Here is a 144,179-nt window from a genome sequence, read left to right as displayed (position 1 = left end):
GGTAATGATGGCCATCTCATACCACTATCTTTCCTATCCCATGCCTTTTCCTTTCTCCTTTCTCTGCCCTATCCAAAGTTCTTTCGTTACTCTCATGCTGCTTCTTCTTGTAACCCTCATTATATAGATCAACATCCATTTGGCAAAGAAAACATTTGGCCTTTCATTATTTGGGATTGGTTACTTCACTTATCATGATATTCTCAAACTCCATTCATTCATCTACAAATGCCATGATTATATTCATTTTAATGCTGAGTATATTCCAATGTGTGTATATATACCACAGTTCTTTATCCATTCATCTATTGAAGGACATCTAAATTGGTTCTAAAGTTTATTGTGAATTGTGTTGCTATAAACATTGATATAGATGTGTCATTGTAGTATACTGTTTTTAAGTCCATTGGGTATGAACCAAGATGTGGGATATCGGAGTCAAATAAATGGTGGTTTTATTCCAAGTTTTTAAGAAAATTTTCTTCCTGCTTTCTAGATGTGTTGCACAAATTTGGAGTCTTACCAGCAATGTAAGGTTATAATGGATAATTTGGCTTATTTCCTCCATATCCTCACCAACCCCTATTGTTGTTTATATTCCTTATAACTGTTACTCTGACTAGAGTGAGATACAAATCTTACAAGTAGTTTGATTTGCATTTCTCTAATTGCTAGAAAGGTTGTTTTATATATATATATAAAATATATATATATATATGTCATATAAAAAATATATATATATTTATATATGACATATATATATCACATATATTTATATATCATATATATATGATAACCTTTCTAGCAATTAGAGAAATATATATATTTGTTGAATGATTGTGTATCTTCTTCTGAGAATTGTTTGTTCAGTTACTAAGTCATTTTTTGATTGGGTTATTTGCTTTTTTGATGTTAAATAGTTTGTGTTTTTTATATATCCTAAAGATTAGTACTCTAGCTGGTGTGTGTTTGTGTGTGTTTGTGTGTGTGTGTGTGTGTGTGTGTGTGTCTGTGTGTGTGTGTGTCTGTGTGTGGTAAAAATTTGCTCCCATTCTGTAGATTCTCTCTTCATCATTGAGGTGATTGATGAATCATTGAGTTATCATCAATGATTGTTTTATTTGCTGCAAAGAAGCTTTTCAGTTTGAATCCGTCCCATTTATTTATTCTTAATTTTATTTCTTGCACTTTCAGAGTCCTGTTAAGGAAATTGGGGCCTAATCTCACATGATAAAGATTAAGACCTACTTTTACTTCTGCTAGGTTCAGAGTCTCTGGTTAAATTCCTAGATTCTTGATTCACTTTGAGTTGAGTTTCTTGCATGATGAGAGATTGGAGCTTAATTTCATTTCACTGCATATGGATTTCCAGTTTTATCAGCTCCATTTGTGAAAGAGGCTATCTTTTCTCCAATAAGTGTTTTTAACTTGCCTGCATTTCTTCAGGTGATGAATACAACTCCTTACCAATATTTCTTCTCTGGTGTGAAAAAGAGAAGAAATTATCCTGAGTGAGAGAAGAAATCTTTAACCAGAAAGTTTCCAGAGGTTAAATTTCTCCTACCAAATGCTGGCCATTGTCCATTCCATATTCCATTCCAGTTACTAGACAGTAAGCCAAAAACCAGGAGATATATATATTGGAATAAGTGTTACTAACCAAATTCTAAAATAATAAGAAAAGTCATATGAGTCATATGGTATAGTAGAGGTATTTGGGCTTCCAAATTAGACTTGTTTTTTGTTGTTATTATTATTATTATTATCATTTTGATACTGGGATTAATCCAAGGAACATTTAATGCAGCACTTTTTATTAATAACAGTGTCTTGCTAAGTTGTTGAAGCTGGCATTGAATTTGTAATTCTCTTACCTCACCTTCCCAAGCTTCTGGGATTGCAGGTGTGTGCCATCATACCTAGAAACACAATATATCTTTATTCCAAGTCCACTTTCTTATAAGGGGCCTTGATTTTTGTTGCTATTTACAATTTTAATAACATAAATAAATAGCATAAATTATTTGAACTCAAATTCATTAGTCAATGTTTCCTTTAAGTGGTTTACCTTGTTGCATTTAAAAAGTTTGTCTGATACAACTGGTAGTGGAATCACTAGTCAGCTTGCTACATATTTAGAAAACCCAGCTCCATCCAAGAACTAATGAATAAGATTCAATTTGAGAATTCTCTTTCTTAATTACCATAATTTTCTCATCTGAGAGATATGTACCATTTAGCTCATACAATAAAAAATTACAGAATGTATATTTTTGTGGTGATGCCTGAGTTTTATATTTTATTTCATAAAAGTGGAGTATATATACCCTTTTGACACTTATTAGTCAAAGGTAGATAATGATATCACTGTGTTTAAATGTATCTTAATAAATAATTAAATTGATCACCTATGTGAGAGTCTTTGTACAAACTCTCATTTTAAATAAAGTTAAATTACAAACTCTGCAAATGATCACGTGGTCAATGTGCTATTTATTTACCTATTCTTATTTCAGGAGCTGTTGACATTCAGGGATGTGGCCATTGATTTCACTGAAGAGGAGTGGGAATGCCTTCAACCAGCTCAAAGAAACTTATACAGAGATGTGATGTTAGAGAACTACAAAAACTTGGCTTTCCTAGGTAAGCACAATATTCCTTCAGAATTCTTAATTCATTATTATTATTTAATTTTATTTTTCATGCAGAATTTCTTTTGGGAATTTGTTTGTAGAAATGAGTTTCATATTTGTGCTTTCCAGAAAAAGGGCATTTGTTTTTTTGCACAGATAAAATGTGAATTACATTATTTTAGTCTTTAATCTCTTCTTGGTATGTTTATATCCTTCACTTTGGATAAGTAGTACTTAGAGTAATTCAGTGATGTAAAATATTGTTGTCTATACATGGCATGGGACACAACTGAGATTCCCAAAGGTCAAAGATGAAGACAAACTTAAAAATTTCGATGGAGAAGTTATGTAGCCAAAAAGATTTTTCAGAAGTGTAGGTTTGTTTTTCTTGTTTGCTATTATCGAACATATATTTCCCTAATTTTGTCATGGTTTCAGATTCATTAAAGTCCTCAGTTTTTCTATAATGATATCCAATTCATTTGAATTAAGCACCAAAACTCACCATTGCTTGTAAAGGTCAACATGATTTAACAGATCTTCCATTATTTTGCAGTCTCTAGGAAATCTTTGCACATTTTGAGGAAAATCTAGATCAACCATTGTAAAAAAAATTAATCTCACAAATGAGTTTCTCTAATATTATTTTATTTATCCATTAAAATTCCCTTATCAAAGCTCTTTATAAATACTTGGAGTAGATTTTCTGTAAAATGAAAGTCAGAATTCACAATGAATGCTCTTTTGGGGTCTATAGTTAAGTTGCAAATTATAGTTATATTAAAGGGTTTGTAAAATAATATATTTTGGTTATATAAAAATTGTTGGTTAAGTTTTACTACTTTTTTCCCTCTCATTTTATCATGTAGGTTTCATGATGTAAAGTAGGTTTCCTCATATCAATTAATACTGTTTTATTTTTTCCATATTTTATATCAGGTTGTAATTTCCATTACTTCCCAAATTAGGAGAATGTAAGTTGCAATAAAGATGTGCATGATGCTTGTTTCTATTGCCAATAAAATAATATGTACTTTAATTTGCTTGTATAATATTAAACCTTTTAAAATGACTTTTATATTTTATCTGGATTGCCTTTTTTATCCTGCCTATGTATATAGTAATGCATATTTTCTATATGTTAATATAATTGGGATAAAATTCAGGTGTGCTCTAAAAATGAGCTACATCCCCAGCTTCTTTATATTTATATTTGGAGAATGGTTCTTATTAAGTTTTTATAATGGCCTTGAAATTACAGTATTTCTGCCTCAGAATTTCTAGTAACTTCATAACATGCATGTCCTTTATCTATATATTTATAAGTTCATTCTTATTTATAAGAAAAAGATCATAGCATTTTAATGATAGCTTTAAAATATTTTGCAATTCTTTTTGCAATTCTTTTTATCTTTTCTGCTTTGTTTGAAATTTTGATTGTGATCAAAACCATAAAACAAAACTTGCTCTCTCAAATAATCATGTATACTGTTCCGGAAAGTTAATCCAAATTGTTATGTAACATATTTGTAGATAGTTTATGTCTCAAAAATTAATAAAATATTCCCATGTAAAAAAAAGCTCATTTCTTTCTTCTTCCATCACTAATGCCAATATAATTTCTATTAAGAAAGTGTTTTTTTGGTTAGTTTGCTTGTTTGTTAGGTTTGTTTTTGTTTTGTTTTATTCAGGTATCTGATATAAGTAGAATTCTGCCATACTTTTTTTTATATTAAAAATGTTCTCATTCACTCATTTCCAGGGAATTTTTTTTCCCATTGTAGGTCTGTTGAATAATAATGTAACAAACATTGTTGTGCAAATGTCTTAATTTGCTGAATATGTGATGGTTTATTACACTCATAATCTAATATGTCTCTTTTTCTAACTTGATATCAGTATTGCCCAATTGAATGTTGTAGCTTTCAATGTTTTTAAGTCATAAAAGAACATTCACTCAAGTTTGTTTGTAATTTGAAAATTTTGAGGTATTCATAAAATTTTGTGTTGCTGTAAAATTTCTACAATAGGTAATTCTGTTTCTGAAAAAAAAAATAACATTGGCACTTTGATAGGTATTTACATGAAGACTCCAAATAACACTGAAGAGTACAAAGGTCTTTAACTTTTTTCTCTTTTTTAAATATATATTTTTTAGTTGTAGTTGACACAATACCTTTCTTTTATTTATATGTGTTGCTGAGGATCGAACCCAGGGCCACGCACATGCCAGGTGAGCACTCTACCACTGAGCGACAACCCCAGCCCTAATTTTATCTTTCAATTCTGGAACAAGACCATGTTCAATAATGTTCAATCAATTGCCACATATGTGTGGAGTTTTGAACATGTTTTCCACTTTTGATTTCTAAATTTATTCTGTGATGTTTACAAAATAATGTTAATATTTTCATACCTATTAACCTTTGTTTTATTTATTACCAGTTGTTTAACCCAGTTTAATATTCCATTGCTTTTGAGAGCATTTAATATATAAGTCAAATTAGTTTAAAATATTTTTCAAAGCTTTCTGATGTGTTATTTCCATTTTGTTTGACTTTTCCATTACAGTAAGTGGGGATTGGTGCCCTTAGTATTAAAGTGTTGCTTTTTATTTCTGTATTTAAATCTCTCATTCTTATATTTTTATATCTGGGAAGTTTGATATGAATTATATCTATTTTTATTGCATTATTCTAGGGAAAGTTCCTTTTTATCTTTATATAATATTCTACTTTGCCTCTTTTCCAAGTTTTTATTTTAAAATATATTTTGTCTCATGAATCTTTTTTTTAAACTGTGTTTTATACTATAATTTGGCCACTCCAGCTTTCTTTTGGTCACATTTTTTCTATTCTTTTTCTTTCATTCTACTTGTTCTCTTAGAGTCTCCTATAGATTACATAAAGTTGTATCTTTTTTTTAGATTTAGTATTTGTTTTTGTAATTTTTTAATTTGTTCTTTTTATATATACATGACAGTAGAAACTTCTTTATCATATTATACATACATGGTGTATAACTTCCCATTCTTGTGATTATACACAATATGAAGTTACACTGGTTGTATATTTTTATATCAACATAGGAAATTTATGTCTTATTCAATCTATTGTCTTTTTTAGTTTCATCCTCACTCTCAACTTTGTCTCTTCTGGTGAACTTCTCTTATTATCTCTCCCACATTATAGTGTATTAGCATCAGCATATCACAGAGACCATTTAGCCTTATTTAAATGATATTTTTATTTAAAATATTTATTTATTTAGTTGTAGTTGGACACAATACCTTTATTTATTTTCATGTGGTGCTGAGGATCGAACCCAGAGCCTCGCACATGAGGTGAGCATTTCACTGCGGAACCACAGCTCCAGCCTCTTAAGTGATATTTGAATTCCTCTACATTTAATGTTCACCAGTAAATTCTATTTATTTGTTGGTTTTTTTTTAATGTGGTGCTGTGGATCAAACCCAGGGCCTCACACATGCTAGGCAAGTACACTACCACTGAGCTACAACCCCAGACCAAGTAAATTCTAATCATCTAGACAAATAGACCTTTCAATTAGGGACTCAATTTGACCACTATGCACATGGCAATGTTAAAGAAACTTCATATATGTAATAAAAATTCTTTGAGATGTCTTCAAAATATGAGTTTTTTGGCTCTTCACCAATCCAGTGGGGTACAATGCTCAAATTTTCAGAAGACAATTATTCCTAGGAATTTCAACATAAAACAGAAAAAAAAATTTCTTTACAAATTCATACACTGGCAACCACTTAAGCATCTAGAAACACTAGATGTGGATTAGGACTCTTTTGATTGTTATATATACTATGCACACAACAAAGTAAAACAAAACCCAATGACATAGGAACAATGCTTACTCTTGCCTCTTTGTAAGCACACTGGCAAGGTGCTCCAGAGAACCAGCACACAATACGTATTACCCAAAAAAGAATTTTGCTATTAGCCCACTCAAAAATATTTCATAAGAATTTTATAAAAATCAATTTAGAAAATATGTTATATTTTACCACTTCTACTTTTGATATGCATCAAGCACTTTAGAATATCTAGAAAGCCTAGATATTTTCAAATAAGTACTTAGCATTGTCAAATATATATACAGTTATGAGAAGTAAAATACACACAGCAAACAATGGTTATAATGCGAAAAAATTTCTTTTACATAAAACCAGTCTGGCAAAAGGTACATTCTTCTCATGATCAACATATTCTCCTTGTCCTCTCGAGCCAACTGAACAGATGTGGTCTCCTGGAGCCATTAAGGAGAAGTCAAAGTGTGCCCTAGTATGCACTTATTGACCAAGCTTTTTGATGTCCAGTCACCTTCTTGAACCATCAAACTCCTTGTTGGCTGCTATGTTTTCTTTTTGCCATACTACAAACCCACTGCCCAAGGTGCCATTTTTTTTTTTTTGAGAGAGAGAGAGAATTTTTTAGTTTTTGGTGGAGACATGTGGTGTATGTGGTGTTGAGGATCGAACCCGGGCCGCACGCATGCCAGGCGAGCGTGCTACCATTTGAGCCACATTCCCCGCCCCAAGGTGCCATTTTTTAATGCTGGCTTCAGCTAGGATGGACAGAATTGGGCCAACAGACTTGGTAGCCCAGGGGTCCTGGGTCCAAGGCAAGACAGGTCAAAGCCACCATCAGGTCATCTAGGTGGGAGGGCCAACCAGTAGGCATTTTCAGTAGAACCTCTGGGTGTCTTCAGGGCAGAGGCTACAACTTTTCCCTTTTATCCCCACTACTCCCACCAGCCTAGGGCTGGAGAGCCCAGTGTTTCTCTGGGAGTAGGTCATACTCTGTTTCTTGCCACACTTTCTGATGTAACTAACTTGGCAGTTCCTTGTTTTAGATTTAATTCTGTTAGTGCTTTTGGTTTGATGATCTTATTACTCCTACTCTATAAGTTGTTTTTTAAATATTTTTATAATTGTTTTTTTCTACTTAATGGTTTAACTTGCAATTCATTGCTTTTCATAGTGGCATACGTGGAATCCTCTCATACTTACCATTATATATCTTTTAAGTTTTTAATTTTTCACATGATCTCACCAAGTTTCTAAGACTGACTTTGAACTTAAGGTCCTCCTTGCTCATTCTCTTCCATGTTGTTGGGACTATAGCTTTGCACACTGAGCATGCCTCCTTCAGTCAATTTTTCTTAAGGACTTCTTCACATACACAATTTCTGCCTATTTGTGTTAACAATTTTTGTCTGAATTTAGCTCACTAAACTTTTTTCAAATAGTTACTTAGTGGTTTTTGTGTAATTCATAATTCTTAGTATCTTAATGTCAAATCCCTAATGCTGTTTTATCACTTGCACTTTATTTGCTTTACTATTTTAATTATTATTTTATTTTTTACTAAAATCAGCCAACTATAGATACTATAGTCATCTTTGAAAAAAGTATGGAAGTTTTTGTTTAAAAAAATACAGGGAATTACAGAGCTAACATTTTGAATCCTAGCTAACTGGGAGGTTATGCAAAAAGATATCAAGTTCGAGGCAAGTTACAGAGAATTGAATACACCATCTTTCAAAAATTTTAAGAATGATTTTTGTTGTAGTTCACTGGTATAGCACCCTTAAACTTAATTCCAAGCATGACACATAAAAAATTAAAAGTTGAATGACTGCATGATTTAGAAATGCCAGTACTAAATATGTATGCATAAGTGATTAAATCAGCATGTTTTGGAGATGTCTCCACTATTGGGTCTATTGCAAACATTGTTCTCAATATTCAAGATATGGGCTCAACCTATGTGCCATCAATGATTAAATAAGTAAAAATAATGTATTTATATGTTATTATCATTTAGCTATAAGAAGAAATATATTGCCATTTAAAATATTATAAGATGAATATGCATTAAGTGAAATATAGCAGAGGGTAGTTTCAGGAGCATCTGAATTATGTTTGGAAGTCAGAAATTTAGAGAGTATAATTGTCCTCACCATGTACTGTGTTTTGTGCATTGTTGATATATTGTTAGTCAAAGTCTGCTAATTTTTATTTTAATGGGCATTACAAGGTCAAGAGTTTTATTGTACCACATAGTGAATGTGGTGTATTATATTCTTGATTAAATAGTAATAGAGTGAAAGCAATAATTTGTAAGCACAAAACTGATAATTATATGGGATAATGCATATGCTAATTCACTTCATTTACTCATTTCACCTTGTATATATACTTTCAAAACCATGATATTAGTAAATACCAAGTTGAATTTGTCAGTGAAACATATAAGCAAATAACATTTCTTTAAAAAAAGCCATTTATTATTTTGATTGCTTTGTGTTGGCTTCATCCACGGGATATGGACATAGGCTGTGGAAGGTTTTTATAGCCTTTCAATCTTGTTTTCATTGAAAATCTTCTATATATATGTATATTTCTCATTAAAATTTTTGCCCATATTTCTTCTTAAATTTCCATACCCTCTTTACACTTACTGAATATCTGTGGTATTATCATCCAAAATCTACCTGTTATTTCCAGGTTTGTGTTTATGGTGGATAGAAACCTATTTTCAGACACTCTTCAAAAAATACCAAACTTTTGTATATGTTTTGTATTTCCCTCATTCTACCATGAGTGAAGACAGCTGGTAGATATTTCCTAAATGCACAATGCTATATGATAGAGAAAGAAAGGCTGTGGTTGATAAAAGCAACATACTTTTCTTTCCTCTACTGAAATATTCTATTTTGTAATGTACTCATCTTGGATACTATGGTCTCTACAATAGTTTGAATAACTTTTACTAGTAAATTAATCTTTACATTTTTATTTAACTTGTATACTTATGAAGTAATGATGACTTTGGGTTTCCTAATCTGCACCAGTGCCAATGTTTTTACATTGCTATAATTGTATAGGTCATGTATACAAAATATATTCATCCCAGTCTAGTTAGTAAACTCATATTTATTTGGATTTTATTTCAGCCACGATTTCACATCATGATCAACAATTTTCACTAGCACAGAGCAAAAAGTATATATTTCAAAAAGTGATAAGTAGAAAATATGGACATTTACAACAAAGAAAAATATGGAAAACTGTAAGTGAGTGTGAACATCAGAAATTATATTATCAAAAATCCAGCCTTGTTCACCACCAGAGAATTCATATTGGAGAGAAACGCTACAAATGTGAAAAATGTGGCAAATCTTTTAGTCAACAATCTTATCTAATATGTCACAGAAGAATTCACACTGCAGAGAAGCCCTACAAATGTGAAGAATGTGGCAAAACTTTTAGTCAAAAAACAGGTCTTATTTACCACAGAAGATCTCACACTGGAGAGAAGCCCTACAAATGTAAAGAATGTGGCAAAGCTTTTCGTAAACAATCACACCTAATATGCCACAGCAGAACCCACACTAGAGAGACACCCTACAAATGTGAGTAATGTGGCAAAGCTTTTCATCATAAAACAGGCCTCATTTACCACAGCAGAAGTCACACTGGAGAGAAGCCCTATAAATGTGAATAATGTGATAAGAATTTTAAAATGAAATCCATCCTTATTATCCACAGAAGAACTCACACTAGAGAGACGGCCTACAAATGGGAGGAATGTGGCAAAGCTTTTCATCAAAAAACAAAATGTGACAAAGCTTCTAGTCAAATCAAGCCTCATTTACCACAGTAGAACTCACTGGAGAGAAGCCCTACAAATGTGAAGAATGTAATACAGCTTTTAAAAGCAAATCAGTCCTTATTATCCACAGCAGAGTTCATACTGGATGGATACCTTACAGATGTGCAGTATGTGGCACAGCTTTTAGTCAACAATCACACCTAATATGCCACAGCAGATCACACACTGGAGAGAAGCCCTACAAATGTATAGAATGTGGTAAAGCTTTCAGTCAAAAAATAGGCTTTATTTACCACAGCGGAATTCACACTGGAGAGTAGGCCCACAAAGGTAAAGTGATAAACCTTTTAAAGAAAAAATCAATCCTTATTATTCAGAGCAGAATTCATACTGGAGAGAGGTCCTACAAATGTGAAGACATGAAAAAGCTTATAGTAAAAGCATATTACCACAGCGTAACTCACACTGAAGAAAAGCCCTCCGAATGTGAAGAATGTGGCAAAACTTTTAGTCAAAAAATGTACCTGATTAACCACAGCAGAACTCACACTGAGAGAAGCCCTACCAATGTGAAGAATGTGATAAAGCTTTTAAAGAAGAATTGATTCTTTTTAACCACAGCAGAACTAACAGTGAAGAAAAGCTTTACAAATGTAAACAATGTGGCAAAGCTTTTTAGTCAAAAAAATAGACCTTATTTCCCACAGCAGAATTCATTGTAGGGAGAAGCCCTACCAATGTGAAAAATGTTACAAAGATTTTAATCATATATCATATATTACTAGACATCAGAAAGACCATACTGGAGACAAGTTCTACAGATGACAATATTGTACCATTTCTTTAAGAATGGGCCAAAATTTAATCCATACCAAAATGATCATATCAGAGAGAAATTATCCAAATATAAAAACTGACAATGTGACAAAGTCTCCAACACTTGTTCACCCATTACTCTGTACCTGGATATGTACTGGTTAGAGTCATTAATATGTACCTGAGGATATGTACTGGTTATGGTTAGAGTGAATGCAAGTGGAAAAAAATCTTTCAAAGCTTTTGGCCATCTGTTGCTCAAACATTACTGATCAATGGAAAATTCATACTCCCAGAAATTCTCAGAAGTTAAATAAGGTTTTCAAAACTTATTCAAATTTTAAATTTATTTAACATCTGAAACCTCATGCCTGTTCTAAAGGTTGAATGACATTTGACCAAAATATATGCCTGATATAACAGCAAAACATTTACAATGAACACATTGACAAATATAAAAGTATAGTAAAGTCATTACTTATACTTTATACCTTGAAGTATATGAGGATCAGGAAAGAGGAAACTTATTTAAATATAGAAAATAAGTAATTGTCTTAAATTTTTCTTAAAATTTATTAAAAATTATTAGGTAATGTAGTTAAAAATAACAATCATCATAAATATTATACATGCATTGTGGAGATAGCTCATCTTTGACAGGTTATGAAATTCTAATAAATCAAAGATTACTAAATATTCTCACTTTTTAATACTGGAGAAAGCAATTATAAGAAATTTTTTTCCTCAGGTTTTACACTAAATTGTAATATATTAAACTATATTTTTGTACTGTGAATTGAATCTAGGAATGTTTAACCACTGAGACACATTCTCAGGCCTCCTTTCCTCTTTGTAAAACTTTGAAACTAGGTTTTGCTAAATTGCTTAAGACTTCACTAAGTTGCTGAGGATGACTTTGAACTTGTGAAACTCCTCAGCTTCTCAATTTTCTTGGATTACAGGCATGAATCATTATGCCCAGTTCACAGGGCATTTTTTATCTGTATTTACATTATGCAATGTGTTCATATACATAAATATTTGTTAACATGTTAATACTCATATATTGAATCATGTTATTATCTCACAGATATCAAAGTATCCACTTGAGTAAAGGATGTATATAACAGTAAAACATACTATTTGGTAAGTAATACTGTAACATCTCTTAATTATTTTCCACATTTTAATCAAACTTATTTGGGAAATATAATTTGTGTAAGTCAGATGTTTATACTTTTTTGTTTGTATTTATGGAGAAATTAAGACAGTTATAAGAAGGACGAAGAGATATATGAAAATGAGCCACATATTTTTATATATTGAATTACAACACTAACATTTTACCTTATATAATGACTCTTAAAGCCTGTGCAACTCTGAAAAGTCATAAAATCTTTAAATCATGGAGATTATGAATACCCTGAGACTAAGAACTTACAGTGTATATTTTATTATATTTTATTAAAGAAGTCATTGAAGAGGGAGCTATTTTCAGTGTTTCCATGGAATTCATGTGGTGAACAGGACACTGACCTATCCTAGTTGTTGGTAAGTCTAGTAAGGAAAGAAAAAAGACTGAGGAACCAAGCATTTCTTTTGTACTCGTTCAGAGTAACCCCTGAAGAAACTTGACTGAACTCTAAAAATTTTATATAAAAACAAGCTTATATAGCCTTGGACACTCCACGAGTAAATAAAACCAAGAAAAAAATTAAAATAATGTAAATATTTACACCTCCCACAATTTATTTTATTATCTTTTGACATTAGAGACATCTTTTTATTCTATCTTATAATTTATAAGCACTCTTGTACATTGCAGATTATAGGATAAATTATAAATGGCATGGTCTCCTTAAACTTATTGTATCCCATTTTTTATATATTGAATTACATTATAAACTAAACCTATCTCTTTTTAGGTCTAATAGGTACCATGCCATTAGGGGGAGAAAAACTATTTTTATTCAAATGAGCCACTGGATTACAAGTTGTATTCAAATACCAAAACCCCATAAATTATTCTATATTTTCTACATGTGTTAGCCCTTTGGGTCAACAAAAACCCCACAAACTTTGATTTTAGTTAAATATTTGAATATGTATATGTTGCAATATAATAACTTGTGGGCAAGAACTGTGGGAAGAGTAAAAATGCATGTGTAAATCATTTGAAATTCACTTTTACTCATGTGATCATCATTGCTATTCTCCTTCATTATATGTATGTGACTCTAGCTTTTATTTTTAGTTTCAATCCATGTCACCTCACACAGGAAAGTTTATCTTCAATTTACATATGAAACCTTTATTTATGAGATTCACAGAGAACTTTCCATAATTGTTAAGAAAAATATGAAAGATGTTCACATTCCGTTGTCCTTTGTTACCTTTGTATTACCTTGATGGAATATCTAATGAATGCCCTTCTCTACTCTTTTATTTTGTGCCTGTCCATATGATTTTTCCTCTTCCCTGTGCTCCCAAAATGATTCCACAATCCATATTGTGATATATGAATCTGAGTACATGCTTGGTTCAGTATTGAATAGGAATGCCACCAATGCTTGTGAATGAGGACACTGCAGAATTTACCTTTGCTGACTTATTTCCTGAAAATAGAAAGGAAGATTATTTTGTAGAATTAAAGGTAAATTGTTAGAAAATTTGCAGTCATTTTCAATAAGAGGTCACATGTGATAGACAAATGAAGGACTGAGGGATGCTCAGTTTGGAAGCCCACATGCCAGGGCCTTCTATAATATGCTGAGTCTATGCCTGCCACAGGCTGGACATCAGATTGTTCAGGGAGAGCCAAGTTAACTGAAGGGAGTGGAAGAAATAGAATTAGCAATAAACTTATGTTTCTTTAGGAACCCTTTTGCAAGAATTTTGTGTTCATCAGCATGCTTTTGTGACCCAGGTTTTCCGGGGTAAAGGAGTTGTGTATTTAATCTGGTTGATGGTGCCTAGTTGTATTCCAATAATGGAATACATTTCACTTTGCAGTCCCAAAAATGGATATTTTATCTTCACCAATCACATAGACAAAAAATTATACTATTACTAATTTTGTCCATTTTGTTGGAAGGGAGCTACAGGATGAAAGAGAGAGAGAGAAAGAGAAAGAGAGAGAGCAAGCGAGAGAGAAACTTTTCTATTTGTTTACAACCTGGATACTTAAATAGGACAGATATATTTTTTTCTCTATCACTCCAATGGAGTTTTCTCATTTTTTACATGATGGTACCTGTTGTGGATTTTCCACACCTAGTAATTACAGGGACCCTCATGAGACTGCCTCCTGACTGCTTGTACCCACAGTTATGCATCTCCTGGCAGATATCCTGGTGACAAAATGTCATTTCATGATCTAGCCATAAATTTGAATATTTTTGATCCCAATAAGAAACTAAGTTCTGAATCATATTCAAACAGGGTTGATTCTTTTAAACAGTATGCTAAGCAAAAGAAGGCAGTGGCCTAAGGACAAACTGTCTTTTCAAATTAAATGACCTATATGGAATAGACAAATTTCTGTATAGACAAACTAGAATCTTAGATATCTAAAACTGGGCAAAGTGAATAATTAGAATTCAGTGTTCAGTGTAACATTCCAAACTGTTATTATTTTAGTTTGGAATGATAAAGTTCTGCAGATGGATAATGGTAATGTGTAACAGAATGAAAGGAGACATCAGCAAGAGAAGGAGACAGAAGCAGAGACAAATGGCTCCTCATCTAAACTGGCATCTCTATTTATAGCATTAGGTTACATTAGGGCACTAGCACCATTAGTACATTATTATTTGTTATATCATTAAGCAAGGTACATTCGGGTATAATGTAGAATGTTTTCGCTTATGATTAGATTGTGTTCTGGCTAAGCATGTATTAGTTATCTTAATATTTCTGGGGAAAACTGCACAATATTCCAGCTGTGGAAAAAAGATGCCTATTTTTTTCCTGGGAGTTTTCTCACCAGAGAAACCTGCTGTCCTGTATATCTCTACAGTCAAACCCTTACAGCCACCACCCCTCTTTGTTTATTATTGTCTGTTTGGTAGATAGCATTTGTTTTCTCTTTAATATTGATTGAGTAAAAAAAACAGGGAAGGCATTGACAACAACAAGCACAACATAACAATATCAGTATTAGTAAACACTCACCTATGAATAGTTTTTTTATCATAGTAAAATTAGGTAACCTCAAGGCTAGGCAATCTGATGAATCTAAATCCTTATTATCTTGTTGTAACATATTTTTCATAACCTTAACTATTTTTTTATTTTTAAAATTTGATTTAATTAGTTATTCATGACAGCAGGATGTATTTATGCACTTTGATATATATAGATGGGGTTTAATTTCTCATTATTCTGAGTGTACATGTGGCAGGATCATTTTAGTCACGCAGTCACATATATACATACAGTGATAATGTCTTTTTAATTCTACTATCATTCCTATCCCCACATCCCCTCTCCTTCCCTCCCATCATTTCCTTGTACTTAATCTCAGGTAATGCTATTCTTCCCTAGTGTCCCCCCACCTTATTGTGAATAGTATCCACATATTAAAGAAAACATTTGGCTTTTGGTTTTGTGAGGTTGGCTTATTTTACTTAGCATGATATTCTCCAACTCCAACCATTAACTGGCAAATGTCATAATTTTATTCTTTAAAGCTGAGTAATATGCCATTGAGAGTATATATTTAACTTTTTTTATTCATTCATCTATTGAGGAACACCTAGTTTGGTTGCATAGTCTTGTTATTATGACTTGAGCTGCTATAAACATTGATGTGGCTGTGTCACTGTAGTATGCCAATTTTAAGTCCTTTGGGTGTAAATCAAGAAGTTAGATAGCTGGGTCAAATGATGGTTCCATTCCCAATTTTCTGAGGAATCTCCATAGTGCTTTCTGTAGTGGTTGCACCAATTTGCAGTCCCACCAACAATGCTTAGCAATGCTTAGCAAGAAAAGTGAAGCAGAAGGCATCATAATCTAAGATGTTAAACAATACTACAGAGCTATAATAATGAAAATGGCATGGTGTATGAGTGTACTTTTTCCACCATATTCTCGCCAACATTTATTGTTGCCTGTTTTCTTGATGATTGCCATTCTGACTGGATTGAGATGAAATCTTAAAGTAGTTTTGATTTGAATTTCTCTAATTGCTAAAGATATTGAATACTTTTTCATATATTTGTTGATGAAAGGTATTTTTTTGAAGTATCCGTTCAGTTCCTTCTGTTAAGTTTTTTGAGTTCTTTATCTATCCAAGAGATTAATGTCAGAGGTGAATGTGGTAAAGATTTTCTCCAAATTTGTAGACTCTTTCCTCACTTTATTGTTTCTTTTGCTGAGAAAAAGCTATTTAATTTGAATTTAACTCATTTATTAATTCTTGATTTTACTTTTTGCATTTTAGGAGTCTTGTTAAGGAAATCAGATCATAGGGTGACATCATAAAGATTTGGGCCTATTTTTATCTATTAATTTATAAAAGGTGCTCTGTTCTAGTGCCTACATCTTTGACCCACTTTGAGTTGATTTTTTTGTGCAGGGTCTGAGATAAAGGTTTAAGACAGGAAATAATTAAAATCAGAGTTAAAATTAATAAAATTTAAACAAAAGAAACATTTGAAAAAGTTGACCAACCAAAAAGTTGTTTTTTTGAAATAATGAATAAAATAAACAAACCCCTGCCAATGCTAATAAAAAGAGAGAAAACTCAAATTAATAAAATACAAGATGAAGAAGGGAATATCACAGAAATCTGAAGTTCAGAATATAATTAGAAACTATTTTAAAAATTTATATTCTTCTAAAATAGAAAATATCAAAGACATCAACAAATTTCTAGAGATATATGATCTATTCAAACTAAATGAGGAGGTCATACATGTTTTAAATAGATCAATTTTAAGTAATGGAATAGAAAACAGCATCAAAAGGCTACCAACCAAGAATAGCCCAGGACCAGATGGATTCTCAGCTGAGTTCTACAAACTTTCAAAGAAGAATTAACACTAATACTCCTCAACTTATTCCATAAAATAGAAAAAGATGGAACCCTTCCAGATTCATTTTATGGGGCTAATATCACCCTGATACCAAAACCAAAGACCCATCAAATAAAGAAAACTTCAGAACAATATCCCTAGAGAACATATATGCAAAAAGCCTCAATAAAATTCTGGAAAATTGCATACAGAAATGTTAAAAAGATAGTTCAAGACGATTAAGTAGGATTCATCCCAGGAATGCAGGAAATCAATAAGCATAATACATTATATTAGTTGACTTAAAACCAAGAATCATACAATCATCTCAATAGATGCAGAAAAAGCATTTGACAAAATACTCCTGGTTTGTGGTCATCTATTATGTGAGTTCTAGGAAAACAATACATCTTTTGTTACAATACTGCAATGATTCAATTTCCAATTTGGTGGTTGCTTTTATGAGTCAATGTGACTAGGTTAAAAAATACCCAGACAGCAGGGAAGCCATGATTTGGGGAAGTGTATGAAAGAGTGTTTCCAGAAGGGATTAATGATTTAATTATAAGACTTAATAAAAATGATGTGTTATTTCATGTTTGTCAATAGCTTATTCTATGTTTTCTAAATTTGGAAAAGCAATTCTCCAAGTGTTTGGCTAAAATAAAAATGAGTACAAAGGCAATAGGAAAAAAATCTAACCCTTTCAAGGTTTTCTGCCTTTTTGAAAATCAGGTAGTCCCAGGCAGTTCACTTTCAGGAAATGTTTTTAGCTGCCTTGGGTCACAGGAGGTGCTAGTAGACAGAGGAAAGTAAGAAAGATTGTAACAGTGTGCTGGGCTTAAATATAAAAATTAACCTGGTAGAGATAGTCCAGCCATTTTGCATTCAAGACCCTTTATGTAGCATGGAAATAAAGTGGCCCAACATACATAGACCTACCTGCCCCTCATCTCATATTGTAGAAAGGAAAGGAGGTTAGCACCTGCCCCTTAGCAACCAGTGGACACCAAGTCATGTATTGATACTTGTAGACAGAGCATGGCTTACACCAGAACAACACCAACTGTAAAATATTAGAGAAGCTACTATTTTGCAATAGCCATGGTGGCATGTGTAGGAGCCACAGTGGTTAACAACAAAATGTGTGTCTGCTCTCCTAGAATTCATTTTCCAGCAAGAACTTGAGAAGAAAAATTTCTCCAGGAATAATCTTATGCAAAATCTTATTTTCAGCTTCTACAGACAGAATGACATCATAATATCTCTTCTGACATAGTTTGTGAGGTTATATCATTATCATCTTTTCCCCATGCACTGAGTGACAAGAAAGCCACTGCCAACATTACTCATCCTTCCTACTGAATTTGTTCCCCAAATAGCTAATGCTGGCCTAATTTCTCTCCAAGTCTCCCAAGCCCTTTGGTCCACCTAGATGTTGCTTAATTTGGGGCACCTCATCCCCATTCTTCAAGTTTCTGACTGGATATCAGAAAGCTCAGGCCCTACAGTGTTTTCCACTTGAGGTTACATTAAATAGTTTTGACATTTGAGTATATTTTATCTAAATTTGACCATAAATCACTTTTTTATTTCTCTTGGTTGCTTAAAATATTAAGTTTGTCTGAAGTTTTCTTTTGTAACAATGCTTCTTTCCCTAAATGCAACTTGAATCTGTACTGCCAGCTTCCCACAGCTGTATATCACAAATCTGGCTACATACTTCAAACACCTGGTGAATATTATAGAGTAGTGGCTTTTTGGCTACCATAGACTAATTCAGAACTGCCTGGGGTGAAGAGGACCCAAGGGTTTCTCAATGCTCCCCAGAGGATCTAATATGCAACAGGTTTCAGGACCACCTCACGAAGACGGATGCAATAAGGGAAGAGTGATGGCTACCAGAAATGCTGCGTGCAGACCAGCCTTGCACTGCAAAAGTGGGCCAGAAAGAGCCTGCAAAGTCGCCCAGAGCCTGAGTTTTTAGAAAAAAAAAAATGTTAGTTTACTTTGATAGTGATTTGTTTTGGGCAAAGATTTCATAGAAATGCAAGCATAAGAAATCTTTAAATTATATAAGAGGAAAGCAAAGCTTTCCTCTGTGATCTCGGACAGTGTCCTCACACATTAAAAGCTACAGAATGTATAAGGAGGAAATGAAAAAAGAGGAAAATTGACCCCCTTCTTCTCCCCCATTTTTCACAAGTCAGAAGAGGATCAGATATTTTCACCTGGAGAGAAGAGATTTCTAATATAGCACAAATGGTTTCCTCTCCATTCGGTATTTTATAGATGGAATGATCTCATCTGTTATAGCCTGGTATGCAAGTGTTATCTCAACACCCAATTGCATAACTCTCAGTGAAAACCAACAGATGCAAACCAGGTTGTAAATGACTCAGACTATTTTTCATCTAATGTAATCAAGAATGTGGTAGAAATTCCAAATATTCCATTGACATTTGGATAGGTTCAGGATTTAGATACCATGTATCTTGTGTAAGAGAAGGCACTAATTGTTGACATGAATGTATGAAAATTGTATATCGTTAACTCTATCGACTTTTGCATAATATTGAGACAAGAGTTCAGGCACACAGAATAGTGCATTTTCCCTCAGAGGTATACACATATCTAGTGACAAATATATATAGGCTGAGTCAGGAGGATCACAAGATTAAATACAGCATCAGCAACTTTGAACCCCCCAGTGACTTAGGAATATCTTGTCTCAAACAAAATAAGTAAATAAATACATAGAGTTAGGGGATGGGTTGTTGCTCAGAGGTAAAACATCCCTGACCACAAAGAGGAGGAGGAGCAAGCAGCAGGAGGACAGTTGTGGGCCAGCCGACGGACAGTGGGTGCTGAGGCTGGTGGTGGAGGTTGCCCCGAGTTCCCCAGAACACACTGGTTTCTCCCCCAGGCCCCAAAATGTGCATATTGGGGATAGTGCTGGTTAGCATGCCAGTAGCCCACTTCCCTCTGTGGCAGTCCTGCTCCCAGGAAACCCCTAGACACCACTGCCTGGCTGCTAGGAAGGTTGGCACTACCCATCCCCACCCTACCAGGGGGCTCAAGTAGTGGGAGGAGTCATGCCCTAGCGCAGGGGGGTGGCACCCGGTGGGGATGAGTGTCCTGACAGCGACTACAGGGACCCTCATGTTGTCCTCTCTCCCCCATTTTCCTCCCTGTTCCCGTCTGCGGGAACCTCCCCACCCCAGGGTTCCACTGGCTCCTTTGGAATGAGAGGACAATAGTGACTAGAAGAGGGTTCCTTGCTGTGCTTTGCTTTCCAAAGACCTGAATATGGACTAGAAGCCCAGCTTGCCTTGCCCCACCCTGCCTTGATTTCACTTCCCATGGGCTGTAGGAAGGAAGCCTCCCTGGCCTCCCCTTCCTTTCCAGGTCCATTTTGGTTTTATAAATTGTTTAAAGGAAACCAATGTTGAATTTTGGGAATTAAAGTTCTTATTCCAGCAGTCAAAAACAATATCATACCATATTTTCTTATATTTGAATACTCATGTAATTTCTTCTCCTTTCAGCTTGTTTTCCTTTTTCTTCTGTTGAGTGCTTTGCTTCTTGTTTAAGCATTCTTCTATGTCAACTAACTTATAAAATATATATTATATTATTATCCATTAATTCTAATGTACCATAGTCTCTTCAGAATTATCTTGGCCATAGTGATATTTTTTTGTGTGTATGTATATATGTGTGTGTGTGTGTGTGTGTGTGTGTGTGTGTGTGTATATATATATATATATATATATATATATATATATATATATATATATACACTGAAGATTGACAATGAGGCTTTCTTTCAAGGCATAGCTAAATCTCATAATTGGGAGATTTATTTTTTTTTCTAGTTTGATTATATGTTTCAATTATAAGATGATGTTCGTATACTGTATTTGTAACACAATTATTTTTTGTTGGGAGGGGGCACTAGAGATTTAACCTAGGGGTATTTTACAGCTGAACTGAACCTCTAATCCTACTTTTTAATTATTTCTACTTTGAGATAGGGTCTCACTAATTTGCTGATATTCTTACTAAGTTGATGAGACTAGCTTTGAACTTCTGATCCTCCTGCTTTATATATATATCAGAGAAACCACGTAGACCAAGCTAGTTAATAATAAATTCATAAAGAAAGATAAATTTAACTAAAAGACCCAGTGAATATTTCTTTGTTGAAGCTATATAAGTTGATTTTTATTTTGTTCATATGTATGTGTAACTAAAGACCCCAGGAAGAATAAATATTTAAAGAAGAATGTTTCTTGGTAGATACAAATCAGAGTGTTTAGGATATTTTATATTGTGCAAACATACAAATTTGTCATATAAAAAACCTGAATTCAAGAACAGGGATAAAAAAAAAATTAACAATACTGTCATTTTGTATTCTGAGTTTTTGAAAATTTTACATAAAGTCATCAGAAAAATATGGTATGATACATATTGAGATATATTTACAAAGCAGTAAAAGAGGTATTTAAGGTGGCTTTAAAATGATTTGTTGCATTAGCAGGAAATTAGATGTAGCGCAAGGATCAGAAAACCAGTTTCTGTAGGACAATCCAACACGTGGATACATTTGTAAATACAATATTTTTTTTTGGCTTTTTTGTTTTATTTTATAGCTGCTAGACACCAACCTAAGGGATTTTCATGTGCATTCATGTTAGGCAATCACCTTACAACTACTCTAGTAATAACTTGATTTGGAATGTGTCCACACCCATTTATTTATTGTCTATAACATATTTCATACTATAACCACAGAAATTCATTGGACTCCAATTTCTAATATGAATAAAGCTATTGTCCTATAAATTCATTCTTTATTCATGTCTCATTATAATTTTAAGATATTGAGAAATTTTTTAACAATATCTCAGATTTTCCAAGTGAACATTTTTGACATTAATAATAAAGTATTTTTCATCTTTTGTAGTACATATTTTACTTATCTCCTTTCCTTTCTTAAATATATCTATTTCTTGTTTAAGTAGTTTTTGAATAGTGAATTTTTATTTACTTGCACTTAAATATAAACAACAACAGCTGACTTGCCTCAGGTTCAAGATTTTAATGAAAAAAAATAAGTGTTGTGCCATCTAAAATGGTGCTGTCTACTACTTTACAGAAATGGTGCTTATTTGTTTCCACTTTCACTGTTCTTTTAATTCAAAATACTTACCAATATGTTCTTTCATCTGCATTTCTTTTTAAACTATTGATTAGACATATTCTCTGAGAAGATGTCTTTAACTTCCAGATTTATGTCTCTAGAATGTATTTTTTGTTTTTTTAAAAGATTCTCTTTACAGATGTCCTAATTAGATGTTTTCACTTACGTTAATTTGTGCTATTTTTGTGCCATTTTTGAGGTTTTAATATTCATGTATTTCCAAATTAATAAAATGAAACACCAAGACTTCTGTTAGGTTCTCATAGTCAAGAAAATTTGTAAATGCCTTAAAAATCTAATGATCTGGTCTTGAAAGATGACTAGAAATCAGCTCTTAACCTATGTAGTATTATTGCCTTTTTAATGATAGCTGATAGTCCCCTTTCAAATATGATCATTCATTCATTCATGTTTGTCACTCACTGAGTTTTTTTTTATCTGCATAAAATTTATTTCAAATTTTAGTCCTTTTTGGTTCTCAAATGCAGTGCTATTAATCATCTGCTGTATTCTTTTCTGTGTTTTTATTAAATATATTTATTTTTATTTATAGGTGAAACCAATATCTTTATTTTATGTGGCATTGAGGATCAAACCTAGTGCTTCATGCATACTAGGCGAGTGCTCTATCTCTGAGGCAAAACCCAGCCCAGTCTTGTGATTTTTATTAATTTATTTTTTGTATAGGAGGTTTATTTCCACCAAATAAACTTCCCCGTCTTTTTCATATTTTAATTTGACAAAGAATCTCATTAAGTTGCTTAAGGCCTTTTTAAATTGTTGCAACTGGCCCTTATTTTGTAATCCTTTCATTCAGTCTTCCAAGTCAAATCACCGGGACAATATGCATGTATCAATTTTCCTGGCTTTTTTGTTAGCTAATATATCTTTACTGGACTATGGTTGTTATTTTTACTCATTACTAATATTAAATTTTTATTTGCCTTTCCTATTCCCTTTATTTAAGATTGAGAAACTGGGCATAGAGGCTCATGCCTGTAATCCGACCACAGCCTCAACAACAATAACAATTTTTCCTGGGAAAGGAATTCTTCCTTAATACTGTAACATAGAAATCCTGCCTAAGTTTCCAGTTTGGCAGAGGTATGATCACATTTTGACTTGTGAGTTGTGACCAGTGGTTTTACTACATGGTTAGAAACTCAGAAAGAGCACATTTAGAAATCTGGGAATAAATAATTATAGGGAAGATGCACATGGATGCATATTTCTGAATGGGTAAAAATGAGAATATTTGTAAGAAAAAATAACTGTATACTTTTGTTTCAAGTCACAAACATTTGGGATTTTTTTTAAAATATTGATTTGCAGCTGCATGCCATTACCACTCCTCATTCTCTGACTCTTCTGAAGTTTGAACATTTTTGCCCAGTGATCTCTTCTCTTTGGTAAGAGTAATGATGAAGATCATGGCAATTATGAAATGATATTGGTATCCCTTCTTTCAGGAAATTTTGACTTTGCTTCATCCCCTTTATGCAGTAATCTTACATTGAAAGCACAATTTAAAACAAAAAGTTAAAAATTTAAAAATAAGTGAAAAAGACATTTTCTTTCCTAGTTAAGAAATTTTAAAAGTTTACTCAAGTCTCATTATTTATATGAACTTTAAATGTATTAGATAAAAAAGAAAGAAATTTGCATAAAGATTATATTAATAGTATGCAAAGATAGAAGATACACAAACAATATTGCTGAAAATGTGGAACAAGAAAGTTGCAAAATATTTTACATTAAACAGAAGAAAAATTTTAATTTTGTAAGAAAAAGTTCTAAGATGATAGTAATATAATCATTTTTAATGTCAACAAGCATGTTATTTGAAGATTTATTTGATGCTAATATGCAATTTTATTTTCTTAAACCCTGAGAAGTTAATAGTTTTCTAATTCCTTAAAAAAATCAGAATAATGCAGTAAAATTGCAAAAAGAAAATTGATAACATGAACCATTATGTCTTTTTTTATTAAAAAATGTATAGGACTACATTGATAAGCAAATTCTATAATTTAAAATTTCTAGAAGATATGTGATTTTAAGTGTATAAATACATATTTCCCACATAGGAAAACAACCACTTTAGAGTTCTCTAAAACTCACAGTAAAATCAGAAATATATTTCAGAATATAAACATTTTCCAATCACAAATTTCAAAGGTAGGTTAACATTATATACTTTTTTAATATTTATTTTTTAGTTGTAGTTGAACACAATACCTTTATTGTATTTATTTATTTTTATGTGGTGCTGAGGATCAAACCCACTGCCTCGAACGTGATAGGTGAGCACTTTATCACTGAGCCACAACCCCAGCCCTACATTATATATTTTTATTTCAATATAATACAATACCTAAATTGCAAATATTACCTTGAGTATTGTCTTGTCTGCTTCATCATTGTCTAATACATGCATTTCTTCTATCATTTACATGTCTTATTTTTAAATTTATCTGGCATTTATAATATCTATATAAAACATATAGTTTTATTTTATTTTATTTTATTTGCTACATGTGATGGTAGGAATTGAACATGGGTTTCTTAGCTTGGTAAATGCTCTACCACCTAAGCCACATCCCTCAAGTTTACTCTGGATAGACATGCTTTTGTTTTATGATTGAAGCTATTACCAACAATTAGCTGGGGATATACTAATCCTAGTGTTAAATATTATTGAAATATAAAAAAAATGCAGCTAAATGGAAATTGATTATTTCAGAATTCTGTATTCATAAAGTTTAAATTTGTTAATGCATGTATCTTAACATGTTAAAAATATGTTCCATATAAACTTACTACAAAATTTCTCTAGGAGACCTGTTATTGCTTAGCAAAAGGCTTTGGAGTAGAATTCAGTGGTAACACTAAAAAAGTCAGGATCAGGGTAAGTGCTAAGCACTTACTTTTGAGCATGTGAACCTAAACTAGCAGCAATTACCAGTTCTCAAATGGCAACTGGCCTTGTGTAGCTCTTGGAAAGTTCAGGTTAAAACTAACTATGCCATTCAGTCACACATTATTTATAGATTTGGCAAAAGTACTTTTGCCCCACATCTACATATTTCTGAAAGTTTGGACATTGTCTTAGTTTACCTTAAATTCATAAATTCTTCGATAGTTGTGAGGCAAATAGAGTATAACTAAAAGATTTGTTTGAGAAAATCGACTCATTTAATTGAATAGTGAGACATTTCTAAAAAAAAATTAATTATTTTTCAAAATTAATTTTGATTTCATCCATTTTCTTTCAGAGTTTTTTATACATTATTTTAATCTGAAAAATCAGCTGAAATTCTTATTTGTTTACTTCTAAACAAATGAACAGTCATTATCTTTCTAGCTGCTTTTAAAATTCTGTCCTTTTTCTGCAGGTTAGGACTTTAAAAGAAAAAAAACCTTATATATGTATATATATATGCATATATATGCATATATATATATATATATGCATATATATGCATATATATATATATATACATATGTGTGTGTATGTGTGTGTGTGTGTGTGTATATATATATATATATATATATAGAGAGAGAGAGAGAGAGAGAGAGAGAGAGAGAGAGAGAGTTGTAGATGGACACAATATCTTTATTTATTTATTTTTATGTTGTGCTGAGGATTGTACCCAGTTCCTCACATGTGGGAGGCAATCACTCTATCACTGAGTTACAGCCTCATCCCCTAGGTAAGGCATTTTCATAATAATGTTCCTTGGAATGGTTTTGTTGTAATTTTATATATTTGGAGTCCTGAATGCCTTCTGCATTTTATTTTCCACTTAATTATTAAGATTTGGTAATTTTTCTCTAAATGTATTATTTAAAATAATTGTGCATTCCTTTAATATGTACCTCAGAGTCCCTATAAATTTTAGATGTGGCATTTTAATACTACCCATATTTCTTGAAAATTGTGTTCATGTTCTCTTATCAGTTTTTTTCCATGATCAAGTTTCTTTGCCAAGATTATATTGCCTTTGTTCCCTCAACATCTGTCTTTCAAATGATCCAGTCTATTGGTAATGCTTTCTATTGAATTTTTAATTTGGTTTCTTGATTCTTCCATGTCAAGAATTTCCAATTGATTCTTCTTCAAAATTTCTATCTCCTTTTTGATGTGATATTTTACTTCTTGTATTTTCTCTCTGATTTCACTCCTTACACCATCTTTTACCTCTTCGATCATCTTATCTATGAACTTTTTAAATTCCTTCTTTGGCATTGCCTGCAGTGCAGTGTCAGTGGAGTCTATTGTTGAATAGACTCCACTATTTTGTTTTGGATGTTTTCTTGTCTTGTTTTCTCATATTGTTTATGTGTCTACCCATCTGTTCAAATGGGTCTGAAGCAGTGTGGCTTCTACTCTACAAACTTTTAGTTATCCTGTAGGTTTCCAGTGCCTCACAGATTAGGGGGAGTCAAATAACTGCAAAAACCTATGCATATAACATATAGGATTAAATTAAGTGCTTAGTTCCTATTATAACATCTACAATGTTGATTGACACCATAAACAGAAATGGTGGGGTCAGCAATTTTTTTCAGTAAAGATAGTAGTTAATTCGTGAATTATGTTCATCATAAACTCAAACAATTGGTATTACCTATGACTTCCAGTGTTTTAACTGCTTGTATAGAATTAATGGTGGGGTCTGACATTTTAAAAACTAACCAGTGGTAAGAAAAGTTAAAGATAGATTTAATTAAAAGGAAAGAACAAGAGATAAGGGTAGACAAAGTTTTGCAATTCCAAAAGTTGAATAGGGCTGATGCAGTGGCAACATAGGATGTGTTTTTTATGAGGAGGAACAGAAGGAATACAAATAAAAATAAATAAAGGAAGAGTGAAAAAGAAAACAATGAGTTTGGCTTCTGTTGGTTTATCTTCTATTTATTTATATATTTTTAAATTGGTGTCAATATCCACATATTATAAAGACTAATTGGCCTTTGGTTGATTGGGTCTAGTATGCTGATTTTATGCCCTTTGGGTTTATACTGAAAAGTGGGATAACTTGGTCAACTAGTGGTTACATTACAAGTTTTCTGAGGAATCTCCATACTACTTTCAGTATTGGTTTTCTGAGGAATCTCCATAGTGCTTTCAGTTTGCAGTTCCACCAGCAATGTATGAGTGAACGTTTTCCTTACATCCTTGCCAACATATGTTGTTACTTGTATTCTTGATAAGTGCCATTCTGACTGGAATGAGATTTAATTTGCATTTCTCTAATTGGTAGTGATGCTGAACATTCATTTCATATATTTGTTAGCTCTTTGTATTTCTTTTGTGATGTGCCTATTCAGTTCCTTTGCCCATTTGGTGTTTGGAATACTTGTTTGTACAGTGTGAAGTTTTATGATTTCTTTATATATTCTGGAGATGAATTCTAAACCTGATATGCAGGTGTCAAAGATTTTCTCCCATTTAGGTTCTCTTCGTATTTTTTATTGTTTCCTTTGCTGTGAAGAAGATTTCTAAATGGAAAACTCATGCAACTCTTGAAGCAATTCAATGATAAATGATGCATGGAAACCAAAAATATAACTTACTATGTATCATGCTCATTTTTAAGAGTCATAAGGCCTCCAAGAGATAAAGGCAGTGATAATCTTATTTAAAATCATGAATACAGGTTCACAAAATGTATGCCCTTTAACCAAATTCCAGTTTCAGTAGGTCATAGAGTAGACAGTAACCTAGTTCTGCACTGTTAGTTTTGTTTGCTGTGAGCCAGGCTGCAGTAACAGGCCCAAGAATCTAATGAATTCAGAATAGGGATAATAAGAAATTCTTATTGAAACCTGTAGGCCCAGATTATATGATGGTTTAACATTATGTCCTATTTACCAGTGTTAGGTGTCTGACAATTTAACTATTGTTTAGCATTTATTGCAGATTTTTCTAGCCACAGATGTTTGGGGTGGCTGAGGTAGTGGGAGAGACTCTGCTTTTGATCATATAAAATAACAAATGGGTTCATTCAAAAGATGATACATGTTCCTGAAGAGTGTAAGAACAATCAGTGAAAGAAGCTTAAGTGTGAGAAGTAAGCCTGTAATCTCATTACAACTGATACACTTATATAAATGTATTAACACAAACTGCCATTTGTTTTACCTGCTCCCCCCCCCACCTTGTATTTCCATTTTGACTTCAGAGAGAATAAAGAATTAAAGAAGAAAATGAATAAACGGATGCAGGAATAGATAAGAGAAGCAAAATGCAAAGACCAGAAGCTTATGGAACAGTAAGTAAAAAGGAACTTCTCTACCCTACCTTATATCTGGGAATGATTATATTCTGCTTCAGAGTAACAGGTTTATAACAAGACAGGGCTCCTTTGTGAATTTCTCCTCTGATTAACTTTCCTAATGATTACCTTTGTAAGGAATTTAATAGTAAACTCTTAATTATGGGGTAGTTCAAAAAAATTGAGGCCATTCAGTGCATTTGGATAAAAATATAAGAGCTTGGGAGATGGTTGAAGCACCACTATCTGTGTTGTTGAGCATCCTTCATTCAGAGCATTTGGTGAAAACAGAGCTTGAGTCCTGGGAGGCACCTGACCTTTGTCCAATAGCAGGCAAATAGTACCCTCCTAGGAGTAATAAGAATCTTGGGAGTTCATTTTGAAGTGCAAGGTTCCAGATTAGTTGGTGTAATGATCTGTTGCTTTAGGGAGAAGATAAATATTTTCTGCACCTGCACCCTGGAAGTGGTGTATCAAGAAGTATGTGGGCTCAGGATTGTTTACACTTTGTAAAGGGTATGTGAACATTTTGTGAGCTGTTGAGAACATATGGATGCCAATACCATGCCTTGTTGTACTTTTGATCATGAGCAACCTGCAGAGATGCTACAGGGTGTAAGCACTCTATAATCAGTGTTTTTTCACAAACCACTCTGTGTATAAAATGATTACTCTGAAAATAGAAAAGAATCATTTGATGAAACATGAGCCAATAGACATGATGTAAAAGGGAGTTTTAAAATGTTTTTTTTTTTACTTGTAGTTAGATGCAACATCTTTATTCTATTTATTTATTTATTATTTATTTATTATGTGGTGCAGAAGATTGAACTCAGGGCCTTGCACATGCTGGGAAAGTGCTCTAGGCAAGTGCTCTGTCACTGAGTCACAACCTCATCCCCCAAAAAGGAGTTTTTCTGTCATCATAAGTGATAGAAAAGACTGGCAGCCTCCAGGTGTTGCCAGGCCCAGGTCCAGGGGCCTCATCACTGGAAAACCAGTTGTCAGAAGATGTGAATTAGTGGAAAAGAAATCAGGTTTACTGAGGGTCCAACACACTGGAAGAGGGAGGGAGCTGTCATCCTTATTGTGCTCTTGGGGATCTCAGGGACACAAAATGTTTTTATAGGGAGAGAAAGATGGGATTGTGAGGCAACAGCAGGGAAGGTTTCTCTAAGCAGGACTTTTGTCATCCAGGGTATCTTCTTTTCTCCCTTTCTGAATGAGCCATCACAGTGGAGCTTGACTTTCTGGGGCTAGTACCTGTACTTTCTTTAAACAGACATATTTCTTTTTGCATGTTAAGTGTCACAGAAATTTACTTGTTTTGTGTTGATACATAATGAAAGACTAAGAAGAGGCATGACACATTCTGATTTGATCTGATCATCACCAGATTTTCTGGGTTTTGTAAATCTGAAGATACATTATAAAGCAGTTCACATCTTAATCAGCTACAGCTTTTCTCCAGAAGTTAGAAACCTGGGTAGAAGAGAGGGTGTGATTCTGTGGGGGGTGCACGAGGAAGGAAGCTGAAGTGACTACCGAGGACAGCTCCCAGTGGAGACATCCTTCCCACTGTTTTCTTCGTTTTTGACTAATGAATCCAGAGGCACTTTACTATACAACTGTACTTATATATGTTTACTTTTTAAAATTTTTTTCGTGCCAGAATCTCAGAATCCCACCCTTTCCTGTGTATCTATCACCCTGTTTCAAAAGTTATCTCTAGAGTACTATATATGAAGGGTAATTCTTGAGCAGGACAGCATATGATGAAATAGACAATATAGATTAAAAGAGCTTCAATTTAAAAAAAATCAGAAAAGCTTTCGAATTTTCCTAAAAATGAATCTTTTTTTAGTATGTACTTTATTATAGATAGAAGAGGTACAAAGTAAATGACAAGAACAGCTCATGGAAAAATATGAGGAGATCTGTTAGCAGTTCTTGGATAGGGAGCCCAAGGTAAATACAAATGACATTTAATCTCAATTCAATAAGAATTAAAAACTTCCTGCTTCATGTAAGCAGGATTGCATTCCCCAGAGACTGGACTGTGGTGCCTGGAGTCCTCAGTACATTCCTGAATGACATCACTGCCAGCCCAACCATGTCCTGGAAGGGCACCCATCAGCAGGTAGGGAAGGCTGCAGTATGACTAGGGGAATGGGGAGGCATTTTAGTCCCTGTCAGGAGAGGCTCCAGGGGACCAGCACAGTGTTGCTGAGGAAGGTTGGGGTGAAAAGATGACAGGGGAGGGAAGTGTCTTGGAGCCTGGTGCAGGGGTTCTGTGCAAGGCAGAGGAGGTGGAGTCTGAGAGTTTGTTAGGGGCAGCAGACTCACAGAGGTGATAGCATGCCAAGCTTGGGAACTGGGTAGAGGTGGGTGTGGGATTTAGGGCCTGGGCATGGGGACTGGAGTGGACAGGGGAAGCACATTTGAACTGGAATAGAGGAGAGATTTCTTTTATTAATAAGTGTCCTGAAGTTTTTTCATTTGAAGTCAAGTTTCAGAACTTGAGCTGCCAGTGGAAATGTTTCCTCTGAAGAAGAACTTGCAAGGTTTTAGTATGGTCTGTAGATCAGGTGAATTGTTCTCAGGAGTGGTTATTTTCTTTTTCACTGGTCATTCACCCCAGCTCAATGGAATGGTAGTGATCCACTCTTTTGTATGCTAAAGATTTCCATGTCATGCACAACTTAATGTTACTGGAAACATTTTGTGTAATTCTTCCTTGACTTTTCTTTTATTTGGTGTTTCCCAATAAGCAGAGTAGCTGTCCAGTGGTATTTGTCAGCATGGTCCCTGGTGTCTATACAAACATTTAGAAAGACCACGGGAGATACTTTTTGAAGTGCATGATGAGATGACTTTGAGTTCAAATAGAATTCACAAGTGTGTAATTAAGTGTTCAAAAGTATTTTAAAGATTTATTATAGCACCACTACTTTGAACCTGAGGGGGACCGTGACATTCTCAAATGAGAAGGAAAAAGGATTCTGCAGTATGATTGATCCTTCAAGGTATTTCTGAACAGAAAAGCATTGAGTTGAGAAAAATTCAGTTATATATTGAGATTTGTGTGTATCTTACCTAGATGGCAGAATCTGGAATTGTTATAGTTTAGCCTTTGTTTGTTACTACTGTAATAGTGGCGAGGACATTGTCGTGACTTTTCTTATCTTTCTTGCTTCCAATTTTCTTCTGTATGTAAACTTAAAAAAATGTGTGTGAGTGAAGTTCTTATTTTTTCACATTCTGTTGTAAATGATGTTTATATTTTCACCACTAAAAATCAGATGTGCCATATTCGTGGTAGTTAAATATTAACACAAGTTATTTTAGCTTATTCTGTTCACACTCAGCTTTGATAAATGTATCCCTGTTAGGAAAACATTGTGATTGGTATTAGAAGTGTTTGAAAATAGAGGCACCATTGCCTATGACCCTTGGCCTGTTAGTTTTCAGGTCTTGCATGCTGAGTAGTAGAAGGTTTTTGAGCCTCAGGTCAGTGACTTGTTTCTAGTGAAGAGTATTTCTTGATAATTTTGCACTCTAATTTCTTTTCTGTGTATGATAGGTTATGTTGATGGGAGGGGACACCAAGTAGAATGGGGAGGATGGTGCTCCAATGCCAAGGAAATGATACCTAGAAACACCAGTTCCACACTCAGACAAAGGGTGATCTGCAGGTACTTGAGTTTCTGACACTGGCCATGAATCAGTGGATGGGAGACGCTTGGAGGCCCTTCTGCAAGGAGGCACTGGTTTGAATTTGACTAGCAAGGCTGTATGGGCTCTGGTTCAACCTTCACTTGGCAGACACTATCACCAATGCCTGCAGATGGAAGAGAACCCTCCAGATCTGGGTTGTGCCTGACTCCAAGGAAATGGAACAAACAGGGCAGTTAGTTGTGGCCTACATGACAGGAAAATGTGTTACTGAAAAGTTGTTACTGGGAGGACCATCTGCCTTCTACCACACTACAGAACTTTGGCTGCCTGGAAGCCCTGGGACATATGTCTAGGCATTAGTGAGCAGCAGGAGAGTGGGAGGTAGTGGGAGGTCCAAGAAAGAGGAAGAGGTAGAGCTTAGGTCCCTGTCAGGATAGGGTTCAGGTGGGGGTGAGGCTAGTGTGGGTTAGGATTGTTGGGAGAGGAAACAGTGGAAGGCAGAGAAGGGGCTACTGGCTGAGAAGTAGCAGTCTGGGAATTGGCTGAGTGACCTTTGCAGAGATTTGAGAATGCCAAGCCTGGGACACACATACCAAGGATGTAGGGCCTGCACCTGGAGGTGGGGTGGAGCCACTGTAGGGTGGGGGAGGTGTTATATGGTAAATGTGTGTGGGTGTTGGTTACAGGGGAACTTTCTTTTCTTATGAAGCATATTGAAATAGTGAATGTAAAATCCAGGTTCTGAACATCATCTGACACTGTTTTTTTTTCTGTAAGGAGTCTACTACAAACTTGTGAATTCTTCACTGTAGTTGATAAGTCCTACCTGATTGGTAGTGGTTTATTCTTTTGTATACCAATGACTCCTATAATTTAAAACAAGCTCACAATGCCCCAAACACTTTTTGTATCTTTTTTGGTACTTTGCAGTTTGTTTTACCTTTGCCTGTAAACAATGTCTTTCCAATGACATTTGTCATCAAGTTTTGCAACCTGAGTACTTGGTAACTTTGCTGTCTGTAACATTCAATATGTTTAAAGGCTCACCCATCTTAAGAACTACCTTGCCACTGAAAATTTTAATATGTAGGTGTCCTGGTTTAAATGCTAGCATGTTGCACTTTGTTTCCCCTACCCCTAGACAACGAATGCTGCAGTCTGGCTGGGCACAAAATAATCGAGCCGCCACTAGGCACTTGTAGGATTAAACAGGAACTCCTTTATTGCCTGACCTCTCACGTGCACTCCATGCGCGCTTCCCTGGACCTCACTCACCCTCCACCGTGCTCCACACAACACTCCAGGACATCCCCCCCCAAAAAAAAAAAAAAAAAAAACAAAACTCAATGGGAACTCCAAAGTAGCCGGTGCCCGAGGCAGCAGGAGCCGCCCTATTGCCAGAGCCACCCTATTGCTCAAACCACCCTATTGCTGGACAGCTGGTGTCACCTCTCAACCACTCCTTCTGGCAATGCCAGGTACCATCTCGACTTGGCTGTGGCTCTCAACGTTTCCCCCCTTCTGTTTAATTAAACAACAAGCATGTGGCTTAGGGACCGTGCCTATCTTAGGTTGTCCAATACTACATATATTTCTTACCCGTCATTGATGAGCTGACTTCAAGGCTTCAGCCTCCTGTCTTACGTTGTTATCATCACAATTGGATGTTACCCGTCACTGACTACCAGCCCAGCATACAGCCAAACTTGTGGATAGGCCTTTGCACTAGTGTGTTGGGCGTGAGGTTCTTTGCCTCACCTCTGTTGGCCCCCAAATTTTAGCTGAATGACCATCACAAGCAGAAGGGAGGAGGTTACAAAAATGCAATGACACCAAGCCAATTGATGGCTCCTTTTGGAAAAATACCACTGATGACACCATCAGCAAAGATACCCCAGCACTACCACAATTCGCTGCACCAACAGATAGTTCACAATGCATATAAGTGATACATAGTCCAGGCAAGTTCTGCAAGCAGTTCAAAGCAAAGGAATCCATTAATATGACCATTTCCTCCCAAAGTAAATCGGCTTCTTGATTGAGGATCACTTGTTGAGTGACATTATTCATTGATGCATCAGTTTATACAAGTTTGTTGTGATAGCTATCACAGAAGCTGTAGTTTGGCTTTAGCTTTGTCTTCACCAGCACTGGGATGAAAATAGGAATTTTTGCAATGATAGCTAAAACAAAAATTATGTAACATTCCAGCAGGCACTAAAAGAATGCAATTTTCTAAACAATTTATTATCCTGAATAGAACTAGATATAATGAAAAGGAAAGGTGAAAGTAAAGAAACAGATCTGTTAACCTCCTTTTTTTCTCACATTTTAAAACAATCCTCAACAGCTGTTTACCCAATTTAAACTAAACCATTTACATCACGTGAATAAGAAAAAAATATTTGGATGCATTTTTTAATGAGTGCTCCTCATATATGATATATAAACATATGAACATACAGACATACAACACAAAACACAAGTGAGCACACACAATACAATACATACAACACATAACATAATAGTAAAGGCCTTGTAGCTTTTCACAGGTGAAATCTCCATTGCAATGTTTAAAAAGTCCACAGTCAAAAAATAGAACTTATAAGAAAAACATTAACCTAGGTTTGTATGAGCTCAAAAAATAAAATAGAACTTCATGATGTGTTACAGGGCAATAATAAAATAAATATTGAAAAAAATCCTTCTTTCAATAGCCTCCAGCTGTGGGAGAACCACTGTCAGAGATGTAAGGATAGCCAAACTGGAGTTCTCGATTTCAGCTGTTATGGATTTGAGCCAAATCATTTTCTTTTTGGTCTATAGAAATTGCTTTAGTTAATCTCTCTGGAATCCAAATCAGCTGCTCTTCTCCCTGTGGAAACACACAAACAGACCCCTGACTCCAGACAGTTACTGGGTCAGGAACTTTCCATTGTCTTGTTAGAATATCCTTCCAAAGTACCTTGGGCTTATGTACATTTTTTGGACACATGTGTCTTTCCACAGCACTAAGCCCTGATGAATCCAAATTTAAAAAGTTTAGAGTAAAAAGGGTTATTTTAAGTTTATCTTTGGGGGATATATATTCCTTCCCAATTCCCTCTTTTTGTTTTAATAAGTACATTTTAATAGTTTGATGAGCTCTTTCAACTATGCCTTGTCCCTGTGGATTGTATGGGACTCCTGTTATATAAGTAATGCAAAATGATGAGAAAAATTGTTTAAAAGAGGTAGAAGTATAGCTAGGGCCATTATCTGTTTTTAACTGTTTTGGAATGCCAAGGGTGGCAAAATTGTGTAAGCAATGACCTATAATATCTTTAGTTTTTCTCCGGCATGAAGGGAGCCCATCAAAAATCCTGAAGAAGTATCATCTGTAACAGGCAAATATTTTAATTTTCCAAATTCTGGCAAGTGTGTGACGTCCATCTGCAAATATGTTTAGGTATCAGTCCTCTAGGATTGACTCCAAGATTAACTTGTGGTCAATTTTGGTCACACAATTTTGGCATCATTTTATTATTTGTCTAGCTTGTTCCTTAGTTATTTTAAAATGCTTTTTAAAAAATATTTGCATTGACATGGAAGGATTTATGAAAATTTGTATCTTCTTCTAGCATAGAAAAAATATGTATGTCATGTGTAGTTTTATCTGCTAAAAAATTGCCCAAACTAAGGACTCCAGGCAATCCTGTATGTGCCCTGATATGTCATATAAAGAATGAATATTTTCTGTCCCAGATTAAACTTTGTATAGTGGAAAACAAAGAAAAAACAGTAGAGAAAGAGGAAATCCTACCAGCATCTTAAAGGGATACTATAGCATTAACTATATACTGACTATCGGAAAATAAATTAAATACAGAATCTTTAAACATCACAAAAGCTTGTAATACTGCATTAAGCTCTACCTTTTGAGCTGATTGTTTGGGTACTAAAAATGTAAAAGTTTAATCAGGGGTAACTACTGCTGCTGTACCATTATTTGACACATCAGTGAATATATTTGAAGCATTCATGATAGGTGTTTTTCTTGTCATTTTTGGAAAAATTACAGGATGCGATGTCCAAAAAGTCAATAAAGGATTAGATGGTAAGTTGTTATCAAATGAAACATTAGGTTTGCACAAGATTATTGCCCAAGTATTTAACTCAATAGCTAACTTATCAATTTGATCCATTGTATATGGAGTAATAATTATATCGGGAGAAATTCCAAACACTCCCTTTGCTGATTTTATTCCTTTGACTATTAATTGTCCTACAGCCTCAGGATACCTAGTAAGAATAGTGTTAGGAGAATAAGATAAATATATCCATAATAATGGACCTTCTTGCCAAAATACTCCAGTAGGAATATTTTTTGTTGGTAGTACAATAAATAATAAAGGCAAACATATCAATTCTATCCAAGTGCATATTTTTCATATATGTTTCAATGATTTTTAATGTCTTTCTTTATTGCTTCAGGCATTCATATGCGGGGTGAATTTGGATCTGATGGACCTTTTAGGATAATAAATAAAGGTCCCAACTCTCTTCTTGGTATGCCTAGATAAGGCCTTATCCAATTTATGTCTTCTAATAACTTTTGAAAGTCGTTAAGTGATTTGAGTTCATCAACTCATATTTGAATTTTTGGTGTACAGACTATGGTTGAGGATAATAGAACTCCTAAATGATTAATTGGAAAATTTAATTGTACTTTATCTATTGCTATCTCTAGATTATAATTTTTTAATAAGTTGGTAAGTGTGACATAACATTCTAGCAATGTGTTTTTATCTTTGTTTGCTAATAATACATCATCCATATAATGAAATATTTGTAGTTCAGGATTTTGATTTCTAAGTGGTTGGATTACTTTGTTAACATAAATTTGACACATAGTTGGGCTGTTAGCCATCCTTTGAGGGAGTACTTTCCATTCATGTCTCTGATCAGGATCTTCATGATTCAACGCAGGGACAGTAAATGCAAAACATGGACTATTCTCAGGATGAATTGGAATTGAAAAAAAAACAATCTTTAATATCTATAACTAAAAGATACCAGGTTATTGGCAAAGCAGACAATTTTGGAATTCCCGATCAAACAGGTCCCATAATAACCATCTCATTATTAATGGCTCTTAAATCTTCCAATAATCTCCATTTACTAGATTTCTTTCTCATGACAAAAATGGGAGTATTATAGGGAGATGTGAAAGGTTGTATATGTCCCTCCACTAATTGTTGTTTGACCAGGTCATGAGCTGCTTGTATCTTTTCTTTAGTTAGGGGCCGCCAAGTAATTTTTATTGTCTCAGTGACCCCTCCTTAAAAACCAATCCATGTCTATTTCTTGATCTATTTGTATTAGTGCCACTATACTTTGTCCTTTTTCTCCTAATCCTTTTCCTTTCCTAATACTTTGTCTACCCATAATAGTGGGCACTTTTGGATTGATGTTATTTGTTAATGTCAAACCAAATTGATATGGGACATCTCATCCCCATAAATTTATAGGAAGATGATCCAATACATATGTCTCTATAGTTCCTTCACATCCTTCCAGATCCTTCGAATCTAATACCATTGCACATCTATGGGGATTAGTCACCACTCCTAGGCCTCAAAGCATTTGAATAGATTGTTGTAATGGACAATGTTTTGGCCATTCTTGATGAGAGATGATGCTAAAGTCTACACCTGAATCCAGTAGCCCATTACATTCATGTCCTTGAATATTTAGTTTTAGCATGGTGCGAGAATCTAAATTTAAAGAAAGCATAGCCCAATCTATACCTGTGGAGCCTAATCCCCTGGAACCTCTTTCTACAATATGGCTAGAAAATTTATCATGTAGGTTGGGTATTATTAATAACTGTGCTATTCTATCTCCTGGTGAAATTACTGATATACCCCTTGGAGAACTGGCTATAATTTTTATATCACCTTCATAATCAGGATAAATTACCCCAGGACTTATCATAAGTCCTTTTAGAGTAGAAGAAATGTGTTCCAATAATAAGCCTACTGTTCCTTGGGGAAGAGGTTCTTTGACCCCTGTGGGAATGATTTGAACTCCCATCTCTGGAGTTAGTACAGTTCTGGCGGAGGCACAGATGTCCAACCCTGCGCTTCCTCTGGTTTGTCTGATGAGGGATCTAATGGATAATGTGTCTTGGGCACTACCATGATGGTGTTGCTGGGTTCCTCCAGTGCCCCATATGTTTGTGGTCATGGGCCCTGGAGCATTGGGCCCCCCTGTCCATTTTTTGGCAATGGAGCCTGATGCTTTTCTCTTCGGTATCATTGGTAAACACCTGATCCTTGTCCGTTTTTTGATAACAGAGTACCCTCTATGGTGGTTTGAGAACAGCATTCATTAGCCTAATGTCTCCCTCTGTGGAATTGTGGGAAGATACCCTGTATTCTACCCCTTTGATACCTAGTTTTGTTAAATCCTCCTTCTATGGGGCAACTGATTTTAAAGTGTCCTGTTTGTTCACATTTGCAGCATGTTTTGGACCTGGCATCTAAAGCCTGTTGTACTGCAGCTTCCAAGACTTGCCCCTGTTCATTAATTTCTCTACATAATTTAATATATGTGTTTATGTCTTCATGTTTCCATGGTCTAATGGCCTCCTTGCACCATCATTTTGCATGTTCATAGGCTAGCTGTTTAATTAATGGCATTACTTATTCTGTATCCCCCAAAAATCTGGTAGCTGTTTGAATAAGCGTAAGGTTCATTAGCTCCTTGTATGACCTTAGATAATTGACCTTGTAAATTTCCATGCCCCTGTAAATTTTTCCATGCCCTAATTACAGCTGAAGTGATTTGTGAGTATATGGCAGGATCATATCCAACTTGTTGCAGCTGACCTTCATAAGGTCCGTCTCCTAGTAACATATCTAAATTTCTCTGAGGATATCCGGCTGCTGCATTTTGCCTAGCTGCCTCTGTGCAAAATTCTTGATTGTCAACCTTCCATAACAGGTATTATCCTTCATGTAGCACAGCTTTCCACATGGTAGCCCAATCTGCTGGCATCATGTTCAAGTTGGTAATGGATTCGACCATGCTTATAGTGAAGGGTGTTTGAAGGCCATAGGTTGTTACAGCCTCTTTTAGTTGCTTCACTGTTTTGAAATCTAAAGCATGGTGAATTTGCTGCCCTCCTGCCTGCTCAAATATAGGGCATGCTAATCTTTGAGGTCCTGTCTCAGGATCCCATCTATCAACTATGGGGGTTGGGGGCCCCCAGCATATGGTGTCTCCATAGATGGAGCTGTTGGTTGGACACTTATGCCCTCTGGTGATATAAAGGTGTTAGTAGCAGCCTCCTGTTGTAACTTTTCCCCTGGTGGCTTTTTCTGCTATAAACTTTCTTCCCCTTTCTGACTATCTTGAGAGGCCTCCTCTTTTTCCTGTTCTAATATATCTTCTACCATAATCTAAACTGAAAGCTTTGGACTAGGCAAACAAAATCGTATCATCATCCACAATGGCAATGTGCCAAGTGGCAAACTTCCTGGGTTTTTCTTTTCCTTCTTTCTTAAGTATTCACCATGATGGTCCCATTGTGATATATTCAACAACTCCTCCTTAAAAAGTGATGGGCTACATTTTTGTATTTTATCAATGTATGCCCTGACTGTTCTTGGTTTTACTGGGGTGCCTCCTTCCTCTAACAACTTACTTAACATTCTTTCAGTTTTTTTTTTGCTAATTTCTGACCCCATATTTCTGCTACAAGGATAACACATACCAACAAGATAACACAAAACAAAACCAAAACAGAATGAAATGGAACAAAAATTTGTTGTATCAGTTTTTTTTTTTATTTTCTCCATATGTGTATCCACGGTTTATCTCTATCTCTTCCTCAGGGATGAAAAACTTCAAACCCTGAGCCAACCATTTTCCCCAGTCTGCCTAAGAAAGTTCTAGGGACAGGCAGCTTGAAACAAAAACAAACAAATCAAAAGAAGAACACATAGTTTTTTGAAATGGTCACCCATTTTCTCGCCTTCCCTCAGGTGCGAGCAATTTCGCTTACCCCCAAGCTTCAGGCGTCCTTGGCATGGGCCCCCAAATGACATAGTCTGGCTGGGCACAAAATAACTGAGCCACCACGAGGCACTTGTAGGTTCAAACAAGAACTCCTTTATTGCCCGAACTCTTACCCGCACTCCATGCACGCTTCCTGGGAACTCACTCACCCTGCTCTGGGCTCTGCGCGAACCCTCCAGGAACCCCCTCCTGGAGAACTCAATGGGAACTCCAAAGTAGCGGGCAACCGAGGCAGCAGGAGCCAGCCTATTGTGGGACCCACCCTATTGCTGGAACCGCCCTATTTCTGAATAGCAGGGGTCTATATACAACTCAATACACAGTCTGTTTCAATCCAGCGTCATCCAGTCACAGCAGTTATACACAGGTTCACTTAATTATCATCATCTTAATGGCTTGCTGGTGTTACCTCTCAAACACTCCTTCTGGCAATGCCAGGTACAATCCTGACTCAGCTGTGGCTCTCAACAAACCACAGCAGGCCAAGATGGAGGATCCTACCTTGGCAAGACCTATAGCTCCAGGAGTGAAGCTTCTTCCATGTTCGTTGTGGAAGGGAAGAAGGAGCCTTCAATACTGGTGGCTGGCTTCCAAGATAAATCAGGGAGGCCCAACAATTCAGAGGCCAAATACTGCAGGAGCTGGAATAGTGTCTTGACCATCTAAGAGTCCCTGCAGAGTAGGCCCTGCATCAATGGGAAGGCCTCCAGCAAATTTCACAAGTTGCTTCTTTGGATCCTTAAGTGTGTCTCTGAAGCAAGTTAGGATGGCAGTGAGGTTGTGGGTATATTGATCAGCACCATGAAGTGTACCTTCTCAAAGTCACAAGGAGAAGGAGAAAAAGGAAAGAGCAATATCTCAAATCATTGTTAAGTGCTAGTCTGACTTACTCAAATATTGAGGTTTGGGTTGAGAGACCAGAAATTCATTCTGGCCAAGGAAGTAGAAGCTGTGAATGGATGGGTTCTTTGTATTTTTGGAAGAATAGAATTATCTGGTGATTGGTCTTTGGCTAACACCATGCACTCCATTTTCCAGGAACAGGCCTTATAATAATAACCCTGGTAGAAGATCACCTTATGTGTATGTATATTGCATATCATGGTATCAGCTGTGCTCTTGGTGACATCGTCATTCTGCTCATGGGCCATTATCTATCTGTCCCTGATTTGGCAGCCCTGTTTGGAGATTTGATAGTTCCTGCAATCCTGTTTGCTGGTCAAGACATGATGTTGTTGATCCTGGTGTATCAGTAGCAGACTGTGTACTTGTGTTTATATTGGAGAACCAGACTTTGGCCATGGACTTGAAGTTACTTGAGGAAGGAAGCTGTGATATACTGCAGAATTTGACCAAAAGCAAAGATGGTAAAATTGATATTGATATTGTACTTGGGGTAGACATGTCAAAACCCAAGAATCTACTAACAGATGTGAAAACCGTGACTGAAGTGAAAAAAGTGAGGAGTTTTGGGATTGTTCTGAATGAGTTCCAGCAGCTCTCCACTCACTCACTACACTCTGTACTGCCCTCCAGGGACTTATGAACTGTTTCCATAGCCTCAGTTGATACATGTGCAATGTTCCTTTCCTCTGACACTTAAATCATCTGATGTTTCTTAGGGCACATACTTTTGTTTCTAATTCAATTCCTCATTGAGAAAGAATTCTTAGAAGTTTCAGGGCATATTTATTTATTCCAAAGTACATTTTATCCTGTAGCTAGTGCTTTACCCTCTTACATCTTTGTAACAAGTCATGTGGCTCATCTCTTTCTGATTTTCTTTCTATTTTTTTGTAACCCCCTGTTTGTTCTTCTTTATTTTTTTCTCTCTAGCTTTTGCATAGGAGATAAAACATGCAACAATTTTTATTCTGCATCTGGATTATTTCACTGATCATGTCATTTCTAATTTTGTTCGTCACTTTGCTGTACATAGCAGTTTGGTTGGCAAGTGTTTCCTTTCAAAGCTTGGAATATTTCACTCCAACTCTCCTTGATTTTAAAGTCTGAGGTGAGAAGTTTGAAGTGAGGCTTTATAAACATAATTAAATTTGTACAAACAAATATAAATTTATATAAATGTAAATAAATGTGACCTCATGTTTTATTGTATATGTTTTACTATTTTTTTCTTATTTCCATTGTTAGTCACTTGATTATAATATGTCTTGCAGAGCTGCTTTTTTTCTTAATCTTTTTTCTTTGGGATTCTGTATGGATCATGTATGTTTATGTGTATTTTATTTTTAATGTTTTAATTTTTTTCTAGTGTTATTTCATCAAAAAAGGTTAATGCCATTAGCCTAAATCTCTATGTTCTTACCTTTTGCCAAGATTTTCTATTTAATCTTGCGCCCAAAGCAATGGTGTTTGCCAATATGTATTGAAACTTTTGAAAATGTAAGCACAAATAAACTTTCCTCCTTTAAATTGTTTTCTGGTATATTAGTCATATTAATAAATAACTATTAAAAGGAAAGGAGATAATTTTTATCAAGATTTTGAGGTTTTTGCTTTATTTCAGTTTATTCTATGTTTTAATGCTATTTTGAAGTGGAACTTAATGTATCTCAATTTTATTTATTAAGGTTTACATTTTCATTTATACCAGTTTTGCTTCAATGTAAGTTTCTCTTCAAAGTAAAATTGTACAAAATTCATTGAGACAATAAATTTGTTCTATCAGATTCTCCAGGAATGTTCTTATTTAATATGCATAAGCTTATCTCAAATAATTTGGAGAGTTCTTCATGCCTGGGAGCTTTCTTTCTTTCTTTCTTTATTTATTTATTTATTTTATTGGTTATTCAAAACATTACAAAGATTGCAGAATCACATCGATTACACATCCACATTTTTACATAATGCCATAATAGTAACTGTTGTATTCTGCTACCTTTCCTGTCCTCTACTACCCCCCTCCCCTCCCCTCCCATCTTCTCTCTCTACCCCATCTACTGTAATTCATTTCTCTCCTTATTTTTTCCCATTCCCCTCACAACCACTTATATGTAATTTTGTATAACAATGAGGGTCTCCTTCCATTTCCATGCAATTTCCCTTTTCTCTCCCTTTCCCTCCCACCTCATGATTCTGTTTAATGTTAATCTTTTCCTCCTGCTCTTCCTCCCTGCTCTGTTCTTAGTTGCTCTTATTATATCAAATAAGACATTTGGCATTTGTTTTTTAGGGATTCGCTAGCTTCACTTAGCATAATCTGCTCTAATGCTATCCATTTCCCTGAAAATTCCATGATTTTATCATTTCTTAGTGCTGCATAGTACTCCATTGTGTATAAATGCCACATTTTTTTTATCCATTCATCTATTGAGGGGCATCGGGGTTGGTTCCACAGTCCAGCTATCATGAATTGTGCTGCTATGAACATTGATGTGGCAGTATCCCTGTAGTACGCTCTTTTAAGGTCTTCAGGGAATAGTCCAAGAAGGGCAATAGCTGGGTCAAATGGTGGTTCCATTCCCACCTTTCCCAGAAATCTCCATACTGCTTTCCAAATTGGCCGCACCAATTTGCAGTCCCACCAGCAATGTACAAGAGTACCGTTTTCCCCATATCCTCACCAGCACTTGTTGTTGTTTGACTTCATAATGGCTGCCAATCTTACTGGAGTGAGATGGTATCTTAGGGTGGTTTTGATTTGCATTTCTCTGACTGCTAGAGATGGTGAGCATTTTTTCATGTACTTGTTGATTGATTGTATGTCCTCCTCTGAGAAGTGTCTGTTCAGGTCTTTTGCCCATTTGTTGATTGGGTTATTTGTTTTCTTATTGTTTAATTTTTTGAGTTCTTTGTATACTCTGGATATTAGGGCTCTATCTGAAGTGTGAGGAGTAAAAACTTGTTCCTATGATGTAGGCTCCCTGTTTACCTCTCTTATTGTTTCTCTTGCTGAGAAAAAACTTTTTAGTTTAGGTAAGTCCCATTTGTTGATTCTTGTTATTAACTCTTGTGCTATAGGTGTCCTATTAAGGAATTTGGAGCCCGACCCCACAATGTGTAGATCGGAGCCAACCTTTTCTTCTATCAGATGCATAGTCTCTGATTTGATATCAAGGTCCTTGATCCATTTTCAGTTGACTTTTGTGCATGGCGAGAGGAGGGGATTCAGTTTCATTTTGTTGCATATGGATTTCCAGTTTTCCCAGAACTATTTGTTGAAGATTGGGAGCTTAATTTAAAGAGTAGAAAAATTTAAATTAAAAGCTACAAGATATAAATGCATTTTTGAACCAACTTATTATATCTTCCTCAGCTGTGTTGTAATTATTAACCACTTGTGGGAAATTTCACTAAGATGTTTCAATTATTATCTTGCAGCTATAGGATTAATATTTAGTGATATTTTTCTCAAGAAAAATCATAAGTGTGCTTTCCACTGATATTTTGACAGCTATAGTCACTACACAATTTTTAAATAACAGATGTTTTCTCCTCTAAATCTACTTTCTGACAGGGTGCAGTAAGTAAATGTTGTATGGATTTCTATGGAAAACTAAATAGCTGTACCAACAGAATATATAAACTTTTGATGATGTATTTGAATCATAGATATCAAAGTACATTTCTATTGAAGAGTAATAAAATAATAGAAGATTTTGAATCACGCCTTCTTCATACTTATAAACCATTAATTTAAAAAATGATTGTAGTAGAGTGACATGATTTTAATGAAACTCATAATTACATGAGCATCTCAATTATACTTGAATGACATTAATGTCCCCCAATAATACTTCATCATATTACACAGAAAATTAAGTAATGAACTTTCTTGTGGTTGGCAGTATGATTGATATTGTTGCAGAAACAGAGGATCTGTCCTTGAACCATAAGTGCTCTTCAGCAGGGAGTAAATGCTCATATAAGTAGATATATAACTATCAGCTACCATAAATTCTAATATTATGATATGTAAGTAAGTCATTTTATATTGCCTTTATAAATCATATGAATAAGGTTACTTTTTGATTTTCTATTTTTTATTCATATTTGTTATTCAGAAAACCATTCTTTAGGAACTACTTTGCATTCAGCACTATTTGGATACTGGAAAATATATAATAGCATTTTGACTTTGGTATTTTATTTTTTACTTTCAAGATTGGAAACATTGTCTATCCCTTTCATTTCAGGTCATGAATGTATTTTTAGGGATTTCAAAGTGGGGTTAAAATAAATATAGGACCCAACCTTTGGGAGGCCATCGTCACACGTGATTTGAGTTACCTCCCTGGCTGGGTGAGAGGCGCTTAGACACAGCTGTGTCAGAGCTTTCCCCACCCTTCTCCAGGTCCGAGGGCTTGTCCACACAGAGGCATGTCTGGCCACTGCTCTGAATACCCAATCTTTTTCCTGACCTTTGAATGCTGCCCCCCCTTAACCTTCATTGGATGGAATTTTCCCTGGAATTTTTTGTTCCCCAATAAAAGTCCACTCTCAGGAGTATTCTTTCTCTCTTGGTAGCCTCTTCAATTAAACCTCGATACCTAATTAGGGAGCTGGAGACAGGAGCTAGGAGAAGCCGTCCCAGAGCTGATAATAAAGGTAATTAGAGTCTTGTCTCTTTAATTTAAAACTCCCTAGAATTTCCTCATGAATGAACCTTCTTTGATGAGGCCAGAGCTGGTTCCTTGGCAGACTAACCAAAAAGCACTTAACCACAAGCCATTATATAAAGGGCATGAATCATACTGTCTTTAATTAAGTATGTCTAAGTCTAAAAGGCCAGGGGCTCATCTTGTTTATAAATAGGTTGAGTTCTTTTGTGAGTCTTGAATGTTGTTATATATCTATATCTATCTACCTATATATGCATATAATTGGTACAGTAATATACATATATGCAGAAATACATATACATACTTGTATATGTATGGAATATGGCTTCTAAGAGACAGAGGGACATAAAATGATTATAGATATTTGTAGATTTTTAAGTTGAAACATAAGCAGTTCCAATGAGCTTTTTTTTCTTTCCACATTTTTTAATTTATTCATTATAATTGTACATAACAAGATTTTTTGTTAGATATTCGTACATGCACACAATCTAACAATATAATTTGGCCAATATTGCTCCCCAGCACTTCTCCCCTACCTGCCTACCTCCCACCCCTTGGTGTTTTTAAAAAATAATCTCCCTTTGATTTTCCTGAGATCATCCCCCCACACACTATTTTTTCTTTTTCCTCTCTAGCTTGCACACATGAGAGAAAACATATGACCCTTGATCTTCTGAGTTTGATGTATTTTGCTTAATATTATGGTTTCCATCCATTTTGCTGCAAATGACATTATTTTATTTTTCTTTATGACTGAATAAACTTCTGTATTACCTCACTTCTCTTTGGATTCCTGGTGTTAGGCACATAGGGAAGCTAGTGCTAGTCCACCATACTGATGATAGTAATAGGACAGCCATCCTTCCTCCTTCACCTCCAATTTTGATGTTCCTCCTCTGCACTTGCTGTGATCTTTGTGGTGATCTTTGTGGTGATCTTTCATCCTTGTCGTGGAATACTATGACTTGCTGTAAGGATGCTAAGCCAGGGAAGTAAACAGACAGCTGTGGGGGCAATTCCAGTTATTTGATTTTATTTTCTCTGAGCACCTAGAGGCACTTTTATTTGTTCTATTTAGTTATACATGACAGTGAATGCATTTTTAACACATCATACATACAAAGGAATATAACTTCTTATTCTTCTGGTTATACATAATATAGGCTCACACTGGTCATTTAGTCATATATGCACATAGGATAATTATGTCAGATCCATTCTGTTATCCTTCCTAACCCCATTCCTCTTGCCCTCCCTTAACTCCCCTCTGCCTGATCCAAAGTACCTCTGTTCTTCCCTAGGCACCTACACCCTTACTGTGAATTTGCATCCAAAAATCAGAGAAAACATTCGGACTTAGGTTCTTTGAGTTTACCTTATTTTGATTAGCATGGTATTCTCCAGCTACATTCATTTACAACCAAATGCCATACTTTTATTCTTCTTTAAGGCTGAATAATATCCGGTTGTTTGTACACACCACATTTTCTTTATTCATTTATCTGTTGAAAGGCACCTAGGTTGCTTTCATAATTTACCTATAACATTGATGTGGCTTCATCACTGTAGTATGCTGACTTTAAGTCTTTTGGGTATAAACTGAGAAGTGGGATAACTGGGTCAATTCCAAGTTTTCTGAGGAATCTCCATATTGCTTTCCATAGTGGTTGCACCAGTTTGCCTCGCCACCAGCAAGGTATGAGTGTACCTTTTTCCTACATCCTCACCAACATTTATTGTTGCTTTTATTCTTGATAATTGCCATTCTGACTAGAGTGAGATAAAATATCAGTGTAAATTTGGTTTACATTTCTGAACTTTTTTTTCATATATTTGTTGATTGTATTTCTTTTATGCAGTGTCTGTCCAGATCCTTAGCCCATTTATTGATTGGGTGGTTGTTATTGATATTATTATTGGTGTAAAGTTTTTTGAGTTTTTCATGTATTCTGGAGATTCTTGTATCTGAGGTGCATTTGTCAAGATCTTCTCCCATTCAATAGGCTTTCTCTTCATGTTACTTTTTCTTTTGCTAAGAAGAAGTTAAAAGGATACGTCTTTGATTCCATCCCATTTATTGATTCTTGATTTTACTTTTTGTGCTTTAGGAGTCTTGTTAAGAAGTAAGGTTTCTAAGCAGATGTGGTAGAGATTTGGGCCTACTTTTTCTTCAGTTAGTTGCAGGCTCTCTAGAGTTCTATTGTATAAGTCCTTGATTCACTTTGAATTTGTGCAAGGTGAGAGGTAGTGGTTTAGTTTCATTTTGCTACATGTGGATTTCTGGTTTTCCCAGCACCATTTGTTGAAGATGCTGTCTTTTCTCCAAGTGTATGTTTTTGGCACCCTTTTGTAGTATTAGATATGTTTTCATGTGGATTTTTCTTTTGTTCTTTACCATTGTTCTGTGTGTCTGTTTTGGTGCCAATATTACACTATTTTTGTTACATGGCTTGGTAGTTTAGTTTAAGGTCTGGTATTGTGATGCCTCCTGCATCACATTTCTTCTAAATGACTGCTTTGGCTACTCTGGATCTCTAATTTTTCCAATTGAATTTTATGGTTGATTTTCTAGTTCTACAAAGGAAGTCATTGGGATTAAAATAGGAATTGTATTGAATCTGTATAGCACTTTGAGTAATGTGGTCATTTTGACAATATTAATTCTGCCTATCAATGGCATAGAAGATCTTTTCATCTTCTAAGGTCTTCTTAAATTTCTCTCTTTTTTGCTCTGTAGTTTTCATTGTAGAAGTATTTCATATATTTTGTTAAATTTATTCCCAAGTATTTTATTGTTTTCTATGGCTATTATGTTTTCTATTGTGAATGTGTTTTGTAATTTCTGTTTTAGTTGATTTGCCATTGGTATATAGATATATAGTTGATTTATTGGTGTTAATTACCCAATATATTTTGATGTATTGTATCTCTGTTCTAATTTATTTCTGAAAAATTTATTATTTCTTCCCTGATCTCATCTGTGATCCAATCATAATCCAGATTTGTATACTTTAATCTCCAGGCATTAAATGGTTTCTGTTTTCTTATCTTGTCATTAACTTCTTCTTTTATTATCTGATTGGATGCAAGAAATTATCTCAATTTCTTGAATTTACCTTGTACCCCAAAGTATTGACTTTTGGGGGGGTACCAGTGATTGAACTCAGAGGAACTTGACAATTTAGCCACATCTCCAGCCTTATTTAGAGATGGGGTCTCACTGAGTTGCCGTTGCTGAGGGTGGCTTTGAAATCACTATCCTTCTGTCTTAGCTTCCCAAGCTGCTGGGATTATAGGTGTGCTCCACCGTGCTCGGCAATATGAACTACTTTAAAGAATGTTCATTGTTTCATGGAGAAGCAAATAAATTCATTATTGATGGATCATATAGTCCAAAGATGTTTATGAGGTCCATCTGATTTATTTAGTTCTGAAGAGGCCAGGATGGCAGGGTTTCCTTCTTGGGTGGGTGTGGTACAGAAAGGTCTCCCCAAACCTCAGCAGTGTGAAGACCCTGGAGTGTGGTCCTCATGAGGCATTTTATCTGCATCCACAAACTCTGTCTTCCATCTGTGGATCCCTCCAATTGTCACCTCCTCAAACCCCCACCAATACCAGACTACTTTATAATGTCTGTGAGGGGATCTCACACCCCGCCTGCCATGGAGGCCCACCTGGGGGCCTGCCATATCTCGGGGTGGGGTTCTCACCCACTGCATGCTATTGGGTCCAACCCAGGTTTGGGGGGCTCTCGCCTGCCTCTTGCTGTTGAGGCCCACCAGTGTCTGTGGGGGGATCTCACCCATGGCTGGCCTTGAGGCCCACCCGGGTCTGGGACGTGGTCTCACCCACTGCCCACATGGAGGCCCACCGGGTCTCTGGGAGCTCCACCCTGTTCTTGGTGGTGTTCTACCTTGCCCACCATCAAAGCCCACCCAGGTTTCTGGGGGTGGGTCTCACTGTTGAGGCCCACCTGTGGCTGGGGCTGTGGTGGTCTCACCCACTGCCCACCATCAAGCCTCCATGGGTCTCACCTGCCACCCACCATCAAGGCTTCTTTGACAGCAGGGGACCTACTTTCGCACTGTGGGTCCAGCTAGGTTGGTCGAGCTACACCATCCATCCTCTTGCTTTCCCCAACTCGGAATCCAAGCCCAGACACTCAAGGCCACGCCAATCCACAAGGCCCTGACCCCAGCGCCTAGCAGCTCACACTGCCAGGCCAACTCAGAGGAGACTGGAAGAGGCTGCATTGTAATGGAGAGGGACGAACCTTTACAATGGACTACCTGGACTTCACAATGAACTGCCTGGGCTACCCCCAACTGCTGCTCCTGCGTCCTTGCTGCCCTCCTCTCCACCTCTGCACTGTGTACAGGCAGGACATTGGGGTCTCCCACCTTAGCCAATAGGTAGGCCTGAATCACAGTACTCCCGGTGGTCAGCACCGTCAGCTCTCCCTGGAGCCCCAGGTTGGAACTGGGCAGAGAGCTGCAGGTGGGGAAGGTTCAATGTGTGGGGTGGTGTGGAGGGGGATTACGCCCTGAATGCAGAGGTGTTGGAGACTTAGGAGCTGGCTGAGGTAGTGCAGCTTATCTGGCATTTCCACCTCCTACTGGACAGAAGAGCCAGACACTGACCACAGTTCAGGAGGCGGACCTTCCAAGAGCCAATCACCGACAGCCAGGCAGATTGTGGCGCGTGAGGGTGCGTGCATGCCTACGCACTTTTGTTTATTAGTGTCGCTTGGCAACGATTGTTTTAACAGTTGGTTGTCAGATAGCTAATCTCAGAGCTGCCTTGGTAGGCTGCTTGATAGAAGTTGTTTGCGATGTCTCCAGGAATGGTCAAATCCTGTAGAAAGCTTGTTTATTTAAACCTGGGGATCAAGGTTATTGGATATAAACCCCTTGGGAAGATCCACCAGGCTGCCAAAAATTGTGAACTGGAAAGAATTGAACATTATCTGGGACGTGGATATCATATTGATGACACCGACCAAAAAAATAGGTAATAGAGGCTGAAGGGCAAGGGGCCAATGGGGAAAGCTGGGCTGATGGAAATGAAGCCTGCACTTTTCAGACATTGCCAATGGGGCAGAGAAGAAGGGAAACCAGTTCTCCTTTTACCAGGATGTTTGACTTAAATACCCCGTGGAATCCTCTATAACTTCAGCTGGTTTCCCAGCCACTTACAATATTTCTATAGGGTGACTGATTTTTTAAAAAATGAATATACATAGTAGCTGGTAATGTACACATTTTCAAAAGCATTGCAGAAAAGTGAATTATGAGAAAAGTTTCTCATAATGGAGCAACAGGAGGGCTAAAGAAAAGTTTTCAGATACAATCTACTATCTGTTGGGGCCTGAGGGCCTCACAACAACTCTGAATTGGGAAGATGGCTCCATGTTCTTTCTTCTTGTTTTATTTTTAAAATTATTTCACACTAGTATATTTAGGGGTATGTCTTCCACCCCTAAAACTAAGATTTTACTTATTTCTATCATGCTTCCTCACTAGTTCATCAAATTCTGAAGGATAAGTTGGTGTCATCTTGATCATCTAACCATTTTCATAACAACAAGCCCTGAATTTTCTGCAGTACTTCATTAACTTCAGTTACCTTTCCAGAGAGGACAATAGAGTTTATTGGCAGCTTTTACACTTTCCCAAACACCAAACACAACATGCTTTTTCAATTTTGTCACCACTTCAGACAGACTACACTAAAAAAGCATCTACTAAAAGCTTCTTGCACAAAATTACAAAATTGCTGATTCCACTGTTTTAATACCCTTTCCTGTAGTTATCCATTCCTGTGTATTTGTTCAACCAGAGAGCAGAGCATTGATTGAGAGCATCCAGGTGGTGCAGGCTCTCAGTCACCAGGGCCAAGGGAGCAGCACACAAAGAGTGCCTAGGCTGCATAGAGCTGCCCGCTGCTGCTGTACTGTACCTTGCCCTACCCTGTTCTGAAGGGAACAAGGTAGGCCTTGTTGGTCATTTGTGCTGATAAATACTTTTGACCCAGAGTGTGAGCTCTTTCTGTGGTTATCAATTTCACACACACAAAAAAACCAAATAAAAATATCAGTACATTTTTTTAGTTCCACATGCAGCCCTTTCTTAGTGATAATACTAAGAAACTGTTTACAATGAAAAAGGCTTGCCATTCTTTGTATCAAAATACATTATTAACTTTCACAATTACTTGTTTTCCAAGGGTCAAAATGTAAGTGACTGGAACAGGATAAATAGAATATCCAAATATCTGGAAGAACAGTAAAATGGAACTGGTAGTAGTGACATGCACAGTTTTAAATGTTGCACAGAAGTTACCATCAAATCATCTATTTGAGAAGAATTAAACAGCTTAACCTTAATCAACAGCCCAACGCCACTGTTCTTCATCCTCAAAAACATTATAGCTGAGGAATGTATTTCATTTGTTAGACTTAAATTATTTCTGTTACAAAGGAAACTAAATATTTTTTTCATGTTCATATGTCACTGTCACTTGAGCATCTGTAAAAGTGTACTTTGTCTGATTTAAATTGGAATTCCAGGGTTGGAAACGTAGCTCAGTGTTAGAGCACTTTTGCATGGCAAGGTCAATGGTAAGGATACAATTCCCAGCACAACAACAACATCATCATCATCTTCATCAGCAGCAGTATAATAGATTTAAAAAAGGGAGGTAGACAAATTAGAAAGTCTTTTTTTTTTCAATTCATTCTCTCTTAGAACAGTGTTTTCCAACAAAAAGAATCATTTGTATTTTCTTCTAGTACATTTCTGTATAGACATTCTATAGTACATTTCATCTATTGTAGACATTACTACACATATATTTGTTATATATGTATATTTCACACATGCAGGGAGGGCAACTTAGTGAGACTCTGCATCACCGTTTAAAAAATAATTAATTATAGGTTAATAATTTTGTTTTGGTTTCATTCTGATGAAAATATAAGAGAGCAAATATAAAAGATTATTACTACTGCAAAAGTATTGCTTTACTTTATAAAAATTTTACTTAAAAATATGGAAGTTCTCAACTATTCTTATCTATTCTTTAATCTATTCATTTGTACTCATAAACTGAATACCACTTTTTATGCTCATAAATTGTACAGATATTTATTTTGTAGTTGACATATTCTACTCTCACAGAACTCTTACATAAAAACTCCCTTTTAAGTGACCAGTTAACTAAAACTGAAGTGATAGGATTCAGTTTCAAATGAAATTCTTTCTTTTTATCAATCAAGCATTAATGGAGGTAGAAAATTATAAACTTCCTTTTGAAAAGTTAAGATCATATTAAATGCTGAACATTGGAAATATCTGATTTGCATATATCCTATATATTTAAATGCTGAATGAATTTAACCATACTAATTTATTTGGGTCCTTTTTCCTTTGGTTTAAAGTTACTTGGAAATAAATAAGATAAGCAAGGATTAGTTTTCTTTCAGTTTGGTCTTTTGCTGTTATTATTCAGCCTATTTTTTCTATAGTATTTTCAAGAATTAAACTTAATTTAAATGCCATCCTTGTGACTAAAACAGCCATAAATCTATTGTCTCACATTTCATTTAAGGTAAGATACCATGAATTATGATGGTCCTTTATTTTGTATATGAAGAAAAAAATTAAATGCTGTCAATTATAGTTGTAATGCACCCTGAATTATTAGTGGCATTTTAATCTCAGTATTGTTAAAATGATAGGGAGAAAAAGCATCTAAGTCTCATTGAAATATATAGTTTTTAAAAGATATCTGTCAAAACTACTATAATGCTACTAATTTATTAATTTAAATACTCTGTTGATTGGTTCCTATTGTAATTAATTATTGAGCTGTTGCTTGTGCTAGAAACTCTTTAGATATTTTACATGGGTTCTCCACTAAGCAACCCAGTAGTATCCTAAGAAGTAATTATTGTTTTTAATCCTTACCTTATTAGTGAGGAAACTGAGAGAGAGGAAGATTATGGAATAAATAGTATTTCACAGAGCTTAAAGTAGAACTCAAATCAAAGATAAAATTGCAAGGCCATGTTCTTTCTAGGCAAGTGGACTGCTCTGCTCTGGGGATGTGGTTCTATGGTAGAGACCTTCCTTACCCAGAATGCCTAGGCCTGGGTTACATCCCCAGCACCACAGAAACAAAGCAAAAATAAGTAAAATGTATGAAATAAGGCATGGCACAAGCCCATAATTCCAGTGACTTATGATATTGATGCATGGGCTTGGAAATTCAAGGCCAGGGAGGGCAATTTAGTGAGACCCTGCATCCCAATTTTAAAAAATAATTAAAAAGTGCTTAGGATATGACTCAGTAGTTGAGTTCCCTGGGGATTAATCCGCAGCAGTATCAGAAACGAGAAATTTTAAAAAGTGTCAATGGCATAGGTTGATCATTTATTAATTTAATAAGTAATAACAGCTAGTAAATATTGTACCTTCTTCAGAAGAAAATAGAATGTTTATAATTGCATGAATAGTTGTATATTTCAAAAGGTGCCTTATGAATTTTTAATAAAGCCTCTTACTTGCATAGAACCTCTCTACATTATGCCTGTGCCTATGGCAATCCAGCAGTGGTGGCTCTTCTAGTGAAGAGGAAATGCAGTGTCAACCTGTATGACAGTGATGGCAACACACCGTTGATGAAGGTAGATGTAGCCAATGGTTTTGCAGTAAATGATTTTGATTTAAATGCTTAGAAGAAAAATTGGTTAATGCCACTTAGTTATAACTGATTAGTAAAATGTGAAATATTTTTCTTGAATTCCCCAAATTTACAATCTATTTCTTGGTTAAAATCGACAGGCCATACAATATGAGGAAGAGGAATGTGCAATTATTCTTCTAGAAAACGGTGCCAATCCAAATGTTCACAACAACAAGGGTGAAACTCCTCTCCACTGTGCTATGTTTTATAGGAACACATCAATAGCAACAAAATTGCTTTCATTCAACGCAGATATTGAAGCCAAGAATACGGTATACATTAATCACCTTATTTCCAAAATACTTGAAATATGTTTCTTTAAAATTAACAGTGATGTGTGTTAACAAATACTGATCATAAGCAGAATTTTCTCAATTAGAATAGTAGCAAATGATGGAAGTTCTTCTCGTATTCCTCCTCCTTCTTTTGTAGCTCATGTGTATATTTAGTTTGCCTCCTTGAATTGTGTCCACATTTAGAATCCAAGAGACTCATGCAGAAATCTAAACTTCAAGCTTCTGTGAAGGAATCTGATGTGGTACCCCTTGAGCCATAGTACTGCACAGTGTGGTGTGCAGGGTTTACCTCTCACATGCTGGGCATACATGTTCTTCAGTTGGCATACTGGCAACTGCAGCATTCACTCAGATCACCTACTTTGCCTCTATGAATGAGGTTACAACTACTCTTTTATAATATATTTTGATAAAGATTTCATGGTGGTTTCTACTGATGTACAAGAATATGTCCCACATAATATATTATGAATATCTTTGAAATGGGATTAAATTTTTGAATTTAGAATTTAGGCACTTAAATAGTTTTCTTTCTGTACACTATAAAAATCATGTTCCCATTGGAATTTTTGTGAGCCTGATTAGGTTACTCATTGCTGGAAGTGGATAAATTATTGCTAGAAGTAGATAATTCATGGATTTTGCAAGCTGTACTATGTACATGAGTTATCAATTTTGTTCCCTAAAAATACAAGTGATTTAGTGTCTTTCATTATGCTAAAAATAATCTGTATAAATCAGCATAAATCTTGTTGGTACACAAAATTTCTGAATTAAATTTTGCCAAAAATTATAAATAACTTTAAGTAGCAATTAAAGTGGAACCAGAGTAAAAAAGAATTTTGAAAAGTAGCTTAGCATTATGTTACTGGGATTATCATTACAAGTAAGAATACATTTTCAATATTATTTTTATTAGAGTTTATAATTATACATAGTAGTTGGGTTCATCCCAACCACAAAATCATACAGGCAAGGAATTCCAGTTGAGTTCATGATCCCCTCTTTTTCCTCCTGTCCTACCCCTCCTCCTTCATCCTTCTGCTTCTTTTCTCCTGGACTTCCTCTCACTTGTCTATTTATTTATATTTGATTGTTTATTTGCACTTACACATAAAGGTATATTTATATATGCATGTAACATGATTTTTGAAGAATTCATTCTTTATTGCCTTCCCTTTCCCATTTCCACTGTTTCTCTCAGTCTCCTTTTTCTACACTAATGATCTTCCCTACATCGTTTGATATTCTACTTTTTAATATCTTTATTTATTTTTATTTTATTTTTAGAGAGAGAGAGAGAGAATTTTTTAATATTTATTTTTTAGTTTTTGGCAGACACAACATCTTTTGATTGTATGTGGTGCTAAGGATCAAACCCAGGCCACATGCATGCCAGGTGAGCATGCTACCACTTGAGCCACATCCCCAGCACTTTTTTTGTTTTAGATATTTATTTTTTAGATGTAGATGGACACAACACAATGCCTTTATTTTTATGTGATGCTGAGGATGGAACCTGGATCCTGCCCATGCTAGGCGAGCGCACTACCGCTGAGCCATAATCCCAGCCCCCATCTTTTGATATTCTGTTTTTCCCTTATCTTTTTCTTTAATTTCAGCTTCCACATATGAAACATTTGACCTTTGAGTTTCTTAGCTTAACTTATTTCACTTAGCATGGTATTCTTTGTTTCCAAACATTTGCCAGCAAATGGCATAATTTATTCTGTATGGCTAAGTAATACTCCATTGTATGCATGTGTACTACAATTTTTTAATTCTTTTATATATTGACACATACCTGGGTTGATTTCATAATTTACCTATTGTGAATTGTGCTACTGTAAACACACGTGGCTGTATTACTATACTAGGCAAATTTTATTTTAGTAATTTTGGGAAAATACTGAGGCATGGGATAGCTGGTTCATGTTGTGGTTTCCTTCTTAGATTTGGGGGAATCTCCAAACTGTTTTCCAGAGTGATTGTACTAGTCTGCATTCCCACCAGCAGTGTACAAATGTGCCTTCCCCTTACATTCTTACCAGCATGCTATTATGTTTGTGTTCTTTATTACTACCATTATGGCTGGAGTAAGATAAAGTCTTAGTGTAGTTTTGATTTGCATTAACCTAATTGATAGAGGTGTAGAAAAGTCATATATATATATATAACATTTGTGTTTCTTTTGAGAAATTTCTATTTAGTTCTTTTGCCCAGTTATTGACTGGGTGCTTTTTGTTTGTTTGTTTCTTTTTAATATTTATTTTTTAGTTTTAGTTGGACACAATACCTTTATTATTTTATGTGGTGCTGAGGGTCAAACCAGGGCCTTGCATGTGTTAGGTGAGTGTTCTACCACTGAGCCACAACCCCAGCTCAGTGTTGTTGTTTTTTGAGTTGGTTATTTCTGTTTGTGAATTCCCCATCAGTGGATTAGCTGGCAAAAATTTTCTCCAATTGTGTAGGAAGAATATATTTTCATATTAAGCTTTCTAACAGGAAAGATAAATGTCCTTCATCTTTATAATAAAAGAAGACACAGAGACCAATTATGAAAAAGAAACATGGTTTATTCAAAGTCTATTGCTTTTAAGCAGGAATGCCTGACATTGATATCTGGGATTCTGATTCCATAAATAGAAGAGAATCAAGAGGACTTGTATAACATGGAGGACACTTCCATGTCATTGGAAAGCTCTCAGGACTATATCTCTGAAACTTGAATTCTTCATATGTGAATATGTACTATGAAAAATCAATGTCAAATAGGTATTAAGAAATGGGAAAGCTATTTATGTAATACTGGACATACAGTGCACAATTTCTGTAAAACAAGGAATATTTCAGATGAGGGTTGGTATTTCTGGAAAAGTAGATATTCTTTAGAAAATAATTGATTCACCCTATTAGTGAGTTGAAAATTTGGCTTGTTAATTAAATATACAATACTTACATCGTTTACTAATATGTGTTAGGGAATGGGGCTACTGAGATACAGTTCATGTCCTCTACACACTCTTGATGAGGTGGGTGCAGGTTACTTAATCCCAAGATGCCATGATGAATGCTGTGACAGAGGCAAAGAACTGTGGAAACAGTAAATGTTTGAAGCAGTTTTAGAAATGACTGGAGTTCATGTGTCCACTCTAGAGGCATTTCAAAATGAAAGAGCAGCATACATGGAAGCAGAATGGGAAGAGAATGGAGTGGCTACTCTTATTTTACATTATTATTATATGCTTATATTCATACAGTATTTTGTAAGGTTAAGTTCAGTTGAGAAGTAGTAATTTTGTGAATAAACTATTTTTGTTGTTTTTTTCAGAGTGGACAAACACCACTTTTATTCGCCATAAAGAAAAACAGACAGATGATGGTAGAATTTTTTATTAAGAATAAAGCAAACATACATGCAGTTGATGATAAGGGAAGGTATAGTACTTTATTAGTTTTTGAAAAATCTTAATATTGTAGTAAAAAATTAGTCAATTTAAAAATATTAAGTTAATGAGAATGACATAATCATTGGAATAGAGTGAAATATATGAACATGTATGAAATATATGAACAAAAGATAACTATAATTAGGGAGAAAAGCAGTTATTCAAATTGAGCAACAAAAATGAGGGTGTGTAGTATGATTCACATGCCCAGATAATTATTGGCTTATCATTATTATTTGATTTTATTGATTATGTGATTTTGTGTTAGCTAGACTTTTCATATTAGTTATGTAAAATATGGACTTTTAGTTTGCTTTTTTATTAAGTATTGAACTTTAAACTTTGTTATTTTTATCTTTGGCTGGTATAGTTTTCTTTTGGAAATGCTGTGTTGAGCATAAATAGACATTGAAAATAATTTTGTCCTTTGGATAATTGTTTGCTTTAAATATTGATTTTAGACTTTTTTCTAAGTGAGAGTTAATTACTATTAACAGATTTTGTCCATTTCTAATGAAAAAGAGAATACTATACATTTAAAGGCTGGTTGCAAGATTATACATGTAGCATTTATTTCAGTGCCTCAAAATGCTTCTCAGAGTGAATGACTGAAGCAACAATGACTATTATCATCACTAGTGCTACTGTTATTATGGTATGCCTGAAAATAGCTTTTTTACTTCTTGATCTTTGGCTGACTGTGAGCTACAATATATTCCATTGCCCTAGGGAGAAAACTGAGCTTTATTCATTGAAATCTGTGCCATTTGAAGATGAATGACCTTATCATAGTTACTGTCCATTGAAGGATTTTTAAGTTTGTAACTCTCCCCTTTTGGGACAAGATATTTCTTTTTTGTGTTTTCGTTTTCCTTTTAGACTTACAGATGATTTTCAAAGATAAAGATTTGATCTTTCAAGATGTTTGTGTATGTAAACAAACAATCTTTAAAATATTTGTGTATGTATGAAATGATCTTTTAAGATGTTTGTATCTGTTAGTGTATGCAAAGCTATATATCAAATTGGTAAAATGTAATAAATTGTCTGTTTAAATAAATTTATTAAAATACCTAAGGTTGAAGTTATCTTTCTTATTTTAGAACAGCCCTCATGTTTGCTGTGGAGCATAAATCAACACAAATAGTTGAGCTGCTTCTTCAACGAGGTGTTAATGTGTCTGCTTCAGATAACTATGGACAGATTGCCTTGTCTTATGCCATTGCTAGTGGTAATACTGTGTAAGTATTTACATTAAAATACTAATCAGCATTAGACTTAGATCCACAATAGTTATATCTGTTGCATCTCACATGAGGTAAGATTTCATAATATAACTATGTATGGAACAGTAGTTAGTTAGGACAGTTCATCAGTAAGAAACCTTTCAAAAGTCTAGCCAAGAAGTAGTGATGAAAGTTTGATTTGGTGAAGAGGAAGGAAGGGAGGGCCGGGGTCATGGGGGCAGGAAAGATGGAATGAGATAGACATTATTACCTTGGTACATATATGACTGCACATATGGTGCAATGTTACATCATGTACAATCAGAAATTAAAAGTTGTGCTGCAATTGTATAACAGGAATCAAAATGCTTTCTGATGCCATATATACATAATTAAAATAAATTAATTTATAAAAGCAATGATGCATACATGAATCACCTCTAAAGTTTGTTCTCTCCTCTTTCCTCTCCTCTCCTTACCTTTTCTTCTCATGCATACTAGGAAATTTTTCTACCACTGAGATATACCACTAACCAATATTTTAGAACTTTCTAAACCTTTATCTTTAGGGTTTCCAGCATTATCCATTTCATTTCCAGTATAACCCCTACTAATGGGAAAAAATAGTATCACACCTATGATTTTTCTAATTAGCTATTTGAGTCTTGAAATGCTCAATTTAGCAGAAGTTATCTATTCTACCATCCTCCTTCAATTTATCAAGGACCTAATGATATCTTAGAAACTTAAGAAAGATATTTCTGTAGTCAGTTGGAGGGGGATAAAGGGATTTAAAATTGTTCCTTTTCTCTGTCAGTTCTGTTACTGCAGTGTTTCTGCCGGAACTGACCCTGCAGACTGGTAGTGAATAGCTTTTATTACAACCTGTTTTGACTGATCCCAATCCCTGAGTATTCATGGTAATACACACTTAGACTCAAAAGTTACAACACTCTTTTTAGTTCACATGCACTCATGCTTTTTGACTCAATGACATCTTTCTGAAGCAGCAGCACTCTATATTATCTTAGTAAATCTTCATAACAACTTGGTGAACTAAAGTGATACAACCCTTAATTTTTAGAAGGCCTTATGCCTAAGAGAAAGGACTTGTGCAAGAACAAGAAGCTATTGTTCACAGAGACAGGGCATTTTCTGAGTTCAAGCTACACTAGTTAATATATTTACCTGTCTTGTCTCAATGCATGATCATTTCATGTTATTTTTTTTTCTTCTCTAATTACGAGCTATGGGTGCAGTGGCTCATGCATTTACCCCAACTACTTGGGAGCCTAAGGTGGGACAAATGCTTGAGCCCAGGAATTCAAGATCAGACTGGCTATCATCATGAAATGCCATTTCAAAAACAGAACAGAACAAACATTGTACAAATAATTTTCAAGTCAATTAAATGTCTATAGGGCATACAAATTTGGAGAGCATATAAAAAAGTTCTGATACTAGATCTAAAACATTAAGTATTGAATTATATTTTGTCAATGTTTTCTTGTGTGTATTAAAATACCAATTTTATTACTTTTTCAAACCTAGCAACAGGAATCTAATTCTTCGACATATGAAAGCACAATCTAGAACATCAGTAATTTTCAGTACAGGTAAGACTTACAAAAGTGAGTTACTCTTGGTGTTCATGCCCTGTTAAATAAAAGTAAGAGAGTTTGATCACAAAAGAACAGTGGAAAAAAGTAAATGTTCAAATTCCACTCATATTTTTTCTTAATATCTTTCTTGATCCTATAGAATCCAGGATAATTTAGTAATTAATTGTAGGAACTTTATCATCTAAATGATATTGCCTGAAGAAATTTTATGTTAATTTTGAACCTGAAATTTTATATCTTGCAGAAATAAGAAAAAGATATTATTAAATTAGTACTTGTGTTTTGTATATGGTGAAATGATAGCAAATTTGATTTATTATAAAAACAGATGTTCTTGTCAACTATTAATATCAACTCCTATTGTGTGCACAAATTAGTGAATTTCACAGTGATATTTCTATATACACAAATACAATACTTGAATCCTGACCACTCTCTTTACTTTCATTTTTCCCCTTCTTTCTTTTTCATCCCCAGTTACCTTCCCTCTTCCTTAATAATCCCTCCATCATTTTCTAGTCATTCTTATTTTCTTCCCAGATTCCACATGTTAGGGAGAGCATGTGATAATTGGAGTTTTGTTTCTGATTTTTTCATCTTAACGTGATGACCACCCTTTCCATTCATTTTATAGTTTTTATCCTTATTTCTTCTTTCAACCTTTTATTTAGGGTTTGAAATATATCATTTCCTAATATCCTGGGCCTTAAAATTTCTACTCAGAAATCTGAAATTTTTCTGATGTGTTTATAATTGCTTTGGCCCTACTTATAAATTTCAGTTTACCTTTGGTAAATTTACAGACTATGATTTGGAGAGGTTCTTTTCTAGTCATGTCCACTTGGTGTTCTAAAAGCATATTGTACCTGGATGTCCATAAGTTTCACAAGATTTAAGAAATAATTTCTATTATTCACCGAAGAAATAATTTCTTTTATTCACCAAAAAAGCTTGCATTGCCTGTAGAATGTACCTCTCCTCCATTGTGATTCATAATAATAGTCTATGAATTGTGTCTATTGGATTTGTGAGTTGTTTATAATTCTTTTAATTGTTGTTGGTATTGTCTGAATGTGATATTTCATCATCAACTTCAAGCTCTGATATTTTTTCTTTCACTTTAGTCTATGGTTCTGACTTCAAGTGGATATTTTTATTTGAGATATTGGGCTTTTTATTTTCAAGATTTCTACTTGATTCTTTTTCAGAATCTTTATTGAACTGTTCTTTCATGTCCTGCATTGTTTTCATTAATTTATTCAGTTTTTCTTTGCTTTATCATTGAATTAATTCATTATTTTAACATTTTTTGACATTTTTTCATCATTTTGTCTCTTGCAGTATCTTTGGAAATAGTTTCTAGAGTTATGAACTATAAAACAATCATACAGATCTTTTTATTTTTCTTATATTTCTATATTGAAATTTTTATATGTTCAGGTATATATAAAACCACATTTATGTGAGAGTCTGCTTAGGAAATAGCCTGCTCTGCATGATGCATCTTGTGCTATTGGTTTATTGCATAATGTTAAATTATTTTCCAAATGGTGTATGTATTGTAGTTTCCTATGTGTTACCTGTGATTTATAAATTGTGATAGTTTACACTGTCAAGTTCTTAGGTAATAATTTTCTGCATCAGTATTGTGAGAGTGAAGTCATGTTGGTGGAATAGTGATATAGGCAGTAGAGTATCTGAAATGCACTTTCTATGGTGGTTCCTCCAAACTTGTCAATATTGTGCTCTAAAAGGATATGGGAGAGACCTAGCCTGAGGACCTGCATAATTCCATAAGAGTTGCTTCATTTATTTCTAGTCTTGCTTTAGAATGAGTGTCCATACCTTACTGAATTTTGGTCATCTCTATCCATTACTAAATGGGAATGTTAGGTGGAAACATTTTATCTCTGTTATTATTTTATTTTTTTTAGCACCAGGTTTTATTTGTTCTTTTTAGATATATATGACAGTAGAATGTATTTTGTACATACATGGGCTATAACTTATTCTATTTAGGATCAGAGAGAACATTTGGCCTTTTTTGTTTGTTTGTTTGTTTGTTTTGGTATTGGCTTATTTCAGTTAGTATAATAGTCTCAAGTTCCATTCATTCACCAGCAAATGCCATAAATTTCATTCTTCTTTATGGATGAGAAATACTCCATTGTGTATATGTACCATATTTTCTTTAACCTTTCATCTTTTGAAGGGCATGTAGGTTGTTTCTATAGCTTAACTATTTTGAATTGAGCTGCTATAAGACACTGATGTGGCTTTGTCACTGTAGTATGTTGATTTTTAAGTCATTTTGATATACATTAGGCCCAACTGTCTATCTTGGCACTTGAGTTGGTTCTATAGCTTAACTATTGTGATGTTGTTATAAACATTTATGTGGCTGTGTTGTGTCACTGTAGTATGTTAATTTTAAGTCCTTTGGTTATGTCATGTCACTGCAGTATGTTGATTTTAAGTCCTTTGGTTATATATGTAGGCCCAACTCTCCATCATGTCAGCTTAGGAACTGACTTCCTCAACAAGACTTCTAAATTGCAAAAAATAAAATCAAGAAACAACTGGGTTGATAACTGTTTGAATGGTGGTTCCATTCCAAATTTTCTGAGGAATCTCTGTACTGTTTTCCAGAGTGCTTGTACCAATTTGCAGTCTCACTAGCAATGCATGAGTATAACTTTTTTCTCACATCCTCTCCAGCATTTATTGTTACTTGTATTCTTGATAATTGCCATTCTGACTGAGAATGGAATCTCAATGTAGTTTTAATTTGTATTTTTCTAATTGTTAAAGATGTTGAGCATTTAAAAAATATATTTGTTGACAAATTGTATTTCTAGTTCTATGAACTACAAGTTCAGATCCTTTGCACATTTATCAACATCCTGTACCCACTAGAAGAAAATATAGACCCAAGAATATTGGGTTATGTGTGTGTGTGTGTGTGTGTGTGTGTGTGTATGAAGTTTTTTGATTTTTTGTGGGGGGGGAATTACTGGGGACTAAACTCAGGGGCATTCAATCACTGAGCCACATCCCCAGCCTTATGTTTTACATTTTATTGTATTTTATTTTTATTATTTTTAGTTGCATATGGACACAATATATATGTATGTTTATTTTTATGTAATTCTGAGGATCAAACCCAGAGTCTCACACAAGCAAGGCAAGTGCTCCACCATTGAGCTCCAGCCCTAGCCCTGTTTTGCATTTTATTTAGAGGCAGGGTCTAGTGCCTCACCATTCCTAAAGCTAGCTTTGAACACTCGATCCTCCTGTTTCAGTCCCCCGAGCTAGTTTTTTGAGTTCTTTATATATCCAGAAGACTAATGTTCTTCCATTTTGTAGGCGCTCTGTTCATGTTCTTGATCATTTTCTTTGCGGTGAGAAAGCTTTATACTTTGTTACCTTCCCTTTTATTGATTCTTAATTTTATTTGTTGCAATTTAGAAGTCTTGTTGAGGAAGTCAGTTCCTAAGCCAACATGATGGAGATTTGGGCCTATATTTTATTCTAGTGGATACAGAATGTATGGTCTATTGCGTAAGTCTTTGATATACTTTGAGTTGAGTTTTGTGCAAGGTAAATACATATTTCCAGTTTTTCTCAGTACCATTTGTTGAAGAGGCTGTCTTTTCTTTTAATGTATGTTGTTGGTGCCTTTGTCTAGTTTGAGGTAACAGTATTTATGTGGTTTTGTCTCTGTGATGTATTTTCTGTTCAATTGGACTTCTTTCCTGTTTTGATGCACCATTCCATTTTTGTAGCTCCATAGTATAATTTGAGATTAGGCATTGTGATGTCTGCCACCTCCTTCACTTTTCTCAATAAGGATTGTTTTGAATATTCTGATCCTCTTGTTTTTCCAAGTGAATTTCATGACTACCTTTTCTATTTCTAAGAAAAATATCATTGACATTTTAATAGGAATTGTATAAAAACTGTAGCATTTTGATAGTATGTCAATTTTGATAACATATTTTTGCCACTCCATGAACATTGGAGGTCTTTATCTTCTAAGATCTTCTTCAATTTCTTTCTTTAGTGTTTGGTAATTTTCATTACAGAGGTCTTTCACTTCTTAGGTTGTTTCCTGAATATTTTATTTTTAAAATTTTTAGATCCTATTGTAATTCATCAGCTGATGCATAATTTGTGTGTGGGACCATAATTAATTTAAGGGTGTTAATTCTATATCCTGTTACTATTCTAAGTTGTGTGGTGTTTTTTGGGGGTCTTCTACATATAGCATCTTGTTGTTGGCAAATAGGGACATTTTGAGCTTTTCTTTTCCTATGAATATTCCTTTAATTTCTTTTGTTTTCTTTATTTTTTTGGCATTTGGAATGTTCACCTTGGGATTTTTGGTATAGAGCTTTTAAAATGTTCAGTTATGTTTCTATTATCCCTAGTTTTTCTGTCATTTTGAACATGAATGGATGCTATATTCTTTCAAATGCTCTTTCTTAATCTATTGAGATAAATATGTGGTTCTTTTTTTTAAAGTCTATTGATGAATTACATTTTGCTTTCTGTAGGTTGCATCCCTGGGATTAACCCCACTTGATCATGGTGCACTATATTTTAAATATGTTTTTGTATGTAGTTTTCCAGTATTTTATTAAGAGTTTTTACATGTATGTTCACTAGGGATATTTGTCTAAAGCTTTATTTGTTTGATGTATCTTTGTTTGGTTTTGATATCAGGGTGATTCTTGCTTCATAGAATGAGTTTGGAAGTGTTCCATCCTTTTCTATTTCATGGAATAATTTGAGGAGTATTGATGTTAGTTCTTCTTTAGAGGTTTGGTAGGAATTTCCAGAAAATTTATCTAGTCCTGGACTTTTCTTTATTGGTAGGTAAAAATACTGATCCATGAAAAATAACTGGTTCAAAAATGATAGAAATGGCTGGGCTCAGTGGTACATGTGTATTAATCCCAGCAGCTTGGGAGGCTGTGACAGGAGAATCATGAGTTCAAAAACAGTATCAGCAATGGCTAGGTGCTAAGCAATATAGTGAGAACCTGTCTCTAAATCAAATACAAAGCAGTGATGGAATGTGGCTCAGGGATCGAGTGCCCCTGAGTTGAATCTGCAGTATAAATGCTAGAAATGAGAAAAAATATGAATATGTATAAATGTCCATGAATCATTCAGGTCACAATTAAACAGGAAAGGAAAAAAAGAATATATATATATATATATATATATATATATATATATATATATATATATTATTTTTTTTTTTAAATAGATCTCAGTGCTTTTGTGGTGCTAGTAATTGAAGCCATACAATCAAGAAATTGAGGCACATTCTCTGTGAGTGGGCTACATTTATAGTCATTCTTTCATTTCTAGTACTCTTGTTCATCAATATAGGGCATGAAGTCATATAGATTACATGCTGAAAAAGTGTGCAGTCTATAAAAATTTTTCACTTATGAGGAGGATTGAGAAAATTGACATCATATTGTATGACAGTACTAACTGGACCATCCTGCTCTGCTGGGACCAGATAAACTCTTCTCAATGGAATTTTACAGTCTCAGGAAGTCATAGTTTGGGCTGGGGTTGTGGCTCAGCAGTAGAGCACTCGCCTAGCACATACAAGACACTGGGTTCGATCCTCATGAAAATAAATAAAATAAAGGTATTGTGTCCAAATACATCTAAAAATATTATTTTTTTTAAAAAAAAGAAGTCATAGTTTAAAAAATTGTCCTCAAAAAGTCTTTTACATCTACAATCCCATGGGAAATAAGACTAGATATGAATGGAATGCATGAATTGAAATAATCCTCTTCTTTTGAGTGGTGAGTATAAACTCAGTCTTTATAATTTTAATAGTACAATTATTTTAAAAATCATCATAATCATTATCATTATAGTCATTATCATCATTTATTTTACTGTTGGGCATTGAAGCCAGAGCTCACACATTCTATGTAATACATTACATTACCACTTAGCTCTTTCCTCTGTCCTACCAGTAGGTTCTCTCCGAGAAAATGCCACAAAATTCAAATTTTTGTTTGTTTGTTTGTTGTTGTTTGGAAAGACAATGTTGGGCTCATTCTGAAAGCATGAGTGACTTAATAGCCTATTTAAATATTTTATCATGCCAACTATTACTACATAACAACTTTCTGCTACCTCCCTAGTGCTTCTTTCTACATTTCCCCATGACAATGTGGTATGGATAAGAGTGTATAAACTCCGAAAGGTGTAATCTTTCAACAGTTTTATTCCTAGGGGAGGTAAAGTTCTGTTTGTAATATACATAAGATAGAAAAAGTAGCTGGAAGTAAGAGATCAGCATATTTGCTGTCTCCTACACTGGAATGTCTTTTTAAAACTGTTTACTGAATTCCTCTAATTTCTATAGATGTTTTCATATACTTGTTGATCATTTTTATTTTTTCTGTGAAGTTCCTGTTAAATTTATTTGCCCATTTGTTAATTGAGTGGTGGTGGGTGGTGGTGGTATAGTTTTAATTTATATTTTTTAGTTCTTTATCTATCCTGGAAGTTAATGCTTTTTCTGAGGTGCAGGGGGAAGGGTATATTTCCTATTCTGTTGGTTCTCTTTTCACATCCTTGGTTTTTTTCTTTGCAATGAAGAATCTTCTTAGTTTGATGCCATACCTTTTATTGATAATTGATTTTACTTCTTGCTGAGGGGCCTGCCTTTCTAGCATCAACTGATGGGAGCTTGAGGGAACAGAGAAACCCCCTCCAGAAACAGTTTCATAGAATGGTGTCTGGCTGTATGTGCAGCAAAAAATAGCTTTTATAGTGGGTATGTGCCAATTTACATATAACAATCATGATAGGCCAGAGATGATACACAACATATCATATTATGGGAGTCCTGAAACCAAGAGTCTAGGAGCTGCCATGTAGGCTAACCTTGTACTAACAGGGAAATAACTTCTTGTCAAAGAAACAGGGAAATGGTGCTTGCCAGTGTTCTGACAACACTCTGTCTCAAAACATAGAGCTGTAGTTAGCATTTCCCTACTGCACAATCATTAGCAAGATAAGCATTCCTCCACATAGATCCAAGGTCAGGCCCACCAACAACTTCTTGTGCTTTAGGGATCTTATTAAGAAATCAGATTCTAAGCAGATATGGTGGAGTTTGGGGCCTACATTTTCTTCTAGCAGGTGCAGGGATTCTGGTCTAATACTTAGGTCATTGATCCACTTTGAGTTGAGTTTTGTGCATGGTGAGAGAATGAGAGTTTAATTTAATTCTGCTACATAAGGATTACCAATTTTCTGAGCACCATTTGTTGAAGAAGCTATCTTTTCTCCAATGTATAATATTGGTGCCTTTGTATATAGTATGAGGTAACTGTCTTTATATGGATTTGTTTCTATATCATCTGTTCCATTGGTGGTCTTACCTATTTTGTTGCCAATACCATACTGATTTTCTTTTTATAGCTCTGTAGTGTAATTTGAGGTCTGATATTGTGATGCCTCCTGCTTCATTTTTCTTGATAGGGGTTGTTTTGGATATTCTGTGTCTTTTGTTTATCCAAGTGAATTTCATAATTGCTATTTCTGTTTGTGTGAAGAAAATCTTTGGACTATTAAGGGGAATTGCATTAATCTTTTTACACTTTCAGTATGATGGCCATTTTGACAATTCTGGATATCCAAGAACAGAGAAGTCTTTTCATCACCTATGGTCTTCCACAATTTATTTCTTTAGTATTCTGTAATTTTCAATGTAGAGATCTTTTACCTCTTTTGTTAGGTTGATTCACAAGTTTTTTTTTAATGAGATAATTTTCCTAATTTATCTTTTAGTTTATTCGTTATTGGAGTATAGACACACAATTTATTTATGAGTATTATTTTTGTATCCTTCAACTTGATGAATTAATTTGAGTTCTAGGAGTTTTCTGGTGGACTTCTTTTGGGGTCTTCTAAATATATAATTATGTCCTCTTCAAGTGGACCTAGTTTTAGCCCTTTTTTCCCCTATTCACATTCCTTTAATTACCTTTCTTTGCCAAATTGCTCTGGCTAGAGATTAACAGACTTGATTTGTTCAGCTCTCTATTCATTCAATAGTGAATTTTATCTTCTGGGATTTTATTACATTATGATTTGATAGATTGCAGGGTATTATCTCTACATTTTGTACTTGCTACAAGTTGGTTTGTGTACTAATAGAAATAGTGAAAGTGGGCTCCCCTTTCTCATTCCAGTTTTCAGAAAGAATACTGTAGTAGTACTCCTTTAGTATTAGGTTGGCCTTGGGTTTGTCATATGTAGCTTTTACAGTGTTGGTATGATTCTTTCATTTCTGTTATTTCTGGTGTTTAAAGCATGAATGGATGTAGTATTTTTTCAAAAAGAGATGCTGCAATTATGTATTCTTATCTCAGTGTCTATTTGTGTGATGAATTAAATTTACTGATTTCCATTTGTTGAATCAATGTTGCATTCCTGGGATGAAACCCACTTGGTCATGGAGCACTATCTTTTTAATATATTTTTGAATGAGGTTTAGCAGTATTTTATTGAAGATTTTTGCATCTATGTTCATCAAGGATATTAATCTGAATTTTTCTTTTTTTGATGTTTCTTTGTCTAGATTTGTATCAGTGTGAGATAAGCTTCATTGAATGAGTTTGAAGAGTTCCCTCTTTTTCAATTTCATGAAATAATTTGAGGAGGATTGGTATCGGTTTTTCTTTAGTGGTTTGGTAGAAATTGGCTGAGCATCTATCTGGTCCTGAGCTTTTCTTCGTTGGTAGGCTCTTAGTGACTTCTTTATTCTCATTACTTGTAATTGATCTGTTTAAATTTTCTAGATTCTTCTGGTTTGGTTTGATTTGGGTAGCTCATATCTCCACAAATTACTGATGTCTTTAAGATTTTCTAGCTTATTGGGGTATATATATATTTTAAATAGCTTCTATATATGCTCTGTTTCAGTCGTGTCTGTGGTGATATTTGCATTCTCACCATAGGTTTTGGTACTTTGCATTTTTTTCTCTTAGTTACCTTGGCTAAAGTTTGTCAGTTTTATTTATTTTTTTTAAAAAAAACACAACATTTTGATTCATATTTTTCAATTTTTACATGTTTATTTTATAAATTTCATCTTTAAATTTTATTCTTTCCTGTCTTTTGCTGATTTCAGTGTTTTTCTCTAGGACCTTGAGAGGTAATGTTATTTACTCAATAACTTTCTATTCTTTTAATTTATGGGCTCAATGATATAAACATTTATCTTAAAACTGCCTTGGCAGGGTCCCAAAGATTTTTATATATTATCTCAAAATTCTCATTTTTGTTCATATTTTCTTTATTTTAACCTTGATTTGTTCATCTATCCATTCATTATTCAGTAGTGTATTTAGTCTACTAGTGTTAGCTTTTTTAATCTTGTTGATTTCTAGTTTTATAACATTATGATATGATAGAGTGCAAGATATTATCTCTATTTTTAGTATTTGCAAAATGTTGCTTTATGTACTAAAATATGTTCTATTTTTGGAAAATATTCCCTGTGTAGCTAAGAAGAAAATGTATTCAGTCATTGATGAGTAAACTGTTCTATATATTTCTGTTAGATCTAAATTATTAATTGTAACTTTAGTTCTGTACCTTCTATGTTTAATTTTTGTTTGTTTGATCTGTCTAGTGATGAGAGAGGCATCTTAAAGTTCCCAAAATTATTGTGTTGTGATCTGTTTGATTCTCAATATTGAGAAGAATTTACATAGATGCTTCATAGTTTGAAGCATATATATTTACTGTTGTTATTTCTTTCTTTTATATTACTCCCTTAAGCAATATGAAATGGCCTTTTTATCTGTTCTAAGTAACTTATGCTTAAAATCCATTACGTCAGATATGAGAATAGAAACACCTGCTTGTTTATGAGATCCATGTGATTGATGTGCTTTTCTTACCCTTTCACTGTGGATATCTTTGGATATCTTGTGAATATCTTTGCCTATGAGGTTAGTCTCTTAGAGACAGCATAGTGTTGGGTTTTGTTTCTTAATTCAATCTGCCAGCATATACCTTTTGATGAGTTGATTCCATTAACATTCAGTGTTATTATTGAGATATGATTTGTATTTCCTTTTATTTTGATTTATTTCTAATTATCTAGTTGAATTAGATTCTACTTTGATTAACTATTATTTTAGTTGTAGTTTTACTCTGTTTTTATTTGAATATTTTATTTTTTCTTCGTGAAATATTTTATTGAGTATGTTTTATAATGCCAGATTTCTAGTTGTGATTTTTTAAAATTTTTTTTATGGATACTTTTAACTCATATTTAAATCTGACATAATTTGGTATTCTTGGTGTGGTATCCATTTTCTTCCAGAGCTTGGTACATATTATTCAAACACCACCTAGCTTTTACTGTCTGGGTTGATAAGTTAGTTGAGATCTGGATCGGTTTTCCTTGCTTTTCAATGTGACCAATCATTTTTCTCTAGCAGGTTTTAAAATTCTATATTTACTCTGTTTGTTAGGCATTTTCATAATAATGTGGCTAGAAGTGGGCCTGTTGCAATTTTATATATTTTGAGTTCTATATACCTCCTGTGTTTGCTTTTCTATTTCATTCTTAAGATTTTGGAAATTTTCTCTTATTTCATTTAATAGATTGTTCATTTTTTTGGTTTGAAACTCAATGCCTTCATCTACCCCAATTAATCTTAAATTTAGCCTTTTCATATTATCGCATATTTTTTGAAAATTTTGTTCATGGTCTGGTAACATCTTTTCTCCATGATGAACTTTATTTTCAAGATTATGTACTACTGCTTTATCACCTAAACATCTGTCCTTCAAGTCACCTCGTTTATTGGTGATGCTTTGTATTGAATTTTTAATTTGGTTTATTTATTTATGCATTTGAAGAATTTCTGATTGATTTTTTTAGAACTTCTATTTCCTTATTGAAGTGATTTTTCACTTCTTGTGTTTTCTCTGATTTTACTCCTTACATTATCTTTTATCTCATAGGTCAGTTGAAGTATAAACTTTCAAAATTCCTTCTCTGATGTTCTCTTCACTGTGGTTTTTGTGGAATATGCTGTTGAGTCATTCTGGTTTGTTTGGAATGATTTGTTCCCTTGCTTGTTCATATCTAAATGAATCTGCCTCCACAGAACTTCTAGTCCATGCACTTCTAGTGATCTTGAAGATATCCTGTGGCTCAGATATTTGGGGGAGGGGGAGTCAAATAATTGCAACCAACTGTGTGTACAATATATAGAACTAAATTGAGTACTTAATTTTTATTTTCACATAAAGTTGTTACAATAAACAGAACTGTATTGATTTCTGTCAGTAAAGACAGTAAGTAACCATGAATTATATCTTTCATAAAATCAAAGAATAGATGTTTCTGATGGCTTCAACTGTATTAATTGTTGTTTCAGCATTAGTGGTGGTGTCTGTGGAGTTTTATAAACAAATTAGTGTTAGGAGAAATTAAAAATAAACTTCCTTATGAGGAAAGGTGCAGTGAGGATAGAAAACGATTTGTAGTTTCCAGGTGTGAATAGGGCAGATGCATAGTTGATATAGGATGTGTTGTTTATGAGGAAGAAGGAGAAAAAAAGAAGTAAAAATATAGAGTAAAGAGAGAACAATGGAATTTGACTGTTTATAAGAGAAAAAGGAGAAATAGAAACAAAGGGAAATAAAAGTTTTGAAACAGAATATAAAGTCAATACAGAATATGCTAATTGACCAGAGGGTCAAGCCTAACCTCAAAAAAAAAAAAAAAACAGAATAAGGAAAAATAATCATGTTTAAGAATGCTACAAATTAGAAAGCAGAAAAATATATGTACATGTACAACTGTATAAATGTCTACCATGTATTCATCAATACACGTTGAAAAACTAAAAAAGGAAAAAAAACCTATAAGATTGTCAGTGAGAGTATGTGCTTGCTGTTTTGGGTGTCTTTCCATCTCTCAGTTTTCATTCTCCATGGGATGGTATGAAGAACTGTGAGAGGTGCTGTCAACTCTACCCCCAGGGCATAGGTTATGCTGGGTTCTACAAGATGTTCTCATGGGAGGCAATGAGGTCTAGTTTTTGCCCAAGGTGTTTCATTGCATGAAGAGTTACTGGGCATAAATAAATCAATGCACCCCTAGGACTATACCCCACTCTTCTCCCCAAAGCTACACTCATGTCACAGAAAAGCCAGTTCTTCACCAGTTCTTTTTTTCAGAGATACTATTCTTTCTGACCTCCTGAGATCTGCTCCCAAGCACCAAGCTCCATCACTCCTGCTCATTCAGATTTTGAATCCACTGCCACTGGTCTTAGGCATTGGTCTATCAAGAGAAGAGAGTAGGAAGGCTTTCTTTGGCTTATCTGACTTGCATTACCCCCAGGAAAACTTATTTCCATACCAGATATTCTCCTGATTTGCTAGGCTCAGTTTATATCTTGTGGCTGGTGTCTGCCAGATTTATTTATTGGACTGAGCCCCAACACATGGTTCTAAGTTCCCAGTCTGAGTTGGTGCCACAGCAATGCAGATGTTCAAACATGTCTCCAACTTCAGCTCCCCAAACATAGCAGGTAGACCAGGGGTGACTTTTATGTCACAGTTTATTGATTAGAATAGCTTCTGAGTCTGCCCAGGTTAGGCTTGACCCTCTGGTCCAAGGTTCTGCATTCCAAGACTGTCTGTAGCACTCTTCTTCTTCTTCTTCTTCTTCTTCTTCTTCTTCTTCTTCTTCTTCTTCTTTCTTCTTTCTTCTTTCTTCTTTCTTCTTCTTCTTCTTCTTCTTCTTCTTCTTCTTCTTCTTCTTCTTCTTCTTCCTTCTTCTTCTTCCTTCTTCTTCTTCCTTCTTCTTCTTCTTCTTCTTCTTCTTCTTCTTCTTCTTCTTCTTCTTCTTCTTCTTCTTCTTTCTTCTTCTTCATTATTACTATTATTATTATCATTATCTTTTTTAGTTTTAGGTGGACACAGTGTTTTTATTTTATTTTTATGTGGTGCTGAGGATTGAACCTAGTGCTTCATGCATGCTAGACAAACACTCTACCACTGAACCACAACCCTAGCCCCTTCTCTGCAGCATTTTTCAGTCTTTCCTGTCCTTATGTACTGATTTACCCAACTCCCATAGAACCTAAGCTCCATTTCTGTTTTTCATCTTTGTCTAATGCACCCTAAATTCCCCAGTTTTCAAGGCTCTCTGGCCAATATTGAGTACCAGTGGCATGCTTTTATCACCCACCTCACAGAGAAGCAGTTTTCTCACTCTGAGTCCCATGTGGTGGAGCTGTGAGAAAAGCCACTTCCTGCTAATCAACCATCATGTCTCCCCTTGTTTGATACTGATATCTTTATGCTATTTTATGTGACAATGATAAGGTTTTCTTTCATCTTGAAGCTTTTAGTAAGGATTATGATTATGGTAATTATTTACTTTTAATTATCAAATTTTTGCAATTTTCTTGTATCTTCCTTGCATTTGATAAGTACATAGTAGGAGACATAGGAGTTGTTAATCATTGCTTGCCTGTCAGAAATATAATTAATGTTAATTTTAAAACTTCTCTAAGTATGGGCCTAAAGGAATATTTTATAAATATTTTTTATAAAAATAAATTTTTATAAAAACATCAGTCATCAACGTTTAGTATTTTACATTTCTGTTTTTGATTAAATATATATTTTACTGTTTTCTTTAATAGTAAAAGAAAGTTCTAAAGATGACTCATTAAGAAGGTATGAATTTATAGATTTTAAATGAAAAATATCTACTAACCCTAAGTGGAGAGTGAAGATATAAGGATTTGTTGAGTATTCTATTCTGGGACAGACACCACATTCAGTTAACACTTTTTTCCTAAAGTTTTCTTACAAACACTTTGAAAGTGTCTGTGCTATTATAACCTGTTAATTACTAATAAAGCAGCAGTCATTTATAGAGATGACTATTTGTCCCATATTTGCCTATTTAATAAGTGTTGGGCCTGTGGTTAGACTGTAGCCTTACCTGGCTGACAACTCCATTGTGTTGTCACAATGTACAGATTGATACCGAGATGTATCATCAATTCTATATCATCAGTTTAGAAAGTTAAAGGCAATTATGTGTTAATTCTGATTTATGTTTTAACTGAGAAGCCGGGTTATAGTCAAAGAATTTGTCCTGACTTTGAAAGTTTACTGGTAACCAGTTTTCTTTTGGTTTGTTTGTTTTTTTAATACACAAATCTTTTATGTAAAATCTCACAGATCTATGGCCACATGGTTTTCTAATAAACAAGATCAGACAAGTGCTATAGAAAAATGATTTTTCTGGAAGTGAAGAATAACATTGTTTAGACAATGTTGTATTAATTATATTAATACTTAGAGGACATTTTGATTTCTCTACTTCCTGATTTTCCAATAAGTTTCTCTTTAATTACTATCCCATCCATTTTATGAAGACTTTTACTTTGATCCTTTTTTTCTATTACTATAATCTCTGATTTAATTTTTATTTGTATTTTCTGTTTTTTTCCATTTGTGTTTTTATTTTGTCAATTGAATTGAATATTATTTCTTTTTCTGCTGACATATTCGAAAATTCAGAGAATTTCAGAATTTTAAAGAATTTTAGCAACCATCTAGTCTTTCAACATGTATTTGACATGCTGGCCAAATGATAATTTTGAGAATGAACCTGAAATTTAAAAATATTAAAGGGGCTTTTGTGGGTACAAATGATGACAGCAATGATATTTGAACTCCAGTTCCTTAGTTCTAAGCTCAGTACATTTACTGGTTATTATTTTTTCTTGAGAGAGGGAGAGAGAGAGAGAGAGAGAGAGAATTTTTTAATACTTATTTTTCAGTTTTTGGTATACCAGCACATCTTTAATTTTATTTTTATGTGGTGCTGAGGATCAAATCCAGCGTCATGCACATGCCAGGGAGCGCCTACCACTTGAACCACATCCCCAGCCCCTGGTTATAATTTTTAAGGTGAATTTTTTTTCATAATAGAATGAGGACTGACTATAGGAACCCCAAATAAAGAGGACAAGACTAGAACTATTAAGTGACCAGTGTAATAGAGGATCAAATTTAATTAATGAAGAAAGGGACTATTTTGAAGAGTAACAATACTGTATCTTATAGGAATAAGGGTTTTAGAAAACAGTCTAAAATCTTGGGGTTTATGATCTGTTTGAGGCACACAAAACAGGAATTAATATTAAAAGCTCTCTCTAAAGGCATTTTAATACAATATTTAGAGGATTCTGATAGCTTGTATTTTTTTGTTTGCATCCTTGTTATGCAAGAGTGAATTAGAGACTAGTGAATTTGTTAGAATACATGGATAAAATTTGTTGGAATATATGGATCTGTGGCCCAAAGTGGGTGTCCATTAACCTTCACTTTCTTTCCAACTTGCTGGTGTTCTTACAATGTACATGTACTATTGGGTGCAGGAATGATTGACAGGCAAAGTCATTACAAAGATTCAGTTGAGTAGTTGGTAAGGTATTTAGACAGGCCATTGAGACTCCATTTAGTTTACCCTTGTGTCAGGAATCTGCATATTCATGGGATATAAATTTCAAGTTTGGAGACTGCCACTGAGTTCTGCAGATGAGGTACTGGGAAATGGATTCCCAGAGGAAGGAAGACACTTACATAATGGTTAGGGAAACAGAGGTATGAACACCAAGACTCTGCTTTTATGGTAGTCTTTCCCCTTGAGCATCTGAGTGCCTATAAAGGTTTTAAAGTGCTTGCTAGTTTATTTGGACCTGAATAAAGTTGGACCTATATAGGAAAAATTAATTTTATAATTTATTTCAATTTTTCTGACAAAAGTATTCTAATTAACATATATATTCACTTTTTAACTTTCAATTTTTTTAAGTTTCAGAGAACTCTGTGCTCTGTTTGTGGGTAAAGGGAATAAATACGGTATTTCTATTGGTGATTTCCATGCTGAAGAACAAAGACTGCCATTTTCAAGCCCTCTTCCTTAGTATTTGACTCATAGATATCCAAGAGAGGGAATTACGCATCTTGTTACCTTGTCTTGGGTTATCAGAGATTTGTTCCAGTTCAGGTGGAAAAAAAATGTCAGCCATTACTTGGGTTTAAGTTCAGCCTTCAAGACTGGCAGTTTGCAAGTATAAATTATCCTCAGGTTCTGCTGCTGTATTGACTATCACTCTGAATTGGAACTCAGAGTACATTCATTGAATATTTTATAGATTTACAGCAGTAGAGGCAGAAGGAAGTGAATATGAGCTTTTTTTGTAAATGGAGGTCATATTTTAATTATTTCAATCAAGAACCACCATTTAATAAATTATACCTAAACTTTAAACAGACTTTATTTTTAAAATAAAATAACTCACCCATTGTTGTTGTACATTTTTGCTCTAAAGATCTACCCAAAAAACTCATCCAGGTGAGTCCTGCTTTGAAATGATTGAGAACAACTATGAAGCTCATATTAAGGTAAAGGGATATTTTGTAAAATTCATGTCCTTGCTCTGAATTTTGTGTTTTTAAGATGTTAATGCTGAAAATTCTGCTATATTTTTTCTGACATTTTATATGAAAATTTTCTTAGTTTAACAAGACTTATAATACTTTAATAATTTAATGCCTAAATTAATTTTTCTAGAATCATGAAATTTCCCTGGTGCTTTTAGTTTGGAATGTATAATATACATTGCACATAGCTTTTCTTTATTCATTTGAACCCTTGGTTAATGTTTTACTATCATAACATTTTCAGAGATTTTTATTCTCTATTTCTCTGCTTGGCTCTGTATTTATACTAAAATAATATTGGGAATTGTGGCAACCAAAAGTCTAGAATCTGTATCTTAATACTTGTATTAAAAAGTGTTTACATATCCATACTTTCTGAGTCTTTCCACTAAAAGTGACAGTAATTAAAAAAAAAAACTACTGTAAACAACAGAAAGATTAGTAGAACAGAAGGAAGTACTAGGTCCTGAATTAGAACAAATTATATTCTATAATTTTATAATTATATGCTAGTATATAACTTCTATTGTGATGTATAACTAAAAAGAACCAATACAAATCTAAAAAAATGAGGTAATGAACTTTTCTAAAAATTTACTCTTCATCTAATTGAAGAATAGATGGTGTGTGCAAAGTAATAATCAGTTCTGGAAGCAGAGACTCTCAATAATTGTAGTAATACTTTAGTTTCAGAATTGTTGTTTTTCCATTATAATTTCTTAAAATATCTAAATTCTATGTCACATTCTGAAATTTCAAATTTTAGTTTCTGTATTTACTTAAATATTCATTGTAAAACACTACTATATTTATGAACTATTCCAGGTTAGAAATATATTTGTAAAAATCGTGGAGTAGTAAAATAAAATTTAAATTTTAAATTTTGTTTTTGAAATGACTTTAATTTTATTTCAGTGATTAAGAGCTAAATATTATGTGAAAAAGAAGTGTGTAATATTTATTTGGGAGGAAATTAATATAGAGCTATCATAGTGTGTTCCACTTAGAATGCTATTATGGTATTATTCATAGCTTAACTGAGCTCATTTGGCCTGGAGAAATGCACCATTTCTAAAAGCTGGTGTTATACACAGTATTGAACATGAGTAAATGTGGAGAAAATAAATGTCTACTTGCTGAAATGTCCTAAGTAATGTAATATGCATCAGACAACTAGTAATTAAGTTTATTGAATTCAAAAATATGTTTTAAGTTTGTATTCTCTTTTAATATATGGTATGTGAAAGTTTGAGTAAGTTATCTCAAATTGGTGCTATAAAGGAAGAATCCTTCTTACTTATCTTTCATTATACAAATACACATGTGAAGATGTAAATTTGGTGTCAACATACCTTATATACTAACTTACATACTAACCAGGAGATGATAAACTGTAGTATAAAGGTGTATTAAGAATTGTAATGCAAAAAAAGGACTTCTTCCACTGTCTTGTTACCTATGTCAAGCAAACCTGGTGATATGATTTGCAGCACCACCTGGTTTATTAAAAAATATTTTATTGTTTTATATCTTATTGTTTTGTTAACTCAATTATATGAAGTTACTGGAATAAAAAGAAGATATGCCCCTTTCTAAAACAAATGACTTACTCTAATACTATTTTCCTTGAAGAAAACATCTCTTCATTGTCTATTCATTGTGCCATCTCTGTCACTGTGGTTTGGTCATTGAGTTAATGTTTCTGTATAACAACACTGTGTGGTTTTTATTCATTGATATCACTCCCACATGATTTTTTTGTCATTCCTCTTTTCCTTGGAAGGAGAAAAATTTGAATAATCATTTATCTTGAGCTATTTGACACATAGGATAGATAAAACTTATACTGTTTATGTATCCAATCACTCTTCTTTAATAGATACTCTTAAAGCTCATATCTTACAGCTTTCCCCACAAGAGGTAATTCATGCCAATATAAGTCATAAAAACACATTAAAATATCACATATAATTTCTCATATTGTTAGTCTTTTTCAAAAGTACTCTAAGTAAAGATGGCTACAATTTTTATCCTACATCATTCAGCTTAAGAAAATAGTATAATGGATTTCAGTATTTGTGTAAAAATCAATTGAAGAGGAGTACATTTTGGAAATCTCTATGTCATGGCTCATAATCCTTTCCTCATTAGAAGGTATAGCTTAGTAAGTGAGAAAATTATAGTTTGAGTATGCATCAACATGCTTATTCTATTGTACCTACAGTCATGGAGAACATTAATTAATTTTTTAACTTTGGTTCTTATTATATCTTAATCTCTTTTTCCCTAGAACATCCCAGAAGAAGGAGGAGAATTAACTGAAGCTTCCAGACAATCCATGAAGGATGGTAAGCTATTTGAAGACTGCCTGATGTTGTGCAGCTTATTGACTTGAAATTACAGAATTTTTGTATATCATTTATTTTGTTTTTATTGTTAGAAGTAAAATATGACACTGGGAACCAAAAGAGTGGAAACTTACCTGACAACAGTAACCCTGCCAGTCAAAAGAAGGATGTAGTTGAAACACTTGTGCAAGCAATCAGAATAAAGAATGATTGTCCTTTCTTTTCATCACCTGAATCAAAGGTAATTTTTTAAAACCTCTTTCATTCTTTCTTTTTTTTTGCATATCATCTTCCATGATGACAAAAATGCTAGAAAGAAATAAGACTACAAAATTACAATAGAAAACAAGGATAGCAACAGGTGAATTAACATTGACAGAATGTGGCAGGAATAAACAATTCTTTGGTGTGCCCTTATGGAAAGAAAGAAATAGAAAAGAAGCCAAAAGAACAGCTTTATAAATATGAAGCTGAGAAAAGGGGATGCATATGAAGAGCAAGATAAGTATCCAGATTGAATAAGAGAGTCAAGATGGCTGATACTTAAAATAAGAAATATTGAAATTAATAAGAGTAGCAACTCAATATTAGTCCAAACATAGGAATATTTGGGGAAGTACATGCTGGATATTTGAACAATGTGTCATATTTGTCTGTTTTTTACTCTTGACATTCTTGAATGACTAGGAGGCAGGGTGTGGGATTACCATCACAATAATTTTGTGATTATAATGAATAGAAAAATAAACAAATAAATGAGGCATATTTTAGACACTTAAAAATCAATAGTTTCTTTACTTCTGTTCTTATTAAACCTTCAAGTAATTTATATTTAGTATCAATTAATATAAACTTAATTTATTGATGGTTAGTGCTTGTTGAATTATATCAGAATGAACTCTACTGTCACATATAACTAAAAAGAAATCAATTATATATATATATATATATATATATATATATATATATAACTGCTATTCAAAGAAAATATAAATCTAAACAGAACAAGTAATAGTGGTAATGAACATGATAAATAAAAAATAAATAAAGTTCTGAAAATTTTAAAAAGATGGTTAATTTTAAAAAATTTGTACACAGTAATTACACAAAATTTTTATGGTGGCATGTTTGTACATACATATAGATCAATTATACTCCCCCAATACTAACTTTAACATTTCTTTATCCATACTCCCAATTTTATGTATGCTAATGGATAAAATTTATTATTCATCTATTTTCATGTTGAACATTTCTACCTCTAGTTTTCTATATGAGAGCAATATATAATACTTGTTTTCTGAGTCTGGTTTATATTACTTAACATTAGGCTTCCCTATGTCATTCATTTTTCTAAAATGGATTTAGTTTTGTTTTTTTGTATGTGTAAAAATCTTCCTTGTGTATATATAATACATTTTTTATTCATTTTTTTTTGTTAACATCTAGCCTGATTCTTTAACTTGCCTATTTTGAATGGTGTCATGGTAAAGATGGGCATATGTATATCTCTAAAGTAAGCTGACTTTAATATTTTCCTGTAAGTACTGAGTAGTATAGTTGTATCATAAAGTAGTTTTATGTTCAGTTTTTTGAGTAGCCTTCATACAAATTTCCATAGGGCCATAGTAATTTATATTTCTACCAATAGCGTATAAGAGATTTTCTCCTCAATTTTCCCACTATTTTTTGTTTTCTTGATGATTACTTTTTTGAATGGTGGAAAATGGAGGTTTGATGTTGTTTTGATTTACATTTCCCTGATTGCTAAAGATGTTATGCATTTTTTAACCAAAGTGTCGGCCATTTATATCTCTAATTTTGAGAACCATCTGTGAATTTGCTCATTGATTGAGAAGATTTTTGTGTTTCTGGTGTTAAGATGTTTGTGTTAATATTTTCAGGATATTAACCTTCTGTCAGAAGAGTAGCTGGCAAAGCTTTTCTCCAATTCTGGAGGCTACCTCTTCATACTGTTAATATGTTTCACTTACTATGCAGGAATTTTTCAGTTTGAAGCACTCCCTCTTATCCATTGTTGCTATTATTTTCTGAGCTGTAGGAATCTCTATTCAGGAAGTCATTGCCTACATACTTAAGTGTTTTGAATATATTTTCTTCTAGCAGTTGTAAACCTTCTAGTCTGGTACATATGTTTTTAGTCCTTTTTGAATGAACTCTTGTACAGTGTTAGAAAATAGTCATCTAGTTTTCTTTTACATATGGATATCTAGTTTTCCCAACACTATTTCTAAAATGTCTTTTGTCTTTTCTCCAAAATATATTTTTGGCAACTTTGCCTAGAATCACATGAATGTACTTCTATGGGTTTGGCTCTCTGACTTCTCTTCTATTTCATTGGTCATGGGTCTTCCTTCTCACCAAGACCATGGTTTTTATTACTGTGGCTCTGTTTTATATTTTGAAATTGGGCATTGTGGTGTATCCATCATTGCTCTTATGATCAGCATCACTTTGTCTAAGTCATTTGTTTTTTTTTTCTTCCATATAAATTTAGGAGTAGTTTTATTTGTTTTGTATTTGCCCCACATTTATGTGAACAATATCATTTGAATTTGAATGGGAATGCATGGAATCTATAATTCACTTATGGTATATGGCCATTTTCACAATATTAATTCTGCCTTTCCATGAACATAGGAGATCTTCCTACTTCCAGTTGTCTTCTTTAGTTTCTTTTTCAGTAATTTGTAATTTTTCTTGAAGAGGACATTCACTTCCTTAACTAGGGTTATTCCTATCTATTTTTAAAGCTATTTGAATGACCTATTACCCTTGCTTTATTCTATCCAGGTTTGCTATTGGTATATAGACAATTTATTGTTATATATATTTATTTTGTATCATTTTACTCTGATGAACTTATTCATTGGAAGTAGAATTCTTATGACATTTGTGGTCTTCTAAGAATAGGACTATATAATTTGCATATAAAAATAATTTAACAATTTTAAGTTTTCTATTTGAATCCCTTTTATTTCTTTCTCTTGTCTAAAATTTTAAGTACTGTGATTAGTGAGGTTGGTGGCAATGAACATCCTTGTATTTTTCTGATTTCAGAGAAAATGTTCCTCTTCATTATACTATTGGCTTTGCGTTTGATACACTTGGTATTTATTATCTTGTTATAAACTTCTCTTCTTTCTAGTTCCTCAGAGCTTTATTATAAAGGGCCATTGAATTTGTCAAAGGCTTTTCCTGCAGCTGATGAAATGATCATTTGGTTTTGCCCTTGATTCTATATGTGGTGTATTAGTTCCATTGATTTGCATTTATTGAATTATCCTGGAGCAAAATCAGCTTGTACTTTTTTTTTTGTATATGACACTAGAGACTCAAACCAGGACCACAGTACCACTGAGTCACACCCCCAGCCCCTTTTATTGTTCACTTTGATACAGGTCTCACTAATTTTCCCAGGCTGGCTTTGAAATTACAGTGGGCCTGAAATAACACCCTACCTTTCTGAGAATATAGACATATACCACCATGCCTGACATTGTATGTTATTTTGTAATGTGCTGCTGAATATGGTTTGCAAAGATTTTTATGAGAATTTTTATATTTTGTTCCTCAAGGATATTGGTCTCTAGTTTTTTCCTTGTTCTGTCCATATTCACTTTTCCAATCAGGGTAATACTTTACAGAATTGCTTTGAAAGCATCTTTCCTTTGCTCTTACATGTAATGGGGGGATTAATATCAGTTCTTCATTAAATATCTGATAAAATTTAGCAATGCATTCACCTCTGGCCTTGGAGGCTTCTATTATTGCTTCAAATTAATTGCTTGGTATTGAGCTATTTGTTTTTCTCTATCCTTTTGATTCAAAAATTTTAGGACATATTTCATCAATATCTTCTAGATTTTTTTCATGTATTGCGATTTGAGTCTTTAATATAATCTAGATTTTCCTATGCATTGAAATACTAGTTTTCCACTCTCTAGAGATCCTCTGGATTTCAGTGGTATCTGTTGTTATATTTCTGTTTTTGTTTCTAGATTTATTCATTTGTATCTTCCTTCTCTCTCTCTTTATTTTTTATTTACCTTTGCTAAGGGTTTATTAATCTTATTTACCTTTTCAACAACCATTTGTTTCATTAGTACTATGTTGGTTTTTTAAATTTAACTTTCTACTTTATAAATTTGGCTGTGAAATTTATTAATTCTTTTTTTGTATTGGTTTTAGAATTAATTTGCTGATGTTTTTCTTAGACCTTGGGATGCATCATGAGGTTTTAAATTTGAAATATCTCAGATTTCTAAATGGAGGTAGCCATTGCTATAAACTTCCCTCATACAACTGCTTTTGGTACATTAGGGGAGAGACATGGGGAGGGAAAGAAAAAGTACTGGGTAGTAAGATTTATCAAAATATATTATGTGCATTTCTGTATTTGTTATACTGAATCCCATTATTTTATATACATATACACACACAATGTCTCAATAAAAGAAAAGAAAAAACCAAAGAACAAAAAAAAGAACTGTTTTTACTATATCCCATATTGTGTTTTGATTCTCACATGGGTCTGATGTTTATTTAAAACTTCCCCACCCCACCCCCGATTTCATCAGTGACCCTTTGATTATGCAATTGTATTATTCATTCTTCAAGTGTTCATGCAGTTTCTATAGTTTTACTCACTGTTTACTTCTTTTTCTTAATTAGATAATTATTTCATATATAATATTGGGGTTAATTTTGAAATAATCATACAAGATTGGTATACACTTTTCCAGTTTGATCCCCAGTACTCTCCCTTCTTGCCTACCTCTGTTATCTTTCTTCTCTACTGATTTTTTTTTGTATTTATTTGTAGTTGTTTTAATTAGTGCATCATTAATATACATAAAGGCACTTAGAGTTATCCAGGTACATTACCATTTATCAATGACTTGGTACTTCTCTCTTGAATTTGTAAAAACCATTCTTAGCTCTAAAATTTGGAATTTTAACCAAAATATAATGTGGACAGTTTCTTTTTCGGCCATATCTATTTGGCTTTCTAAATGCTTTCTGTGCCTGATGTACATATTATTTTAACAAATAAGGGTATGTTTCTGGTGCTAGTTCACTGAATAATTTTTCTATGCCTTCAGTTTGTATATACACTCCTTCCTTCAAGAGCTTAGTCTCAGTTGATCTTTTAAAGTGGTCGTAAAATGCTTGTATATTCTTTTAAAAGTCTTTCCTTTTTATTACTGTAGGAAAGTTCTACATCATCCACCTTGTCTTCAAGCCTTAACATTCTTTCATCTATCTGATGTAGTATATTGGCAGTACTTCTAATAACAAATGTATTATTTTCAAATTTTCTCCTTTTTTAAAATTTTTTTATTGGTTGTTTAAAACATTACAAACCTCTTGACATATCATATTTCATACATTAGATTCAAGAGGGTTATGAATTCCCATTTTTACCCCAAATACAGATTGCAGAATCACATTGGTTACACATCTACATTTTTACATAATGCCATATTAGTAATATTGTATTCTGCTACCTTTCCTATCCTCTACTATCCCCCCTCCCCTCCCCTCCCATCTTCTCTCTCTACCCCATCTACTGTAATTCATTTCTCTCCTTATTTTTTCCCATTCCCCTCACAACCTCTTATATGTAATTTTGTATAACAATGAGGGTCTCCTTCCAGTTCCATGCAATTTCCCTTTTCTCTCCCTTTCCCTCCCACCTCATGTCTCTGTTTAATGTTAATCTTTTTCTCCTGCTCTTCCTCCCTGCTCTGTTCTTAGTTGCTCTCATTATATCAAAGAAGACATTTGGCATTTGTTTCTTAGGGATTGGCTAGCTTCATTTAGCATAATCTGCTCTAATGCCATCCATTTTCCTGCAAATTCCATGATTTTGTCATTTTTAGTGCAGAGTAATACTCCATTGTGTATAAATGCCACATTTTTTTATCCATTCATCTATTGAAGGGCATCTGGGTTGGTTCCACAGTCTAGCTATTGTGAATTGTGCTGCTATGAACATTGATGTGGCAGTATCCCTGTAGTAGATTCATTTAAGGTCTTCAGGGAATAGTCCGAGAAGGGCAATAGCTGGGTCAAATGGTGGTTCCATTCTCAGCTTTCCCAGGAATCTCCATACTGCTTTCCATATTGGCCGCACCAATTTGCAGTCCCACCAGCAATGTACAAGTGTACCCTTTTCCCCACATCCTCGCCAGCACTCGTTGTTGTTTGACTTCACAATGGCTGCCAATCTTACTGGAATGAGATGGTATCTTAGGATGGTTTTGATTTGCATTTCTCTGCTAGAGGTGGTGAGCATTTTTTCATGTACTTGTTGATTGATTGTATGTCCTCCTCTGAGAAATGTCTGTTCAGGTCCTTGGCCCATTTGTTGATTGGGTTATTTGTTATATTCTTGTTTAATTTTTTGAGTTCTTTGTATACTCTGGATATTATGGCTCTATCTGAAGTGTGAGGACTAAAAATTTGTTCCCGTGATGTAGGCTCCCTATTTACCTCTCTTATTGTTTCTCTTGCAGGAAAAAAAAAACTTTTTTAAGTAAGTCCCATTTGTTGATTCTTGTTATTAACTCTTTAGCTATGGGTATCCTATTAAGGAATTTGGAGGCCAAACCCACAATATGTAGATCGTAGCCAACTTTTTCTTCTATCAGACACAGAGTCTCTGTTTGATATCAAGCTCCTTGATCCATTTTGAGTTAACTTTTGTGCATGGCGACAGAAGGGGATTCAGTTTCATTTTGTTGCATATGGATTTCCAGTTTTCCCAACACCATTTGTTTAACATGCTATCCTTCCTCCATTGCATGCTTTTAACCCCTTTATCAAATATAATATAGTTGTAACTTTGTGGATTAGTCTCTGTGTCCTCTATTCTGTACCATTGTTCCACCCACCTGTTTTGATACCAATATCATGCTGTTTTTGTTTCTATTTCTCTGTAGTATAGTTTGAAATCTGGAATCGCTATGCTGCCTGATTCACACTTCCTGCTTAGATTTTCTTTTGCTATTCTGGGTCTTTATTTTTCCATATGAATTTCAAGATTGCTTTATCTATTTCTACAAGAAATGCCATTGAGATTTTGATTGGAATTGCATTAGACCTATAGAGAACTTTTGGTAATAGCACCATTTTGATGATGTTAGTTCTGCCTATCCATGAACAGGGTATATTTTTCCATCTTCTAAGATCTTCTATTTCTCTCTTTAGGGTTCTGTGGTTTTCATTGTATAAATCTTTCATGTCTTTTGATAGGTTGATTCCCAAGTAATTTATTATTTTTTTTGAGGATATTGTGAATGGGGTGGTTTTCCTTATTTACATTTCAGAAGATATGTCACTGATATACAGGAATGCCTTTGATTTATGAATGTTGATTTTATATCCTGCCACTTTGCTGAATTCATTTATTAGTTCTAGTCATTTCTTTGTAGACCCTTTTGTGTCTTGTAGGTATAGAATCATGTCATCTGCAAATAGTGATAATATAAGTTCTTCTTTTCCAATTTTTATGCCTTTAATTTCTTTCATCTCTCTAATTTCTCTGGCCAGTTTTTTGAGAATTATATTAAATAGAAGTGGTGATAGAGGGCATCCCTGTCTTGTTCCAGATTTTACAGGGAATGCCTTGAATTTTTCTCCATTCAGAATGATGCTAGCCTGAGGCTTAGCATAGATAGCTTTTACAATGTTGAGGTAAATTCCTGTTATCCCTAGTTTTTCTAATGTTTTGAACATAAAGTTATTCTGCGTCTATTGAGATGATCATATGGTTCTTATCTTTGAGTCTATTGATGTGGTGAATAACATTTATTGATTTCTGCATATTCAACCAACCTTGCATCCCAGGGATGAATCCTACTTGATCATGTTGCACAATTTTTTTGATGTGTTTTTGTATCCAATTCACCAGAATTTTATTGAGCATTTTTGCATCTAGGTTCATTAGAGATATTGGTCTGTAGTTTTCTTTCTTTGAAGTGTCTTTGTCTGGTTTCAGGATCAGGGTGATGTTGGCCTCATAGAATGAATTTGGAAGAGCTCTCTCTTTTTCTATTTCCTGGAATAACTTGAAAAGTATTCATATTAATTCTTCTTTAAAGGTTTTGTAAAACTCCGCTGTATATCCATGCAGTCCTGGGCTTTTCTTGGTTGGTAGTCTTTTGAACGCTTCTTCTATTTCATCCATTGATATTGGTCTGTTCAAATTGTGTGTATCCTCCTGACTCAATCTGGGTCACATCAATGATTATAGCAGCACAATTCACAATAGCTAGACTGTGGAACCAACCTAGATGCCCTTCAATAGATGAGTGGATAAAAAAAATGTGGCAGCTATACACAATGGAGTATTACTCTGCCCTAAAAATGACAAAATCATGGAATTTGCAGGGAAATGGATGGCATTAGAGCAGATTATGCTAAGTGAAGCTAGCCAATCCCTAAAAAACAAATGTCAAATGTCTTCTTTGATATAAAGAGAACCACTAAGAATAGAACAGGAAGGAAGAGCATGAGAAAAAGACTAACAGTAAACTAAGATGAATGGGGGGAGAGAAATGGAGAGAGAAGGGAAAGCATATGGAAATGGTAGGAGACCTTCAGTGATACACAAACTTATAAGAGATTATGAGGGGCAAGGGGGTTGGGGGGAAAAGGGAGAGAATTGAACAACAACAGAGGAGGTAGAGAGGGAAGATAGGAGGGAAGGGGAAGGGAGGGGGGATAGTAGGGGATAGGAAAGGTAGCAGAATACAACAGTCACTAATATGCCATTATGTAAAAATGTGAGTATGTAATAGAAGTGAGTCTGCAATTTGTATTTGGGGAGTTCAAAACCCAATTGAGTCAAATGTATGAAAGATGATATATCAAAAGCTCTGTAATGTTTTGAACAATCAATAAAAAAATGAAAATTAAAAAAAATTAATGGCAAAAAATAGAAATTTATCAATGTCTTCACTATCTTCTATTTTATTGGAATATAGGTTTTCAAAATAATTTCTTGTTGTCTTCTGTATTTCTGTAGCATCTGTTGTGATATTGCCTTTTTCATCCCATATGTTAGTAATTTGAGTTCTCTCTCTTCTTTTCTTGTTTAGCATGGCTAAGGGTTTGTCGATCTTATTTATTTTTTCGAAGAACCAACTTTTAGTTTTGTCTTTTTTTTCAATAGTTTCTTTTGTTTCAATTTTGTTGATTTCAACTCTGATTTTAATTATTTCTTACCTTCTGCTACATTTGTTCTTGTTTTGCTCTTCCTTTTCTAGGGCTTTGAGATGAAGTGTGAGCTCATTTATTTGTTGTTTTTTTTCTTTTTTTTTGAGGGATGACCTCCAAGTGATGAATTTCCCTCTTAAAACTGCTTTCATTGTGTCCCTTAGGTTCCGATATGTTGTGTCTGTATTTTCATTTATTTCTAAGAATTTTTTATTTCCTCCTTTATGTCTTCTGTAACCCATTGATCATTCAGTAACATATTGTTCATTTTCCATGTGATGTAGGATTTTTCCTTTCTTCTTTTATCATTGATTTCCAGTTTTATTCCATTATGATCAGATAAAATGTATGGTATTATCTCCACCCCTTTATATTTACTGAGGGTTGCCCTATGGCATAATATATGGTCTATTTTTGAGAAGGATCCATGTGCTACTGAGAAAAAAGTATATCCACTTGATGATGGTTGATATATTCTATATATGTCAGTTAAGTATAGGCTATTGATTGTGATATTGAGTTCTATAGTTTTCATATTCAACTTTTGTTTGGAGGATCTGTCAAATGGTGTTAGAGGTGTGTTAAAGTCACCCATAATTATTGTGTTGTGGTCTATTTGTTTCTTGAACTTGAGGAGAGTTTGTTTTATGAATGTTGTAGCACCATTATTTGGTGTATAAATATTGATAATAGTTATGTCTTGTTAGTGAATGGTTCCTTTTAACAGTATATAATGTCCTTCCTTATCCCTTTTGATTAACTTAGTCTTGAAGTCAATTTTATTTGATATGAGGATGGCCACCCCTGCTTGCTTATGTGGACTGTGTGAGTGGTATATTTTTTCCCAACCTTTCACCTTCAGCCTATGTATGTCTTTTCCAATCAGATGTGTCTCCTGGAGGCAGCATATTGTTGGATTTGTTTTTTTAATCCATGTTACTAGCCTATGTCGCTTTATTGGAGAGTTTAAGCCATTAACGTTTAGAGTTACTATTGATATATGGTTTGTACTGCCAGCCATGTTTGATTATTTATCATTTTTTTTTAATTTATTTTTTTCTCCATGATTAGATTTCCCCCCACCCTCTGTCTTTACTGAGGTACTTCCCATAGTTGGTTTTGGTTATTGTTTTTCATTTCTTCCTCGTGTAGTGTTTTGCTCAAGACACTTTGCAATGCTGGTTTTCTGGCTGCAAATTATTTTAACGTTTGTTTATCATGAAAGATTTTTATTTTTTTGTCATACCTGAAGCTTAATTTTGCTGGATACAAAATTCTTGGTTGGCATCCATTGTCTTTCAGTGTTTAAAATACATTGTTCCAGGATCTTCTCACTTTCAGCGTCTGTGATGAAAAATCCGTTGTTAACCTTATTGGTTTACCCCTGAATGTAATCTGCCTCCTTTCTCTTGTAGCTTTTAATATTTTCTCTTTGTTCTATATATTGGATATCTTCATAACAATGTGTCTTGGCATTGGTCTACTGTGATTTTGTATGCTCGGTTTCCTGTATGCATGGTCAGTTTGTATATCCGTTTTTTTTTTTTTTATTTCTGGAAAGTTTTCTATAATTATTTCATTCAGAAGGTTGCTCATTCCCTTAGTTTGAACCTCTATACCTTCTTCTATCCTGATGACTCTTAAGTTTGTTTTTTTTTTTATGTTATCCCATATCTCTTGGATGTTTTTCTTGTGATTTTTACCAGCCTTTCTGAGTTGGCTAGACTCTTTTCAAGATGATATATTTTGTCTTCATTATCTGACATCCTGGCTTCTACTTGCTCCACTCTGTTAGTGATACTCTCCTTTGAGTTTTTAATTTGGTTTATAGTTTCCTTCATTTCTAGAATTATTGTTTGAATTTTTAATAATCTCTATTTCCTGATAAAGATGCTTATTTGCTTCTTTTATCTGTTTCTGTAATTCATTTTCAATGTGTTCTTTCACTGTTTGAATTTGCTGTCTCATATCCTTTTTAAGATTTCATTCCATCAGTCTAAGGTATTCCTTGAGTTCTTTATTTGGCCATTTTTCTGATGCCTTTAGGTCCTTCTGAATATTTAGGCTTTCCTGCATTATTTGTACTCCTTTTCTTCCTTGCTTTTTCATGCTGCTCATGTTACTTCTTGTTCTGTTTGACTGCTGAGTTACTGTTTACTCCTATGAATTTATTTGATGCTTGGGAGGAAAGGTATTAGAAGGGAAGGGAAGATGTCACTTTCACCGCTGGTTTTAAGGAAGTTATCTCCTCCGCCTCATTCTGGTGATGTCAGTTCTCTGTCATGGTGGTATCCTATGCAAATTGTGTCAGTTTGTTCCCTTTGCCGGGTGACCCATGCAACAGGTGGGCCCTGACTGGCTCTCCCAAGCCCCGTCTCAATCCTGTGGCCAGTGCCTATGAAGGATTGGTTGGTATTAACCTCCGCAGGTTCACAACGGCTGACCAGTTGTTTCAGTGGGATCATTTAGTGTTGAGTCACAGCGGTTTGTCTGCGAGAGGCAGGTGAATGGGAGCTTGAATTCTCTCCTTTTTTTTCCAGAAACTCTTATTGTGGAGATGTTCTATCAAAACCTGGATTGCCTTCATTAATTCATGTTTTAATCCTTTAGTTCCTTGAACTATTTTCATAATAAATTGTTTGAATCCTTTGCTCAGCACATTCTACACATCAATGTATGTGGATTAAATTATTGGGTAATTAATCACTTTGTGTAGTGTCTTACTGTCTTTTTCTCTCATGTTTCCTGTTTAACATGCAGAGTTTTGTGCAGGTGTTCAAATAGGTTTCTATTCCCCTCTTAGATGTGGATCATTTTATTGAGTAGATTTCTCTTCAGATATTCCCTGAACAGAATGTATGATCTATTTTCAAAGTCCCAACTCATTGACAGAAGTGCTAGGACCACTAACACAAAGCACTTTAAGAGAAAATAATAGCCATCATTAATATCAAAAAGTTAGGAGCTAAACACATGTTGATTTATGACCAAAACAAAAACTTTTAAAAATTGTCTCTACAACTCCAGAAACCAATGCAGAAGTGGTAATAAAAAATAATGCCCAAAATGTATGTGTTAGTGATTCTAAAATTAATACTAAAATATATAGAAAAAAGTGGTGAAATAGAAAAATGGAGAATAAGGAAAAAATGAAGAAGAAAAATAGTGCAAATACCAATGAAAAATAAGAAAACAAGTACAAAGAAAGTTAAAAGATCATGTAAGCTAGAAAATGAAAAACAAATGATAAGAAAAGCCACTTAAAGATGCAATGCCAAGAAAAATATATGATTTCCTTATCTGATGTAAACCAAATATAGACAGTTTCTTTCCCAACTTCTAGTTTAAAGATTAACCATTTTGGGGGTGTTTCTGGGGAGTACCTACAGTTGTACTAGTTTCTTCTCAATTCTAGCCCAAACAGGCCAGTACTGATTGTGGAGTCTTGGATGTGGAAAATTTTCACCCATGCCTACCAGGAAGTGCTATAGGACCATTTTCATATGAAGAGGTAAATCATTCACAATATTGGTTTTTGTGGACCTGAGGATTGGACTCTGGCTATAGTAGGAGCTATCAACAAAACTCTCACACATAAACCATGTGAGTCTGTCTGTGCTGAAAACCCTAATTCCCAACTTCTTTTAGTGTGCTCAGGGTCATGCAAGACTCCAAGTCTCTGTGGTTTTTGGTTTCATTTTCTCTAAGCATGGTAGAGGTGGACTGCATGCAGGATCTGTGCTTGGTTATGGGAGATGCAGGAAACAAGCTTTTCACAAGACCTTTTCAAGCACTCCCCAAAATATTCTACCCCAGAAAATCACACACAACTCATCTTCTTTCCTGTTACTAATCTCTAAACACCAGTTTTAACATGGAGATGTCCCCACTGCCCTTCATTCCATAAGGTGGCAAAACAGCACATCATACTTCCTTCTGCTCAGATTTTTCAACACATCTCTGTTAATCTGAACCAAAAGTGTGGGTATCTACAATTCAAATAAAGAGAGTTAGTCCCTGTGTCTTGGAGATTAAACATGCAAGAGATTCTGATATCTCAAAAATAGAGTTGCAGCAATGGGACATTTCTAAAGGGGGTACCCCCTTGGTGAATCACCAAGGAAGTGACTATAATTGCTTCAGTTGAAGAAGTGGTGATTCTTCCTTCACATGCCTCTGAGCATACTGAGATGGCCTGACTTGGGAGATCAGCTCTCCCCTCTGGAGATTGTAGCAGGAACATTTCTACCAGAATCAATCCTGACACACACTGTCACATAGTTCCTACAGGCACATTTAATTGAAACTCACCTCAATTTCTATCCCTTGGCTGGCCATGTAGCCATGACTACAGCTTTCCAGAGCACCCTACAGATCTGTGTCTCAATTAGTATATCTGATAGAGACTGACTTGTGTTTTGGATGCTTCCTGACCTACCAAATTCATGTCATTGTTGGGTACTGGAAATATAAGAACATAAATGCAGAGTTTCTAATCTCCCATCAAGAAAGTCTAGAAAAGGGACACCCAAGTGAAGAAGTTTCTTGAGTAGGCACTCATAATTCTGCTAAGAATCTGCAGTGCACCTGTCCTCCATTGACATCTCAGGCAGAATCCAACTGGATGAAACTCATTACTGGAATTTAAAATATGATTTTCTTGAGATTATAGATTGTGTGCGCCTACCAGAGAAGAGCTTCCACCTAGACAGTTTTCCTCTGACAACTGTTGCAGATAAAATATTTTATGAACTCTTTTATTACTCTAAAAATATATATTTCTGAATTTTATCTGTTCATTGGCTCTCTGTAGTTTCACTTCACTGCTTGCCCCTTACCAATGTTTATATAGTCACACATCAGTTGATGTGTCTCAAATTCAGGGTGCAATCAGTTACCACTGTATGCATCTACATACACGCTTTTTACCATAGTATAATATTTTATAGTTTTATTCTTGAGTGGAAACTGATGCATACTCTACCATCATATATTAAAAAAAAAGAAAACCTTTACAAAACAAGTTTATCATTAAACTAGATTTTTTATCAGTAAAAGATTCGTCAAAAGAAATTTAGATTTCTGTAAGCCCCTGCTTACCTGAATAAGAAAGTGGGAGCATGGTTTTTTTTCTACTTGATGTGACATAATTCAGTCTCTATAACAAAGCCCCTTAGTTCAGCACTAAAAGCTTATAATTAGAATTTGTTAAAGTTTAGTGATGTGTAGCATCATATGTATATATACAACTTGCATAAATTATACATATTATATATTATATATGTTATATATGGTGGAGGGTCTTCTTGTTTTTAGTGGTAAAATATGAGTAATGTTAGGTATAATGAAGTTACTTCCTGATAGAAAATATGCACATCAGTTAGTTTTCTTTTATTATCATTTTTTGTTGTTGTTTATGGACCTTTGTTTGACTCATTTATATGCAGTGATGAGAAATGAAACCAGTGCCTCAAACATGCATGGCAAGCCCTCTGCCACTGAGCCACAACCCCAGCCCCCATGTTGGTAGTTTTCTATTGTCTTCCTATCCTGGTTTAATAGAGTTAGTAGACAAATGAATATAATATTTGGCTGATTTGCAGAGGATACATGACACTCTGATATAAAATATTTCAATTTCCAATGTGTACTTCTCTAGTTAAGTCCAAATTTATTTCAAATCTGTAAAATTAGGTGTCTCTTTAGAATAGGAATTAGGAAATCTTCATACAACTCATTAGTGTTATTAATTTTTCAGAGTATCTCTCAGATTCTTCCTCAGAGTAATGTTGGTCATTTATTTGGTGAAGCACATCAAAGAGCAAAAGATGGTGTAAGTGGACATACAGAAGGTAAGAGCCACTCATTATAAAATTATTGGATATAATGCTTATTTAAAACATGCGCACTAGTATGATTTAATACTGGAAGAAATGAAAATAATAAATAGTAAGGAGATTGAATTAGTGTATCTTATCAAGTTGCAAGCACAGGGTAAGTTGGAGGGGCCCTAGAGGAGCTGAATTATTAGGTCCATTTCCAGACCTGCTTAGATTAGAGGAAAGTTGAGAAATAAGTAAGGGGGTAGGGAAGAAGTGGGAATGAAGAATGAGAAAAGACTAAAGACAACAAAAAAAAAAAGGAAAGGAAAAAGAAGCAGGTGAACATTGATCATGGCCTGATAAAATGTTCCCTGGAAAGATAATGACTTCTAATACACCTACAATTTGGAGGACAAGATAGGGAGAATTTTAAATAGGCAAATTAAATGGACAGGCACATGGTGCACGCCTACATTCCCAGAAGCTCTGGAGGCTACAAATGGAGAATTTTGAATCCAATGCCAGCTGAGTAACTTAATGAGGCCCTCAAAAAAATTCAGCAAAAGCCTGTCGCTAAATAAAATATTAAAAGGAATGGAATGTAGCCCAGTAGTTAGGTACCCCTGGGTTCAATCCCCAGTACCAATAACAAAATAACAAAGCAAAAAGAAACATCAAATAGGCAAGTTAAGTTAGAGAAATTTGTAGAAGATTAAGCATGCACAAGAATTCTCAAATTTTAGTGAATCATATGTTGGGGTGGGGCCAATGTACAAAATGTATGTTCTGACTTAGCAGGTCTTTGGTTCTACATTGTGAATACATTCAAAGATGTTTCCAATGCTCCTTGATCCACAAAACACATTCTGGAAACGGAAAAGGAACAAACTGCCCTTTAGAAAATCTAAATAAAAAGCCATTGTGTCTTAGTTCAGGGCATAACCAGATCAAGTTTTAAGATATTTTTAGCTGTAAATGGACACAATACCTTTATTTTATGTGGTTCTGAGGATCAAACCCAGTACTTTATATGTGCTAGTCAAGCACTCTACCACTAAACCAAAACCCAGTCCCTCGAAATTGTATAAGACAGAGTTTCTGATTGGGCAGAAAAAGTTGTGGAAAAATAAACAACAAATTTTTTAAAAAATCAACACCACAGATATAGAGACTGCTTTGGAAAAGCAAAGAGAAGGGTAATGGGGAGGGAACAAAATTAGGTAATTTTGAAGGTAATAAGAAGACTCAGAGATTGCATTTCAGCTGGTTTCAGTATATCTGCCTTCAAACCAAAGTGAGAATTACAGGTCTAGAGATAATTTTAAGTGGGGAAAATTCTTAGAACTGGGGCAACCAGCCACTGTGTATTTCTTTGCTCCATAACTACCAAGAATAGGGAAGTATTGATATCAGTAGTTGAGAAGAGAAAATTAGTATTTAAGAAACACTGGATATTTTAAAAGATAGTTAATTTTTTTTTCTTTACTGAAACCATGGCTTTGGGCATGCTAGGAATACACTCAATTACTCTGCCACATCTCTAGATGGCTAAAATTCTGATAGGACAGATATTTCATGAAAATCCTTGAAAGTCTAAGAGGATATACCAAACCAGACTTTGTAGGTTAATTTATTGTATATCAATGCTATTATTCTTGGTATATATGCCAATGAATTTGAAATATAAAAGGTTATTTATATCTGATAATTCTTTGGCATTTCAGTTCAATTTTCCCCTTTGGATTACTATATTTTAATATTTTATGCTTATTAAACATTATTTATTAGATACAGTCTCTATGTCTTCTCAAATGAGTGGATCTAGAAAATTTCAGTGGGTCAGACCAGAGGATATAGTAAAAGAAGATACACCACTGTCCTGCATGGGTATGAAAAAATAGATAATTTTAATAAGTACATATCTAAGCTGATCAGTTTAGAGAACTTTTTTCAATGGAAGTGAATTATACTTTGCACTTGACTGCTATCACAACTTTGGACTTATTATATTGTAGGACAAATAGAGGAACAGGATGCATACCTGTAATAATATTGATTAAATGATTGTGATAGGCTATATTAAACACACCTGCATATAAATTATTTTCTTCATTTTATATATTTATGCCCCAAAGTTTCTCTTTTGCTCCTCTGATTAAATATCTCCATTCCCTCAATCACTTTTACTTGATAGGTGTACATTCCCTATTATATTTATGGTAAGTGGAAATATAATCACACATTTGAAAACTTAACTAAATGTTTAATTAAACTAATAGTGGATATTTTCCTTCAGTATATTTCAGTCATGTTGCTGTACTCAACATCAACAACAACAAAACACAGCAAACACAGAAACCCAAAAGCTATAATATTCTTTATCAAAGCTAACCCATGGAACACAGCTCCATGTTGATTCAGCAGGAATGTGTGGGTTGTTTTGTCACTCTTGTGTGTACTCAATGATTTAACCCAATAACTTTGCAACATTGGCAAGTACTCTGTCAGAGTTGCATCCAAAAGCATGAATGTGTGGGTGGTTTTGTCACCCTTCCTCTATTTGGAATTTCTGCTGCCTTCTTATTTATTTTTGCTCATGCATATCCTCTCCACACTCATCCTGCCCCCAGCATTTGGAGCTATCTAGCTACAATGAAAGTGTGCCATGAACCTCTGTATACGGTGAAAGGCCAGCTTTTAAAATTACCCAGAAATCTTTCATGAGTTCAGCCTAACACTTTATCCCTTCCCTTGCCTTCACTATGCTCTGGCATTGCTCCTCACCAGTTCCTATATTTTCAAATACTGACTCATTTAATGCTTGACTCTATGTCTAGCTACAGCCTTTTAAGCTCTCCCCACTTTCTGCCTCTGGCTGGTAACCTTACTCCTTTAGTCTCTGCTGAGTCCTAGCTCCAGAAATGCCACTATCCCTGGCACCATTTTACTCTATTCTCACAGGGAACATAATAATTGTGGGTTCAAATAAACTGTTGATGCTAAGGGGATGTAAAAGTGATCTCCTTAAGTCCAGGAGCCAAAAGGGTAGACAGGGGAAGGAGTAATTTACAAGTCAGCTTGTAGATATTCAGTTGAACAGTGGCTGAAATGCTAAGGAACCCCAATGGGGGGGGCAACACTTTATGACAAGGAGATGATAATCATGCAGGACTAAATAGACTGAGTCTTATAGATGAACACATTTTTTTCAGAATAATGAAGAAAAACATTGCATATACAAGATATTCATTGATAACAGTATAGAACGCATCAGTCATTGTGAAAATGACTAGTTGAATAGTTGTTTTTAAATAGTTACTATTATGAGGAAGAGAATGGCAAATTGTGTGAATCCCCACATTTCTATAGTGTTTTTCAAATTTACTTCTGACAACTTTTTATTCATCTTGAGTGGATATACTTTTGAGATATTTTTGTCTTAAACCTAGTTCTCCCCAGGTAGACTGTTGAAGTTTTTATCACTAAAAACATTCTCTGAAATAGTCAGTATCTGCTGGGTACAGTGGGTCAATTCTAAACACAGGTACTTGGGAGACTGAGACAGGAGCATGGCAAGTCTCAGGCCAGAAAAAACACTTTAGAGAGACCCAGTCTCAATATATATACATATGCTTTTGGATACAACTCTGGCAGAGCACTTTCCAATGTTGCAATATTTTGGGGTTAAATCACTGATCACACACTAGTATACCCCACTAATAAACAATTTAAAAAGGTAATAATCACCTAATATTACTTTTTATTTTTGACAGACTAACATTCTCTCTAAATGTTCTAAGTAGTTTAAGTAAATTTACATACATTTTTCAGCTGAACCTCTTTGTTTCTCATCATCAGAAGAAGAGGAGGAAGGTCTCAATGGCACCAAAAATAAGCAGCCAAAGGTATGTATACATTTACTTTTAAATTCTGGATTTCCTCATGTATTACTTGTTTTAAGAAAGTAATAAGGGCAAATTGAGTTATCTTTTATAACAGTGTTTTGAAATATAAAGATGATGATTTAATATTCAAGTCTAAAAGAATTTAACTGGTTATGAATCTTAAAATAGCATTAGAATTCATGATAACATATATATATATATATATATATATATATATATATATATATATAAACATTATCCTTGTGATTGAGGCAGAAATTTTTCTGGATATTGTTTGTGCTTCCATTTTTTTAACTCCCATAAATGATGGAGAAGTTAAAATTAAGTGGTTTTGTGAATATCTATTTTAATTAATGAGCATATAGAGTGGCAATGGACATTGAGAGCATTTATGGTAAAAGATGGTCCTTTCCAATGGCTCAATTTTAGTTACATATGAACATGCTTTCATGCCAAAGTGAAAGATTTTCGTACAGCCTAGACATCAGTGTCTCTGTCAATGAAAATAGTAGCCTCAAAGAAGATACACAATGGCCTATTAAGGAAATTGAAACTTCCCAGAATGAGATCTCTTTTTTGTTTGTTTGTTTTTGTTGTTGTTGTTTTCTTTCCATACCATAAGACATTCAAAATTATTAAACATTTTTATCCAACCTCCTTAATGAGTGGTAGCAAAAAGCCTTTGAATGCTGTTATTGGAGAATTAAGGAATTTGATGTGTTTTTGCATTTTTTTCTCATGTTGTCTGTGTTAGAAAGGCCGAGGTTTTGCATGCATTGGGATAGATTTCTCTTCCGAGGATATGTGTGTGTTTTTTAGTGCAAACACCCTGGGCAGGGGTGATATCTCAGCGTGAAGTACCCAACTTTAAATGACCAAGGTGCTAGTTTCTCCCACCAGGATCTTTCTAAGAGTAGATAATAACCTCCAGTAAGAATGACAATTTAAAGCAAAACATATATTACCTATTAAAGAAAATGCTTGTAAGTGATCTCTATAAGTTCACAAACTGGCGAGGTGTGGTGAGAAATAACAGTATACACCTGGCTGAAAAAAACAGTCAGTAGTGGTCATAAAATTTTTTGGGTGTAATTCAATAAGAAAGGAGAACGAAACTGATGTGATTAAACATAGCTGTAGGAGGAAATAAGGAGAAAAAGTAATAAAACTGAGAAAGAATTGGGTTTGAAGTGGCAAGAAGAGGTGATATAGGGGAAACATATAAGAAAGGAGACAAAAATTTTAGAAATGAGAAGGAACATGAGGAAAGACATAATGAGAAATCCTCCATACACAACAACTCACACAAAAGCCTAGAGCAGCAATAAAAACAAAATTTCTTATTGTTAATGAAATTGAAATTGAGGAATTTCTGTCTAGAATCTCCAATTATAAAAACCAAAACCATGGTGTGATTGCTTGAAGGCAGATGTAGTCCAACTTTTCTGGTTTCTACAGCTGAAACACACCTAATCTGGTAGTGACATGATAGTGGAGAACACAAGCTGAGCTTCTCTCAGTTATGCCCAGCTCCTTGCATGGGATGCTTAGGGAAGGTTTTCAGTGCAGATGAAAACTCACCCTCAGTACTTTTCTTTTCACTCAGGGATGGGGGGGGTACATCTTTCTGATAATCCTTTCACCATGGAATCTGTAGACTGGTCTCTGATGCATACCCCAATTGGGGACTCCTGCAGTCAGTGATCTCAGGGGTGTACAAGATTCCAAATGTCTGAGAGGTTTTTTGGCACTCTCTTTGAGCATGGTATATGAAGTCTGTTGGCAGAATCTGTGCTTTTTTTCTGGAAAAAATGCAAGAAACTATCTTCTCACCAGACCTTGCCCCTAACTCTCCTGGATCTTTAAGTATCTTGAACTACTGCACAGCTTTTCTCCCTCACAACCACTATTCTCAACGCACCTATTTGCAATGTGCAGTGCCCCTGTTGGCCTCTACAGTATAGATTGTCCAGTTGACACAACACACCTCTTGATGATTAGAGTTTTTACCACATTCCCTTCAGTCTCTGTCACAAACCCACAGTATCAAGTCAAATGGCTGCCATCCTGTGAGGAGAACTTGCAGCTGCACCTTCAAAGTACAAGTCAGGCCATGCTTTCTGATTTTTCACACAGACACTTCCAAAAGGGGGTCGACCAGAAGGGACCATTTAAATCATCTTTCTCTTCTAAGGGAAGATCTTAGAATCACTTCTGTAGCAGAAATGGAAGCAAATACTCCAAAGCCACTGATCATGGTGGGTTGACTTCACCTGGGATATCTGCTCACATATATGGTGATGCATGGTATGAGTTTTCTACCAGACACTTCCCTGGCATGATGTCACAGAACTGCAAACACAACATGAGAATGAAAGTACCTTGGGTTTTTCTCATCCTTCCATAGACCACAAGGCCTGCTGTAGCTGCCCAGAGCTCTTGTGTCTCTGTCGTTCATTTTCTCTCTCAGACCTGTCAAGAATAGTGTTGTGATATGCCTCCAGAGCACTGTAAAATATTGAAAAATATTTTTTTAAATATTGGGGTTTTTGATCTTCTATGAGAAATGACTAGAAAAATGACCCTGAGTAAAGGTGGCTTCTGTCCAGTACCCAGACACTGCTAGCAGGAATTTGCAGTCCATTCATTTATCTGGGCTGATTGTATAACTTGTTGTATAAATTACATAGCTACAAACAGTGGTGTTGATGTGTCTTGCTCATAAATTGATTTTTAGTTTCTCATGATATATGCCAAGGTGTATTATGGCTTGGTGTTGAGGTAATTATATTCCTAGTTTTCCTGAGGAAACTCCACACTGCTTTTCAAAGTGGAAGTTCTTATTTTCAGGGTTACAAACAATATATGTGAGTGTTTACTTTTTTCTCTATTAATAAATGGGGTTGGTAGAATTGTTCTCCTCATCTCACTAGAGAGGAGCTTCCCTTTTTCTACCCCGTTCAATTTTTCCCTAACAATGCAGCAGGATATTTCTCCTATTGTGCAGACATGTGATGGAATCAGGGTCACTCCAGGTGAATTGGGCTGGAACTAAATAACCACACAGACACAGAAAATATCTTTTTATTGGGGTCAGTATGGCTTCTCAGCCTCAGCTCCCACAAGGGAGTCAAAGAAAGGCAACAGAGGCAGGCAAAGAGAGACATAATACCTGAAACCCACCTATTGGGGAGAAGACATTCATAGAATATTCACCCAAATAAAGAAAGGGGTCAGGTTTTGGAGGGTGAAGTCTTTCTTGGTGATGTCTTGGTCAGCAGTTTGGCTGACATTTTGGAAATTCACACCATCTCAGGTGCAGTGTGGGGATCACAGACAGAGTGAATGAAAAGGCGCATATACATTGCAGAGCCCAATAGGGCAGCAAATTCAGACCAGTTTTCCTCATATACCCAAATGTTTGCATAGCTCACACACACAACCCATGGTTGGTTCACAACACCCTATCAATTCATTTACTATTCTAAAAGCCAAAATTCTGGGTTTTATGTGGTCTGAGGCTCTCTCCAGTGATTTTCCCACAGCTGCTCTTTTTCATCCAGAAAGCACACACCAGCCAATATAACTCGAGCTCTGAAAAATAGTCAGGAAGTACTGTATATTTTTGTGCTGTCATCTTTCTTCACTGGTGTACTTTTTAGTTCACTCTTAGAGGAACATATTATTTATTCTACCCAGATTCTGTGTGCTGCTTTATAACAGTAAGATTAAAAAAAAAAAAAACACGTTTCTTCATCCTACTTTGTCATTTTATTGAACTGGATTTACTCTCAGTGAAACATTTACTAAAAATGCTCTTCAGAGACTATGATGACCAAAATGAGGAAAGTCCAACATCAATTTATCTGCTCAACATCACATAATTCCAACTCTTTATCACATGAAGTCTCATATTTTAACACTAAAAAAATCTGTAAGTTCATTGTTTAAAATGTGTAATGCAACACAATATTAATTATATTTCTCAAGAGTGCTTAAGTATTTAATGCATTCTCATTTCTTGTGGGGTTGTGAGATATGGTTGGTTACACACTTAGAGTACATACATTTCTGTTATTGTATTATCAAGGAATTCCATTTCTGTTACATCCATCCTGCTTTATTTTTTATTTTTTTATTAGTTGTTCAAGGCAATACAATGATCTTGACATATCATACATTTGAGTCAAATAGGGTATGAATTGTTATTTTTCCACGTGTACAGATTGCAGGATCACATTCGTTATACATCCATGTGTATACATACAGCAATCCTAGGGTCAGTTGTACTCTGCTTCCCTCCATCTCCCCCTTCCCCTCCCCTCCCTTCTCATCTCTATTGTCTACCCATACTACTGTGATACTTATATATCTCTCTTTTTTTTCCTTTCCCTTCCCCTCACACCATAGTATATGTATTTTGTGAACCTAGAGGGTCTCCTTCTGTCTTCTGTGCATTTCCCCTTCTCCCTCCTTTTTCCTCCCTCCTCTTTTCCTTATTTCATGGTAATCTTCTCCTCATGCTCTTCCTCCCTACTTTGTTTTGAGTCACGTCCCTTATATCAGCGAAGACATTCGGCATGTGTTTTGTAGAGATTGGCTAACTTCGCTTAGCATAATGTGCTCTAGTGCCATCCATTTCCTGCAAATGCCATGATTTTGTTATTTTTTTACTCCTGAGTAATATTCAATTGGGTATAAATGCCACAATTTCTTTATCCATTCATCTTTTGAAGGGCATCTGGGTTGGTTCCACAGTCTAGCTGTTGTGAATTGTGCTGCTATGAACATTGATGTAGTTGTGTCCCTGCAGTATGCTCTTTTTAGGTCTTTTTGGTATAGTCTGAGAAGGGGAATAGCTGAGTCAAATGGAATCTCCATACTGCTCTCCAAATTGGCTGCACCAGTTGCAGTCCCACTAGCAATGTACGAGTGTATTCTTTTCTTCACATCCTCACCAGCACTTGTTATTGTTTGACTTCATAATGGCTGCCTTTCTTACTGGAGTGAGATGGTATCTTAGAGTGGTTTTAATTTGCATTTCTCTGATAGCTAGAGATGGTGAGCATTTTTTTGTGTACTTGTTGATTGATTATATGTCTTCCTCTGTGAAGTGTCTGTTTAGATCTTTGGCCCATTTGTTGGTTGGCTTATTTGTTTTTGTTGTTGTTGTTGTTGTTGTTGTTTAACTTTTTGAGTTCTTTGTATACTCTGGAGATTAGCGCTCTATCTGAAGTGTGAGGGGTAAAAATTTGTTCCCAGGATGTAGGCTCCATATTTATCTCACTTATTATTTCTCTTGCTGAGAAAAAGCTTTTTAGTTTGAATATGTCCCATTTGTTGATTTTTTATTTTAACTCTTGTGCTTTCAGTGTCCTATTAAGGAATTTGGAGCCCGCACCCACGAGATGAAGATTAGGGCCAACTTTTGCTTCTATTAGATGCAGAGTCTCTGGTTTGATTTCTAATTGTTTTATCCACTCTGAGTTAATTTTTGTGCATGGTGAAAGAAAGGGATTCAATATCATTTTGTTGCATATGGATTTCCAATTTTCCCAGCACCATTTGTTGAAGATGTTATTCTTTCTTCATTGCATGCTTTTTGCAACTTTGTCTAATATAAGGTAGTGGTAATTTTGTGTACTGGTCTCTGTGTCCTCTATTCTGTACCATTGGTTTATCCCCCTGTTTTGGTACCAGTACCATGCTGTTTTTGTTACTATTGCTCTATAGTATAATTTGAAATCTGGTATGGCTATACCACCTGTTTCACTCTTCCTGCTTAGGATTTCTTTAGCTATTCTGGGTCTCTTATTTCTCCAGATGAATTTCATGATTGCTTTTTCTATTTCTGTGAGGAATGTCATTGGGATTTTGATTGGCATTGCATTAAACCTATAGAATACTTTTGGTAGTATGGCCATTTTAATGATATTAATTCTGCCTATCCATGAACAAGGTATATCTTTCCATCTTCTAAGATATTCTTTTATTTCCCTCTTTAGTGTTCTGTAGTTTTTGTTGTAAAGGACTTTCACCACTTTTATTAGGTTGATTCCCAAATATTTTATTTATTTTGAGGATATTGTGAATGGGGTGGTTGTCCTGATTTCCCTTTCAGAGGATTTTTCACTGATATATAAGAATGCCTTAGACTTATAAGTGTTGATTTTATATCCCACCACTCTGCTGAATTCATTTACTAGTTCTAGAAGTTTTTTGGTAGAACCTTTGGGGTCCATTAGGTATACGATCATGTCAACTGCAAATAGTGCTAATTTCAATTATTCTTTTTTATTTTAATGCCTTTAATTTCCATCATCTGCCTTATTGCAATGGCCAGGGTTTTGAGAACTATGTTGAATAGGAGTGGCGAGAGAGGGCATCCCTGTCTTGTTCCAGATTTTAGAGGGAATGCCTTCAATTTTTCTCCATTCAGAATGATGGTAGCCTGAGGCTTAGCATAAATAGCTTTTACAATGTTGAGGTAAGTTCCTATTATCCCTAGTTTTTCTAATATTTTAAACATAAAATGATGTTGTATTTTGTCAAAAGCTTTTTCTGCATCTATCAAGATGATCATATGGTTTTTATCTTTAAGTCTATTGATGTGGTGGATTACATTTATTGATTTCCATATATTGAACCAGCCTTGCATCCCAGGGATTAAATCCTACTTGATCATGGTGCACAATCTTTTTGATATATTTTTGTATCCAATTTGCCAGAATTTTATTGAGGATTTTTGCATCTAGGTTCATTAGAGATATTGGTCTGTAGTTTTCTTTCTTTGAAGTGTCCTTATCTGGTTTAGGAATCAGGGTGATGTTGGCCTCATAGAATGAATTTGAAAGTACTCCCTCTTTTTCTATTTCATGAAATAGCTTGAGAAGTATTGGTGTAATTTCTTCTTTAAAGGTTTTGTAAAACTCTGCTGAATACCCTTCTTGTCCTGGGCTTTTCTTGGTTAGTAGTCTTTTGATGGCTTCTTCTATTTCCTCAATTGATATTGGTCTGTTTAAGTTGTGTGTGTCCTCCTGACTCCATCTGGGCAGATCATATAACTTAAGAAATTTATCAATGCCCTCACTATCTTCTATTTTATTGGAGTAAAAGGTTTCAAAATAATTTCTCAAATACTAGAAGCCTACAGGACACCAAACATACAGAATCATAATAGACCAACTCCAAGACACATTGTTATGAAGATATCCAACATACAGAACAAGGAGAGAATATAAAAAGCTACAAATGAAAGGAGGCAGATTACATTTAGAGGTAAGCCAATTAGATAAATGGCGGATTTCTCAACACAGACACTGAAAGTGAGAAGATTCTGGAACAACATTTTTCAAAAGCTGAAAGATAATGGGTGCAAACCAAGAGTTTTATATCCAGTAAAACTAAGCTTCAGGTTTGACAATGAAATAAAAATCTTCCATGATAAACAAAAGTTGAAAGAATTCACAGCCAGAAAACCAGCACTACAAAGCATTTTGGGCAAAATGCTACATGAAGAGGAAATAAAAAACAACAACAAAACACAACAATGGGCAGTACCTCACTAAAGGGGGGGAATGAAAAACTAAACAAAGAGGAAAAATAAACCAAATCTTAATAAATAAAGAAAGAAAGAAACAAACAAACAAACATGACTGGAAGTACAAGCCATATATCAATAGTAACCCTCAATGTTAATGGCTTAAACTCACCAATTAAATGACATAGGCTAGCAACCTGAATTAAAAAAGCAAATCCAACAATATGCTGCCTTCAGCAGACTCATCTGATAGAAAAAGACACACACAGGCTGAAGGTGAAAGGCTGGGAAAATTCATACCATGCACATGGGCCTCAGAAGCAAGCAGGGGTGGCTATACTCATGTCAAATAAAATAGACTTCAAGCCAAAATTAATCAAAAGGGATAAAGAAAGACACTATATACTGTTAAAGGAAACCACTCACCAACAAGACATAACAATTATCAATTTATGTGCCCCAAACAATTGTGCTGCTACGTTCATAAAACAAACCATCCATCTTGCTTTTACCAAATCAGGAGCCATTGGAAGATAAGAGTTCAGCTTCATCTGGAGCAGAATGCTAAGTTGCCCTGTGGAAAGTATGACTTTTCAGTCTGTTCTTGTCTACATTTTAGTTAGCTGCTTTCAAGACCAAAATTTGGATGATGTCTAAAAGAGTGATCATGAAGTCTTCATGCAGCTCATCAGGGTCCTTTATTTTGCAGATATTCTCTGAAGGTCATCCACAGATGTGTGTTTCTCAGTCATCTGGAGAGAAACATTGTAGAGCAAAAGAGAAAGCAGACGGACATGTCCATGGTAAGAACTACACACTCTTCACAGTTCTTGAATAGAATATTGATTTCTAACATGAGTGCTGATATATTCTAATAATTGGAGAAATGAACCTAGTAAATAGGTAATAATTAAAAAGTGAGAAAAATAATGAGTTGTCTCTCTTAAGACCAAAAGTCCAGCAGCAGGTTACAGTGGGATTGTCCCTTTTAGTTTCTATACAAGACATATATAGATCACAGGGGAGTTGGAAATTGTGAAGTAGAGAGGAGAAGTGGGAATAAACATTGAGAAAGGCAGAGAGAATGAGTACAGGAAATAAATGAAGGAAAAAGAAGCTGTGCAGGCAGAGAAATTTCATTCACGTACCAGAATAAAAAGACCAGCCAATTCAAAATGTGGTAAGAAAATGGGAGTTTCAATTATGGACGTGACTGAAGGTATGAGTGAAGTTTGTGTGTTTTGATTTTGGCTTTTTCAGGTAGAAACTGAATCTGTATCTATTACTTCATTTTGGATAGACCCAGGTTGCATAACATTCTCAGAACATTTTTTATGTTGGAAAGAATACTGTTCTTCATATTCTACCTGCTTTCTATTCATTTCTCAGTGTATTCCCATTTTCCTCAAGGAATCTTTTCTGTAGATCAGATTCCTTTATTAGATCACAAACTCTTATATCATCTGTCTAAAATTATAATAATCTTTTATGTGTCTCTCTTCTCCCTTAAACTTTAAGATAAAGAACAAAAGGGGTCTTATCTCATCTGCTTTATCTGCAGAGTGAAGCATAATGTATCACATGTTTAGACACTCATTGGTTTTGTGTATGAATAATGCATGTGAAATATATAGCACTAATATATGTAAATTACTCATATATTTTCTCATATATTTTATTTCTGTCTTTTTTTATTTCTGACAGATTCTGTTAGCCCATCAAAAACCCAGAAAGCAGTTCTATCACTTCAAAGAATAATAAAACTTAAAAAAAGTCACTGCACACAGTGTTCGCTACATGTAAAAAAAAATGCACAACTGGACAATGAGATTCATGCGCTAAAAAAGAGGGTATCAGAGTTTAAGCAAGAAAATACAGAATTGAAACAACAATTTCACAATTTGAGGTATTACATCCTACATTAAAGAAAGGGTGGCATGTTTTCTTTTATTCTAGTAGAAATAAGAAGAAGATTTTTTTTTAACTGTTGACTTATCTGTTAGCATTTTGCAGTAGATAAAACTTGAATAAAATATAAAATTCTTACAAATGATATAACATTCATTATTAAATGTGATTACTTCTAAAGACTAAATGCATATTTATTCCCACCACAATTTTAATGTCTCTATGGAAACCCAACTGCTTATTTTTGTTAAATCTATTTATTTAACAAACAGAGTTTGGGATTGCTATTTGTTTATATTTTAACTTTTTTCATTACAATTAACAGTTGAAGAAATATTATTTAGAAAAAAATTATTTTCTACTCAGATGCCATGGTATGTGTCTATAATTTCAGCAGCTTGGGAGCCAGAGACGGGAGGATCAAAAGTTCAAATCAACCCTCACCAACTTAGCAAGGTTTTAGCAAATTAGTGAGACCCTGTCTCCAAATAAAAAAAAAAAAAGAAAAAGGCCTTGGGATGTAGCTAAGTGGTTTAGTTCCTATGGTTTCAATCCTGAGTAGCAAAGATGGGGGTGAGAACAAAAGAAAATGAAAGAAAAATAATTTTCTATATTTTTGTTTACTTTTGAAAAAAATTCAATGTAGAGTTATTTAGTTTTAGTGGGGGGACTTTAAAAAGATATTTGATCAGGATTTCTAAATTGTTCTCAAGAAAGTTTGTATTCCACCAATGAGGCATTTTTCACTGCCCTGAAACATGTTTTTACAGATTTATAGTTTTTCTTCTGATGCTTGGGATCAAACCCAGGGTTTTGTGTGACTAATGTAATGTGCTCGTGCTGAGCTAGACCCTCGGCTACATTTTTAGCATTAACATTCATTAAAATATAAAATGAAAACTGATCATAAGTTATTTATTTAAATTCATTTTTATTCATAAATCAAATTTGTTCAGATTTCTATATTGAAAAAACATATATATTTTTTAGTTATACATGACAGTAGACTATATGTTAAAATAAAGTTAGTTTTCATGGCTAATATTCCATTGTGTGTGTGTTATATATAGATATACATATATATATATACATATGCATATTATATATATACATATATATACATATGCATATTTTATATATATATATATATATATCTCCATCCATCCGTGAAGGGCATTACTCTTCATTATTGGATTAAATATTAGCTTCTTTTTTTGTTCAAAAGGGGGTTTTAAGTTGTTTGTAAAATACATAATGATCAACAAGTTGAAAGTGTTACCATAAAGGAAACATAAAAAGTGTAATAACAGGTATTAGATTTCTTATGGCAGTTTTGGGTTATAGTATAGTATATATAACAAAAGATACATGTTGAAAGAAGAATTTTTGAATATGTTGTTACACTGTAAGCCAATTGTAGATATAGCTGACACATTTTATGAAGACAAAATCTTATTACTACTGAATTCATAAGTTTGTATATAAACAAACGACAAGACTTTAAAACTTATTTGACTTGAAATTATCATTTTAACTTGGAAGGATCTATGATAGTGCCAATAAATCACTTTTAACTTGTCACTTTACGAAGTCATTTCAAAATTCCTTTTCTGTAGTATCTAAAGGATTTACTAGTAATAGAAACTTACCAAATAACAAAAAATATTTTATTATTGCTTTTCAATTATGAATGTTTTAGATAATATTAAAGGAGAAATTAAAAATATGAACCTAGAAAAGCTACAGAGAACATAGAATTTTTATTAGGATACTAAATCAGCATACAAAGAACCAGAATATAAAAGACATTTTTGTTTTCTGGCAAAAATCAATTTAAAGGTAATCATATTTAACTTCAGATGTACCTTAAAAGAAGAAGAGGCGAAGAGAAAAAATGATGATATGTTGCATGAAAAAAGTAATTACCCATTAAAAGAAAAAGAAAAAGAATATAACAAAGAGGATAAAGTGAGAAACCAACGTGAAATCTCTGCTTGTAAAATAGATACAGAATTGGAGAGTACAAGAAATCATTTTAATCAGGTAAATGAACCTTCAGTAAAGTTTCAAATTTTTACTTTATTTCATCAGCAGTATTATAAAATCCCTTTAATTTACTGTATGTGGCCATGTTTTACTTAACCATGGCAATGTGGTCTGAGGAATGTGCTGTTTGGCAATTTCACCAACATGTAGTCATCATGTGTGTGTGTGTGTGTACTTCCATACACTTCAGACATCTACCACAGGAAATAAAGACTTTCAGGACCTCCATTTATATGAAATGTGTTGTATCCAAAAGCATTGGTATGTGCTGTGTGAACTACTATTTTGATTTAAAACACAATGTTATCTGACTTTAAAATTAAATGATGACATCTATGGCAAAACTAGTTACTGCAAATCTTAGCATCCCGAAGATGTTTAGCAGTTGTTTCCTGAATGAAGAAGTTGAGTTTGATCACTGAAATGAATACCAATTTAGGGCTTTTTATGTTAAGATACAGACTAAATAACTATGAACTAGTTAAAACATTTTTTATAATTTTTTTTTTAATTTTAAAATACTTTACAAAACTGGTATCCCAGCACCCACATTAAACTCAGCTTAGTGTTTTGTGACATTTGCTATAGGATATTTTGAAAGTCATAAACATATCAGATATATTGATATCTTCTACTTGTAACCTGATTCTTATTTGATTTCCCCAATATAGCCAGTATTTTGAATGTAGTACATTAAAATCTCACAGATTTTATAAAGATGATACCATTACTTTTTTTACAAATCACTAAAGTTACATATCATTTTGGTAGGTTTAATATCTTGGAAACGACACACCACACTCTGTAGTTTATAGTGTTGTCTTCTATTAGGCTGACATGTATAATTCTAGTTTATTTACTAGAAATGTCAAGGAATTATATTGTAAAATTACTATAATTTATTTACTCATTAAGATCTTGAGGGAAATGTGTTTGTTTGCAAATGCTTACTAGTAATAGATAATTTTACAATGACCATTCCAAATGCATATCTCCTTTAAAAATGTGTCTCACAATTACATCTCTGCCTGTATTTTAGAAATGTTTTTACTCAGCCAAATTTATCTGTCATTTGTGCAGTTGAAATATAAGACATTTACTCATAAAGAATAAATCTACCTTTTAGATTTCTTTTTTAATCTTGAAGGTACCACTCTTAAATTAACCTTTTAGACTTTCTATCACCTGCTGATATGCAGACAAAATCTTGTTGAAACACATTTGTAGATTTTAGCAAGACAAAATGAAACCTACAATTTCTGTGAGACCCAAATGCTAGAATTTACAATATGAAATTTCAGTAAAACATCTTTGCAAGCAAAAAGAAATAGACATATGCAAAAGGAAATGTTTTCTGAATTATTTTCCTGTTTTCAAATGAGTGAGTGTGTGTGTTTGTGTTTGTGTGTGTGTGTGTGTGTGTGTGTGTGTGTGTAACATAGTTAAACATCCTTCTTAAAATTAAATGTTCTTTTATTTGCCAGTATTCATCATGGGAACATATAGAAGGTTTTAAATCCATATATTTATAACCAAAATGTACATATATTGGAGGTGAAGGTGCCATTTTTTTGTCCCATTGAATTAAATAATGTTCTTAATTCAACTCTATTTCTCTGCAGGAGTCCCATGATGACTTTCAGAGTAACCTTATAAAGAGAAAAGACTTTTAATATTTTCCACAGGAATAGATGATTTTTTATGATTTCAAAACCCTTGCTTCTAATAGTAGATCTTCTATTTTGGGGAAATGACTTCACTCCCTTGTTGTGTTGATGTATATTATTACTCCCACTGTTAAGTAAGGAGGAAAAGTGGGGCCAGTGAACACTCTAGTTTTGTATATTATTTTCTCACATTTGAGGAGAGAAACAAACACTTTGCTCCAAGTAATCTTCTATTTCAGTACAAAACACCTTTGGAAACAATGGCATACCATAATATGTTCTTAGAAATAAATTACTGGTATTTGTTCCCAATAAATAAGGTCCATTTATTTTCCCTATTTTATATTTACTCATGTTTCATATTTCACTGAGATGAAACAAATGCTACTGAGTAGCAATCTCAGGGTTTTCTGAGTAGAGCCTTATACATTTTGCCTTTTTGGCATTTGTATTTTGAAACACAATTCTTCTTTGGTGTTTATCCATTCACAGGACAGAAATAACTGGCTTTGTGGATGAGCACTAGAAGCAGAGGCAAAAGACTTGGAGAAAATCCTGCAACTTGCCTATGTTTTTAGCTTTGTGCTCCTTTTCAGAATAGTGATACATTGTTCATTGATATACATACATGTGTTTAGTGCTGTTCCTACATCTGTCATTTATCAATAGATGCAATTCTCATTCCTGGATGCAAAATGTTAGAAAACAGAATATGTTAGGAATACTTTCAGGAAAAGACCTTGGGGAATTTTTGTATGTCTCAGTAGATGTAGAGCTAAGGCTTTTACTACTAGCTGGTTGAATACATGAGGTGTCAGATTGCAAACTTATTCTTCTTAAAGTTAAATGTTCTTTTATTTGCCACTGAAGCCATTACAACAGATAGTTATATAATAAAATATTTGGAATTTTTAACTGTTTAAAGTGTAGATAATATAATTCTAAAAGTGGATCAACATGAGAAATAGTGAATTATTATTTTTATAGGTATATATTACAGTAGACGTGTTTTGACATATTATACATACATAACATATAACTTCTTCTATTTAGGATTCCATTCCTGAGGTCAAAAATGATGTGAAGTTTTGCTGGTCATGTATTCATATATGAACATAGAAATGTGATGTCAGATTCATTCTACTATCTTTCTCATCCCCTCTCAGCTTTTTTGTCTAATCCAACAAACTTCTATTCTTTTCTCCCCCACATTTGTATGTGTTAGCATCCACATATTAAGGAGAATATTCAGACTTTGGATTTGAGGGACTGGCTTATTTTCACTTGGGCATGCTATTCTCCAGTTCCATCCATTTACCAGCAAATGCCATAATTTCATTCTTCATAGCTGATTCCATTGTGTATATATGACACATTTTCTTTATCCATTCATCTGTTGAAAGAGGAACCTAGGTTGGTTCCACAGCTTAGCTTTTGTAAATAGCTTCTATAAGTATTTATGTGACTGTGTTACTATAGTATTGTTTGAGAATACAGTGAGTAGCAGAATAATTGGGTCAAAATGTTATTCCATTCCAGGTTTTCTGAGGAATATCTATACTGCTTCCCTGAGTGATTGCTTGGTGCAATGTATGAGTGAATCTTTCCCCCACATTCTCATTATCATTTATTGTGACTTGCATTCTTTATATTTATCATTTCTGACTGGAGTGAGATGGAATCTCAGTGTAGTTTTAATTTTCATTTCTCTGATTGCTAGAGATGTTGAACATTTTTTTTTCATATGTTTGTTAAATATTTGCACATCTTCTTCTTTGAAGCACCTGCTCAGTTCTTTTGTCCATTTATTGATTGTGTTATTTGTTTTTTGTGGGGTTTCTTTTTGTGTGTGTGTTAATTTTTTGAATTGTTTATATATTCTGGAGATTAATGCTCTATCCGAGGTGTCAGTGACAAAGATTCTTTTCCCATTCTGTAGGCTTTCTGTTCACATTCTTTATGGTTTTCTTTGCTGTAAAGATACCATCACATTTATTGATTCTTGATTTTACTTCTTGTGCTTTAAGAGTCTTTTTGAGGAATTTAGTTCCTACACTGACATGATGGAGCCTTGTGCCTGTCTTTTCCTGTAATAGGCCTAGGATCTCTTGTCTAATGTCTAGGTCCTTGATCCACTTTGTGTTGAGTTGTGTGTGGGGTGAGAAATAGGTGTTATATTCCTCCTACTACATATAAATTTTCAGTTTTCCCAGCACCATTTGTCGAAGAACCTATCCTTTCTCCAATGTATGTTTTATAGTGTGTTTATCTAGTATTAGATAACTGTATATATGTGGGTTTTTCTCTGGTTCTGTTCTGAAAAATGATCTCTTTACATTGGAAAACTAATTAATCACTTATTCTAGTCTTTCATTCTGCTGTAATGCAGATTTTTTCAATCCTTAATTACTTTTTTTAATAATCATGAATTGAACCAGAGTGCTCAACCACTGAGATGCATCCTCAGCCATTTATTTATTTATTTATTTATTTATTTATTTATTTATTTATTTATTTATGAATGAATGAGTCAGTGTCTCACTGAATTGCTGAAGGCTGGCTTTGAACTTGCAATCCTCCTGCCTCAGTCTCCTGAGACATTGGGATTATAGGCATGTGCCTCTACACCTGGCAATTCTGACATTCTTTAAATTCCATTTTTCTTTTACTCTCTTAGATCTATTTTTTTAATTAACTTTTGAACTCTTTGGAATTTGTATTTCTATAAGCTCAGAAGTTTACATCTAATTTTTCTTCAGTGGGGTATCTATTTATTGAAACCCTTTCACCATATAAATGTACAGGTTATTCTTTAATTTCAGTGAGAATTATGAAATGTCACTTTATTGAGTGGTAGCTAAATGTATCCTTGGTCTTATTTAGGTTTCTACTAGTGATGGGACAGTGAACAAGCTATCGCATAAATATTACAAGGGAAAGGATGAAATCTCTATGAGGAAACTGGAAATGGACACAATAAAATATCAGAATCAGGAAAATAAGTGCTTTGTGAATACTGAAATTTTAATAGAAAAGAATGACAGACTTCCATGGGCACACAAATTGAATGAGGAAACACTTCCAGAAATATTCCAATACAAAGAACAGTTGGATATTTGGAAAGCTGAGAATGTGGTGCAAAATTTCACACTAGAGAGTGAAAAACAAAGCACAGAGAGACCAGAAACAGAATCCAAATCACACCCTGCCAGACCCGGTGCTGCTCCACACTATCATGGTGAAAGTCCAACACCAAAAAGACATCTAGAACTTGCTTTCCAGAGAGCAAGAGATAAAGACTTTGGTTCACAGGAAAAAAAGAATATTGATGTATCTAACCTAAAAGTTAGTAGTGAGATTCCTTCCCAACAGGATCTAAAGTCTGAAATAAAAATAAGTGACCTAGAAAACGAGCTGTGTGAGACAAGAGGTACTCTCAGAGTAATGACTTTGGCTACTGAACAGGTAAACAGACACCTAAAACAAAGACAGTTCCAACTTATGGGGATGGAACACAGGTCTCAATATGAACAAAGAAAAAGGGATGAACACCTCAGAAAGCAGGAAGCTTCCAGAGAGAAGATTTCTAAACTACAAAGTGACACTACATTGCATGAAGACCAATTGCATGACTATCAGAACAAAGGTGACATTAAAAAAGATGGGGTTATTAATATCCAAACTCAATTTTATAATGTTATAAAAAAACTTCAAGCTCGGAATGACAAACATCATCTAGTGCTGGAAAACAAATACTTGGAATTAATCAATGAAAATAATCATTTAAAAGAACAATTGGATCAATATGGAAAGGAGAAAGCAGAAGAAGTAAGTATCAAGAATGATAAATGTATAAAGAGTTTTTGAAGAAATACTCAAAGTGATATCTGCTTATGGATAAATGTTGAATCTTGATGAAAATAAAAATTTAGATATTATAAATGTGTTTTCTGTATCAACCCAGAAGTACAACCTGGTTTCCAGCAAATATAACTTAGGCCTCATTCCCAGCACCACCAATCTCTGTTTGAAGTGCTAAGTCTTCTAATTTCCCTCTCTAATTCTTACACTCTGTGTACATATTTTAAAATAACTGTAGGTAGTCATGTGCCAACTAAACATAAATGACAGATAAAATGAATTTTAATATTTTAAAAGGAGGACATTTTAAAAACTTGGATCTGACAGATCCCTCAATTTAAGAAATTTTGTTTTTTATAAAGATTTAAGAGGTTGAGTTACAGATTTTTAGTAGAAGTATATGCTGATATTAGTAATATGGTCTAAATAATGCTGAAACAATATCTAATTTTGGTGCTGTTAATTCAACCCAAACCTTCGCACATGCTAAACACATACTCTACCAATGAGATACATCCCATCACTGAATAACAATTTTAATATCTTCTTGTTGCCATTCTTTAAGATCACAATGAAACAGATAAATTGAAATACTCATACCTAGCTTCAATTAAGTTAGTTACTTTGACAGCACATTTCAGATTTCCCAGTTGAACTGAAATGTAGAGGCTGTATTTTGTAATATATTTTCTTTACTATATTTTTATATATTTCTAGTTGATAAATTTATTTTTAGTCATTTCAATTTATCTTAAATCTGAAAATAACTGACCTGATATTTTATATTTTCATTCATGACTTGTCCACCTCTTTAAAAGCATCAATTTGTCATTATCATAAATTGGGACTAATGTGAAGAATTGCAGTAAAACCACAGTTGATTTAATCTGTAATTTGTTGTATGTATCCATGATAACTTGCTAATATTTTTCTTCATTTTATGGCCCAATTGTTATTCTGAAAGTTATATAGTGTCTTTCAGTACAAAGAAAATTGTAAACTAAAGTTTATTAATTTGGCACTGAACCTCCATGTCCATTCTAAAGAGGGTGGCAGGATTTATATACAGCAGGATTGGTGTGAGGACCAGTGAGATTTCCAGGAGATGTGGACAGGCAGTGAGGTGGAGGCCAGGTTACCTAGGGTCTTCTTTATTCTTCAAGAAAGTATACTGGAATTACTTTAGCAAAAGTTCATGAAAGTATACTGGAATTACTTTAGCAAAAGTTCATGAAAGTATATTGGAATTATTTTAGCAAAGCTTTAAAGATGCGAGGATTTGGGGTATTAATTTGATCATCTAATATGAGAAGGATAATAACATCTTTACAATTCACCACCACCAATTAGACTTGTGTAATCATTTCTGATTGAGAATTTAGTTGGTTGTTAAACATTGCAACTCTATCAAGAGCAGTATGTAGAGATACAGAGCTGACCCCATCATCTAAGGAATGTGATAGTGATTAGGCAAAAATACAGAACCTTCTGTTTCCTTAAGGGAATTCAGAAATAAAAAGGAGTGTACATGCATGCAAAAAAGAGGATAAAGTGATGTAAGTAGTAATTTTTTTTCAGAGTAAAAATATCATAATAAAATATTATTAGTATATTTTTAAAATGAGCTGAATAACAAAATTATTAACAGAAATATCAAGTAATTATAAGACATCTTGAAAAACAACTGGCTGGTACCCTGATATTACAATCTGTATAAGAGGCTTCACTAGAAGATTTATCACATTTTCACATGAATTTAAAAGATAAAGACAGGATTTAATGAAGACACTAGGACAAATGACAAGTTAACTATGTATAAAAGTGAACATGACAATTGTAAATCTACACCAGCTTAAGTAATAAAAATTGTTCTGGGATGCTAATGTCAATGAAGAGACTTCTTTATATTTTTATTATAATTGATTTTATTATATTTTGGGATCTTTATTCTGCACTTATTTCTTACACTTAAATTTTATTATGGAATTTTTCTCTTACAACATCATACATCTTTTATTAAAATATCTACCCTGAGGAAAGTTTTTTTCTATAACCCAGCAGCTTTTAATGTTATCTCTACTTCCATGGTGAGACAAGGAAAATTAAATCAGAGGTTAGTATTTAATAGAATGTTTCAGGCAATTTTGGTTTTTTTACCTTCATTTTTGTGCATCTATACAGAATCAGCAGGTAATTACTAAATGAATCTCAAAAAAGTCTGTAAAAAAAAGGTTTTTATGCTTTTCTCAAAATACATGTGTGTTTTAATTTATTGTTTAATTATTGGAAAACTTTGGCTATTTATTTTTTTCACTTTAGATACATTATGAAAGCATGTAAATATTTGTATAACGTGTGGACTGATATCCAATCTAGACAATAAAAAATGTCATCTAATTTTTTCAGTAGACCTCTTAAAAGGCATTTTTATGATATATATGATGCACATGCCATCCAATTCACTCATTTAACATGTAAAATTCAGTGTCTCTTAGAATAGTAACAGAGTTATATAACCATTTACAGTCAATTTTAGATCATTTCGTGGTCTTGAAAAAAACCTGCAATCTCTTAGCTGTCAGCTTTCTAATCCCTCCATCTTTCAAAGTCCTAGAAAACCACTGTGTGTGTGTGTGTGTGTGTGTGTGTGTGTGTGTGTGTGTGTGTGTGTTTTTAAGAGAGATAATTTTTTAATATTTATTTTTTAGTTTTCGGTGGACACAACATTTTTACTTAATTTTTATGTGGTGCTGAGTATCAAACCCAGTGCCCTGTGCATGCCAGGCAAGCACACTACCACTTAAGCCATAGCCCCACCAATATATTTTTTTAATAATTTATAAATGTAGACAACAGTAATATATATATATATTTATATAGTTGTACATGACAGTAGACTGTATTTTGACATATACATACATGGAGTATAACTTCACATTTTTATGTGTTATGTGTTAAGTTATACTGGTCATGTATTCATGTGTGAACATAGAAATGTTGTGTCAATTTTTTCTACTGTCTTTTCCATTCTCATTCCCATCCCTTTTATCTAATCCAATGAACTTCTATTCTTTTCTCCCCCATTTCTTACTATGTGTTAGCATCTATTATGAGAGACTTTCAGCTTTTGGATTTGGGAGATTGGCTTATTTCACTTAGCATGATAATCTCCAATTCCCTCCATTTACTGGCAAATACCATAATTTCATTCTTTTTCACAGCTGAGTAATATTTTTCTAATTTATTCATCTATTGAAGGGCACCTAGGTTGGTTTCATAGCTTAGCTATTGTGATTTGAGCTACTATAGACATTGTTGTGGCTGTGTCACTGTAGTATGATTTTAAGGATTTTGTTTATAAATCAAGGAGTGGGATAAATGTGTCAAATGGTGGTTACATTCCAAGACTTCTGAGGACTCTCCATACTGCTTTACAAAATGATTGCACCAATTTGCAGTCCTATCAATATTTATCATTACTTGTATTCTTGCCAATTGCCATTCTGACTGGAGTGGGATTAAATATCAGCCTTTGGATGTGGAAGATTGGCTTATTTCTCTAAATTGCTAGAGATGATTTTTTTTTTCATTTATTTGTTGGCCATTTTCATATGTTCTTCTGTGAAGTGCCTTTTCAGTTCCTTTGCCCATTTATTGATTTGAGTTATTTGGGTTTTGTTGTTTTGGTGTTAAATAATTTGAGTTATTTGTATATCCTGCAGATTAATGCTCTATCTGAGGTGCACATGGCAATGATTTTCTCACCTTCCGTGGGCTCTCTGTTCATATTCTAGATTATTTCCTTTGCTGTGAAAAAGTTTTTTAGTTCAATACCAACTGATTTATTGATCCTTTTAAAACTTTTTTTAGTTGTATATAGATCACAATATCTTTATTTATTTTTATGTGGTGCTGAGGATCAAATACAGTGCCTCACACATGAAAGGCAAGCACTCTACCACTGAATTACCAGCCCTCATTTATTGATTCTTGATATTCTTGGTTTGGGGAATCTTGTTGAGGAAGTTGGCTTATAGTTTCAACTCTAAAATTACTCTGTAATAGATATTTCATACAAGTAGATTTTATACAACTCTAGGTCTTTTCTTTTTTTACCAGTTTCTTTGACTTAGAATACTGTTAGAATCCTCTGTGTTGTAGCAAGCATCACTTTTATTTTTTTTCTGTTGTCTAGTGAACTCTGTTTTATGAATATGTCACTTAGCCAATCATCAGTTGATGAACCTTAAAATGCTTCCACCTCTTGACTACACCAGTACTACATGCCTGGAAACATATATTTACAAGTTAATTTTTGGACATGTTTTTATTACCCTGCCTGCTGGTGGTCTTCATGAATTGTGAAGATTTTATTATCTCTCTGTCTTACTCATGCTGTGCTTTTTGTCTTGTCTGTTTTTATTAATTTGATTTCTTTTATTCCGAGCTCACAAAAAAATAAGTTTTTATTTTTTATGCATTTTCTCTGTCTTTTTTGTCACCAACAGTGTTTAACTGATGATTATCTTGTTGAAATATAAATTCACTCAAGGTGAGAGTAATATCTGATATTCACACCTATTTTAGAATGAATGGAAAATATTATTGTCTAATAGTTGTTTTTTAAAAAATTACTATTTGATATCATACCAATACTTTTTGTTAATAGATTGATCTGTTAAGACTTTTATTCTAACTATACTTTAGTGATTAAATGTAAAATTAAATTCATTTAACCTGATAGTGAATTCATCTGTATAATGCTCATACTTGTGTCAGTATGGGAAAAATCTTCTATATAGATTTCCCCAACGTTCATTATGTAGCCAGAATAGATTTATAGATCTGTAATCCTTGACCAACTGAAAAGCTAATACCTTGCATTATAGAAACAATCTACTCATCATAATGCTGGTAGATTATGTTTTTTTTCCAATTGAATTTATGTAAAGTTTGTTCTTTAAGTTTTTATTAAATATTTTCAGTATCTTATTTTCATACTGTGTTATTTCATACTTATTTTATTCACGCAGATGGATGATCTTACTACAAAGATGGACAATGCATCTTCAAAACATTTACAATTGAAATCAAACTATCAATATTTTATGCAGAACTTGTTTTTTTTGAAAAGTATACATGATACATTTGAAAAAATAGAAAGGAATCAAAAAAAGTTGGAAGAAAATGTAGCAAACTTTTCAAGGCACACCCAGAGCACTAGAGTAGAACAATGCCAAGGAGTACAGTGGAAATCTGGCACTGAACAACAAGCAACATGGAATTTAGAGGAGAAGCAAAAACAAGTACTTCTGGTTTTACAGACTATGTTATTTATCTGTAATCTGCTTTAATTTATTTCACTGTAAATTGTATTTTGGATACATACATTATATGTGTATTCTATATCTCTTGAGGAAAGTTGTGTAGATTTCTAAGAGGAAGAAGACATTTGATGCCCCCTTCAAATACCTCAGTTTACATCATTCATATAGCTAATTCAATATGAATAATGATTTTTATCAGATAACTTTGACATTGTATAATAGTGAGCATAAATAAGACTATGAGGAGAAAAGAAAAAGTGTGATGAAGAAATATAACATACTTTTGAATTGTTAGTTTAAATTTTTCAAGTTTTATACTTTGAATTGATTCTATTATTCTTTATCAGATGATCTGAGTACTAACATGAGAATGATTCATGACTAAGAGCACAGTTCAATGGTAGATAGCTTGTCTAGCCTGTGCAAGGTCCTGGGTTCCATCTGCATTAGAAATGAGGAGGAGGAGAGGGGAGGAGGTGAGCAAGGGAGGAGAAGGGGAAGAAGGAGAGGAAGAACTTAATTATTATTAGTTCAAGTTTAATGTAGTTTATGGGCAGGGTAGGAGGAAGGGAAGGAGGAAAGAAAGAACTTAATTATTATTAGTTCAGGTTTAATGTAGTTGATAGTGATGACAGAAGTTTAAAGTCTATCATCTTTCTTCTTCACATTTAAAATTGTGGGGTGAATTTTTGACTCAGAACTAAATGAAATAAAAACATAATAATTATTTAGTTCTAATTGTTTTTAAAATGCATTCTTTTTATTTTCTTTAGACACAAGCAGCAGCTGTGGAAATTTCACAGCAGTTAAGACAGACTAATTTTGCTTCAATAAGAAGTCAAATGGAACTCAGAATTAGCCATCTGGAATCTGAACTAAAAATTCTAAGAAATGCAACTGGAAGAATATAGCACATCTATATAGAAGAATCAAAATTCCACAAGTATGACAAAACCTAGACTTAAAGAGAGCACTTTAATTTCCTTAATTTCTCTCTACTGCATAACTTCAAGACAGATTCATGAGATCAGTAGCATGCAAAAGCTAACTAGACAATACAATGTGTAGATGTAATGTTAGGAAATTAATGTACTTTTGATATATTAGTTTAGGAAATTTATCGTTCACTCACATTTTACATCTGGAAGCAAACTATCAAGCTTTCTTTTCTTAGTGTTCTCCTATATGTAATCTTGTCTATTAGACTTCTAGTTAAGTATTTTTGAAGTTTTTAATCCAGATAGGTATATTGTGTCCAAATTGTTTCTAAGCATTTCATAACATGGAAACATGTACAAGTTTAATAATTTTTGAAAGATTATTACTTAAACCCTACATGGTCGGTGTTGCTAAAACTACCTTCTCGGCACATTCTGACGCCTTTTATATTGATATTTGATATTATCCTTAGATGGTACCTAGAGACAAAATGTTATGTATAGTTTTCTGTCTCTACATTGTCATGCTTGTGATAAAGGGAAAGATCATCACAGGAATGAAGGGAAGTATAACTTGCAAAGTGGTTAAAAATATTCTGTTGATCAGTGTTGGGGCCTGTGAATGACAGAATGAATGGACAGGAGTCTCCTGAAGCCTTGGTAACAAATTAATGTGTCATCTTTCTTGGAAGAAGCTATAATTTATCTTGATCACCAACCTAGGTATCTTGTTCTGCACCAGTGGTTGTTGCTCTGAATTAAGCATTTGCTCTCAGAGTCAAATGCTTAATTTATCTAGATGATTTATCGAGGTAGAATATACATGTGGAGGTAGTAAATGCTTGAAAAGATCTTCAAAGAATGTTCTTTAAGTTCTTGAACTGGTTCACTAAGTATGGATCTTTCTAGCTTTACTAAAATTTTCTAGTTGCATATTTTTATGGAAACCATGATGATTTAATATACTTCAACATAGTAAAATGGCTTTGGTAGTCAAATAAACTAAGGTATATATCATCTGCTATAGTTATCTTTAAAATGCCAATATTTCTAATTGCATCCTCCAAAAAGAGTTTTTCAAGAAGGCACATTGTTACCTGAAAAGTCACACATCTCTGATTGTTTTCTATCTTTCACCTACAATACTTTAATTGCAAGTTTGAAGCCCCCTAGAAATATGTGAACTTCTTTAGAGAAATTACAAACTCATGATTGCATGCACTCTCTCTATTTTGATTCTTTTCAGTGTTGTGCCCTCTTACTGAGAATTTCCACTTACTATTTTTTCTTAATAATTTATTTATTTGTAGATAGACACAATATCTTTATTTTGTTTATTTATTTTATGTGGTGCTAAGGATTGAATTCAGTGCCTCACATGTGTACTCTATCACTGAGCCACAATCCCTCTACTTAATCTTATGGCAAGTTTTAAAATTATTTAATTTGGTGAAAAAAATATATATATAATATTTATACATAATATTGAGGTTAATTTTTATATAATTAAACTAGAATGAAATATAATGTACTCTAATTCAGTGACCAGTACTTCTGCTTTATCTCCCCTGCTTCCTCCCTGTGCTCTCTTTCTTCTGCTCTACTAATCTATGTTATACTTATTTCTAGTTTTTTTAAATTATAAAATATGGATATACATGAAGGTGAAATTCACTGTGATATGTTCATAAGCATACACAGAAAAATTTGATCAGATTCATTTCACTATTCCACACTGAGTGCTGTCCCCAACTCCATGGGTTGGATTGGGTTAGGGTTAGAGTTAAGATCAGGGTTTCATTGTGTAACAGGAGCTCTTCAGTACAACCATGTGATTTCCTTTATATTAAGACTTCATTTGGTTGAGTCAAATATTATTCCAACTGTGATAAGCCATATTTTTAAGAGATGGCAAGAAAAACAATATTCAAGTATTTTGAACCCATTTGAAGATATTTCTATAATATTTGACCATTTTTTGATCAGGGGTAATATTACAACAATGAAATATCTGCTTGAAAATGAACAAATAAAAGGTAGCATCTTGCCTTCATTGCATATCATTGTTGTTAGAATTCCCATTTCACTGAACCTTGGTTTAGATCATTTTTGCTTTTTTATACCAGGGATTGAGCTCAAGGGAAATTGACCTCTAAGCCATATCCCGAGACCTATTTTGTATTTTATTTAGAGACAGGGTCTCACTGAGTTACTTAGAGCCTCACGGTTGCTGAGGCTGGCATTGAACTCGTGATCCTCCTGTCTCAGCCTCTTGAGCCACTGAGATTACAGGCATGTACCACCACACCCTGCTTCCATGGTGTTTTGATGATCTTCTTTAACTCACAGTAAAGCCGTGCACATCCATGTTAAATGTGGCCTCAACCTTATTCTTTTATTTGACATTTTGACCTAAAAAAATCACAGGAGAACAAATCTAAACTTTTCAAAACAATGCTTCAGTCAAATAATTGTGACAGAAAGAATAGTTTTTAATACATAAATTACAATGTATATTTTTTTCAGTTTCTTACATGAATATCTTTCTGAAAAAAATAAAAATCAGGCTTGAAGTGCTTCAGAATCATAAAATTGGATGACTATGTACAAAAATATAATGAAAGTTGTTATGTATGATGAAAGTATAAGTTGTTCTTATTAGTTCTGAACAGAAAAATGAGATAATTTACCATTTACAGACAATGTGTGTGAATGTAGACACAATGCAAAGGGATTTGAGGGGCAATTCTTTTCCCATTGCATTTCTTCGAGAAAGTGATATTTATTTTTTTACTTATTCATAAGCTAGTTTATTTAAAAGTTAATTTAATAGTTCTAGATTTCCTTGTGGAACATTAATTTGTATTTCATGCTACCCTTAATCAGAGAGTTTCAAAAGCTCTCTTCTATTAAGACACAAAGATATGTCTTCTTAATCACTGAAATTTTTTTCAAAGATGAAGGGAGAAGAGGAGAGGAGAAAATACTAGAGAGAAAGAGTAATCAAATTATTTTATGTGTATCTGTGAATATTTCATAATTCCTCTATTATGTATAATTAAATGCACCAGTAAAAATTTTGTTTAAATTAATTTCCCTGAAATAAAAGACAGGAATGGGAATTCTGTTGATCAAAATCATTTGTTTTCACATCAAAAGTGTAAAGGCATTGGACATCACCTTATTGTTATCACTACAACATACTTACTGTGTTCAGTAAACTATTTTAGACCCTATTTGGGAAATTAGTAAGAGAACAGCTTTTATATAAAGGACACTCTATATGATAATACTTATGCAAGAGTTGCAAGTATTTTCACACATTTCTCATCAAGTGCACACCTATAATGAGCCAAATGCTTCAAAAATGCTGGTCATAACTTCTGAGAAGAAATTAATTACAAGTAAAGAGCTATTTTTTTTTCAAGTTTGAAAATCAACAAATGAAAAATCTTAAGTTTGAAACTACCTTTTTCCCCCACTTCTACCTCACTATGAAACTGTCAGCCTGTACACTGACAGTCTTCTGTGGGAAAAAATGAGTTCACCCATTTTTGTGGCTTATGGCCAAAAGCCCAGACTGACCTAGTTAAGCATTTAAAATACCCTGTCATGATTCTGACATTAGTTTACATTTTGCCCTCAAAATAAAAGTCTGAAATTTCTTAGCCCAAAATTAAAATACCCAAATCAACTGGATTCTTGTCAGGTTATTTAGCTTTTTCTCTTCTCATTAGCTGTACTGTCTCTTTGCTCTGGATTCTAGTGACATTGCACCACTGATGATTCCACAAGTGTTCTTTCTCATCTCATTGTCTGCATGCTTCTCTTCCCTTCCTGTCACAATTTCTCCTTTTCCTTCAGGTGTTAATTCACATATTACTTCCACTGAAGGACCTCAAACACTGACACAAATTTGGGACAGAAGTCCCTTCTAAGTGTTCCAGTAGTATCCTGTTTTATCTCTGTCATAATGACAATGAATCTGTATGGAAATTGCCTGCTTGCCTGCTTTTCAAGTTATGGTATATGACTGTTGAGGGGTGTCCATTATCATCTCCATGTTATCATCCTAGTGCTTTTAGAATACCCTAGCATATGGATGTCAAATTTTGCATAAGGGGTGAAGAAACCAAAGCTCTAATACTCAGTAATAATGAGAGCTGTGTATGAAAATATGGGCATATTGCATTTCATAGTAATTTTGTATATTGAACATACATATCTATTTTTTTATTCTTATAAACAATGAAAAGTTCTCAACTTTTCTTCACTGGTTCATACTTATAAAATCTTTGAGAAAAAATATAATTCTTTTTCTCTCCCCTTGCTACAGAATTCGAATCTTGACCATGGGAGCGTCTTAAGAATTACTAATAAGCCAAGACAAGATCTATTTTTGGAAACATCATAAGTATATACAAAGATTTTAAGGAAAAAAATATGAAAGCTAATATTGTGTTTTTCAGACTGTTGATATAATGTTTGAAGTGTTTGATGAAATGTGTGATGTAAAAACTTAATTTAAATGTATGTGTGTATTATATATATATATGATAAAATTCTCAAAATATGAAAATTATTTACATCTGTAAGAAAATTTAAAGTGCAAGTGCAAACCAGTTTTTATTGAGATATGTTTTCAAACTGTCTAAATGCTAGCATCTAAGCTTCATTCAACAACCAAATGGTCAACAGTAATTTGGTGGATCTAAATATCACATTAATGATGGATTATTTGTATTATAAAAAATGTATCACTGAATATGGGTCCAGAGAATTAGGCAACATTAGTTTGGTATGCCAGTTACTGTATTCACTAATGGATTAATGTATTAGAATTATTATATTGCCATCAAACATATAATCTTTAAATTTTTATAATTTTAATTTGAAGCACTGACTTACGATTTCTTCCTAGTAAGAAACAGTATTTGATTAATGTTTTTTGCCTTTTCTCTTTGTTTATACAATCTTGGGAAATAATAGTAAAGTTGCAGGTTCTAATATAAAGTACTTTTGTCCATTGAAACATTTTAAATTAAATTGCTAACATATGCCATCATTCATGATATTTTTAGAATTTCCTACAAGTCAGAACATGCTAGATAACTACAATACAACCTTAATTCATTGTGAATGAATTTTTAAAATATTAACACATAACAGCATACTTATTAATCATATCCATTTCATTATGAAGTTTATATTGTTATCTAGCATGTTCTGACTTGTAGGAAATACTAAACATATCATGAAAGATGGCATATGTTAGCAATTCACTTTAAAATGCTTCAGTGGACAAAAGCATTTTATATTAGAACCTGCAACTTCATTATTATTTTCCAAGATTGTATAAAGAGAAAAAAGCAAAAAAATAATTAAGCAAATGATGTTTCTCAAATCAATACTAATACATTCTATCATAATGCCTTCAACCACTTAAATCCTAAGATTATTTTCATGTTTTTCTAGTAGCCTGATATATTGTCCTTTATAAGAAAACATTTCATTCAGAGCCATGAAATTAAATTAATTGTTGTATTTTACAGGTGCATTCAGATTTAAATATTTCTTCGTCTTAACTTTCATGACCTTGAATCTTTCCAGGGAGAAAGCATGTAGAATTGCTTAAGATGGATTTTCTCATTTCTTTATGATTGGAACTCGATTACATGTTTTTTGGCAAGAGTATCACAGAATCAATTCTGTAATTTTTCTTTGAATCACATCATATGACTTATAATATCCTCATTACTGCTGATGTTAATATTGGTCATTAATGTGGTATTTGCAGGATTTTACTTTCTGATTAATATTTTTGTGGGGAGATAGTTTGAGGCTATAAATATCCTAATCAATCATCCACCACTAAATTTATTCATTTAATTATACCTATAAAGATTTATGGTTTATTTTATTGAGTATGCTGTTACTTGTTAATATTTTTAAGATTTATTTTTCTTTCAGAAATGTTCAATTTTGACAATCTCAGATTTATAGAAGATTTATAACAGTAGTGCAAAGAATTCCTAGGAAATATTCCTCAAATGTTATTATTTTGTTAACTTGTTTCATCTCTTCTTCTCCATTTCTAGATAATAGGTACATAACAGTTTTTATCTCTGAACCATTTGCAAGATGCACATGTCTTTTTATTCCTAAATAGTAATATTTTATTAAAATGAGAAATTACCATCTATAAGTATTGTTCAATAATCAAAATAGGGAAATTGTATTATGAATATCTACTCTACAAATCTATTCCAAATTGCCAGTAATTTCAACAATTGTCTTTGAACCAAAATAAATCCAATTTTGGGAAATTTTAGTATCAATTATTTACTGTTTCCAGTGGTCTTGTTTCTTCTGTCTTTTTTTTCAAATCTGGGACAGTTCCTGAGTATTTCTGGGCTATTCATGACATCTATGATTTTGAATGGTGTATGTCAGTAGTAGTTCTGTAGATTTTCCTTCAGTTTAGGATCATGTGATGTTTTCTCATGAGTGAATTCAGGTTATGCCACTAGAGAAAGACCATCATGCATGCAATGCTTACTTCTTATAATACAGCATACTCAGGCAGCACTGACAGACATGGTCACAAACTGTGATCAGCCTCTAGTAATGGTGGGCATCCTCTAGGATCTAGAGTTAGTCTCTACTTTTAAGAGTAAGCAAATATCTGGAGCCTCAATTACACAGACACAAGAAACTGTGGAGGTATGTAGGGACACTTGGTTTTAACATTGTTTAGTGTTGACTAATTATTTGGTTAAGGTAGTATCTATCACATTGGGCCATGATAAACATAGCATTTATTTACCCTTTATATTCCTTTTTTTCATAAATATTTTGTATATATCTGCTTGGTCCTTAAAATTTTACCCACTAAAATTAATATTTTATTGATGATTCCTCCTTGTCTCAAATTATTACTATGGTGATGGCCAAATAATTTTTTTATTGATTCCACATAAACAAATAAACTTTTGTTTGCAAAAGTGGGCAAGAAGAAAAAGCTTATTATTCTGTTATTCACATCCCCCAGAAATGGACAGCAGCTGCCCTTTTAAGTTGATTTCACATATTTTTGATGTGTTCCTATTCATCCTGGAATACTTTTGACTTTATTGCACAACAAGATGTTTCAAGCACATCATTTATTTTCTTGTTCCAGAGCTGGGATTAGAAATTTTTTCTAGAGGCTCTGTTTTCTGTTAGAGGAGAAATATCTGACCAGTATTTGTGGTGGTTGTCATTATTTCCTTTGGGGTTTTTGTGTTAAGGATATTTATCATATTTATAACATACAAATATATATTATTTTTTTTCTTTACTGAGAATCAAACCCAGAGTTTCACATATGCTAGGCAAGTGCTCTGCCACTGATCCACAACCCCAGCCCACAATGTGTATATTTTATATAGAAAACATGCAAGAAGGATCTTTTGTATTTATCCTAATTTTTTATGTATGTATTCATATATAAAAAGATTTTATACTGATATATTACATATACACATGTAAAGAATATTATAGGATTTACTTTTGAATTAGAAATAGTCTAAATATTCTTAATAATTCTGATTTTACATCTGTAAATAATGTGGTATGCAGTCATTTTTTAAAATGAGGTGAGATTTATACAGTATGTATTATTTCAAATATAAAGCATATTTAAAGCACTTAGCTTGTTAACACATCTTAAGTTCATTTTGTTCTAATAGTTCTAACAACTTGCCAAATTGCAGAAAGAAGCTGCCTGCCACACTGGAACTCCACTTGGTTACAGAAATTTTACTCATAATTAGATTTTAATTTTCATTACCAGTGGATGAATGCTCAAATATTTGACTCTCAAATTAACCTGAATTCTTCTTGTGGATTGGACATAGGGATTCATGTTCCACTAACCTGTCAATATTTTTGGTGATATAAAATTATATCAATGGAATTTGCAAATTTTTTTCAGAGAACCATATCATGAAGACTTTAGGCTTTATGACCAGAAGTCCTCTTTGGTCATAGCCTAAAATCTGCAATATATAATAATTGAATGCCTGATGGCATTCCAATAAAACTATATTTTCATGGGAAGAGGGCATAGATCAGTGGTAGAGTACTTGCATAGCATATATGAAGCCTGAGGTCAAATCCCAGCATGGCAAAAGAAAACAACAGAAACAATTTATTTGCCAAAACAGGTTAAATGCTGTATTTAGTCTTGATTTGTTGGTACAATGTGCTGCTAATGCAGTGAAACTTCAGTGGTGACCTGAATGCATGTCATTTTCCTTTGTATACACAACACACTTTATATGCACTACATCATTTTTCAGTTTATGAAATAAGAGTATTTTCTGATTGTCCAGCAATAAACCAGAATTTTGAAAAAGAATATTTTTTGAATTTGCCCTCATATGTTTTGTTATTAAATTCACCATTTTAATATGAATAAATACTTTGCATATCTTCCCTTAAAAATTATTCTGTTATCTTTTTAATATATTATTATTAGTTGTTGATGGATTTTTATTTTTTTATTTATTTACATGCAGTGCTGAGGATCAATCCCAGTGCCTCACACATGCTAAACAAGTGCTCTACCACTGAGGAACAACCCCAGCCCTCTGTTATCTTTAAATATGAGAAAACTAATAATTAGCTTATCTAATAAATCAGGAAGAAATTTTCAAGACTTTAAGTTTTTATGAATTTATTACTTAATACTTTTAGCATTTTTGATGTTACATATGCAATTTTAAAAATGTTCAAAATGTTGCATATGATCATTATGTAAAGATTGAAAAATACAGTTAAAGAAGAACAAAATCATATTATTCCCCATTATGCCACTTAGATACAATGTCTTTCAATGGAGGGTCTGTTGACACCAACTTAAAATCAAATCAATTTTCTTTTTTTCCCCCTCTTTTTGGTGATGTTCCGGATCTAACCCAGGACATGCTCTACCACTAAGCCATATCTCAAGTCTTCCATTTATTTGTGAAGCTCACTCTTGTGGTTTTCTCTTCCTGCATACCTCCAAGAATTACTTTTCCCAAATTTACCATTGAATTTCACTTTTAATACATCTAAACATAACTTCATGCACTTAATTTTTACAATTATTCATTCATCAATGAAACATTTCCATTTCTAATAACAAGAATTTCCAACCAGCTGAAGAAAGTTTAGACTCGACACAAACAGCTATACAAATGACTTCTCTTTCCCACAACCACACATAAATATATTTATACAGGCCCAATACCAAGCCAAATAGTTGTAGTAAAACTAATAAGAACTGGAGATAGAGGGCAAAGCCAAGTACTGCCTCGCTGAATGGGGAAGGAAAGCTGTTGCCTTTCCCAAAGATCAGCTTTTCCCTCCAAGTTGACACATTTGTATGATCAGGAGAAACTGCCCATTTCTCAGTTTTCCCAATTTGGGGTCAGAGAAAAGAGGAGAATGTAGCTCCAACATTCTGGATTTTCAGGGAACTCTTTTCTGTCTCCTGTGATACAGAACTGGTGGCATGTTATTTATAAGTAGGCACACTGAGAAAGAGGAAAGAAACATTGAACACCAAAGAACCTCCAGTGCAGACACCAGGTGGAGGAAGAGATTATGTACTTCTGACAGAAGCCCATAGCTCTTTGCCTGGAAATCTAATGTCTGAAGAGAGTGTGTCCCCAGAAAGGGTGCAGGAGCCCACTGGTGAAAGTCTTCCCCTGGGTGAAGCCACCAGGAGAAAGAAGATTTAATCTGAAATTCTCAACCAAAGGCAAACTAGTTCAAGAAGCACCCCTAAGAAAAGGCAGAAGACAGAGCCATGATATCCTGTAAAAACTGAGGGGCCTAGAAAATGAGATTTCTTAGTGTTTCTGTTAATAATGAATGACAAAAACACTTCAGTTTTAAAAATATTAAGAAATAACAATGAAAAACAAATTACAATAAATTCAATATTCAGGGATAGATAAAAAATATGATTGAAAATGCAAATGATTATGAAATTTGTGGTTCTCAATCTTCCTGACCGTCAATATTGGGGATGGAACCCATGGGTACTCCACCACTGAGCTGTACACACTGTCCTTTTTAAATTACCAGTTTTAATTTTGTGACACTAAGTGCCCAGGCTGGCTTCCAACTTAGGATGCTCTGCTTCCTTCCACCTCTACTAGGCTGGGATTACAGGCATGAGCTACTATGCTCAGCTTCCCATCCTTAAATAAAGGAAAAAAAGAAGGCAAGTAAAACTTTAATATTAGTAATGAGAAAGAGTAATAATGACAGTCCAGTAAAGATATTGTAACAAAAATAAGAATTGACATATACATGTGTCCCAGTGATTTTACTTGGAAGAATCAGATCACAAATTCACGGCCAGTTTCAGCAATTTAGCAAGGCCCTATGCAACAATGAGACTCTGTCAGATTAGAATATAAAAAAGATGGGGATGGAGCTTGATGGAAGAGTGCCACTGAGTTCAATGAATAAATTCATCAAAATCACAAGAGAATATGGCAGGTAATTAATAGCAATTCACTTGAGAATCAAGAACTGTTTTTTTTTAATTTCACACAAAAACTTGATGACAAATATGAATGGATGAATTATATCAGAAAGGGGACTATAAGCTACCATTAGATGGACAAGCAGACAGTATAAGTTAATAGCTGAGTTCTAGCTAAATTGAAAGACCAGATTATTAGATTCTAAGGTGTTTAAATATGTTCTGGACTACAGGATTCTAACATGAAAGTCTCAAGTGTTTTATTTATTTGGAAAAACATGAATATCAAAAATTCAATGGCATAAAAGTTGTACAAATAAATGGAAGTGGAAAAAATCTAATTAGAACATCTGTAAAGAGAATCTATAAAACAAAAAAAAATACATTCTAAAGATATAAATGCAGATCCCTCTCAGAAAATTTATGTCTAATCAACAGGCTTGGCTTCCTCTTTATAGCAAAGCTAAGGGCAAGGACAGGAACAGTGAGACAAAAACAGCTTCCCAATGACAGCCATGCCAAGGCAATGCAATGCAAAAACATAGCAAGGCAAGGCTTGTTTCCCCCTCAATAGCCAAGCCATGGCAATGCAAGAGAAGAAATATAAGGAGAGGAAGGAAAGCAAGCAAAGGCTCACAGGAAAGGGATGGCTTTCTTGACACAGAAGGCAAGGTGAGGCCAGGCAAAGCCTGGCTTCCTTCATAACCAAGCTGTGAAAATGCCAGGCCAGACCAGGGAAGGCTTGGCTTTTCTTAGATAGCTCAATCACAGCAAGGGACATCAAAGAAAGAAAAAAAAATAAGGCAAGGCAACTTTGGCCTTTTTTTCTGCTTTGGCTGCAAGGCAAATCTGGCTTTTCTCCCCCACTTTGGCTTCCCCTGATGCACAAGCTATAATAAGGCTGGAAGGACAAGTCAAGGTCATGTTAGACAAGGCCAAGCAAGGCTTATCTTCTCAGCAGCCATGCCACAAAGAGACAAGGCAAGGCCAGGTAAGGCAAGGCCAGGCAAGAGTTAGCTTTCCTCCAGTAGTCAAATCATGGCAAGAAAGTCAGAGGAAAACCAAAAAATTCAAGTGTCAATTTTTGTAAAAAAACAAAACAACAGACTGTGTCTCGAAGCTGATTCTTCAGCTAAGTCTGTCAGTGAGATGACCTAATATGGCTAATCATTATGGTCTCATCTACCTTGCAGCATGGGGTCTTTGGGTAGCCAGACTTCTTTCATGGTGGCTTGGGGCATCTCAGGACATAAGGTAGAGATGTGTCCATTGTCTGATTTATTCCTGGAAGTCACAAAGCATCTTTACCACCTTTGCAATTGGTCATGGTCCTACCTATGTTCAGTACAGGAAATACACTACCTAATTCTTAATGGGCAGGTAAGGAGTAGCCAAACAGACTGCTCATTCTGCTCAAAGTTGATTCTTCAGTTTAAGAAGCCCTATGACTCCAATATTCATTAAATTTTGACATCTCCATCTGTCACTATAATGTGATAGTACCTGTGTATTACAAAAGAACCGAATTATGCATGGTCCACTGATAGTCTTAAAATATCTTGAAATAAGATGCAAAATACTTCAGGTATCTGTCAGAAGACTTTGTTACAGAAATTAAACATTTATTGAAGGGCATTAGGTAGCTTACAGATTTTCTAAAGTGGTCTGAGAATCAGGCTTGGAAACTATTTTCTAACCCTCCATCAGGGCTTTCCTCATGTTGCTATGAAGGCTTCAAAAGTTAGAGGAAAAATTTGGGTACTTAAATAATGGAGTAATCTTAATCTCTTAGCCAAGAAGTCCCATATCAAGGTCAGTCCAAAAGGGTACATAAGATATTATCTTGATGACAGAATGTGTCAAGTCAAAGCACAAAAACATAGGAAGTTTGTGAAAACTCAGTGCCATATTTGTAACCAAACTACCACATTTTCATTAATTTATTCAATCTTTCTTGATTGGTATATACTGTGCCTTCCAAGTGCTACTGTAAACCATGAGGATAAGCAAAGAAAAAATCTTGATCTTGTACTTAGCTGCGAGTGAAAACATTCATGAAGTCAAAACATCTGTTTCCTAAGTCAATTGGGCAATTGGGATAAAATTTATATTGTGGCACAGAAAGTCATTAGTTGTGCCTTAATTTTTTAAAAATTTTTAACTATTTTTTATGCAGCACTGTGGATGGAACACAGCACCTCAAATGTGCCAGGTGAGTGCTCACCACTGAGCCAAAGCCCAGCCTTGTTCCTTAAATTTGACTTTCTAACTTCCATTTAAAAATGACACAGAAATTCAGGAGTAATGTTGAAAAAGTTAAAATTGTTTTTTCAAAATGATTGGCTCCTCAGAAGCACAGCCAGGGAAATGTCCAATTACATGTAGCATTATTCCATACTCACTTCTGGCGACCACCCTTTCCAGGACTGTCCTGTTGTGATTGGCTGAGCCACCTATCTCTTCCACTATTCCACACCTCCTGGGTCCTCGCCCCACTTTAAAGGTGCAGAAGGATGTTTGGTTGGTGGACTGACACAGAACCTACAAGAGGGTCACTTTCCTCTTTTTGGAATCTAGAGAACCCCTTCTTGCGGAATAGAAGGCAATGGAGACAGGCTGTGTGCTATCAGAGTGTTGATGAAATGCAAAATCATTTACTAGCCTTTATGGCTTTGGTGGGAGGACTACTGAAACATATATCAGCCAAACTGGGAACGAGCCAGTGCTGGATGTGTTCAACACCTGCACAGTGCTTTAACGATGGGTTTTGGCCCTAGGCCAGCAGAGGGCGCCAACAGACACCAGCCCACTTGCACACAAACATGCACACAAGTCATGTAAATGTTATAGCAGTTCTAGAACAAAGAAGGAAGAGAAACAGTGTCCCAACGTCCCAGATATGGAAAACCTATAAAAACCTAAATACAGTATATAACATATAATTATGTGATGTGTAATGATTATAAGACTATAAGTACATTAAAATAAATATATAAGCTCTGGATGATGAGTTTCAACCTATTTTAATGCAGTTGCATCAATTTCGTTTAAATAATCATAGAATTGAGTTTTGGGGAATTTAAAGGGTTAAGCCTGAAAATCAAGCATTCATTTAAACGGTGTTCCAGGGAGGTGGAAGGCCAAGAGGGGTCAAGAGCAAATATTCCAGCATATAATAAAGACCCTTGCACTAAAACTATGCAGGATAATGACAGTCAAGAGAGGAGGTTAGTATAGTTTTTTTTTTTTTTCATTAGTGTACTTTTCCCCCTTTACAGGTCATCTTTTTCTTTTAACTATTTGGAGGTGGTGTGTGCTATGACCAATAAACATGTATTACTGATGTTGTTACAAGAAACAATTCCAGGTACTCAAGAGAGTAGAGAAGAGGTTCAGATAAACAGGCCTTAGTTCCAAGTAAGTCTTTACAGATTTTTTGTTTGTTTCAGTTTTTGTTGCAAGGCCTTACCTTGAAACTACATGGAGGAACGCTTATCTTGCTCATTGTGCAGCAGAGAAGTGTTAACATAGAATCTTATGTTTTGGGAGAAAATGCTGTCTGAACACTGGCAAGTGGAATTTCCTTGCTCTTTTGACAAAGAGTCATTCCCCTGTTGGTGTAAGGTCAGCCGACATTCAGTTTCTAGACTCTTAGTGTCTGAACTCCCATAAGATGGTATGTTGCGTATCACCTCTGGCCTATCATGACTCTTTTATTTAAATTGGCACATAACCACTATAAATCTCTCTTTGCTGTACAATAAACCATTTCTTGAGGTTTTTTTTTTATGCCCTCATGCTTCCACAGTAGACGTTTGAAAGGAAGGCCCCTCAGCTTTCTGGTGCTCAAACATTGCGTAATCAGGTGACTTTGCTTGAGGAATTCTCTGGCCATAAAGAAATTCAAAGCTCAAAACAGGTAAGGGTCAGGGCAATGGGTAATTTACCTGGTTCACATAAATGTGTTGATCTACTAATTGCACAACAGCTTTTAAAAGCCCAGGGTGTAAAAGTAAACCATGAGGAATTAGAGACCTTTAGGCAAGTGTTTGTAGCTACAAATTTATAGTTTCCTGTTGAAGGAATATTCCATACTGACTTTTGGTAACCAACTGTCTCTGCACAATGCTCCTTGGCAGGAGTTGCAAACATGTAAACAAGCCTCAAATTCCTTTTATGTCATTTTGTTAGCTGTTAGTGTCTCACCCCTAGTTGGAGAAGAGATCAAATCAGTGGCTCACTGTTGTTTGGGAAAGACAGCTACGGCAAGAGAAGATCAGAAGGAAAATGTGGAAACCAAACAAGAACAATAGATAGTGCTGGTGCCAGGGGGTGAGCAAGAAAAGGGTAACATAGATGTAGATGAAAAGGGGTAACTGATGCAAGATGTTGAGATTTAATCAGAAATGGGGAAATAACAGTAGCAGGAATGTAGAGAGAGCTATATGTCTTTATATCATTCTTTGTCACAGATGTTGCAACAGTGCTTTTTAGAGGAGTCAACTCCTCCTGCATATACTAAATCAAGCTGTCCCATGTCAGAAATGGCAATGTTAGGCTTAACATAAGACATGAAAACCATTTCTATTTTTGTCAATATTATGTGTTCCAGGCCTTGGAGCCTTTCTTAAAGGTACCAGTCCTCATGATTATTCATTATATGGGTGACATTCTTTTAGAGTACCCATCTGCACAAGACCTAGGTTCTACCTTCCAACAAGTTCAATTAGCAATTAAAGAAGTTGACTTAAATATAGATCCAGAAAATGTTCAGAAGTGAACACATTTTCACTTTGTGTGAGTCATTTTAACTCCTGCAGAGATCTCAGTACAGGCTCCAAACATTTACATAAAATCTCCCATTACTTTAAATGAGTTACAAAAGGTTTTAGGAGACAGAAATTGGCTTAGGCCATTTCTTCAGGTTCTTTAAGGGCTCTAACTCCCCTTTTCAAATGTTTGGAATGTGATTCATCCCCTTTGTCTTTATGAAGATTAACTCCTGAAGCTTAGAAAGCCTTATAAAAGGTTAATAATCAGCTTTCTAATTTGCATCTTAGCCAATGGGATCCCAACAAAAACATTATTGCTATAGTTCTAGACACCTCACCTACTCTCAGTGATCTTTTTTGAGGAATGAAGTAGCCCTTTAGAATAAGTGCATCTTTCTACTGCTTTTTCTACCAATATGACCTCCTCCAAATTAAATGTGTTTTGTCTAATGGTATTGCAACTACATACCAGGACTCTTTAGTTATTTGGGATAGAACCTGATAAACTTGTCTTTTCATTAACCAAACAGAAAGTAAACCTCCACTTAAAAAAATATCATGTTTCAGGATTAAATTATTAATTTTCCAGGAAAATTGGATAATCATTTACCTCATTGCAAATCTATCCAAGCTTTACTTGGTAAAACAGTTTATTTTTTAAAGATAATTTGTGATAAACAAATCCCTGAAGAAGACTTCGTCTTTACTGATGCTAGTTATTCTGGTGGCCTATAAATTCTTATTTACAATCTTACCGGGGATGAATACAAAACCTGAACTACCTGCCTCACCTCAATTATTAGAATTACAGGCAATCACTTGGGCCATTAAAGCTACCTCACAAGCTATATGTATCCTTACTGATAGTGTCTATTGTGCCCAACTTATAGCCAGGTTGTCTTTATTTTAAGCTGAAGAAAAATCAGCTTTGGATATACTCCTTCATTCTGTTAAAAGAGTTCTTGAAAAATGTACTAACTCACTGTTCATCACTCATATCAGATCTCATATGTTAAACCCAGGATGGAAAGAAAGGACCACTGACTCTAATTTTAAACCAAATTAAAGCAAGCTTATATTATGTACACAAGAGAGCTGATCAGTGACTGCCTCACATAAAAGTGGGGCCAGAGGACAGTGTCTGGTCTAAGAGCAGGGAAGTTTTTAAAACATAAAAAGTTAAAACATAAATATCTTGGGAGCTTATAGCTGACAGGGTCCTGGTAAGCATAATACAAAGGCAGCAGGTTAATGATCTACATGTCTTAACATCTCAAAGTAGGGAGTAAACTCAGATTCCAATATCAGACTTAATGAGGATCAGCTGAGATTTTTAGAGAGGGTTGTTATCTGGTCAGGGAGAGAAAGGTAGAAGTAATTTCAAAGAACAGTCAGGAGTTCAAAGCAAGTTTAAAATATCAAAGTGTGGTCAGGACAAATAGAAATCTTAGTATTTTACATTAAAACAGAAATGAACTTTTTATGACTTTGTTACAGATGGCCCCTAATCTTAAAATGGAATTAGGCTGGATTCATAACATACAGTTTTTTCTTGCCTTCTCTCAAAGTTGAATAATTTAACAGATCAAGCCATGTGAAGTACATTTGTCACTGATTGGGAATCTGCAAAAGAGTTACATGCTCAATTCCATCAATCAGCCCACATCCTTAAAACAATTGTTTCCTACACTCGGTATCTAACAAACTAAACAGTGAGAACTTGTAAAAGTTGTGCCATTTTTTCTTGCCTTTAGGGCCCTTACAACCTCGAGGAGTCAATCCATGGGGTTTAAAGGCATTATCTTTATGGCAAATAAATGTTACACACATAACCTTGTTTGGTAAAATAAACTATTTGCATGTCACAATTGGCAAATTTTCTGGACTACTTACAGCTACGCCTATAGCTGGGAAAAAACTAATGTCATTCAACATATGCTCAAATGCATTGTGACAAAATGTATCCTACACAATGTAAAATCAGACAATAGTTCAGTTTATACTTCCAAAAGGTTTGCTGTATTCTGTGCACAGGAAACATTAATCATTCTCCTGTAACTTCTTATAACCCCCAAAGACAAGCCATTGTTGAGAGAGCCTATCAAAATCTTGCAAATCACAAAACTTAAAGGAGAAATCCCTTGCTAACTGAAGCAATACCTCATATGTTAACCAATATGGCTTTATTTACCTTACATTTTTTTTTGAAATTTGATGATGCCTACCATACCTCATAACAGAAAAATTGGGAGCCATTAAAAAGCCTCTCACAGCAACCACAAGTGGTCTGAAAAGATCATCAGAAACAACAATGGCAACTATCATCCCTTTATTAACCTAGGGCAAGGTTTTGCTTGTGTCTTCTCAGAAAATGGAGGCCAACCAGTCTGAATCTCAGCAAGACTTGTGCGACACTTGATGGCTGAACAGATCAGGAGAAACATCAAGATATCTCCCAGCCTTCTATACTCTATACTCTTAATTTTTTTCTTTAACTACTTTAGCCATTGATAGTGCACAGACTGTTTATTTGTGCACCTTCACAGCTTACTCTTCTTTCCTTATAGGTGTGGAAAGGGTTGGGCATTTTCCTCAATTTTTTATCAATAATTCTCACCTGTTTGCAGATATTGCTCATCCAGTAGGCTTCTCCAAAGTACCCTGGAACTTCTCCATTCCCTTGCAAGACAGACCTCTTTGTTTTTATTTATTTTTGCTTATAACAACATAATATAATAAATAAGTACCACTTTTGAGACTCAAAAACAAATCAATCAAAAATCACATGCTGCCATCTTGGTTATCCAAAAACAAAACAACATTCGAGAAGAAAAAACACTGGCCTGGTGCCCCCAGGCTCACCACAGGCCCATTCCACCCCTCCCCCAGTGGGGAAGACACCCTCCAGAGCCTAGCCTCAGGTGCAGGACCACCCCTTCTGAGCAGGAGACTCCTGCAGAAGCCAAGATCCAGCCCAGATCACCCACACCAGCCTGCTCGAGACCCAGGCTCTAAGTAGACCCTGTCCACCCTCCCCCCAGTGAAGCAGTCACCTGCCAGAACCTAGCCTCTGGCACAGGACTGGCCCTTCCAGCCAACAGGCTACTGAGAGAGGTCAAGCCCAGTGACCCAGTTCCACTCACAATAACTTGTGAAGGATCCAGATCCAGGATGCAGTAATATTTATTGAGAAACACCAGCAAGGTCTGGAAGCCCATTATCAAGGTGAGATAAGACAATCTGCACAGGTAATACAAGAAAATAGAGAAGAAACTGTAATATTTCAGATCCACATTGCAAGAAAAAAAGACACATACACAACATGAAAAAAACAAGGGATGAAAGTGCTTCAAACAAACCAGGAAACTATAATCACAGAACCCCAAAACAGTGAAGTTGATGAAATGTCAGAGAAGGAGTTCAGAGGTTCATAATTTAAATGATCTGTGAATTGACGAATGACCTAAAAGAGCAAATACAGGAAAAAATCATTTATAGCTAGAAATCCTAAACTACAAAACATCCTCAGCCAAATATTTCAAGAAGAGGAAGTAAAAAACAATTATGAAATTCAGCAGATGAAGGGATTACACTAATGGAAAATCTAATCAGAGGAGAAACCAAGCCAGGTTAAATAACAAAAATAAACAAAAATGTCTGGAAACAGAAATCATGTCTCAGTAATAACCCTGAATGTTAATAGCCTAAACTAACCAATCAAAAGACACAGACTAGAAGATTCTATCAAAAAAAAAAAAAGAAAAGAAAGATCCAAACATACGGTGCCTACAAGAGACTCATCTCATAGAAAAAGATATTAACAGACTTAAGGTAAAGAGTTGGGAAAAATCATACCACTCACATGGACTGCAAAAGCAAGCAGGGTTTTCCATCCTCAAATCAAATAAAGTAGACTTCAAATAAAAGTCAATCAAAAAGTGTAAAGAAGGACAATATGTACTGCTCAAGGGAACCATACACCAACAAAGCAATTATAAATATATATGCCCCAAACAATGGAGCATCTATATTAATCAAACAAACTCTTCTCAAGTTCAGAGTCAAGTAGACCACAAAACAATAATATTGGGTGACTTTAACATACCTCTTTCATCACTAGACAGATCTTCAAACATAAACTGAAGAAAAATGCTATAGAACTCAATAATATAATCAATAACTTAGATTTAACTGGCATATATAGAATATTTAATCCTTCAGGGAGAGGATATATTATCTTCTCATCAGCACATGGATCCTTCTCTAAAATAGACCATATACTAAGCCACAAAACAATGCTTAGCAAATATAAAAAAAGTAGAGATACTACCCTGCATCCTATCAGATCATAATGGAATGAAATTAGAGATCAATGATAAAATAACAAATGAAATATATTTTAATATCAGGAGACTAAATAATAGAGTACTGAATAAACAATGGGTTGAACAAGACAAAAATGAGATTAAAAATTTTTAGAGGTGAATGAGAACACAAATACAACATATTGAAATCTCTGGGACAATATGAAAGCAGTTCTAGGAGGAAAGTTCATTGCATGGAGTTTATTCATTAAAATAAGAAAAAGTCAACAAATAAATTATTTAACATTACATCTCAAAGCCCTAGAAAAAGAAGAACATCAACACCAAAAGCAACAGAAGGTAGGAAATAATTAAAATCAGAGCTAAAATCAATGAAATTGAAACAAAAGAAACAATTGAAAAAAATTGACAGAACAAAAAGTTGGTTCTTTGAAAAAATCAATAAAATTGACAGACCTTTAGCCAAGCTATTGAAAGGAAGGAGAGAAAATACTCAAATCACTAACATATGTGATGAAAAAAAGAAATATTACAACAGAAACTACAGAAATACAGAAGATAATTAGAAATTATTTTGAAAACTTGTACTCCAATAAAATAGAGAATATCAAAAGCATCAACAAATTTTTATAGTCATATAATTTGCCCAAACTGAATCAGGATGATGTACACAATTTAAACAGATCAATTTCAAGTGATGAAATAGAAGATGCCATTAAAACTCTACCAACCAGGAAAAGCCCTGGACCAAATGGATACCCATCCAAGTTCTACAAGGCCTCTAAAGAACTAATACTAATACTCTTGAATTTATTTCAGTAAATAGAAAAAGAGGCAGCACTTCCAAACTCATTCTATGAGTCCAATATCACCCTGACTCCAAAATCAGGAAAATACACTTAAAAAAAAAACTTCAGACCAATATCTCTAATAATTATAGATCCAAAAATTCTCAATAAAATTCTGGAAAATAAGATACAAAAAAAAAATATCAAAAAAGATTGTGCACCACGATCAAATGGGATTCATCCAAGGGAGGCAAGGTTGGTTCAACATAGGGAAATCAATAAATGTAATTTATCAAATTAATAGACTTAAAGATAAAAATTATATGATCATTTCAATAGATGCAGAAAGTGAATTTGATAAAATGCAGCAACTCTTTGTGTTCAAAACACTATAAAAAATAGAGATAATAGGAACATATCTCAGCATCATCAAAGGCTATCTATGCTAAGCCCCAGGTCAACATCATTCTAAATGGAGAAAAATTGAAGGCATTCGCTCTAAAAACTGGAACAAGACAAGGATGCCCTCTTTCACCACTTCTATTTAATATAGTTCTTGAAACACTGGCCAGAACAAACAGATGAAAAAAATTATGGGAATACACATAGGAAAAGGAGAAATCAAATTGGCACTATTTGCTGATATGATTCTATACCTAGAAGCCCCTAAAAGTTTCACCAGAAAAATTCTAGAGCTAGTAAATTAATTCAGCAAAGTAGCAGAATATAAAATAAACACCCACAAACCAAAGGCAGCTCTGCATGTCAGTAATAAATCCATAGAAAGGGAAATAAGGAAAACTATCCCATTTACAATAGCTTCAAAAAATAAAATAAAATATATGGGAATCAACTTAATGAAAGAGGTGAAAGATCTATATAATGAAAATTATAAAACCCTAAAGATAGAAGTCAAAGAAGACCTTAGAAGATAAAAAGATCTATCTTGCTCTTGGATAGGCAGAATTAATATTATCAAAACAACCATACTTCCAAAAGCAATATATAGATTTAAAGCAATTCCGATTAAAACCTCAATGACATTCCTCATAGAAATAGAAAAAGCAATCATGAAATTTATCTAAAAAAATAAGAGACCCCAAATAGCTAAAGCAATTTTTAACAGGAGGAGTGAAGCGGGTAGCATCACTATACTAGAATTTAAACTAAATTACAGAGCAATAGTAACAAAAATAGCATGGTATTGGCACCAAAACAGGCCAGTAGACCAATGGTACAGAATAGAGGACACAGAGACTAACCCACACAATTACAATTATTTTATATTAAACAAAGTTGCCAAAAACATGCATTGGAGAGACGATAGC

At 34.1% G+C, this 144,179-nt stretch overlaps 2 protein-coding genes across 2 annotated transcripts; both read left to right on the top strand.

The window, feature by feature from the left end:
* The first annotated feature begins 61,205 nt into the window (after nucleotides 1-61,205).
* On the top strand, nucleotides 61,206-108,619 carry LOC144368096 (uncharacterized). The gene is made up of 9 exons (XM_078026605.1): nucleotides 61,206-61,270; nucleotides 77,722-77,794; nucleotides 80,124-80,181; nucleotides 80,274-80,422; nucleotides 92,843-92,938; nucleotides 95,186-95,279; nucleotides 99,081-99,154; nucleotides 107,404-107,497; nucleotides 108,399-108,619. Exons 2-9 carry the CDS (start codon nucleotides 77,762-77,764, stop codon nucleotides 108,617-108,619), a joined length of 819 nt encoding a protein of 272 aa, XP_077882731.1. The 5' UTR covers nucleotides 61,206-61,270; nucleotides 77,722-77,761.
* Nucleotides 108,620-110,459: 1,840 nt separating this feature from the next.
* On the top strand, nucleotides 110,460-128,631 carry LOC144375096 (coiled-coil domain-containing protein 144A-like). The gene is made up of 5 exons (XM_078038656.1): nucleotides 110,460-110,645; nucleotides 115,199-116,143; nucleotides 121,210-121,482; nucleotides 122,277-122,446; nucleotides 126,778-128,631. The coding sequence occupies exons 1-4, from the start codon at nucleotides 110,505-110,507 to the stop codon at nucleotides 122,412-122,414; spliced, it is 1,497 nt and encodes a 498-aa protein (XP_077894782.1). The 5' UTR covers nucleotides 110,460-110,504; the 3' UTR covers nucleotides 122,415-122,446; nucleotides 126,778-128,631.
* The last annotated feature ends 15,548 nt before the right edge of the window (nucleotides 128,632-144,179 follow it).

Source organism: Ictidomys tridecemlineatus, chromosome 2 (genome assembly GCF_052094955.1).
Source record: "Ictidomys tridecemlineatus isolate mIctTri1 chromosome 2, mIctTri1.hap1, whole genome shotgun sequence".
NCBI lineage: Eukaryota > Metazoa > Chordata > Mammalia > Rodentia > Sciuridae > Ictidomys > Ictidomys tridecemlineatus.
The sequence above is the reverse complement of the archived record's forward strand: the minus strand, read 5'-3'. Positions and strand labels throughout refer to the sequence as shown.

What these genes read in the sequence shown, in the direction of transcription:
- LOC144368096 (XM_078026605.1), top strand. Translation starts at nt 77,762, where the DNA reads ATGATTGAGAACAACTATGAAGCTCATATTAAG. An exon ending in ACTATGAAGCTCATATTAAG is followed by an intron (nt 77,795 to 80,123) that starts GTAAAGGGATAT and finishes CTTTTTCCCTAG; the next exon opens with AACATCCCAGAAGAAGGAGG. An exon ending in TGTAAGTGGACATACAGAAG is followed by an intron (nt 95,280 to 99,080) that starts GTAAGAGCCACT and finishes TACATTTTTCAG; the next exon opens with CTGAACCTCTTTGTTTCTCA.
- LOC144375096 (XM_078038656.1), top strand. Translation starts at nt 110,505, where the DNA reads ATGTTGCATGAAAAAAGTAATTACCCATTAAAAGAAAAAGAAAAAGAA. An exon ending in GAAAGGAGAAAGCAGAAGAA is followed by an intron (nt 116,144 to 121,209) that starts GTAAGTATCAAG and finishes TTATTCACGCAG; the next exon opens with ATGGATGATCTTACTACAAA. An exon ending in TAGAGGAGAAGCAAAAACAA is followed by an intron (nt 121,483 to 122,276) that starts GTACTTCTGGTT and finishes TATTTTCTTTAG; the next exon opens with ACACAAGCAGCAGCTGTGGA.